Source organism: Capricornis sumatraensis, chromosome 1 (genome assembly GCF_032405125.1).
Source record: "Capricornis sumatraensis isolate serow.1 chromosome 1, serow.2, whole genome shotgun sequence".
Lineage (NCBI taxonomy): Eukaryota > Metazoa > Chordata > Mammalia > Artiodactyla > Bovidae > Capricornis > Capricornis sumatraensis.
In genome coordinates, this window is record NC_091069.1 from 104,070,932 (window position 1) to 104,213,592 (window position 142,661).

General features: G+C 52.8%; 1 protein-coding gene across 2 annotated transcripts; it reads right to left on the reverse strand.

The window, feature by feature from the left end:
* Positions 1–8,293: 8,293 nt before the first annotated feature.
* KCNIP3 (potassium voltage-gated channel interacting protein 3) lies at positions 8,294–93,437 on the reverse strand. 2 transcript variants are annotated; one of them, XM_068965388.1, is made up of 9 exons: positions 93,423–93,437; positions 91,741–91,906; positions 21,158–21,282; positions 20,627–20,696; positions 20,293–20,363; positions 10,431–10,538; positions 9,636–9,740; positions 8,909–8,971; positions 8,294–8,341 (listed from the first exon to the last, which is right to left on the reverse strand). In XM_068965388.1, exons 1-9 carry the CDS (start codon positions 93,435–93,437, stop codon positions 8,294–8,296), a joined length of 771 nt encoding a protein of 256 aa, XP_068821489.1. The 2 variants fall into 2 exon arrangements, with proteins under 2 accessions (XP_068821489.1, XP_068821495.1); XM_068965394.1 differs by lacking the exons at positions 91,741–91,906; positions 93,423–93,437 and adding an exon at positions 37,404–37,506.
* Between the last annotated feature and the right edge of the window lie 49,224 nt (positions 93,438–142,661).

The following is a 142,661-nucleotide window of genomic DNA, read 5'->3' on the forward strand; positions in this document are numbered from 1 at the left end:
GCCTAAGTGTCACTGTGGCCCCTTACAAGATCAAAAATTGATGTTTTCAAACTGTGGTGTTGGAGAAGACTCTTGAGAGTCCCTTGGACTGAAAGAAGATCCAACCAGTCCATCCTAAAGGAAATCAGTCCTGAATATTCATTGGAAAAACTGATGCTTTGGCCACCTGATGGGAAGAACAGACTCATTGGAAGGGCCCCTGATGTTGGGAAAGATTGAGGGCAGGAAAAGAAGGGGGCAGTGGAGGATGAGATGGTTGGATGGCATCACCGACTCAAGTGACATGAGTTTGAGCAAGATCTGGGAGATCGTGAAGAACGTGCAAGCCTGGTACGCTGCAGTCCATGGGGTCACAAAGAGTGGGGACGTGAGTTAGCAACTAAACAACGGCAAGATCAAGAAGGAATGTTATCTTTTGAGAAGTTGTCTTGGGGTTAGGAGAGTGTGGCTCAGGCCAGCTGAGATGCCCTAGGCTGCTGGCCAGCAGAAGTGTTCCAAAGAGACTTTGACCCTGGTGCTGGGAGAGCTGGCCCCTGACCCTGCAGGCTCGGGGCCTGAGACCTGCCGCCCCACCCACCCCGGGCTCTCTGCCTGGCCTCCTTCCCTGTGCCGCTGGGTGCAGCGGTTTTACTGACTGATCCCCACCCCCTGTGCCTCCCAGAGTACCAGTGCTGGGCGGGGCTCCAGGCCTAAATGCTTGCAAGGTGGCCCACAGCCTGGCAGGGGAGACAGGGCTGGGCATGTTGGCTCCAGGGCCCACTGGAGTTTGGAAAGCACCTTCACCACCTGCAGCTGAGCCTGACATGAGGGGCTGTAGCAGTGGAGAACTTTTCAGCTGAAAGTGCCTGTCAACCCATGTCTTTTTTACCTGGCTTTGTGGGGAGGGTGGAGCTCTTACGAGTGAAGGGTCTAGAGACTGAGGGGGGCACTTGCTTAAGGTGTAGTTTGCTTTTGAGCTCAAGGGCTGACCCGTCCCCCTAACCCTGCCACCTTCTCCTCTTCACCCCTCCCTTCTCCCTTCATTCCCACAGCTCCTAACAGTAGCAAATTGGCCGCCACAGCCCTAGGGCTCACCTCCCGGCTTTGGTTAGGGAACAGTGTCTTTCCCAAGCATTCCCAGCAGCAGAGGTCTCCCGGGGCCTCTTCAGCTTTCCCTGGGAAGGGGTGCCCCCGACTCCTGCCCCAGAGTTGTGGGGGTAGGTAATGCACCAGCTGGCTTGGGCTGGCCTTGGAGGTTGGGTGAACCCCAGGACTGCACAGACAGAGAGCGGAGGAGGGGTCCCCAGGCAAGACTGAGGGGCATGGCCAGGAGAAGAGGGAGGGTCTGCGGAGGCTGAAAACTGATGTCCAATCAGCTGGTCTTCACTGCCCCCAGACACCCGCATCAGCAGGAGAGACGTTCCCAAAGGCCTTTTCTTGCCAGGGGAACAGAGGGGTCGTGTTGGGGAGGGATGGACGGGCAGACAAAGATCATGCATCCACAGGGGTTCAAGAGAGGTGAGCCCTGTGCCCGGGACGAGGTGTAAGAGCAAAGGCAGGTAGGGCAGTGGCAGGTGAGTTAGAGGGAAGCTGGGCTTTCCTGCTGGAGGAACAGACAGAATAAAGAGCCATACAGTGAGCCTTCCCGGGTGGTCCAGTGGCCAAGACTTCATGCTTCCAGTGCTGGGGACATGGGTTCGATCTCTGGTCAGGGAATTAAGATCCCACATGCCACCGAGCTAGGCAAAAAAAAAGGCACATAGCAGCTGGCAGGGAGCCCAGTTCTAAGACTGGCAGCCCTCCCTAGTCAGGGCAGCTGCAAGGGGACGGTTTTAGGTTGGATGGAGCCCTGACTGGTGTCATCACCACCCAAGAGAGGGCTGTGCTTGAGAGGCTCTGAATATCTTCTAGGGCCACAATGGGCCTTCCTGCCCTTACACTGTCCCTCCTCTGGGACCTCTCAGCTCTGGTTTATCACTAAGTCATGTCCAGCTCTTGTGACCCAATGTGGACTGCAGCCCGCGAGGCTCCTCTGTCCATGGGATTTCCCAGGCAAGAATACTGGAGTGGGTAGCCATTCCCTTCTCCAGGGATCTTCCGGACCCAGGGATCATACCCTTGTCTCCTGCATTGCCACTAGGGAAGCACAGGCTAAGCTCTGGCCATGAGCTGAGCGGTTTCCCCCAGGCCCCCTCATCTTGGCCAGGATGGGTTCTGCTCTGGCCACAAGCACCACTCCCGATGCATTTGGCCCCACCTATACCTCACTCTCCTCTCCAGTTTCTGAACCCCAAAAAGCTCATCCCGCAGGCAGCTCGAGCCTGTACTTTCTCTGTGCACCCAGCGGCTTCAGACAAAGTCCATGTGCTCTGAGCTGACCACGTGACATCAGAGCTGGCTGGACCTGCCGCTTCCCTCACCCAAAGGGCCAGGGCCCCTGTGAGTCAGCCGGAGGGCTGGCAGCTGTGTCCACGGCCTTGGGGGCTTGCCTGAGGTGGAGAAATGTGATGGGGGCAGTGAAAAGAACAGGGACCATGTTAGGATGACGAAACCTGGCTCAGGGAGGGCTTGTATGAAGTCTCAGAGTCCTCCTGACTCGGTGGCATGGCTCTGGTCTGGACTGTGTTCATGAGGGAAGATGGACAAGGGAATAAAGGCTTCCGAGCACTGTGAGCAGACAGCCCATATACCACACTGATAAGTGCGTGCTCAGCTGCTCAGTCGTGTCCAAGTCTTTGCAACCCCACCAGGCTCCTCTGTCCATGGGATTCTCTAGGCAAGAATGCTGGAGTGGGTTGCCATTTCTTCCTCCAGGGGATCTTCCCGACCCGGGGATTGAACCTGTGTCTCCTGTGGCTCCTGCACTGCAGGTGTTTTTTTTTTATGCTGAGCCATCGGGGATGCCCCATTACTCTGTGGCGGGCTCCTCAACTTCTCGCCTGGAATCTGTTTCTCATTTTATCCGCAGCTCTGTGGGAGGCCCCAGCGCCCTGCAGTCCTCTGTGGCAAGCTTGGTCCCCAGCCTATAGCTTCCCTCATGGCCCGAATCACTGCCTTGGCGTTTCTGCCTTTGGTGACCCCACAGACTCGAGTTTCCTGAAAGCAGAGCCTGTGGTTTGTCCACTGTGGTCTCCTCACAACACGGCCCACACTCGGTGTGTGGATGGCGTTGACTAGAGGGAGAATGATGCCTCCTTTTGTGTGGACCTGGGAGCTTGGAACTTGGAAGGAGCAGGGAAGAAGGTCACAGGGACGTCCCTGCCTGGCGGGCAGGCATCCCACCCAAACAGACACAAAGCGCAGGCCTCCTTCCTTGGGGTCTCAGACAGCCCAGGTGTTTCTCCTGCAGTGCGGTCTCCTGTTCAGCCTTCTGGACCTCCCCTGGGAAGGGGGTGAGTGCGCTCTTCAGGCTTCTTTTCAGGATTTTTGAAAGCCTTGGCTGGCCCAATGGTTAAGACTCTGCATTTCCATTGCAGGGGCATAGGTTTGATCCCTGTTGGAGAACTAAGATCCTGCATGCCGGGCAGCCAGAAAAGGAGAGAGAGAGGAGAGAAAAGGGGAGGCGGGGAGCCTAATAGGTTAAGTCTAGCCTGACTAATCCAAACGTGCACTGTGTGTGCTTTGGGTTGGAATGAAGTCAGCTCTGTGTGGTAACAGTTGTGCAGTCTCATGAGAGTTATGTGTCCTAGTTAATAAAATAGGGCCCAGTATGTCTTGCTCCCAGCACCCAGTGGAGAAAGGCTGGGATATGAAGCTGTCTTCAGGATCTTGAAAGAAATGACAAGTAGCTTCCCTTCCAAGAAGCTTCCCAGGGGGCCTGAGAGCAGGAAATCAGTGAAGAGGCAGGTGTGTGGTGCTATCGCCCCCTGGTGGTAGACTGGAAGCATAGCACTTGGAACCAGAGGTGATGGACAGAAGCAGGGGAAAGGCGGGACGGAAGCAGGGGAAAGGGGCGACAGAAGATGAGATGGTTGGATGGCATCACCAACTCAATGGACATGAGTTTGCGCAGGCTCCGGGAGATGGTAAGAGACAGGGAAGCCTGGCGTGCTGCAGTCCATGGGGTCGCAACGAGTCAGACTCGACAGCGACTGAACAAATGGACAGAGGCCTTGGCTCAGCGGTAAAGAATCTGCCTGCCAGTGCAGGAGACTTGGTTTCAATCCCTGGGTTGGGAAGATCACCAGGAGAAGGAAATGGCAACTCCCTCCAGTATTCTTGCCTGGAGAATCCCATGGACAACGGAGCCTGGGGGGCTGCAGTCCATGGGGTCGCAAAGAGTCGGACATGACTGAGCAAATAAACGCATTCACACACAAAACCACAGGTGGACGAGGAAGAGGAACCACGGACCTTCTAAATCACAGACTGGTCATTGCCCTGGAAAGTTGTGCTGCAGAGCTGGGTGGAGGAAGGGTATGGGTGCCTTACTCAATGCCTGTGGCCCTTTCCCCATCCCATTCTATAAAGGTTTGTGAGTCAAGCAGGGACATGGGATGCTAAGTGCTGGCTCAGGACCCTGGGCAGGTCAGCATGGCCACGCAGTGAGTGGTGGCAGGAGGGTGGGGCACACTGATGGCTCTGCCGGCCTGCCCTTCCTTAGCTGGCTGACTCCTAGATGGGCCTTGGGGTTACCAGGGAAACTGGAGACCATCATAGATTCATCTGCAGCCCCTGGAAACTTCTTCTGAAATGTCTGTACTTCCTCTGGTGGTTTGTTGATATGAGTCACTCTCTGATAGAAAGGGAAAAAAATGCATGAAAAGTTCGGTAGGACAAGAAGTATGCTCATGTTTATGACTGTGTGTGTGCTCAGTTATGTACAACTCTCTGCGACCCCAGGCTCCTCTGTCCATGGGATTCTCCAGGCATGAAGACTGGAGCAGGTTGCCATTTCCTTCTCCAGGGGATCTTCCTGACCCAGGGATTGAACCCGAGTCTCCTGTGGCTCCTGCACTGGAGGGCAAAGTCTTAACCGCTGGGCCACCAGGGAAGTTCCAGAGGATTGTTTATCTGCTCATTTTACAGATAAGGCAACTGAGGCTCAGCCAGGTAAAGTGACAGGTTTAAGAGAGAATAGAAAGCCCCAGAATCAAAGCATGGGCCCCGTGCTTTAGAGATGTGGGCCTTAGAGACATGGCACAGCTTGCTGAGCTCAGTGGGTGATCATGAAGTGGGCACCTTGGTGCTTACACCTGGCCTGGAGCCCCCTGCCTGGGTCCAAGCCCGGGCTCCACTCTTCAGTACCTGAGGGTTGTCTTAACAGCTTCCCCATCTGGGCCGAAAAGGCTGTGGCCAGGGCAGGTGCACTCAGTGCAGGGACCAGCCCATGGAACTGCAAGACAGCCCATCCTAGGCAGCAAGGGCAGGGCTCCCCTGCCTGGACGGTGTCCGGACCCTGGGAGGCCGGTAGCCTGCAGCCTTCAGTGTGTCTGGTGGTAGAACGGGGCTCCTGCTGTCAGTCCTTCCGGTTACTGATGAGATTCCCATCAACGGGTGACTCATGGGGGATGAGGTCTGTGTTTACAGGGGAGGTGACGTCACAAGGCTTGGGCGCTGGCCCTTGAAGCGCTGCCGGAGGCTCAGAACCTCCATCCCCGAGCTGGGGCTTCCCTGGTGGCTCAGACAGTAAAGAGTCTGCCTCCAATGCAGGAGACCTGGCTTTGATCCCTGGAGAAGGGCACAGCAACCCACTCCAGTATTCTTGCCTGGAGGATCCCATGGACAGAGGAGCCTGGTGGGCTATAGTTGGTGGGGTTGCAGAGAGTCGGACACAACTGAGCGACTCACACTTGCATTTTGGACTTCTTTCACTTCTCCCCGAAGCTTCTCATTGCCTTTCTCCTGGCATAATCCGCACTGAGTTTAGATTTTTGAAACTAAAACCAAGAAAGGAAGATGTCTTCAGGCAAATTCTGGTTCTGCCCTGTGACCTGCACCCTCTAGCCAAGGGGATATGCAGAAATGACTTCTTGGAACTGGAAGAAAAAAACCTGGGAACGAAACGCAATGCCACCTCAAGGAGTTTTGCTGCCTCACGGTTCTGCATACAGGCTGGAGGGCTGGAGCTTCTCACAGAGGCTTCCCAACAGTGGGCCCTTCTTCCTGACTCCACTTTCAGTGACTGTACACTGGGATCTTGGACAATTCAGGGAATGTTAAACATTTACCAGCTCATCTCTGGGCAGCAGCCTTGGCTAACAGCAGCAGGGATAGGAGAGGCTGGACGAGAGTCAGGATAAAGCCACCAAGAATCGCTCTCCTTTGTCAAGTTTATTTTATTAAAATATACAGGACTGAATACTGGTGGGCGCTGAGAACAGGCACCACCCTCCTCGGCCGCGCCCAAGGGAGACACTTCTGCCATGCAGACATGCGGCCAGCCTGCGTCCCAGCATGGGAGGCGGACCCCTCCGGGGGCGCGTGCAGCCCAAGGCCAAGGTGGGGAGGGCAGAGCGCGGTGGCGGTGACCCTCTGCTTTGGCCTCTGGCCCTCAGAAGCAAAGCCTCGCCAGCGGGGAGGGCTGGGCTGAGGGCCGGGGGTCGGGGCGGGGAGAAGATCCCTGAGTCAGGGAACGCTGATGCCCCCCTCCCCGGGGATGGGGAGGTGGAGGGGGGCCCAGTCAGGCTGGAGGTGGGGTGTCAGTGCAACTCCAAGGGAGGGCCGCCCATGTGTGGTGCCCAGGGGTCCCCGCGGCCGAGCCAGCCCATCTCCACGGTCTTGGCCGCCCGGTCCCCGCTCATCTTCAGGCCAGGCCCGGGCAGAGACCGGGGGCGGCAGCCGATGGAATGTATGACCGGGAATGTTCCTGGGACTGGCCATGCTGCCTGAGGCTGCGCCCCTCCGGGGCGGCCTGGGCCGGGGGGAGCAGCCCCGCTCCTGCTCCCGTCGGCTTCTGGTGACCTGCCCCTGGGCCCCGCGCCCACTAGCGGCGCTGGGCTCCGGCGGGCGTCCGCCTCCGTCCTCAGGGCAGTACCCGGCCAAGCAGAATCCCTGGGGTTTGTGCTTTTGAATGTTGGTGAGCTGGGCTGGGCTCGGGGAGTCCAGGGTGGGGGGTGGGGCCTCAAGCCACCCCCACCGCACACACACTGCTCATAGGCACAGAACCGACTCCCCACAGAACCCCAGGGGGCTCCTGATGCCGGCTGGTGGGGCCCAAGCCTCAGCCCACCAGGAGGGCCTTGCCTTGAAAAGCAGTCTCAGGCTCCCCTCGTGGGCTGCAGCCTGAGCTTCTGGGGGCACTTGTGCTTTGCACATGGGGTTGGGGTGAGCCTGTGTGTGGAGGGGCGGCCACATGGCTCCAGGACCCTAACCACGAAGAGGGGAGCTCATCCAAGCTGGGGTGGGCAAAGGAGATGGGGGCCAACAGGAGAGAGAAGCCCCTTCCCAGGCCTGCTTGGCCCCCCGGGCTCCCTGGCTGCCAGGCCCTGAGCCCTGGGACCTCTTCTCAGGAACCCTGAATGATGACCTGGGTGCCTGCGGGCTGTGGGCAGCTCCTCCTGCTGTGCCCTCACTGAGCCAGTTGGAGTGAGGGAGGCGGCGTTGGCAGAGAGGTCCCGTCAGATTCCCACCAAGAACCCCAGTCCCCAGACTGGCAGCCCCCTTACTAGGTGGAGAACAGTGCCCACTGGGGCATCCCCACTGGGGCTCACACCAGCTCAGTGGACGGCGGGTGTCCTGACACCCAGGGAAGCACTTCCAGGAAGCAGCAGGCTCTGTCTAAGTGCCGCCTCTTTCCTGGTCTGAAATCCCTTGACCCTACGCTGCCCTTCTGGGGTCCTGAGCTGAGGGCCATTCTGGAAGGGTCGTCGGTGGGCAGGGAGTGGCTGGTACAAGCAGGTCAGAGCAGCCCCCAGGGCCTGACATGTGAGTGTAGTGGGAAAGAAGGGTGGCAGAAGGGAGGGGCGGGCAAGTGGGCTCACAGGGCTGGAGCCTTAGCTTTGCAGGCTGGACCCTCATCTGTAGATGACCCAGCAGCCAGAGGCCTGAAGATGCCTCTCTTTCAGCTGTCGACCCAAGAGGCCTGGGAGGGGGGTGCTGGGAGCTGTGCGGCTCTTGTCCCCTGGACTCAGCTCCCAGCCAGACCTAGCCCCTCTCTCATCTCTGTCCCTCCACCTGCCAGCCCAGATGAAGGGTGTGTGTGGTGGGGGGGGAGGGTGTTTGTGTGTGTGTGTGGAGCAAACTATTCACTTTGTGCAAATATATTAGAAAAAAGTTTTTCATGGAGGTTGCTCCTGGCAGGACTGAGGTTTCTTCGGGGGAAGAGGTGGCGACAGCCACTCAGGGATTCCCCCACCTTCCCCACGCACAAGTCCTAGATGACGCTCTCGAACAGCTGCATGGAGCTCATGATGTTCTCGTCCTGCGTGGAGAGAGAGGACGAGAGGCCTGGTCAGCCCTGGGCGGGGCCCATCGCCAGCCTCACTGAGCTCGTGGTCTCATTAGGGACCTGTGGCCCTCCGGGGACTCTGCCCGTCTCTTTGGACGAAGGAGGAGCCGGTGACACAGAGCCTGTGTCCAGCTCCAGGGTCTGACGGCCAGTCCGTCTGGGAGCTGTTAACCCACTGATAGACAACCGCCACCCACCCAGATGTAGCCAGGGCAACCAAGGGGAGGGAGGCAGGTGGAGGCCCAGTGTCCTGTCCCCTGAAACTGCTCTGCAGAAGACGGTCAGCCGCAATGCCAGGGGGTACTCCAGGCTCCTTCCCACAGTGTGACCTGGTCCTCAGGGCCCCGGGTCCGTCCCCTCTGATGGGTCCAACTGAGGGCAGAGCTGCGGGAGGTGGCCTGGCCAGGCTGTGGGCTGGCAGGAGCGGGCGGGGCAGCAGTGAGCGCCGGTGAAACAGTGCAAGTGGATGTCGGAAGTCTGCGCTGAGGAGGGGACTGGCAGGGCCGGGACGCAGGGGTTCCAAGCCTTGATGCTGCCTACCTTCTGACAGGTCTCCAGGAACTCGTCGATGGTCACCACCCCATCCTGATTCCGGTCCATTTTCTGCAACTCAAGCCATGCCCTCAGTGAGGCTGTGTCCCACTGGGGCTGCCCCCGCCCCAGGCCTGAGGAACGATGGTGGGCGGGCGGCTGGGCGTGCGCCCTCCACCCCAGCCCGTCCCCTCGGCCCCCTCCCTGGGATCCAGGCCACATAAGCGCCCTTTCCAGCCACCTCCACCGCACTGTCAACCACTCTGCTGTCTCCCCAGTCCGCCCCCAACCTCAGCCACCTCCCAGCAGGGACCCCCGTGCTCATGGACCCCCTCACCTCCCTGACAGGCAGCTGGGGAGGTGGAGCGCCTGAGGGCCCTCAGCAAGCGGGAGATGCAGCCTCAGTCCCCCTGGGCCCCATGGACACAGAGCGGTGACCCCGACCCCCTCCCCTCGGAGACAAGTCCCTGGTGGAAGCTCTGGCCCGGGGTGTCGGCTGACTCAGAATCCAGGAGCCCGACTGCTCTGAGATGAGGGTCAGCAGGTGGGGGGCACAGGGATGGTTTTAATTCGTTCAGCCAGCCGGATGAGGGAGGGCAGTTGCACCTCCCGTGCGGCACAGGGATGGTTTTAATTCGTTCAGCCAGCCGGATGAGGGAGGGCAGTTGCACCTCCCGTGCGAGCAGGAAGGCGCACAGAGGGGGCCATTCCGGCGGCCCCTCCCCCGCGCGCTCACCTGGAAGAACCTCTCCACGTGCTCCAGGGGCGCGTCCTCTCGCAGAATAGGGTAGGTGTGGCGGCCCATCATGTCATAGATGGACTTCATGATGGCCAGCATCTCCTGCGGGGGGGTGAGGGGAGGGCGGAGGGGCTGGCATGAGCCTGGCTGCCAGGTGGGTGAGCGGGCGGGGCTGTACGGGCCAGAGAGATAGACTCAGCCCCATCCAGTCCACCCAGCACAAGGGCATCTGCAGATAGGTTTTCACGTGCAAACTCTAGAATCTGACACTATATGAAAAGCAACTATTCCAGCCAAACACTCTGTTTGGTATATGGAATACTTCTTTTTTTTTGTATATGAACTATTTCTTACACACACAAAAGAGTGTTTGGGCCAAACAAAACTGGACTGGGGGCCCGTTGACACCCTACCTTAAGGGACCACACTGCCCTCCCTTGATTGCTGGGAACCAAGGCCAGCTCCCCCACCCCTGCCTCCAGCTTCTCCACTCGGGGCTCCCACAAGACCTCGTCGTAAGAAACGGCGATCGGGGACCTTGTTGATGGGGATGGAGATGTGTGGTGAGGGGCACACAAGCTCCACGCTCCGCACACCCAGGTATCCAGGCTGAGAGCCTGGCAGAGGAGTTCCTGGCCACTGTCCCCTCCGAGGGCAGGCTGGGCGCCCTGTCTTTGGACAGGGAGGGGAAACGGGAAACGAGGGCAGGGAGAGAGAGGAGGAAAGAGGCTGGGGGTGTGCAGCAGCAGAGCGGGCAGACAGGCTACCCTCAGCTCCCCGGAAGCCGCGTACCTCTTTGGTGATGTAGCCATCCTTGTTAATGTCGTAGAGGTTAAAGGCCCACTTGAGCTTCTCATGGACTGTCCCTCGCAGCAGGATGGAGAGACCAACCACAAAGTCCTGTGGAGAAAGGGGGGTGACAGCCTAGGCCCCAGAATCTAGTTCCAGTTTGCCATGTGGCTTCCACTAAAGTGCACATCTGTATAGGTGAGGCACCTCCGTCACAGACCGGGCGGATGGTGCCCCTCAGGTGAATACAATGTGAGTGTGTGTGTGTGTGTGTGTGTGTGTGTGCGTGCACGCGCGCATGTGCATCTGTGTGGTGGAGATGGCATGGTGACTGGTGTTCTCAAAGAAAAGACATTCAAATGTATGACTTTTTTTGTTTTTTGTTTTTTTTTTGCAAAGCTTTGAGGTCTCAGTTCCCTGACCAGGTATCAAACTCAGGCCCGCAGCACTGAAGGCGTGGAGTTCTAACCACTGGGGCACCAGGGACTTCCTAAACGTTTGGTGCATAAGACCCATCTGATGCACTGCCGCTGACAGCGAAGGCCTGAGGGTGCTCCTTTCATGAAGAGTGTGCGCTGTCCACTTTATCAAGTGCCTGCATGCCAAAGTGCTTAAAAGTGAAAGTGAAAGTGAAGTCGTGTCCGACTCTTTGCGTCCCCATGGACACCAGGCTCCTCCGTCCATGGGATTTTCTAGGGTTGCCATTTCCTTCTCCAGGGATCTTCCCGACCCAGGGATCGAACGCAGGTCTCCCACATTGTAGACAGACGCTTTACCGTCTGAGCCACCAGGGAAGTCAAGTGCTTAAAAACCACACCTTAAAGACTAAACCAACAGCTCTGGGACCCTGCTGCACCTGTGTGCAGTCACATCTGAGACGGGACAGATTATTATTAACGTGACAAGATATGAACGTTCAAACAGCTTTTGTCTGAAAACTTCAACTGTTTTGTTAGAACATTTGGTGGAAAGCAATTCTTTCCTGTCACTTCCAGAAGGTTCGAAGATAAAGCCCTTCCTGCCCCACGGGGTCTCCCAGGCTGCTCTGAAAGAAGGGGAGCTGCGAGGGGCTGTCTGGAAGGTGGGACGTGGGGGACAGCAGGCTGTGAAGGGACAGGGCCCTCCTCCAAGGGGTTTGGTCCCCACCCAAAGTTTAGTGTTCATTTTTGGCTGCACCGCATGCCTTGTGGGATCTTAATTTCCCCAACCAGGGGTCACATCTGGGCCCTAGCAGTGGAAGTGTCAAGCCCTAACCACTGGACCAACAGGACCTCATTCAAACTTTTGATTTTCTGGATCAGAGGAAGCCTGTATCTTGAGAAAGAAAGACTAAGGAAAACTAAGATAAGCAGTTTTGAAGAAACAAAAAGTATTCCAGGACCAAAAAAAAAAAAAGAAAAATTCACAGGAACCATTAGATTCAGGGGTTAGAAACCTGGCATCCTTACAATAAGAATGGTTTCCCTGGTGGCTCAGGGGGAAGGAACCCACCTGCAACATGAGAGATGCGGGTTCGATCCCTGTGCTGGGAAGACCCCCTGTAGGAGGAAATGGCAACCCAGTCCAGCAGAGGAGCCTGCTGGGCTACAATCCATGGGCTCACAAGAGAGCTGGACATGACTTAGTGACTAAGTAACAAGAGCAGCAATAAGAATAGGGTGCCATCAAAAAGGAATACTTGATGTCAACTACAAACGGGCTCTTGCCAACCATCGCTACAGGGATTAAGTCATGTGCTGCGCAACTGCTGATTTTCAACACCCCCTGAAAGGAGTTCAGGGTGGAGAGCAGGAATGAGGCCCTCTGTGCTCTGGGAAAAACTGGCAGGACAGGTCTTCAGACAGTTAGGTGTATTTTCAGGAACCAGTTTTATGAGTCTGACTCTTGTATCCCCTTAAGTCTAGAAACGCACTAAAATCCTTCATGGTGACTGCTCCTTGTGACTAGCAGAAAATGAAAGTGTTAATCACTCAGTCGTGTCCGATTCTTTGCAGCCCCAAGGACTGTAGCCCGCCAGGCTCCTCTGTCCATGGGATTTCCCAGGCAAGAATACTGGAGTGGGTAGCCATTCCCTTCTCCAGGGATATTTCCAAGCCAGGGATAGAACCTGGGTCTCCTGCATTGCAGGCAGATTCTTTACCATCTGAGCCACAGGGAAGCCCCTGACTATCAGAAAACTTTTGCAAAACATATGTGCTTAATTGTGTGTACTCCCCCTTCACCAAAATCACATATATGCTGACCTACTTCAGAAACATCAACAACCTCAGATATGCGGATTGTACCACTCTAACGGCAGAAAGTGAAGAGAAACTAAGGAGCCTCTTGATGAGGGTAAAGCAGGAGAGTGAAAGAGCCAGCTTAAGACTGAATAATTTTTAAAAATTAAGATCATGGCATCTGGCCCCATTACTGCATGGCAAAAAGAGGGGGGAAGAGGTGGACGTAGTGACAGCTTTCCTCTTCTTGGACTCCAAAATCACCGTGGACGGCGACTGCAGCCACGAAATCAGAAGACGATTGTTTCTTGGCAGGAAAACGATGACAAACATAGACAGTGTGTTGAAAAGCAGAGACATTACTCTGCCGATAAAGGTCAGTATAGTCAAGGCTATACTGGAGAAGGCAATGGCACCCCACTCCAGTACTCTTGCCTGGAAAACCCCATGGACGGAAGAGCCTGGTGGGCTACAGTCCACGTGGTCACAAAGAGTCGGACACAACTGAGTGACTTCACTTTCACTTTCAGTCAATCCTATGGTCTTCCAGTGACGTACAGTTGTGAGAGCCAGACCGTAAAGAGAGCAGAATGCCAAAGAACCAATGCTTTTGAACTGTGGTGCTGGAGAAGACTCCTGAAAGTCCCCTGGACAGCAAGGACATCAAACCAGTCAATCTTAAGGGAGATCAACCCTGAATGTTCACTGGAAGGACTGATGCTGATGCTGAAACTCCAGTGTTTTAGTCATCTGATTCGAACAGACAACTCTTTGGAAAAGTCCCTGATGCTGGAAAAGTATGAGGGCAGAAGGAGAAGAGGGTGTCAGAGGATGAGATGGCTGGACAGAATCACTGAGGCAATGAACATGAACTTGGGCAAATTCTGGGAGATGGTGAGGAACAGGGAGGCTTGGCGTGCTGCAGTCCATGGGGTCACAAAGAGTCGGACACTGGACGACTGAACACCACCACCTCCTACCTCCTTGGAGCAGTTTTTCAGTTATCTGAAGTGCTGATTCCCTGGCTATCAGTTCAGTTCAGTTCAGTCGCTCAGTCGTGTCTGACTCTTTGCGACCCCATGAATCGCAGCACGCCAGGCCTCCCTGTCCATCACCAACTCCCGGAGTTCACTCAAACTCACGTCCATAGGGTCGGTGATGCCATCCAGCCATCTCATCCTCGGTCGTCCCCTTCTCCTCCTGCCCCCAATCCCTCCCAGCATCAGGGTCTTTTCCAATGAGTCAACTCTTCACATCAGGTGGCCAAAGTACTGGAGTTTCAGCTTTAGCATCAGTCTTTCCAATGAACACCAGGGCTGATCTCCTTTAGAATGGACTGGTTGGATCTCCTTGCAGTCTGAAGGACTCTCAAGAGTCTTCTCCAACACCACAGTTCAAAAGCGTCAATTCTTCAGTCCTCAGCCTTCTTCACAGTCCAACTCTCACATCCATACATAATCACAGGAAAAACCATAGCCTTGACTAGATGGACCTTTGTTGGCAAAGTAATGTCTCTGCTTTTGAATATGCTATCTAGGTTGGTCATAACTTTCCTTCCAAGGAGTAAGCATCTTTTAATTTCATGGCTGCAGTCACCATCTGCAGTGATTTTGGAGCCCCCCAAAAATAAAGTCAGCCACTGTTTCCACTGTTGTCCCACCTATTTCCCATGAAGTGATGGGACCAGATGCCATGATCTTCGTTTTCTGAATGTTGAGCTTTAAGCCAACTTTTTTACTCTCCTCTTTCACTTTCATCAAGAGGCTTTTTAGTTCCTCTTCACTTTCTGCTATAAGGGTGGTGTCATCTGCATATCTGAGGTGATTGATATGTCTCCCGGCAATCTTGATTCCAGCTTGTGCTTCTTCCAGCCCAGCAGTTCTCATGATGTACTGTGCATATCTGTTAAATAAGCAGGGTGACAATATATAGCCTTGACGTACTCCTTTTCGTATTTGGAACCAGTCTGTTGTTCCATGTCCAGTTCTAACTGTTGCTTCCTGACCTGCATACAGGTTTCTCAAGAGGCAGATCAGGTGGTCTGGTATACCCACCTCCTTCAGAATTTTTCACAGTTTATTGTGATCCACACAGTCAAAGGCTTTGGCATAGTCAATGAAGCAGAAATAGATGTTTTTCTGGAACTCTCTCTAGCTTTTTCGCTGATCCAGCAGATGTTGGCAATTTGATCTCTGGTTCCTCTGCCTTTTCTAAAACCAGCTTGAACATCTGGAAGTTCACGGTTCACGTATTGTTGAAGCCTGGCTTGGAGAATTTTGAGCATGACTTTACTAGTGTGTGAGATGAGTACAACTGTGCGGTAGTTTGAGCATTCTTTGGCATTGCCTTATCTTTGAGACTGGAATGAAAACTGACCTTTTCCAGTCCTGTGGCCACTGCTGAGTTTTCCAAATTTGCTGGCATATTGAGTGCAGCACTTTCATAGCATCATCTTTTAGGATTTGAAACAGCTCAACTGGAATTCCATCACCTCCACTAGCTTTGTTCTAGTGATGCTTTCTAAGGTCCACCTGACTTCATATTCCAGTGATAGGATAATGATAGAAAATGATAGGATATTGAAAGAGGAACTCCCCAGGTCGGTAGGTACCCAATATGCTACTGGAGATCAGTGGAGAAATAACTCCTTGGCTATAGTCCTCATTTTTGTCCCCAAATGAAACTTAACCCACAACTCTCAGGTTGTAGCTTTTTTTAATTTTATTTTATGAGAAGCCCATGACTCAGTGTCTGCCAATGCAGATGCGTGTTTGAGCCCTGGGTTGGGAAGATACCCAGGTGAAGGAAATGGCAACCCACTCCAGTATTCTTGCCTGGAGAATTCCATGGACAGGGGAGCCTGGCAGGCTATAGTCCATGGGGTTACCAAGAGTCAGATATGACTTGGCAATTTAACAACTCGGGCTGTGCGTTTATTTATTTATTTTTTTAAGTCAGCACTGGGAACAAGAAAGAGCTCTTGGGAATTAAAAGGGAGAAAGCAACATGACAGACTCAGAAGAAGGGTTAGAAAAGCACGTTGCGTCTTCCAGAAAGCCGCCTCCAAAGGCCAAACTGGAAAAGAGAAGAGAAAAGCAGATAACGAGCAGTCCGCTCCAGAGGGACTGAAACTCGAGCAGCAGGAGTTCCAGGCAGAGGCCGAGGAAACGGAGGGGCCGTGTCCTTGGGGATGAAGGGGAAGGCTGGGATTGTCCAGGTCCTGCCAAGGACCTAACAGTGAGGGCAAACAGTGCGAGGTGTGGCGGGACCATCACAAGCCATCACAGGAAATGGGTGCAGTGACAGGATCCTGTGAGCTTCCAGAGAGGAAAACAAAACCAAACCGAAACTACAACCATCACCAAATCAGGTCCTGTCCACAGGGTCAGGAATCAGTAGGAAACAGCCTCTGCCAGAGCTCTGGTTCCACACAACAGGTCAAGCAAGAGTGAGGACAGAATGACTCCCTGGTGCTCCAGAGGTTAAGTCTCTGCCCTGCAATGCTGGGGACACAGGTTCGATCCATGGTCGGGGAACTAGGATCCTGTATGCTGCAGAGAAACTAAGCCCGTGTGCCACAACTGAGACCCACAGGCCAAGGAATAAATAATAAATTTTAAAAACAAACAGAAAGAGGGAGGACAGAACAAAGGTACTCGCAGGTGTCCAAGGTTCAGAAATGACCTCCCACGCAGGCTTTTGCAGGAAATTCCCAGAAGATATGCTTTTGAAAGGAGCTTGCCTGGTGGCTCAGCAGTAAAGAATCTGCCTGCAATCCAGGGGACGCGGGTTTGATCAGGAAAATCCCCTGGAGGAGGGCATGGCAACTTACTCCAGTATTCTGGCCTGGGAAATCCCAGGGACAGAGGAGCCTGGTGGGCTACAGTCCAGGGGGTCACAGTCGTGCTTCAGACACGACTGAAGCAAACGAGCAGAGCACCTCCTATGCTTCTGCAGAAAAAGTAAAGCAAGGAAGAAGATGAAGGAGTCCAGAACCAGGAGACCCAATCCAGGAGAGAGGGGAGGAGGCCCACAGAGGACAATCAGCACCACGATGATGGAGCTGGTCAGAGGCTAGGGAGATGTTCATTGAGACGACAGGAGAAGAGTCAAGGGTGAATTACTGGTAAGGTCACAGTTCAGTTCAGTTCAGTTCAGTTGCTCAATCGTGTCCGAATCTTTGTGACCCCATGGACACCAGGCTTCCCTGTCCATCACCAATTCCCAGAGCTTGCTCAAACTCACATCCATCGAGTCAGTGATACCAGATACCAGCCAAATGACTGTTAACTGTAGGCAAAAGAAAAATCTGTGCAGGCAAGGGAAACATAATCACAGTTCACTGACAGGCTCAGCTGGGGGACAAATTCACGTCAGGAGAAAACCAAGAGTGCTTATCCAATCTGAATTCCATAGTTCTGGAAAGCCAGTGGATGGGCAAGGTGTGTGTGTGTGTGTGGGAGACCCAACTTCTCACTCGTGCAGAGCCAAGGGACGGCGTCTAAACTGGGCAGCTGAGAAAGCAATAAAAAGGATACTATCAGGCGACACAGGAGACGAATAGGGACAGTCAGCTAAGACAAAGGAGGTGTGTCTGCGGGTGGTGACTGCTGTTCTTCAAAGCACACCCAAAAGTCTACTGGAGCCTGAAAGTATTGTGTGTGTATAGTGGAGAAAATGAAGGAACAGGAAAGGAGAAATGGTGTTCTATTTCTTTCATTTTTTTGAGATTTAGATATATATATTTAAACAACATATACATACTTTGATATTATTTTGGTCCACTGAGTGTACATATTTTAACAAAAGATAAGAAATCTGGGCTTCCTTGGTAGCTCAGTGGTAAAGAATCCACCTGCCAGTGCGGCGGGAGACATAGGTTCAACCCCTGGTGCAGGAAGATCCCACAGGCCAAGGAGCAGCTAAGCCCGCGCCCTACAACTACTGAACCTGTGCTCTAGAGCCCAGGAACCGCAACTCCTGAGCCCATTTGCAACCACTCCTGAAGCCCAGGAGTCTGGAGCCCATGCTCTGAAACAAGTGGAGCCTCTGCGATAAGAAACCTACGGACTGCAGTTACAGAGTAGCCCCTGCTTGCCACAGCTAGAGAAAAGTCTGTGCGGCAGTGAAGACCCAGCACAGCCAAAAAAAAATCTATATAATCCCATGAAGCGCACATAAGATTGAGGTATACTTACTACATCAAAAGTTGGTGTTTATAAGTTACAGGTATTTAGTACTTTCCAGAGTGTTCCTTTAATTGAAAAAATATTTTAAAAGCATTTCAAACATCAGTTCATTTTCCCAGTGCAAAAGAAGGTTGTTCACGTCAACTTTGCTGTCGTTGTTCAGCCTCTAAGTCATGTTTGACTCTTTTCAACCCCACGAACTGCAGCACGCCAGGCTTTCCCATCCTTCACTACCTCCTGGAGTTTGCTCAAACTCATGTCGATTGAGTCGGTGATGCCATCCAACCATCTCATCCTCTGTCGCCCCCTTCTCCTCTTGCCCTCAATTTTTCTCAGCATCAAGGTCTTTTCCAATGAGTCAGCTCTTTGCATCAGGTGGCCAAAGGATTGGAGCTTCAGCTTCAGCATCAGTCCTTCCAATGAACATTCAGGGTTGATTTCCTTTAGGATTGACTGGTTTGATCTCCTTGCAGTCCAAGGGACTCTCAAGAGTCTTCTCCAGCACCACAGTTCAAAAGCATCAATTCTTCGGCGCTCAGTCTTTTTTATGGTCCAACTCTCACATCCGCACATGACTACCGGAAAAACCATCACTTTGACTATACAGACCTTTGTCCACAAAGTGATGTCTCTGCTTTTTAAGATGCTGTCTAGGTTTGTCATAGCTACCATATCAATAAACTCTAGTTAACATGTGTTTTATCTCAAGAATATACAAAAAGGATTTGAATTGTTGTAAATATTAATAGGCAGATCTGACTTTCTGGTTTGTTTTAAAATATTCATATATTTATTTTTATTTTTGGCTTCATTCGATCTTAGTTGCCCCACAGCAAGTGAGATCTTAGTTTCCTGATCAGGGATCGAACCCACGTCTCCTGCATTGGAAGCTGGATTCTTAACCACTGGACCACCAAGGAGGCCCCTGACTTTCGGTTTTAAGGGCATGTTGAGAGGTTTGGTGTGAGGCAGCAAGGTGGGCTGAGTGTCCCCCCACCCCACCCCCTCCAGATTCTTCCTGACCACAGAGGTCCCCACTGTGGTGCACCCAGGATTAGGCCCTGCCCAGTGGAAGGTCCCTGAGAAGTATACTCCAAAAAGGCTTCCTAGAGCAGAGCTCTGATATCAAGATCCTGCAGATGAACAAGGAAGACGGTCCTCAAGGTAAACAAACTTCCTTGGAAGGAACCTGAGGAATTAATTTCATGCCAGAGATGCACAACTTTCTGAGCCGGTGCCTAGCAGAAGGGGACCAGCACCTCCAACAGAGATCCACCATCGACCACTTCCACGGGACCACAGGAGCTTGACAGAGGCCTTCCTGATACCCGCTACTGTGCCAGGGCCTCGCTAAGCGGTCTGGTCATCCGACTCCTGAACGAGAGACACCCTCATCCAAGCCCTGCCTGGGCGGGTCACACAACTGCTTCTGGCACTTCACTCCCAGGGAGCCCCAGGTGCCTCTCACAGGATACACAAGAACTGGTCACGGTGGAGGCTGGGGTGGGACCAGGGAGAACAGTGAATGCTCCCTGTTGACCCCTTTGGACCGACTGTAATTTTACCATGTGCAGGCAGAACTGAAAACAGAAAAGCTGAAAGCACTGTAAGCTCACAGGCACACTACAAGTGTGGCCCAGGGAGGGTGGGGGCCCTGCGGGCACAGAGCTGGCGATGCCCTTGGGCCGCCCCGCCCGGCCCGATGTCAGTGAGCCGGGCTGCATGTGAGCATAAAGGGAAGCTGAGCGGAATCTCGGGTTATTACCCCGGCCGGTCCAGGGGCTTTCTCTCTCACTTTCCGGCCAGCTGCCCTTGGCCTTGGAAGCTGAGCTGGGTGGTTATTGATTAAGCCTGGCTCTCAGCAAGGTTTTCCTCTCCAAAGAGGTTTCAGCTTTTTGCCTGCAGCTATTTTTAGGGGCCTGGGCTCCGCGGCTGGGGCCTCTCTCAACTGATGCTGTGTGGCCGGGTGTCAGTGGGGCCCACGTGCTGCCTGCTCAGAGCCCAGGCAGGGCCCTCCTGGGGGCAGGCGGCTGCTTTCCCAGTGGTGGGGGAGCACGAGGCTGGCTCATACGGTGGCTGGGACAACCCCCAAGCCTGTTTAGGCAGGGATGCTCTGCCTGTTTGGGGGCAACAAGGTAAATTCTGGGCACAGACCTCTAGTTAAACCTTGCTCCCTTTTCAAATGCAAATTTCCACTGGGTCACTACCACCTCAGTGCACCTTGGCTTGGCAGGGCTGGAAGGAAAGGCTGGGAATAGGATGGCCAGACAGCAAACTTGAATTACCCTGACTTCAACAGGCCCAGGGCCAGCCACACGGAGACCATGTGTTCCCTGGGTGACACACTGGGCCGCTGACACCAGGGCCACATCTGAGTCTGTGGACGGCCCCAAGGGGGTGGTGCCACGTCTGGGAGATGCAGGAGCCAGGGATGGGGAGCGGTCGACAGGGACCTACCTCAAAGCGGATGGCCCCATTCCCATCGGCGTCGAAGGCGTTGAAGAGGAAGTGTGCGTAGGTGGTGGCATCTAGGGAGACCAAGGGCAAGGCTGGGAGTGTCCAGGCCGCCTGGCCGCCCATGTCCCAACCCCACGCTGCTCCACTGGGCATTCCCACCGCGTCCCGGGCTGGAGTCCGCCCTTCCTGCTGGACGGAGGCAGCACCGGGCAAGGAATGGTGGGGAGGATGTGGGGGCCTGAGGGTCCCCTCCCTATAAAAGGGAAGCCCACACTCTGCAGGGCAGCCACAGGGAAGTGGGGACTTCGGGAGGAACCGTGGGCCTTGGACTCACCTCCCTGAGGGAAGAACTGTGAGTAAATGAGTTTGAACGTGTCTTCGTCCACCAGGCCTGTGGGGCACTCCTGCAGAAGGAAGGGGCTCCTCTCAGGGACCCCAGCCACCCTGCCCTGCACCCCGACTCCAGGGGGCCCGGCCTCTCTCTTCCCTCTGGCCGATGCCTGCTGTGCAAGGCACTGCTGGGCTCCCCCAACCCCAGGCAGGGGAAAGCCCAGTGGAGTGGGCATCATGGGAGGGGTAGGCGGGAGGGGGTCGCAGGACCCCTCATGCTAGGCTGGTCTGTCCCCATGCTCCTCCACTGCACCAGTACGGAGACACTCATAAGGGAAGTGCCTTCAGGACAGTGATTCTGGGCCCTGGCCCTCCCCGCAGACAGCTGTCCCACAAAACATCAGCCCCATAAAGCCCCTGGGGTATGCACTGTGCCATGGGGAATTTCCAGAAGGTGTGCCAGCACCCTGGAGCCAGCAAAGGAGAGCCGGGGGATCAGGGCCAACCCCGGGAGTGGGGGATGTGGGGCACTCACGTTCTTGAAGCCCCTGTAGAGGCTCTGCAGCTCCTTCTTGGTGAACTTGGTCTGTGCCTGCAACTGGTCAAGCCCCTCTGGCTGGTGGCGCACTGCGGACAGCTCCAGCTCACTGTCGCTGCTATCTGGAGGGGGACACAGACCCAGGAGGGTGGAACATGTGGCCCTGCCCCCATCTCTCTCCAGTGTGGGTGCCAGGCTCTGGGTGGAAGTAAGGAGTGGGGAGACTCTCCTCGTGTGACTACCAGGTACAGCTGCCCAGGCTGTGCACTGCACAAATGGACCGGGTGCAGCTTAACAGCACACTCAGTTGTGCCTCCTGGTGTCTCTGCTGCCCTGCTCCTCACACACAATGGGCCGTCCCTGCTGGGCTCACCTGGGGCATGCCCACCCTCTCAGCCATATGCTGGGATGGGGGTGGGAGGTGGGAGTGAGTCTTGTACTGGAAATGCACTAAACAAGGGGAGGTAGAAAGGAAAAAGACAGAGACAAGTTACAGGGCACCTTGACCTTTAAGACCCAATTCCTGGACCACCTCCTCCATGCAGCCCTCCCTGATTTCCCCCAGGAATGGGAAGGGCACCCCTCTTGGCTCATCACACTGCTGCTTGGCTGCATTTCATGTACGGGCTTAATTCACATTTGAGTAGAAAGTAAAATTTCAAGTTCTCTGTCTGTAGGGTAGGGACCAGATCTTTTATTTAATCACAATACATCAAAATGGACAGCAGGGTCACATGGACACAGATTAGAAAGAAGAAACCCAAACTATCCCTATTTACAGATGACATAATTATCCATGTAGATAGTTTCAAAGAACATACAAAAAAACCCTCTAATAAATGAGCTTAGCAAGGTCACAGGATACCAGGTCAATACAAAAATAAATCACAGTTCTATAGAAAACCTGTATGCAGCAACAAAGACCCAGTGTAGCCAAAAATAAAATAAATATATAATTTCAAAAAATGGTCCATATTAAAAAAAATCAGTTACATTTTATTGATCAACAATGTACCATTGGAAAACCAAAATTCTAAAAACTTGTTATACTAATTACAATCACCCATCCCATAAGTGAAGTAGGGAAGATAGATTAAAATATGAAAAAATATATAAATAACGAAATATAAAATATAAAATGATAATAATAAACAATAAAAATAATATAAAATGTAAAAATAAATAGGTAAAACAATCTAACAAAACAGGCACATAATCTGTATATTGAAAATGACAAAATGCGGATAAAAGAAATCACAGAAGATATAAGTACGTAATGAGACACACTGTGTTCACGGATTGAAAGACTCAGCATTATAAAGATGTCAATTATCTTCAAAATGATTTACAGATTTAACATAATTCCAGTAAAAATCCCAGGACAATTTTTTTTTGTAGACAGAGACACACTGATTCTAAAACTTATGTGGAAAGGCAAAATAAATGGATTAGATAAAAGAAAAAAGTGGTAGAAATCAGTCTATCTGATTTCAAGACATTATACAGATATAATAATCAAGAATGAGTGGTGTTGGAGAAAAGACACAGGTCAGCGGAGCAAAACAGCGAACCCAGAAATACATCCACATAAATATGACTGAGACGATTTATCACAAACGTGTAAAAGCAATTCAAAGGAAAAAGTTTAATTTTTTTCAACAAATGGTGCTAGAAAAATTGGACGTCCATGTACACAAAAAATGAACTTTGACCTAAACCTTATTTCTTATACAAAACTTAACTCAAAATGGAGCATAGATTTAAAAGTCAGATGTAAAACTATAAAACTTTTAGAAAAAAACAGGAGAAAGTCTTTATGGCCTGGATTTAGGCAAAGAGTTCTTAGGCATGCACCAACAGAATGACTTATAAAAGAAAACACTGAAAAACTGTACTTCTTAATAAGAAAAGTTTTGCTCTGTAAGTGAAGTGAAGTCGCTCAGTCGTGTTCGACTCTTTGCGACCCCATGGACTGTAGCCTACCAGGCTCCTCTGTCCATGGGATTTTCCAGGCAATAGTACTGGAGTGGATTGCCATTCCTTCTCCAGGGGATCTTCCCGACCCAGGCATCAAACCCTGGTCTCCCACATTGCAGACAGATGCTTTAACATCTGAGCCACCAGGTTAGAAAAGTTTTGCTCTGTAAGAGACATTGTTAAATAGAAAGGGAAACTATCGATCTGCAAATCGAACTTCTAACAAAGGATGTTCAGAATATATAAAGAACTCTCAAAATTTATCAGTAAGAAAAAGTACAACTCAATATTAACAAATGGGTAAAAAAAAAAACCCGATCAAGCACTTCACCATAGAGGATATACAGATGGCAAACACACATGAGAAAGATGTTTAACACCGTATCCAATTAAAGAAATACAAATTAAAGCCACGGTGAAACACCACTGCACGCCAGTAAGAATCACGTGCTAAGTCGCGTCAGTCGTGTGCCTACAGCCCGCCAGGCGCCTCTGTCCACGGGATTCTCCAGTCGGGAATACTGGAGTGGTTGCTTTGCCCTCCTCCAGGGCATCTTCCCGACCGAGGGATTGAGCCCGTGTGCCTCCTGCACTGGCAGGCGGGTTCTCCACGGGCCCCACTTTCCTCTCAAGCTGCTGCTTTTTTCTCTCCTTTACCTCACCGTCTACACCTCCTCTCCTCTTAGCCTCCCTTGATCTCACTCCTAGCCCCGCCACTCCAAGCAAACTGCTTTGCTTAGCTCACCGGTGATCTCCATATCGATTATCCGGTGATCAGTGCAGCCGTCTTGACTCCTGAGTCACACAAGGACAACACGAGAGAGGAAAGTGTAGTGACTACACGGACGAACCTTGAGGATATTCTGCTAAGCAAAGAAGTCAAGAAAGACAAATACTGTATGATGTCAGTTACATGTGGAACCTAAAAAAGCCTCACTCAGAGAAACCGAGAGTAGGCTGGTGGTGGCCAGGAAACAGAGGGTAGGGGGTGGTGAGATGTTGGTCAAAGGGCACCAGCTTCCAAGTATAAGACGAATAATTTCTGGGGGATCTAAGCTATGGTATGGTGACTACAGTAGGCAATACTGTACTGTACCCTTGAAAGTTGCTAAGGGGTAGATCTTTTAAAATTGTTTTTTAAATTAAGATGGCTGGATGGCATCATGGACTTGATGGACGTGAGTCTGAGTGAACTCTGGGAGATGGTGATGGACAGGGAGGCCTGGCGTGCTGCGATTCATGGGGTCACAAAGAGTCGGACACAACTGAGCGACTGAACTGAACTGAACTGAATTAATTAACTATTGGCTGCATTGAGTCTTCGTTTCGGTGTGGGCTCCAGAGCTCGTGGGCTTCAGTAGTTGCAATGCATAGACTTAGTTGTTCCAAAAGGCACGTGGGATCTTAGTTCCCCGACCAGGGATCAAACCAATGTCCCCTGCATTGCGAGGTGGATTCTTAACCATGGGGAGCAGATCTCCAACGTTCTCACCACCACCACAATAACAAAAAAATGATATTTATCTGAGGTGATGGATGCATCAGTTAACTTTATTGTGGGTGATCTTTACATACCCTTACACAATGTTAGGTGTTAATTATAGCTTAATACAGCTGGAAAAACAAACAAATGAACAAAAAGAAAATTATGTGCCCATTTCACTTTGGAACATAGATGCAAAATCGTAAAGCATGTTAGGTAACTTAATCCAATTGAATTAAAAAAAAAATAGTACACCAGGATCAAAAAGGTTTTATCTGTAAGAGTGTAAGGAGAGAAAATCATATGAAAACCCTAATACAGAAAAAGCATTTGATAAACATCCACATCTATTTATAATTAAAATAAAAAAGCAAAAACTCTCAGCAAACTAGGAACTTTATAAGGGAACTTTATAAACTTGATGTTGCTTATATTTGTAAAACAAATATTTCTTTACAGAAAATATTAGGGTTAATGGCAAAGGCTCACACACATTTTCTTTAAGATCTGGGACAAGCCAAGGTTGGCCTCAGTTACCACTAAATGATGTCTGGCAAATACTCTAAGGAAATTTTGAAAAAGGAAACAAACAAACAAACCCCAAACAGTGTAAGAGTTGGGAAGCATAAGATAAAATTAACACTATTTATAGATGACATGGTCCCTACAGGGACCAAAAGAATCAATATACATGAGAGTTCAGTATATGTTGCCAGATGTGAGATTAATTTATGAAAATCAATAGCAATTTTCTATACCAGTAATAACCACCTAGAAAATACAAGAAAAATAACATCCATAATAGAAATTAAAACTAAAAAGTATCTAAGTATTAACCAAAACTCAAAGAACCTCTATAAAGAAAGATTATCTGAATAAGAAAGACATTCCATCTTAGACACGATTATAATAACATTATAAAGATGTTATTTCTCCTGTGATAGATTATAAATTCAACACCATCCCAATCAAAAATCCAGTTGGATTTTTGAGGACTTTGATAAATTTACTCTGAAATGTATAATGAAGAATTTAAAAATCCATAAGAATCTAGAAAGGAAGAGTAAAGAGAGAGTTTTCCCTATTATATACTAAAACATTTATAATCACTGTAATAAAAATTGGGTGCTTGATACAAGAATAGACAAACACACTAACAAGCAGGCCAGAGAGCTCAAACAGAGGCTGAGGTAGAGCGGGACCTTCCCAGAAGCTTTGGGGAAAGGCCAGTTGTTTAGTATAACAGACAGTGTTAGGAAAACTGACTCATCATATAAAGAAAATAAATCATCAAGAAAATAAATCATCATATAAAGAAAATAAATACCATGTGCAAAAGCAAGCTCCAGATAACTAAAGATAACACGTGAAAAGTGAGCTCTAGAGTTACAATAAACTCTGGTTTATTTCCTGGTGACCCACTGGTTAAGACTCTGCCTGCCAATGCAGGGGACATGTGTTTGATCCCTGGTCTGGGAAGATCCCACATACCACATGCCCCGAGCAACTAAGTCTGTGCGCCCCAACTCCTGAGCCAGAGCTCTAGAGCCCGCAAGTTGCAACTAGAGAGTGGCCCTTGCTTGCTGCAACTAGAGAAGCCGCTTCCAGCAAGAAAGACCCAGTGCAGCCAAGCATAAATAAAACTTTACAATAAATAAATAAAAATAAAATGTAAAACAGTATCTTGCCAACCTAAAGGTGGGGGAAGATTTCTTAAAACTTCAAACCAGAAAGGACAAAAATTGATGAACTCCATCACATCAAAGGACTTCCGTTCAACAAAAGGCACCATGACCACGAGGGACGCTCAACACAGAGGGAGGAGACAGCAGGCAATATTTACAGCTGATGGAAGAAGAAGGTCTAGAATTGATGAACATCGGAAAAGGAGACCAGAGATGTGAATGAGGACAGGAAGATGGCACAACCTCCTCAACAAACAGCAAATGCAATTACGATGAGAAGTCCACACCTTCTGACTGACAAGAAACAAGAATAATGAAGTAAGGGTCACAGGAGAGGACAGAGACCAATGGTCATTTTTAAACATGCTGGTGACTGTGTACATTGGTACAACCACTGTGGAAAGCCGCTTGCATCTTCACATCTGCATACCTTAGAAAAAGCAACCACTCCAGTATTCTTGCCTGGAGAATCCCCTGGACAGATGAGCCTGGTGGGCTACAGTTCATGGGGTCGCAAAGAGTCGGACATGGCTGAGCACGCACAACAACCCTTAGGGCACAGTAATCCTCCCTGGGGTATACATGCCAGAGAAAATCATTGCTCAGGGGTCCCCGGAGGACTCCACAGTAAAGACAGCCTGAATCAACCAAACGTCCATGGACAACAGAGCAGATGAATAGATTGTGCCCCCACCGGAGGAAAGGTTGTACTGCAGTGAAAAATGAATGACCTATAACACAGAGCAACGTGGGTAAGTCTTAGAAACAGTGTAGCTGAAAAAACAGTCCTAGGAGACCATGATTCTCGTTTGTTTGTTTGTTTTTTTTTTTTGGGTATAAAATTCAAAACCAAGGGGAATTCCCTCGTGGTCCAGCTGTTAGGACTCCATGTTTATATACATATACATGCATATATATATATATATATCTCCATCCTTACATATGCATTTAATGTGTTTTGTTAACGTTCTTGGTCTCTCAGTTGTGCTCGACTCTTTGTGACACCATGGACTGTAGCTCACCAGGTTCCTCTGTCCATGGGATTTTACAGGCAAGAATACTGGAGGGGGTTGTCGTGCCCTCCTCTGGGGCGTATTCCTGGCCGAGGGATTGGACCCGAGTCTCCTGGGTCTTCTGCATGGCAGATGGATTCTTCACCCGCCAAGTCATCGGGGAAGCCAGAATGCATTTAATACAGGTTAATAAAAATATTTAAAAGTAATTAGAGTCCCCAGATCAAGAGAGGGGGGAGAGAGAGAGAGAGAAAACACCTTTGGTCGGGAAGAACCATTGGTGACTTGGAAAATAAGCACAGCAATCCCAGGAGAAATGGTTAAAGGATATACACAGGAAATTGACAGATAAGGAAACAGGAAAAGCTAATAAACATGCACATTGGTGTTCAGAATCACGAGTATGAAAAACGCATCTGAGAACGATGAGAAAAAGTTACACCCGATGAACCTGCAAAATCAGCAAGTTCCTTACAGAGGCAAGCCTCAGTCAGGAAATGTGGGCTAACTACTTCCCGAGCTCTGGACTCACCTGCCTGCTTACCACCTGCAAGTGGAAATCCAGGAGGTCCTTAGATGGACCAAACCCAAACTGAGCTCCTAAGCTCCCCCTGCAAACCCACTCCACCCACAGCTTTCCCCGGCTCAGTTGATGGCAACTCCACCCTGTGGATGCTCTCACCAAAAGCCTGGGCATAGACCTTCCTCCCAGCCCTCAGCCCCCATGCAAACCCTGCCAGCGCTCCCCTCAACCTGCACCCGCCTGTGAGCCCCCCTCCCACCTTCACTGGCCCTCCCCCCAACCGTCTCTTCTGCCTTGCCTTCCTGCTTCTGCCCTGCATCCTGCTGGTCTATTTTACAAATAGGGCTGGAGGAAGCTGCTGAAAACATATCCTCAGGTCCCCCTCTGTGCAACAGCCTCCCCCGGCTCTGAGTATAAACACAGAAGTCTGTAAATGGGCAATAACTGTGCTCCCTGCCCCCAGCTCTGACCTCATCTCCTGGGTCCCTCCCTTCACCACTCCCTGGATTCAGCCACGCTGCCCCTCTAGCTGCTCAAGCCCACCAGGCGCACTCCATTGCTGTCCTCTGGCGTGAATGCTCTTCCGCAGAATCCACGCTGCCTGCTTCCCTCTGCTTGACTGTCACCTCCTCCAGGGTGTCATGCGCCCCGCCATTCCTATATTCCCTTGTCTCTGTTTCACTTCCTTCATCCGGCTGTGACTTTCTGGCATATACATATTTCTCTGTTTACTGGTGTGATGGACAGAGTTGTGTCTCTTTCCACAACTCACATGTTCTGGTTTTGTTTTAATTCCACTATTACTACACACATGCATGTCTGACCCTTTGCAACCCCATGGACTGCAGCCCTCCAGGCTCCCTTGTCCATTAGATTTTCCAGGCAAGAACACTGTGGGCTGCCATTTCTACTTCAGGGGATCTTCCCAATCCAGGGATCAAATCCCAGTCTCCCATGTTCCCTGCCTTGGCAGGCAGATTCTCTACTGCTAAGCCATTGCAGAAGCCCAATTTTTAAAAAAAAATAACGTATTAATTTTTGGCTGTGCTGGGTCTTCAGTGCTGTTGCCCTAAGCAGCAATGAAGTTGGAGCAAGGGGGGCTACTCTCCATTTGGGGTGTGCAGGCTTCAGCAGTCACAGCACACGGGTTCAGAAGTTGCAGTTCCTGGGCTTTAAAGCACAGGCTTAATGGCTGTGGTGCATGGACTTAGCTGCTCCTAGGCATGTGGGATCTTCCCCTGACCAGGGACTGAACTGGCATCTCCTGCACTGGTAGGTGGATTCTTTATCATGAGCCACCAGGGAAGCACTTCCCCACCCACAACTCATATGTTGAAGCCCTAATCCCCAGTGTGATAAGTCTTTAGGAGGTAATTAATGTTAAATGACCAAAAAAAAAAAAAAAAAAAAGGCAAAAAAAGCAAAATGGCTATCTGAGGAGGCCTTACAAATAGCTGTGAAAAGAAGAGAAGTGAAAAGCAAAGGAGAAAAGGAAAGATATACCCATTTGAATGCAGAGTTCCAAAGAATAGCAAGAAGAGATAAGAAAATCTTCCTCAGCAATCAATGCAAAGAAATAGAGGAAAACAATAGAATGGGAAAGACTAGAGATCTCTTGAAGAAAATTAGAGATACCAAGGGAACATTTCATGCAAAGATGGGCACAATAAAGGATAGAAATGGTATGTATGGACCTAACAGAAGCAGAAGGTGTTAAGAAGTGGCAAGAATACACAGAAGAACTGTACGAAAAAGATCTTCACGACCCAGATAATCACGATGCTGTGATCACTCACACTTAGAGCCAGACATCCTGGAAAGTGAAGTCAAGTGGGCCTTAGGAAGCATCACTACGAACAAAGCTAGTGGAGGTGATGGAATTCCAGTTAAGCTATTTCAAATCCTGAAAGATGATGCTGTGAAAGTGCTGCACTCAATATGTCAGCAAATTTGGAAAACTCAGCAGTGGCCACAGGACTGGAAAAGGTCAGTTTTCATTCCAATCCCAAAGAAAGGCAATGCCAAAGAATGCTCAAACTACCACACAGTTGCACTCATCTCACACGCTAGTAAAGTCACGCCCAAATTTCTCCAAGCCAGGCTTCAACAATATGTGAACTGTGAACTTCCAGATGTTCAAGCTGGTTTTAGAAAAGGCAGAGAAACCAGAGATCAAATTGCCAACATCCGCTGGATCAGTGAAAAAGCAAGAGAGTTCCAGAAAAACATCCATTTCTGCTTCATTGACTATGCCAAAGCCTTTGACTATGTGGATCACAATAAACTGTGAAAAATTCTGAAGGAGTTGGGTATACCAGACCACCTGACCTGCCTCTTGAGAAACCTGTACGCAGGTCAGGAAGCAACAGTCAGAACTGGACATGGAACAACAGACTGGTTCCAAATAGGAAGAGGAGTACGTCAAGGCTGTATATTGTTACCCTGCTTATTTAACTTATATGCAGAGTACATCATGAGAAACGTTGGGCTGGAAGAAGCACGAGCTGGAATCAAGATTGCCGGGAGAAATATCAATTACCTCAGATATGCAGATGACACCACCCTTATGGCAGAAAGAGCCTCTTGATGAACGTGAAAGAGGAGAGTGAAAAGTTGGCTTAAAGCTCAACATTCAGAAAATGAAGATCATGGCATCCGGTCCCATCCCTTCATGGGAAATAGATGGGGAAACAGTGGAAACAGTGGCTGACTTTATTTTTTGGGGTTCCAAGATCACTGCAGATGGTGACTGCAGCCATGAAATTAAAAGACGCTTACTCCTTGGAAGGAAAGTTATGACCAACCTAGATAGCATATTACAAAGCAGAGACATTAGTCAACAAAGGTTCGTCTAGTCAAGGCTATGGTTTTTCCAGTGGTCATGTATGGATGTGAGAGTTGGACTATGAAGAAAGCTGAGGGCCGAAGAATTGATGCTTTTGAACTGTGGTGTTGGAGAAGACTCTTGAGAGTCCCTTGGACTGTAAGGAGATCCAACCAGTCCATCCTAAAGGAGATCAGTCCTGGGTGTTCATTGGAAGGACTGGTGTTGAAGCTGAAACTCCAATACTTTGGCCACTTGATGCGAAGAGCTGACTCATCTGAAAAGACCCTGATGCTGGGAAAGATTGAAGGCAGGAGGAGAAGGGGACAACAGAGGATGAGATGGTTGGATGACATCACCGACTCAATGGACGTGGGTTTGGGTGGACTCCGGGAGTTGGTGATGGACAGGGAGGCCTGGCGTGCTGCGGTTCATGGGGTCGCAAAGACTCAGACACGACTGAGCGACTGAACTGAACTGAAGGTTAAATGAAATCCTAATAAAGGTGGGGTTGTAGTCCAGAAGGATTTGGTGACCTTATAAGAGGATGAAGAGTGATTTCCTTTCCAAAAGGAAGGGAAGGAAAAGCCATGTGAGGACACAGCAAGAAGGTGACTGTCTACGTGAGAAGAGAGGCCTCACCAGAAACCAGCTCTGCTGGTACCTTGACTGGGGACTTCCAGCCTCCAGAGTTGTGGGAAAATACAGGTCCCTGGTCTGGGATATTCTATTAGGGCTTCCCTGGGGGCTCAGATGGTGAAGAATCCACCTGCAATGCAAGAGGCCTGGAACTGATCCCTGGGTGGGCAGGATCCCCTGGAGGAGCCCCTGGCAGCCCACCCCAGTGCTCTTGCCTGGAGACTCCCATGCACAGAGCAGCCTGGCGGGTGACAGTCCACGTTACGGCAGCTCAAGGAGAACAAGCCAATCGGCCCTCCTGTCTGCTCACAGCTCACAGCTCACCCAGTCTGGAACAGGGCCGCCACGCAGTGTGGGAGGTGCCCTGTAACACCTGCTGGGTCAGATCCCTCACAGCTGTTTTCTTGGGTGGGTCCATGAACTACCGGCTGGGATGTCAACTTTTTTTAAAATTTGGCTGTGCTAGGTCATAGCTGCAGCATGTGGGATGCTCTACTTGTGACACACGGGGATGTAGCTTCCCAACCAGGGGTCAAACCTGGGCCCCCCGCATTGGGAAGCAAGAAGTCTTAGCCACTGGACCACCAGGGAAGTCCCTTGCATGTCAATTTTAATGTCTCCAGGCTGGGCCTATCTCTTAAAGCAACATTCCCTGTTGCTTACACCTGTTGGGCAGGGGATGGGTGAGGAATCAGAGAGAAGCAATATTCCAAGAATCAGGTGCAATGACAGCAGGGTCAAAGGGCACCCTGGGGAGGGGGTCCAGGGTATACCAAGAGCTATGTGGGCACAAGAACCACATAAGGGCCAAAGAGGGGGAAGGGCTTGTCTGATCTCCATTCCAGAATGGCCTCTCTGGTCTCGGGGGTCAAACAAAGAGACACAGAGAGGAGAGACTGGCAAGAGGTGCCGAGAAGGAAGAAGCCGCCGACCCTGGCTGCAACGTGGGCCAGGGCAAGGTGGTCCTGGGCCTAGACAGCCGCCTGCACCGCTCTCCTCACCCGCTGAGTAGCCTTGTTCGGCAAAGCCATGGAGCTAACTTGCCTCCACAGTCTCCCTCGTGCTCAGCCCTCCCCTTCTCTTGCCAAGGGCTGGTCTGGGACCATCCCCTCTCCATCAAGTATTCATGATAACCAGGGGACCAGCAATGCAGATTTCACCTCTTCAGCAAACAAGCATTTGTGAAAGGCATGAAAGCATAAGGCTTTAAAAGACAATTGTTTCATGGTTGAATATTCCATGGTTGTTTGTATTAGTGGTAAAGAACCTGGCTGACAATGCAGGAGATGTAAGAGACGTGGGTTCGACCCCTGGGTCAGGAAGATCTCCTGGAGGAGGGCATGGCAACCCACTCTAGTTTCTTGCCTGGGGAATCCCATGGACACAGGAGCCTGGCAGGCTATAATCCATAGGGTTGCAAAAAGTCAGACACAACTGAAGCAACACAGCACGCATGCAAAATTGTACCACGGTCTGACAGGTTACAGACCAGGCTTTCTTCCCATTGAGTAAAAGCCTTAGTCCCTCTCCTGTGTCCCCCACTCAACACAGCCCTCTCTGCACAAGACCCGCCTGCAGGGGCGAGGGAAGGGTGGCTCCGAGTCTTCAGTCCTTTGAGCTAAGGGCACAAGGTACTGGGCGAGGGGCAGCCCCGTGCATGACTCCCCCCACCTGGCTGCCCTGACACCCCCTTGAGGCCCTGCACTATGATGCTTCCCCTGCCAGCCAGTATCCGGCTTCACTCCCCTTTGCAGCAAAGCTCCGAGCTGCTCTGTCCACACTTGCTGGTTCCAATCCCTCTTGAACCCAGAGGTTGGTCAGCCTGCCCTTGGCGCTGCAGCGCATTCCTGCAGTGAATGAACATAACCGGCCCAACTCTTAGAACACGTCGGAACCCGCCACGGAGGCACTGGCTCTGCCAACAGGCAGACCAAACCCCGGAGGAGGCTGTCTCCACGTGGGCAGTCCCCATCCTTCCCCTCCCACTCTGTTCTCTTTGCCCGTCTGTACTCAGGCCCCCACAAGCCACCAGCTCTGCCCCAACCCCAACCAGAGGGAACTCCCCTCCGAGGGTGTTTCCCAGGGCCACCCTACAGGGAGGGCCAAGACCTTGCATTTCTGGTGTTCCAGGCCTGGTATGCAATGGGTGCCGCCTAAGTATGGCTGAAAATGGCATATGATTTATCCAGACTCCACACCTGCTGTTTGGCAGGCAGTGCTGGGCATACCCTGGGGCCACAAGTGTATGGACACAGCGCTTGCAGCCTTTGGAGAGGTCACCGTAAGTGGGGACAGGGATCTAGAAAATTCCAGGATAGGGTCATCTAATACAACCCCAGGGGCAGGGATCCAGAAGGGTCAGGGGGGGTTCTCGGGGGAGCTGGTGCTTCTAATCCCATTCCCCACTTACAGACAGACTAGGAAGTGGAGCTGGGACAGGAATAGTGATCTCCCCAAGTTAATGTCAGCACGTCAGGGACCACATCAGAGCTGAAAGGCAGCTCTCCTAGCCCCTAGCCGGTGCTCCTTCTAGAACAAGGTATCTCAACTTTACCACTGACATTTGGGTCTGAACATTCTTTAAAAACAAATTTTTCTGTTTTTTTACTTTGTGGCCACACTTCGTGCTATGTGGGGTCTCAGCTCCCTGAGCAGGGACTGAGCCCGCACCCCCTGCACTGAGGCATGGAGTCTTGGCCCCTGGACCGCCAGGGAAGTCCCTGGGCCTGAGCATTGTCTGTGGTGAGGAGCTGCCTGGGCCTGCGTGATGCTTAGCGGCATCCCTGGCCTCTACCCACCTGATGCCACTGGTACCCTCCCCATCGATTGTGGCAATCCAGAACGCCTCCAGACATCACCAAACACCCTCTGAGGAGCAAAACTGCTCTCTGTGGAGAGCTACTAGTTAGAGCTCGGAAAATGTGGACTGAGATAAGACAGGCAGCAGCCCAAGCCAAGCCCTGGGCCACAGATGTGGACGGCAAAGACTGGTGTCAGGGCCAGGCCAGCCTTACCAGTGAGCAACAAGCTTACCGGTCCAGGCTCACTTTTCACCAGCCATGACCACACTTACAAGATCACTTAGATTTGTGTCCGGTCGGGAACTCTTTCAAAGTGCTTCAGCTCACCACACCCCTGGGAAGTGTACAGGGGGAAATATTCTATTGGTATCCTCATTTTCTTGTTCTTGCTTAGTTGTTAAGCCATGTCAGACTCTTTGCGACCCCCTGGACTGTAGCCTGCCAGTCTCCTCTGTCCGTGGCCATTTCCTTCTACAGGGGATCTTCCCGACCCAAGGATCAAACCCGCATCTCCTGCACTGCAGGCAGGTTCTTTACCATTGAGCAACCTGGATATCCGGGAGACTGAGGCTTGAGGTTTGATGCACCAAGGTCAGCCAGTGAGCTTGTGGCCAAGCCAGGCTGGAACTCCCCACCAATGAAGTCGCCTAGAGACAGACACTGGTAGGACAGAGAGGAAGGTCTTTCAACTTCTGCATCTTCTTCTAGAAGCCTGTGTCCCCAGAACTCAAATCCATTAGTCCCTAACAATCCCCAGGGGCACCATAACTCTGGTCTCTTACAGATAAGAACTATGGAGGCTCAAAGAGGACGAGAGACAACAACCAATTAAATGCACGTCTTCTTGGAGGGGTGCCCTGTTCTCTCAGTGCCAGCTCACATCCAGGTTGGGGCCCAAGGGCCTGGGCTCCTCACAGCCCATGACAGTCCCTTAGACACTGCCTGGCCAATGGGCCCTTCCAGGCACTTAGCTGGCATCATTGCCATCAACACGGACCATCTGGTACTCAGAATTCCCTTCCTCTGATGCAGGAAGAGGTGGCTGGTCTGAGTGAGAGAATGTTTTCACGCCGACTCAATTCTGCTATTAAGAGTAATCATCCTCTAATTACCGGTGATAGCCATGGTTCACAAAGTTTGTGCATTTACTACACACCAAGAATGATCCTGAGGGCATTAAAGCCTTTACTCAACTAGTTCAAACTCTGCTGCAGCCCTACGGGGCAGGCCTTATTATTGGCCCCACTTTATAGATAGTCAGGCCAAGGCTCAAACAGGTTAAGCCAGTATGTGTGGGTGATAGGAGATCCGAGCTCAGGGATCTCTGGCTGACTCTGAGGCTCCGTGCGCCTCGAGACCCCAGAAGTCAGAGGGCATGAGTGGACAGATATACCAGAAAAGACAGACTTATTAGAGCCAGAAGTGGGCTTCTCAGCAAGTCGAATGAGCCACCTGTGCTCTTGCACGTCCGATCCACCTTGTAAACAAATCCTTTCTTAGAAATCGCGAAGGTAAACTTCAGGCTCTGAGAAACACAAGCGTGATGGGCTCCCTAAGAAGAGTGGGTAGTGTCAATAACAAGTACAGTGAGGCTGGCTGGTGGTCCCAGGAGGGCCCAGGAAATGGGGGAAGAGTAAGGCAGGGGCCTCAGACTCCCGAGTACCAAATCCCCCCTGCCTACGATGGACTCCAGGTGGGAAAGGGTGGGGGATGGGGCGCACTAGTGCACGCAGGAGGCCTGGGCTCTGAGGGCACCGCTGGGTGAGATGCCCCCTACCCCCGCTTGTATTTCCCATGGAGGTGCCTGTCACAGACTCTTCCTGCCAGGCCCAGCATCCATCCAGCCAAGTGCAGGCCCAGTTTGGGCAATTACCTTCCCAGTGAAAGTCACTCAGTTGCTTCAACTCTCTGGAACCCCATGGACTGTAGCCCACCAGGCTCCTCTGTCCATGGGATTCTCCAGGCAAGAATACTGGCGTGGGTTGCCATTCCCTTCTCCAGGGGATCTTCCTGGCCCAGAGACTGAACCTGGGTCCCCTGCATTGCAGGCAGATTCTTTACCATCTGAGCCACCAGGGAGCCTACTTTGCCCAGCTACAATGTAAAGTTCAAGAGGGTGCCCCTGAGAACCACCTTCAGCAAGCCCCTTCCCTCAGGGTCTCCTGAACTCACCTTGAAAGGGCGTGATGCGGCTCAGTGCCTTCTGAAGGGCACACAGCCACCGGCTTCAGGCAACAAGTCAGACCTGGGCCTGGCCTCCTGGTCCCGGGGCCCCTTTCTGCCCTCAGCAGCCCTTTGCAGGGGTTTGGGGGGCACATCCCTAGGCCAGAGGGTGTGCTGGACAGTTCAGAGGCAAGGGCAGTTTCTCGCTCCTCCCCTCCCTGAGCCTCTGGGTTTTAGTCTCAGGAGCTGGAGCCTGGCAAGGTCAGTGGAGTGCTGAGGCAGGCAGGATGCCCATCCTCCCCTGAGGACCGCAGGGGCGCACAGGTGACGGAAAGAAGACCGGCCAGCCCCTTCCCCACAGTCCAGAGGGACAGGACACAGACGATAAGTTACTGCCCTGGTGGGTCAAGGTCCCCCTTCACAATCGATGTGCCCTGGAGGGGCTTCCTCTCCTAACCTGCACAGAGGTGGGTGGGAGGTACTGCCTGGGAGCAACTCTTAAGGGTACCTACGTGTCAGGGGTCTCAGGGACACCGTCAGTGTCTGATTTAAGAGTTCGTCTGTCTCCTCGGTTAATATTTATTGGGACAAAAACAGTGGCGCCTGAGGGTTGGTTACCCATTCCCAAGTCTTGCCTGGGGAAAGGGGACTGGATGTGGGCTACGGGTGAAGCGCCGGCCTCATCACGAGACGGAGGTTTTGTGTTACTCGCTGCTGCAGTCAGACGCCTTGGGCTGAGGGTCGTCCCTGCTATCTTCACCCTCTGCCACCTCCCACAGCCGGGCGCCAAGCTCACCGGGGGCGGCTCGGACCAGCGGGCCTAGGACAGCCGGGGATGCCAGCTCAAGGCTTCTCCCGGGATCTCGCTTACACCCATCTCGAACACCGCGGCTGCACTCGCTCTGGGGCTTTTCAGTCTGAGCCCTCTATGCGCCCTTAGATCCAGACCAGCCCTCGGGAGCCAGGAGGGGGCGGTGGCCGAGACGGGCAGGGCCGCGGAGCACAGCGTCCCCGAGGGCCGCTCCTCGCCGGGTGGACCTGGGTACCCGCACCCCGGAGCGCAAGCGCTGCTCTCTCCCCTCTGACCGCCGGCCCCCGGCGCAGGGCCGCCAAAGGGCGGGTGGCCACGCGTTACCTTCCATGGACATGGGCTCCAGGATGCCGAACTGCTTGAGGACGGCGATGAACAGCAGTACCACCACGGCCATGGCGCACAGCTCCATGCCCTGGATGCCCATGGCGGCCCGTGCTGCCTGGGGCCGGGGCGTGCCCCTCGCCCTCACGCTGCCTCCGGAGGCACCGGGGCCGGTGCAGCCCGCCCGGCCTCTAGGGGAGACCGCGGCTCACATGCCCCCGGCAGGCGGGGCTGCAGGCGTCGGCTGGGCCGGAGCCCCGCGGAGGGCGGCGGCGGCGGCGGCGGCGAGCTGGGGCCGGCCGGGAGGTCGGATGCGGAGCTGCGACAGAGCCGGAGCGCAACTTTCCGAGTCAGCCGGCAAACTTCGAGGCTCGGCGGCGGCGCGGAGCGCAGCTCGCGTGGCCGGCTCTGGCCAGAGGCGCCTCCATGCCCGGAGCGGGCGCCGCGCCTCTTTCGGCCCCTCTCCAGCCCCAAGGGCTCCAGGGCACGGGGGCGCGGCGGCGGCGGCGGCGGCGGCGGCGGCGGGGGTCCCCAGCGCTCCCGGTCGCCCCAGCCTCCATCGCGGCTCCCCGCGCGCTCATTGGCCTAGGCGCGGCGACCACCAGGGGAGGAGTCCCCTGCGGGCTCCCCTCCCACCACCCCCCACACACTCCGCGCGCGCCAGACCGGGAAGGGGCGGAGGGAGGTGGCCCCGCCCCGCACGGGCCAGCCCGCAGACGGGGCCTGGCGCAGAGCCAGCGCTACTGGCCAGCCCCCGCGTGACCGAGCGGTCCGCGGTTTTACAGAATCGCTCGTGCAGGGTGGGGCCGTGTGGCTGGGGAGGGGGCCGGGGCCGGAAGGGAGCAGCAGCGCCACTCCCCGGGGGCAGTCGGGGCTCCACTCTCCCGATGGAGGGGCGCGGAGCCTGGCCACCGCCGCTCTTCGCCCGGCGGGCCAGGACACAGCTGGCCTTCGGAGGATCCGGGAAGCCCTCTCGCCCCAGGGTATTTCCCACAACCATCAGTCCACGGCCGGAGATTGAACTTGGCCCTGGTCTGGCTTCCGTGCAAAAATGGAAAAGTTGGTACTCAAAGTTCTCGAGTTCATGCGCTCGAGGCTTTAGGAGGGAGCTGGGCTTTGGCACTAGAGCCTACGAAGCTGAGTTCAACTCTTGACTTTGCTGCATGACCTTGGTCGAGTCAGGGACTTGCAGCCTCCTCCTTCTCGTCCGCAAAGAGGGGCTGGTGCCTGCCTTTCCGGCTGTGGGAAAGCCGAGCGGATGTCAAGTGCTACGCGCGGGCAGTTCGAGGGAGTGCTAAATCGTTTGTGGATCGCTTTCTTCCTGCCCGGGGACACAGGAGTAGGATAGGAAAGCCGCTCAAAGGGAGGAGAAAGAAAGGGGAGAGGTGGGGGCGTGGCAGGGCGGAACCCGGCATCCTAGCCCCCAAACTCCGGGACTTTGGGGGCCCGAAGCCGTGACTCTCTGCTGCCCTCCGGCGGGCGCTGCGCGCGCGGTGCACTCACCGGCCCAGGACTCCGAGCGTCGCCACGGTGGGCTGCTGTGAACACTAAGTTCTCCCGTTCTCTGGTTTCTCAGTGGCGGGGGAAATCCAGCCCCGGACCACGCCCGTGAAAGTGGGCCCTGTTTGGACCTAGCGCCTGAACAGTAGCGGCTCCCATTTATGGAGCCTCTGCTACCCGCTCTTTCATTCAACAAATACTGAGCATGTACTGCTCCCTAGGCGCAGAGGGGCGTGGCGGAAAACGGCAGCGTGCATAGCCAAGGGCCCTGCTGGAACTGCAGGCGAGCCGAGCCTTTAGGTTTACTTGTAATCCTTAAAGGCTCCCCCAGTGGGCATTCCTCTTCTCCCACTTTACAGGTGAGAAAACTGAGACCTACAGGGTGGATTATGGAAGGGGATACAGGTGCACCCCAGGCCTGCTGAATTCCAGAGCAGATGTTGTCCTAGAACAGGGCACTGCTTCTGGTGGAAACTGAAGCAGAGAAAGGCCTGGCGTCTCTCTCTGTCTGTGCAGTTCAATGTCACTGTTTAACACACGTGGGTAAAAGACTGAGTTATTGGAGATATTTTTAAAGAACTGTAAATCCGCAGCGTTCAATTCCACTTAAGTGGGCATGTGGTGAGTCTCCACTGACCAAAGGCAAGAGGTCTAAGTGGTTCTGTTGGAACCCACGAGTTGCTTGTGTGGTAGTCTAGAAAGGTTAAAAAGCCTCCTGCCATCTAATTTACACACGTCAATGCTGAGCAAAGTGTAGCCTTTTTCCTAGCTAGTTTGCCAGTCTTCACTCAATAGCCTGGTTAAGAGCCCAGTGGCATGAAACCTCCCTAAGCCTATTCCTCATTCATAAAAGGGGTTTCCGTGGTAGCTCAGAGAATAAAAACGCCTGCAATGTAGGAGATGTGGGTTCAGTCCCTGGGTGGAAAAGGTCTCCTGGAGAAGGAAATGGCCACCCACTCCAATATTCTTGCCTGGAGAATTCCATGGACAGAGGAGCCTGGCGGGCTACAGTCCATGGGATGGCAAAGAGTTGACTGAGTGACTAAGCACTCTCACACGCATTCATAAAAGGGGTGATAGCAGTGATGATCCAGACCCTACAGGGGCTTGTAAAGAATTGGATAATACAAGGCCTGGCATCTGTTGCAGGCTCTCCGAGCAGGGAGCCTAAGATAGACGGAGGGCGGGGGGCAGAGAAGAGAGCAAGCAAAGGAAGCCATCTCGGGGTGAGGGGGGTTCCTCCTGAGCTGCCCCGACTCTGCTTCCTGCCTCAGTTTCCCCTGGTGCTCCCAAACACCTCCCCCATGAAAGTTTCAGTGACTACCCATCAACAGCGAGCTAGAAACCAGACATCGATTCCTGGCTATGCAGCGTAAAATATTAACGATGCCTAAGTGGGTACCAGGGCTGAGAGGAGAAGGTCCGCTTGCTTGGCATTAGCAGCCCAGGCCAGGGGCCTAATGGATGGGAAGCTGACTGCCCTGCTCGCTCACTAGCCTGGGGCCTGCCAGCTTGGGGGCCGACCCAGGCCCACTGAGGCTGCGCCAGCAGCACTCTCAGAGCCCACGTGCCCAGGACCTGGATCCCCCAGGGAGCTTGGCAGACAACCCTCCAAGTCCCATACATCCTTACCACACCCATGAAGGGCCAGGCTAGGCCTGGCCGTTTCCAGCTGTCTCTGGCTCCCCTCCCAGGGGGCATTTGCCCTGGCACTCATTCACCCCGCCTCACTCCCTAAAGTCCTCAGGGGGCAGGAAGCAAGTTGGGTGTTGGCTGTGCTCCCTGAGGCCTGCTTTCTGCCTTAGGGGAGGGGCAGGCTCAGGGGAGGAGTGCAAACAGAGAGATCTCTGCAGGGCAGGGCCGCAGAGGTAGGGACTCCAGGAGCTGCTGGCTCTTCCTCAGGAGACAAGGGAAGGCGGGCGAGGGGTGGGCGTGGCTGAACCCTCACTGGAGCCCTCACAGGTGGTATGGGAGGCCCCAGAGGGACTGGTCTAATATGTTTCAGAGACCCAGCTGCTTTGGGGCTGGGTGGGGTACCCTCTAAACCTAGGCTTGCACCTCGCACCTGAGGTCATAGTCTTCCTTTGGCCTGGAATTTTTTTTTAACTTTCAATTTGGAGTATAGCCAATTAAAAATGTTGTGAAAGTTTCCGCTGGACAGCAAAGGGACTCAGCCACACATACACATGCATGCATTCTCCCTCAAACTCCCCTCCCATCCAGGCTGCCACATGACATTAAGCAGAGTTCCCTGTGCTGCCGGTAGGTGCCTGGAATATCTTTGATGCCAGTCCAGTTCTGCCACCAGGAAGCCACCCTGGAACCCTGCACTAACCCCCTGCATGAACCCTGTCTCCTCTGAACCCCCAAGGCCTCTGCTGCCTGGGCCACACCCTCCGTGCTGCGTGCTGGCCGTCAGCCCCGACACTTCCCACGTCATCCGTGGTCCTCTTTTCTCACCAGCTGCCCCGCCCACCCCTGTGAGCTCAGACCGTCAGCTTGGCCATCTGGGTCACTGGGTGCTGCCTGCTTCCTGTTGTTCCTGACCGCCTAGCTGCCCAAGGATTTCAAGAGGCCTTTCAACTCTTAAGGGAGAGATTGGGACGGACACATGCTGTTCAAGAGACCCATTTCCTGCAGACAGCCCAGCAAGTTGTTCCTGTCCCAACTCTCTGGAGAGCAGGCCTTCCTTGGTTCTAGTGCATTCTATTGGGCAGAAGGGGCATCATGCAATTTAGTCATCCTTCTCATATTTCATAACAGCCGGAGAATGCCCAGGAATGGAATTCCACAGCCAAAGAAATGCCTCTAAGATTCCTCCCTGTGATGTCCCAGGGCTCCTGAAATGCAGTGCAGCCAAAGCTGATCACACAGTCTCACCCCAAACCAGTCCCCCCTCAAGCTCCCTGTCACGGCTGCTCAGGCCCAAACCCTGGCTCTTAGACTGGGCTCTGCCTGTCCCCACTCCGGCCCAGTCTGTCACTCAGCCCTGGCGCCGTGCCTCTTTCTCCTCCATCTCTGCTCCTGGTTGCCACCAGCCTGGCCACACCATCGCCCCTTTCTCCTGGACTCCCGACTCCGCCCTCCAACCCCCCCCCCCCCACCCCTCCACCGCCGCCACTCTGCCCTCCTGTCTCCGTTCAGCAGCCAGAGGGATCATCTCAAGGTGAACATCAGGGCCTTCTCTTGCTTGAAACCTCCAGTGGCCCTCTGACTCAACCCTGGCTGTGTCTGCCTGCTCGGTATTCCTCCCTCTGATTTGGTAGCAGCACCCGGATCTGTGGCAGGCAGTTTCAGAGGTTTGGGAACATGACTGGTCCATCAGCAATGATTCTTCTTTTCCAACTCCAGAACACTGCTGCACCGTCATGCGACGGGCTCAGGGACGGGCGCCCCGTGGGGGCCAGGGTGATGACAGGCCAGTCCCACGGAGGGACACGCTCTGTCTTACGATGACAGACAGTTGGCCGTCCTGCCGCCATCTGAGGACAGCAAGTCTGAGAATGTAGTCACTTGAGTCCGGCGGACAGTGGGGTGTGCCCGGATCCAGCTGTCCCTGATGGCACATCCAGACCTATTTATTCCAGTTAGAGGAGCCAATAAATCCCCCTATTGTTGCCTAAGCCGATGTGAGCTGGGTTGCAACCAAAATGGTCCTGATGAATGAATTCTCCACGACTCACAGACCAAAGATCAAAATCCCAAACAAGCCCCATGAGAGCTGCTGGCATCTTCTGAGCACTTACTACTACCAGGCTCTTCAGTATAACTCGTCTCTCTCATTCCTCACAGATTCCGATCTCTTGACAAGAGGAAGACATTAAAGCAGAGAGTGGTTGATGTTTTGTGGAAGGGCACACAGCTGATAGACCACAGCATTAGGATTTGAACCCAAGCAGTCCAGCTCCACAGCCTGTGATTTTTAAAAAAGTATTTATTTATTTGGCTGCATAGGGTCCTAGCGACAGTGTATAGCCTTCTGGGGATCTTAGTTCCCCAGCCAGGGATCAAACCCGTGTTCCCTGCATGTGAAGGCAGATTCTTACCCATTGAACCAGCAAGGAAGTTCTCAGAGCCTGCAATTGTAATTCAGCACCACCTTATCCCTCTAGACCCATAAGGTCAGGCTCCTCCACCTCTCCTTTGCTCACACAACCCCACCCACGCCCACAGCTGCCAGAACTCTCTCATCCCCAGGTCTTTGTGCAGGCTCTTCCCTGAGCTGTAGTGCCCTCCCTTCTCCTCCTCTTCTTCACCCATCCTGGTTATTCTTTGAGTCTCTGCTTAATGTCTTGTCTACAGAGGGGACTTTCCTGGTCTCCTCCCTCTTGTTAGTCTCTACATTAAGCTGAGGCTGGTCATGTGAATGAGGGCCAAGGCCCTATTTGCAACCCTGACCTGTTGGCAGATGTAGCCAAGGCGTTACACCTTTCTGAGCCTTCCTTTCCTTCTTGCAAAATGAGGTCACTTGATGCCATTTACCTGCCTGTCACACTGTGAGCTGTGAGCATCTGACAAGCTGATGGATGTGAAAGCATCCTGAGACACACGCGAGGGACCCAAAGGAGCTTCTTTAGGACCACCTAGGGAGTGACAGAAAGGGGGTCCAGTGCTCTGGGCCTTATTTCATTGGCCAAGCCCTCCAATCGAACAGACCCATGGGACCACACAGAACCTATTCAGGTAATCTCTGTCCCAGCGCAACTTCAGATGGAATGGGAGAGATTTATGGCCACAGATAAGAGAAAACCTCCATTCATTAGCTTAAACCACAAGGAACTGTATCATGTCACACACAGAAGGTCCAGTAGGAAGCTGGTTCCAGGGACAGTCAGCTCAGATTCAACAGTACCTTTAAAGATCTGGTTTCTTGTATCTACCTACACTGCAAGCCACAGAGTGTCTGTCTTATCCACAGCAGACTGACCTCATGATCACAAGATGGATGCCTAGTGCCAGACATCACACCCTGGCATATCCTGGAAAATAAGAAGGGACCATCTCTTTCTGTGTCTCCTACTTATAGCAGGGAAGACTTTTCTGTTAAACTTCTCACGAACAATCCCTTGTGTTTGATTGGCTGGAACTGTTTCACATGCCATCCCTTAACCAGTTGCTAGCAAGAAGAGTGAGAACCCCAGTGTAGCAGAGACTGCTGCAGAAGCCTTAAGACAGTGAGTGGCCCTCGCTAAACAGGGAGAAGGTAAGGAGTATATTGAGACAAACGAGCAACACTGTCTGCACAAAAACCTTCTGTTTACAGAAGGCTTGGGCCTGTTACCTAGGCCCAAGGTCTAAGGTCTTACCCATCTGCCTGCTGAGTAAAGAGATATCAAATAAAGAGAATCAATTTCCTCCAATGCAGAGTTTTAAAAAGGCTTCAGATTGTGTCTCATCAGCCCCTGCTGATAGGCCTTTCCATGGGTGGGGTTAGATAAGCCAATGATGTAAGTATTTATTGAGCCCTCACCCTGTGGATGGTCCCGGTGAGTGTTTTGCAGAGGAGTCGGCTTCTTTTTAAAAAAAAAATATTTTATTTGTTTATTTACTTATTTATTTGACTGGGTCTTAGTTGCAACATCAAGTGGCCAAAATATTGGAGCTTCAGCTTCAGCATCAGTCCTTCCGATGAATGTTCAGGGTTGATTTCCTTTAGGATTGACTGGTTTGATCTTGCTGTCCAACGGACTCTTAAGAGTCATCTTCAGCACCACAGTTCAAAGTCAGGTTGCATCGGTTCGAATTGTGCCTTCTCCACTTATTAGCCGTGTGATCTTAGGCAAGTAACTTAGCCTCAATTTGATTCAGTTTCTGCAACCATAAGTGGGAATGGTGATGTCTATATCAGGTGAGTATGAGGGTAAAATAAGTACGTGTAAAACACTTAGAACAGTGTCCTTTGCCCATTTGAGGGCTGTAGCTTCTGTTGCTGTTACAGAAAAAGGATTTATTGCACATCCTTGGCTCAGAGGCCAAGGAGGAATATGGGTGAGCTTAAATACGTCTGTGTTTTTAACCATACAAATGCCACTATCTCTCTCAACTCCCTTGAGAGCAGAAAAGGAAGTACCAATCATAATGGAATAGCTGGCATCAGACCTCTCTTACCATGGAAAACAACTGGAAAAAAAAAAGCAAAACAACTCTATGTGGGCATTGGACAGCAATTAACACAGGATAATGGTCCTTGAGAGAGAGAGTCACATTAAATGATTCCCACATTCATTTCATCTTTATCCCTGAGCATATTTTCCAAAATGCTGGAAAAGTGCAGTAAAACTTTCCAGTACTGGTGGTCACACTGGGTAGAGGAAAAAGAAATCAGAGTTCAGAACTGCTTAAGTGGCCATGATTTAAGGAGGGCGGGGATCTGGAAAGGAAGATGCCTCAGTGAAGGATCAGCCCCCAAAATTTTTATGAAACTCTCCCCTGGTCCTTAGCTTGGGTTGTGCATGAACAGGGAACTTCAAGAGGACTTGCCGAAAATAGCTGCTGGGAGGACTGACTGCTGAACAGAGATTTCACAGGTCACACAGCTCCAAGGAAATGCTGAGGTTCATGCCCAGCCAAAATGGAGGACACTGGTGAACCCCTGTGCTCTCCTTTGAGATCACGAAAGCCAAACTTCGGAATTAAGAAAACGGCTACACTCTATAAATAACGGAAAAAGCTGAAACAGACCTGCCTTAACAAAGCCAAAAAGTAAGCTTTGACAGAATTAGTGTGATTTGCCAGGAATTTAACTGCTGCCAAAACAAAGCTGAACACTGTCTACACAGAGAGAAACTAATCCAGAGGACCCACAGCATCTCATTTACCGTGTTTGCCTCTCAATGAAGGAGTATTAAATGGAAGGGAAAAGGTGGCCGATCGCGGAGTTAGCAGAAACGGAAGCCAGAGGGGACCCAGATGCTGGGGTCAGCAGATGCGTGTGCGTGCTCAGTTTTGGTTCAGTCGTGTCTGACTGCTCGTGACCCCAGGGACTGTAGCCCACCCGGCTCTTCTGTTCATGAGGATTGTCCAGGCAAGAAGACTGGAGGGGGTTGCTATGCCCTCTCCAGGGGATCCCCCCAGTCCAGCGATCGAACCCACACCTCGTACAGCTCCTTCGCTGGCAGGTGAGCTTCTTACCACTCGTGCCACCTGGGAAGCCCGGGGTTAGCAGATAAGAACTTCAAAATAACTGTAATTAATATTTTATAAATGGGAAAAGAAATGGATGAGATGAATGGAAAGATGAAGTTTAAGTTTTAACAGAGAATTGGGATCTTGTGTCAGGGTTTGGTGAGGGAAGCAGAACCACCATCAGTGATATGGAATAAGGGCTGAATTCTGAGTCCTTACACAACTGTGGCAGCTGGGGAGAAGTCTATGGAAGGTGGTCCCTCTGCCTATCCTTGAAGTTACTGTAGGTCAGCAGCTCCAGAAGACAGGAAAACAAAAACAAAAACAAAAACAAAAACAACTGGGCATGAAGTGAAGGTGAGAACAAATTGGAATCCACATCTGCCTCTCACTGCCTCCAACCCCGACAACACAGGGGGCCCATAGAAGCTGACCCCATCTGCCAAACAGCCGCACATGGTGCAGCATTCAACAGAAAGGGAAAAGTCATACGAAGGAACAAGAAAATACAGCCCACATTCAGGGGGAAAACACCCAAAACAGTCAAAAGAAACAGTCTCTGGGCTTCCCTGGTGGCTCAGTGGTAAAGAATCCATCTACCAATCCAGGAGACATGGGTTTGATCCCTGATCTAGGAGGACCCCACACGCCGCGGAGCAGCTCAGCCCGTGCGCCACAGCTCTTGAGCCTGGGATCCGCAACTACTGAACCCGAGTGCCGCAACTACTGACGAGCAAGTGCCCTGGAGCCTGCGCTCTGTGACGGGAGAAGCCTGCACCGCAACCAGGGAGCCGCCCCCACTCGCCTCGATAGAGAAAGCCCCTGCAGTAACAAAGACCCAGCACAGTCAAAAAGAAATAAATAAAAAGCAGTATAAAAAAGAGGAAGAAGCTGTCTCAGTATCAGAGGGTGCCAGATTTAGCAGACGAAGACTTCAAAGTCGTTATTAAAATATATTCAAAGAACGTATGGAAACCCTATTTTAAAAATTGAAGGGAAATATGACTGATGACTTAGTGGATGGAGAATCTCAATAAAGTGAAAGAAAATATAAAAGAACCAGATGGAAATTCTGGAGTTTAAAAGTCAAGTAAGTGAAATTTAAAATTCATTGGAGGGGTTCCCTAGCAGAGTTGAAGTGGCAGAAGAATCAGTAACATTGAAGACAGGTTAACAGGAATTACTAAGACAAAAGAACAGAGAGAAAAATGAAGAGTCTCAGATACTTGTGGACAAATATTAAACACACCAACATATATGTGATGAGAGTCCAAAAAGAATTGGAAAAAGGAGCAGAAAAAATATTTGGAGAAATAATAGCCCGAAGTTCCCCAGTTTAACGGAAAACATAAATCTATGGATCCAAGAAGGTGAAATAATCCAAAATATACTCATGAACATATGCACACCTATACACATCATTGTTGAATGGAATACAAAGAAAAAAGTCTCAGAAGCAGCAAGAGAAAATGGACACATCATATACAGATGACAGTATGAATTTAAGCTGATTTCCCACCAAAATTATGGAGGCTGGGAGAAAGGGATAGTCAGGGAGTTTGGGATGAACATGTACGCACTGCTATATTTCAAATGAATAACCAATAATGACCTACCATATAGCACATGGGACTCTGTTCAATATTAGGTGCATTGTTTGGGGGAGAATGGATACACGTGTATGTATGGCTGAATCCCTTCATTGTTCACCTGAAACTATCACCACACTGTTAACTGGCTATTGTTGTTCAGTTGCTAAGTTGTGTCTATTACCCTGATACAAAATAAGATTTTTTAAAATGGGGGCTGGAAAAGCAGTGGAATCACATAATTAAGGTGCTGAAAGAAAACATAAATTATCATTCAAGAATTCTTTATTCAGCAAAAACCATCCTTCAAAAGGGCTTCCCTGGTGGGTCAGACGGTAAGGAATCTGCCTGCAATGCAGGAGATGGGAGATTTGATCCTTGGGTGAGGAAGATCCCCTAGAGAAGGGAATGGCTATGCATTCCAGTATTCTTGTCTGGAGAATTCCATGGACAGAGGAGCCTGGTGGGCTACAGTCCATGGGGTTGCAAAGAGTTGACTGAGCAACTTTCACTTTTCATCTTTCAAAAATGAAGATAAAGACATTTGCAGATAAACATAAAGGATTCATTACTATGAGACATGCCTAATGAGAAATACATAAGAAAGTCCTTCAGGTTGAAAGAAAATAATTCAAATCCACAGAAGGGAACAGAGGGTGCCAGAAACAGTAATTATGTGGATAAATTTAAAATATTATATAAATATATTTTAAAAAAATGTCTACTCTTAAGTTCTTTAAAAGATATAAGTTTGCCTAAACCAATAATTATAACACTGTATGTTTTGGCTTATAACAATATATGGATATAACATATGTGATGATAAAAAAAGGAGAGACAAAAAGAAAAGATATTGGAGGAAAGTTTTTATATTTTATTGAAACTAATTTTATATTACTCTAAGGTAAACTGTGATAAATTAAAATGTACACTGTAATCCCTAGAAGATCCACTAAGCAAGCAACTAAAAATAATAGTTTTGAAAATCAACAGGGGAATTTAAAGAGTACACTAGAAAACATTTGTTCCACGCATCAGGTGGCAGTAACAGAGGAAGAGAACAAAAAAGTGACACTTAGAAAACAAATAGGGGGATGACAGCTTAAACACAGCTGTAACAATAATTATAGCGAACGTGAATGAACTGAAAATGAATGGGAAAAAAAACTGGAAAGAATATAAGGAAGATGTGGGCAAAGGACAAAGTTGAAAAAGACTAACAAATGTGTAAACAGAGTCCCAAAATAAGAGGAGAGAGAAAAAGGGACAGAATTAAAATCCGAAGAAATAATGGCAGAAATTTTCCCAAAACTGATGACAGATATCACACCACAGTTTCAACAGGCTCAACAAAACCCAGGCAGAAGAAACACAAGGAAAACCACAGTTAGGCATGTCATGGTCAAACTGCTGAAAACCAGCAGTAAAGAGAAAACTCTAAAGGCACCGAGATGAAAACAGGCATCCAGTGTGTGGGGAGGAATGAGTACAAGTGACAGCAGATTTTGCAGCGAAACTCACAGGGGCCAGGATACAGTGGAATAACATTTTCCCAAAGTACTCTAGGAGGAATAAGGGGCCAATCTATAACCATATACTCCCCAAAAGAATGTCCTTCACAATGAAGGATTAAGACATTAAGACAGGCTAAGACATTCAGAGCTTAAACCCAAGAGAGTGTTTCATTTAGACAGGTTACACAGGAGTCCTGAAGAGATGAAGCCCCCATCGTGGAGCCAGCTTCTAGGAGCAAGTCTGTGCCCACCACAGGAGTTTCTGGGATCTCTCAGCATCTTGGCCAGAGTCAAGGCCAGTGGTCTCTGGAAGGAAAGAACTTCATGCGGCTGAGTTAAGTAGTTCTAGGTCCCATGGTTCTCATGGCCTGGAAAGGCTTGGAAAGCATGGGATAACTGAGAAAGCCAAGTGCACACATCTCCAGTGTCACCATGCTGGGTGACCCTCACTGCCTGTCTGAGGGGAAAACGGTCTTTTGATTGCCCAGTGACCTGCTTGATTCCCCTTAGTAGAAGGAGAGGCTCTCTCTTCATGCTTCCATCCCTGTGCAAGGCTTATCCAAATGCCCATCTATTGCCCCAGGGGTTTCAGAGTATGGCAACACTGAATGGACAGGACACTGAAAGAGGAACTCCCCAGGTCGGTAGGTGCCCAATATGCTACTGGAGATCAGCAGAGAAATAACTCCAGAAAGAATGAAGGGATGGAGCCAACACAAAAACAACACCCAGCTGTGGATGTGACTGGTGATAGAAGCAAGGTCCGATGCTGTAAAGAGCAATATTGCATAGGAACCTGGAATGTCAGGTCCATGAATCAAGTCAATTTGGAAGTGGTCAAACAGGAGATGGCAAGAGTGAACATCGACATTCTAGGAATCAGCGAACTAAAATGGACCAGAATGCGTGAATTTAACTCAGATGACCATTATATCTACTACTGTGGGCAGGAATCCCTTACAAGAAATGGAGTAGTCATCATGGTCAACAAAAGAGTCCAAAATGCAGTACGTGGATGCAATCTCAAAAATGACAGAATGATCTCTGTTTGTTTCCAAGGCAAACCATTCTATATCATGGTAATCCAAGTATGTGCCCCAGCCAGTAATGCTGAAGAAGCTGAAGTTGAACGGTTCTATGAAGACCTAAAAGACCTTTTAGAACTAACACTCAAAAAAGATGTCCTTTTCATTATAGGGGACTGGAATGCAAAAGTAGGAAGTCAAGAAACACCTGGAGTAACAGGCAAATTTGGCCTTGGAATGTGGAATGAAGCAGGGCAAAGACTAATAGAGTTTTGCCAAGAGAATGCACTGGTCATAGCAAACACCCTCTTCCAACAACACAAGAGGAGACTCTACACACGGACATCACCAGATGGTCAACACCGAAATCAGACTGATTATATTCTTTGCAGCCAAAGATGGAGAACCTCTATACCGGGAGCTGACTGTGGCTCAGGTCATGAACTCCTTATTGCCAAATTCAGACTGAAATTGAAGAACGTGGGGAAAATCATTACGGTATTCAGGTATGACCTAAATCAAATCCCTTATGATTATACAGTGGAAGTGAGAAATAGATTTAAGGGACTAGATCTGATAGTTAGAGTGCCTGATAAACTATGGATGGAGGTTCATGACGTTATACAGGAGACAGGGATCAAGACCATCCCCATGGAAAAGAAATGCAAAAAAGCAAAATGGCTGGCTGAGGAGGCCTTACAAATAGCTGTGAAAACAAGAGAAGTGAAAAGCAAAGGAGAAAAGGAAAGATATAAGCATCTGAATGCAGAGTTCCAACGAATAGCAAGAAGAGATAAGAAAGCCTTCCTCAATGATCAATGCAAAGAAATAGAGGAAAACAACAGAATGGGAAAGACTAGAGATCTCTTCAAGAAGATTAGAGATACCAAGGGAACATTTCATGTAAAGATGGGCTCGATAAAGGACAGAAATGGTATGGACCTAACAGAAGCAGAAGATATTAAGAAGAGGTGGCAAGAATACACGGAAGAACTGTACAAAAGAGATCTTCACGACCAAGATAATCATGATGGTGTGATCCCTCATCTAGAGCCAGATATCCAGGAATGTGAAGTCAAGCAAGCCTTAGGAAGCATCACTATGAACAAAGCTAGTGGATGTGATGGAATTCCAGTCGAGCTGTTTCAAATCCTGAAAGATGATGCTGTGAAAGTGCTACACTCAATATGCCAGCATATTTGGAAAACTGAGCAGTGGCCACAGGACTGGAAAAGGTCAGTTTTCATTCTAATCCCAAAGAAAGGCAATGCCAAAGAATGCTCGAACCAGCACACACTTGCACTCATCTCACACGTTAGTAAAGTAATGCTCAAAATTCTCCAAGCCAGGCTTCAGCAATATGTGAAATTCCAGATGTTCAAGCTAGTTTTAGAAAAGGCAGAGGAACCAGAGCTCAAATTGCCAACATCCGCTGGATCAGCGAAAAAGCTAGAGAGAGTTCCAGAAAAACATCTATTTCTGCTTTATTGATATGCCAAAGCCTTTGACTGTGTGGATCACAATAAACTGTGGAAAATTCTGAAAGAGATGAGAATACCAGACCACCTGACCTGCCTCTTGAGAAACCTATATGCAGGTCAGGAAGCAACAGTTAGAACTGGACATGGAACGACAGACTGGTTCCAAATATGAAAAGGAGTACGTCAAGGCTGTATATTGTCACCCTGTTTATTTGACTTATGTGCAGAGTACATCATGAGAAATGCTGGACTGGAAGAAACACAAGCTGGTGTCAAGATTGCCAGGAGAAATATCAATAACCTCAGATATGCAGATGACACCACCCTTATGGCAGAAAGTGAAGAGGAACTAAAGAGCCTCTTGATGAAAGTGAAAGAGGAGAGTGAAAATGTTGGCTTAAAGCTCAACATTCCGAAAACGAAGATCATGGCATCTGGTCCCATCCCTTCATGGGAAATAGATGGGGAAACAGTGGAAACAGTGTCAGACTTTATTTTTCTGGGCTCCAGAATCACTGCAGATGGTGATTGCAGCCATGAAATTAAAAGATGCTTACTCCTTGGAAGGAAAGTTATGACCAACCTAGATAGCATATTCGAAAGCAGAGACGTCACTTTGTCAACAAATTTCCGTCTAGTCAAGGCTATAGTTTTTTCCAGTAGTCAGGTATGGATGTGAGAGTTGGACTATAAAGAAAGGTGAGCACTGAAGAATTGATGCTTTTGAACTGTGGTGTTGGAGAAGACTCTTGAGAGTCCCTTGGACTGCAAGGAGATCCAAGCAGTCCATTCTGAAGGAGATCAGTCTTGGGTGTTCATTGGAAGGACTGATGCTGAACTGAAACTCCAATACTTTGGCCACCTGATGCGAAGAGTTGACTCATTGGAAAAGACCCTGATGCTGGGAGGAGAAGGGGATGACAGAGGATGAGATGGCTGGATGGCATCACTGACTCGATGGACATGAGTTTGGGTAAACTCCAGGAGTTGGGGATGGACAGGGAGCCCTGGCGTGCTGCAGTTCATGGGGTTGCAAAGAGTCAGACATGACTGGGTGACTGAACTGAACTGAACACTGAATGAGTGATGGAATGCTTAAGGGCATCATGCGCTTAGGGCCCCTCATCCTACTCACTGGTCCACTGTGATGGAGAATTCCTATTCTCTCCCTCAGCTGGAGACTTCTCACCTCTTCTTGTGTCTTTTCTTAACTTTACCCAGCTCCATCCCAGGGGAACCAACCAGCTCCAAAATGACAGGACCAGATAAGGAGAGCTGTAGTTCTCAGCAACTTCACTTCAGACCCTTAAAGATTTTGTTTTGTTTTGCTTTTTGCTTTTGCTTGTTTTGTTTTTTTTTTTTTTTTTTTGGCTTTTTAAAACTTAACATCTTAAAAAAAAGAAAAAGAATGAATTGACTTGGCTGCCTCTGGTCTTAGTTGCGGCACCTGGGATCTAGTTCCCTGACCAGGGATTGAACCCAGGCCGCCTGCACTGGAAGCGTGGAGGCGTAGCCACTGGATCCCCAGGGAAGTCTTGAAACCCTTGGAGTTTATCTAACGTACCCCGTGTTGGTTTGTGAGTTTCTTTGGGTCCATTTCTATTTCTCGGCTGACCTTGGCTTTCCCACCTCTCTGTGTTGGCAAGAGGGGAGCGTGATGGTGAGTCAGGAGTTCTAGGGTTGTGCAGCCTACGTCATGCTGCTTTCCGCCTCCTTGGGCCTCAGTCGTTCATCTCCAAAGTGGAGAAAATATTCTTTAATCCCAGGGACACCCCCCTCATATGCTGTCACGAGACTCAGGTGCATCAATGCATGTGAGAGCGCGCCGAGCAATGAGGGGCTCTATGGACATACTGGCCAGTGCCGCGGTATTTTAGTGCAGCGCTGAATCAAGGCTGAGTCTCTGCACACAAAAGGTGCCCAGGCAGAATCGCTGGCCAACTTGGAATCTGCTTGTTCCCCCTGGCATTCGCCCCAGTCACAGGGGGTCATCAATCCTCATGTTTTATGACAACGTGGCTAAGTGCTCTCAAATCACATCTTTGTTGCTGATCTGTAAAGATGTCTGGACATAAGTATTTCTTTGTTGAACTTGAGCCAAGGGCCCACGGGTGTCCTGGGGAATTTCCACCCGGCTCGCTGTTTACTCAGCTTCTGTGGTGACCTCTGGCAGCTCGGAGAGGTATGTTGTTACAAATGCCCTGGTCAGCTGGATATAGATGAATGACTTGGGAATCAAAACCTTGGGATGGAAAACAGCAGGGGAGAAGCCAGAGCTCCACACAAGGTGCCGGGGCTGGAAGTCCAGGATCTGAGTCCCATCTTTGTCTCCAGCCTATGGTCTCAAGCTGTCCATCCTCCTCCCTGAGTTCAGTGGAGGGAGGGAATTGGGTAATAATTGTAATAGCAGCATCTTCATCTATTGAGTGCATCTATTGAGCGCCAGTCTCCTAGGCACTGACATGTGTGCTGAGTCGCTCAGTCGTGTCTGACTGTCTGCGGACCCACGGATGGCAGCCCGCCAGACTGCTCTCTCCATGGGATTCTCCAGGCAAGAATACTGGAGTGGGTTACACCTCCTCCAGGGCGTCCTCCCAAGCAGGGATCGAGCCGACGTCTCTAGTGTCTCCTACATCAGGTTCTTTACCACTAGTGCTACCTGGGAAGCCCCAGGCACAGACGTTTGTATGGCACGTCATCCTCAACATCCGTATTAGCATCCCCAGTCACAACTGCAAACACGGGCTGCAGACTTCCCCTATCCACTGCTCTCCAAGAGCATCAAGAGTCTAACCTGAACAGGTACTCTGAGAAGGTCCCTGGAAACATCCAACTCTCCGTCTCAGAGTGCTGGACTGGCTGAGGGCGGGTACTTGTTTCTATTTTATTTATTAATTTTTTTTGGACCACACTGCACAGCATTCGAGATCTTAGTTCCCTGACCAGGGATCGAACATGTGCCCCCCTGCACTGGAAGCGCAGAGTCTTAACTACTGGACCACCAGGCAAGTCCCTGAGGATGAATACTTGTGAGGCCCTCACAGAGGAGAGGTCAGGGACCAGAGGAGGAAAAATGGTTTTGATTCTTCCTTCAGTCTGGAGAGTCATAAGAGTTCAGAATAGAAGAGGCCTAGGTTCATTCACGCATTACGCATTCAACATGTATTTTATTTTATACTTTGTGTCTGGAGGATATACGGCAGACACGGCCACCGGCCTCAAGGAGCTGACATTCTCGAGGGGAGACAGTGAAACAGTTATGACACAGAAGTAAGGAATGTGATGGGAGAAATATGGCAGAGGGGCTCCCGGCTTGGACGTGAGGTCCAGACCAGCTTTCCCAGAGGGAGCCTGGATGGGAAAGCTCTAGAGGCAGGAAGGGTGTGTGGAGGACTCGGGGCGATCGGCCAGGCTATGAAGCTTGGGGCAGAAGGGTGGGCGGTGTGTAGGACTGAAGTGAGCTGGTATCATGATCAGAGGGAGCATGGCCCAGGGAGGCGGGGCCGCAGGGGCCCAAGGCCAAGCCTGACTTGGGACAGCGCTTCACTTCGAGGGCAATGGAGCGTTTGGTGTGCTTTGGTTGATTTCCTTTATAGTAACCACTGCAGCGTGTGCTATCACTCATAGAATGAAAGTGTCAGTCACTCAATCGTGTCCGACTCTTTGCGACCCCATGGACCGCAGCTCCTCTGTCTGTGGGATTTTCCAGGAAAGAATACGGGAGTGGATTGCCATTTCCTCCTCAAGGGGTTGAACCCACATCTCTTACGTCTCCTGTGCTGGCAGGTGGGTTCTTCACCACCAGCACCACCTGGGAAGCCCAAATGAAGTACAATCTTTAAAAACTGTGAATCTCTGTATCAAACACCTGTAACTTATATAATAAGCTGCAGGGCGCAGAAGCGGCCGAGAAGAGCTCCCCCACGTCAAAGGTCAGGGGCGGCGGCTGAGAGCAGCTCCCCCACGTCCAAGGTCAGGACAGGGACCGTGAGGAGCTCACCCACATCCAAGGTCAGGAGCAGCGGCTGTGCCTTGCTGGAGCAGCCGTGAAGAGATACCCCACGTCCAAGGTGAGAGAAACCCAAGTAAGATGGTAGGCGCTGAGAGAGGGCATCAGAGGGCAGACAGACTGAAACCACAATCACAGACAACTAGCCAATCTGATCACACGGACCACAGCCTTGTCTAACTCAATGAAACTAAGCCATGCCCCTGGGGCCACCCAAGACGGACGGGTCATGGTGGAGAGGTCTGACAGAATGTGGTCCACTGGAGAAGGGAATGGTAAGCCACTTCAGTATTCTTGCCTTGAGAACCCCATGAACAGTATGAAAAGGCAAAAAGATGGGACACTGAAAGAGGAACTCCCCAGGTCGGTAGGTGCCCAATATGCTACTAGAGATCAGTGGAGAAATAACTCCAGAAAGAATGAAGGGATGGAGCCAAAGCAAAAACAACACCCAGCTGTGGATGTGACTGGTGATAGAAGCAAGGTCCAATGCTGTAAAGAGCAATATTGTGTCAGAACCTGGAATGTCAGGTCCATGAATCAAGTCAATTTGGAAGCGGTCAAACAGGAGATGGCAAGAGTGAACGTCGACATTCTAGGAATCAGCGAACTAAAATGGACTGGAATGGGTGAATTTAACTCAGATGACCATTATATCTACTACTGTGGGCAGGAATCCCTTAGAAGAAATGGAGTAGTCATCATGGTCAACAAAAAAGTCCAAAATGCAGTACGTGGATGCAATCTCAAAAACGACAGAATGATCTCTGTTCGTTTCCAAGGCAAACCATTCAACATCATGGTAATCCAAGTATGTGCCCCGACCAGTAATGCTGAAGAAGCTGAAGTTGAACAGTTCTAGGAAGACCTAAAAGACCTTTTAGAACTAACACTCAAAAAAGATGTCCTTTTCGTTATAGGGGACTGGAATGCAAAAGTAGGAAGTCAAGAAACACCTGGAGTAACAGGCAAATTTGGCCTTGGAATGTGGAATGAAGCAGGGCAAAGACTAATAGAGTTTTGCCAAGAGAATGCACTGGTCATAGCAAACACCCTCTTCCAACAACACAAAAGAAGACTCTACACATGGACATCACCAGATGGTCAACACCGAAATCAGATTGATTATATTCTTTGCAGCCAAAGACGGAAAAGTTCTATACAGTCAACAAAAACAAGACCAGGAGCTGACTGTGGCTCAGGTCATGAACTCCTTATTGCCAAATTCAGACTGAAATTGAAGAACGTGGGGAAAATCATTAGGGCATTCAGGTATGACCTAAATCAAATCCCTTATGATTATACAGTGGAAGTGAAAAATAGATTTAAGGGACTAGATCTGATAGATAGAGTGCCTGATGAACTATGGATGGAGGTTCGTGACATTGTACAGGAGACAGGGATCAAGACCATCCCCATGGAAAAGAAATGCAAAAAAGCAAAATGGCTGGCTGAGGAGGCCTTACAAATGACTGTGAAAACAAGAGAAGTGAAAAGCAAAGGAGAAAAGGAAAGATATAAGCATCTGAATGCAGAGTTCCAAAGAATAGCAGGAAGAGATAAGAAAGCCTTCTTCAGCGATCAATGCAAAGAAATAGAGGAAAACAATAGAATGGGAAAGACTAGAGATCTCTTCAAGAAAATGAGCAATACCAAGGGAACATTTCATGCAAAGATGGGCTCGATAAAGGACAGAAATGGTCTGGACCTAACAGAAGCAGAAGATATTAAGAAGAGGTGGCAAGAATACACAGAACTATACAAAAAAGATCTCCACTACCCAGATAATCATAATGGTGTGATCCCTCATCTAGAGCCGACATCCTGGAATGTGAAGTCAAGTGGACCTTAGAAAGCATCACTACAAACAAAGCTAGTGGAGGTGATAGAATTCTAGTGGAGCTGTTTCAAATCCTGAAAGATGATGCTGTGAAAATATTGCACTCAGTATGTCAGCAAATTTGGAAAACTCAGCAGTGGCCACAGGACTGGAAAAGGTCAGTTTTCATTCTAATCCCAAAGAAAGGCAATGCCAAAGAATGCTCAAACTACTGCACAATTGCACTCATCTCACACACTAGTAAAGTAATGCTCAAAATTCTCCAAGCCAGGCTTCAGCAAAATGTGAACTTCCAGATGTTCAAGCTGGTTTTAGAAAAGGCAAAGGAACCAGAGATCAAATTGCCAACATCTGCTGGATCAGCAAAAAAGCTAGAGAGAGTTCCAGAAAAACATCTATTTCTGCTTTATTGACAATGCCAAAGCCTTTGACTGTGTGGATCACAATAAACTGTGGAAAATTCTGAAAGAGATGGGAATACCAGACCACCTGACCTGCCTCTTAAGAAACCTATATGCAGATCAGGAAGCAACAGTTAGAACTGGACATGGAACAACAGACCGGTTCCAAATAGGAAAAGGAGTACAACAAGGCTGTATATTGTCACCCTGCTTATCTAACTTATATGCAGAGTACATCATGAGAAACGTTGGGGTGGAAGAAGCACAAGCTGGAATCAAGTTTGCCGGGAGAAATATCAATAACCTCAGATATGCAGAAGACACCACCCTTATGGCAGAAAGTGAAGAGGAACTAAAGAGCCTCTTGATGAAAGTGAAAGAGGAGAGTGAAAAAGTTGGCTTAAAGCTCAACATTCAGAAAATTAAAATCATGGCATCCAGTCCCATCACTTCATGGGAAATAGATGGGGAAACAGTGGAAGCAGTGGCTGACTTTGTTTTTCTGGTTCTAAAATCACTGCAGATGGTGACTGCAGCCAGGAAATTAAGAGACACTTACTTCTCAGAAGGAAAGTTATGACCAACCTAGATAGCATATTCAAAAGCAGAGACATCACTTTGCCAACAAATTTCCATCTAGTCAAGGCTATGGTTTTTCCAGTAGTCATGTATGGGTGTAGAGTTGGACTGTGAAGAAAGCTGAGCACCGAAGAACTGATGCTCTTGAACTGTGGTGTTGGAGAAGACTCCTGAGAGTCCCTTGGACTGCAAGGAAATCCAAGCAGTCCATCCTAAAGGAGATTAATCCTGGGTGCTCATTGGAAGGACTGATGCTGAAACTGAAACTCCAATACTTTGGCCACCTGATGCAAAGAACTGACTCATTTGAAAAGACCCTGATACTGGGAAAGATTGAGGGCAGGAGGAGGAGGAGAGGACAGAGGATGAGATGGCTGGATGGCATCACCGACTCAATGGACATGAGTTTGGGTAAAGAACAGGAGTTGGTGATGGACAGGGAGGCCTGGCGTGCTGCAGTTCCTAGGGTTGCAAAGAGTCGGACATGACTGAGTGATTGAATTGAACTGAACTTACATAGTATAGTAAATCAACTAACTTCAATTAAATAATGCTATTTGGCAGAAGCTTGATGGGGTGCGGGGAGCACACACAGCCCTCTGCCCCCCCCCCCGCCCAGCAGCAGGAGGGATGGTCTCTGGGTGTCTCCTGCTGTACCGCAATGTCCAGGGCTCAAGAGTGGGCCACGGGGCTGCCCAAGTTTTCACTGAAGCCAGCATCCTGGCCTCTTCTCATCTCTCACGTGTTTGCCAAAAGAACAGACACTGGAGTCCAAATTGCTAAACTGTGCAAGACATTGAGTCTGTACAGCTGCCCGTCATATCCCGAAGCAGCAAGTGGAGGGAGGATTTAGTGACAGAACTCGTGGGAGACAGGATGTGTCATATTTGTACAGCCTTACACATCAGGAGCAGTTCCACAGCTATCATCTCCTGTGGCCCCTAAAACCTGGAAGACAGCCAGGGATATCAAGGATGTAATCATGATTCCCATTTAACAGATGGGAAAAGCAAGGCCTGGTGGGTTGGGAGGGGAGGGTAGTGGCCCAAAATGTCTTCCTAACTGTCACCAAAAAAAAAAAAAAAAAGGCAGAGAGGTGTTGAGAACCCAAGCCTGACTGATTCCAAGGCTAGCCAGGGCTCCTAGACACCACATTGCCTTCAAACTAGAAAGAGTGCATCACTTTGTTAAACCGCCTCCACCTAGCTCTTCTCGAATGCGTTTGCAACAGAACCCTTTTTCATGGAACACATATTAATATCCCATGGTCCATACTTGGAGGAACTGTTCTCCCATATAAGCTTCTAGGGAGTAACCAGCGTGTCTGAGCGTGAGCCCAGGTCTAGAGTCAGGCAGACCCAGAGCAGATTCTAGTCCTAGCTATCGGGCCCTGGAAAAGTCCCTTTCCCATCTCCTCTGGGGCCCTCACTGCATTTTGAAAAGATTAAATGAAATGACACTCAGAATTTTTCTATTAATATTTCCTCCTCTCTGTTCTGCCAATACCTGCTTTCTGGAACTCCTTTTAGGTGAAAGTTGGAACTACTGGAAACTGAACTCTCAACTGGAGAGTTGAACTCTCATCCATGGTCTTATTTTGTTTCATAGTTTCATGATCTTATGTTTCATATTTTCACCTCTTTGCTTTTTAGTATATATCACTTGAAAAAAATTCTAGGCTATAGTGCCTTGCTTTTCAGGGTAATCGTTCTGCTATTCAACCCATCTATGAAATTTTCTAGGTTTCAGCAATTGTAGTTTCACTTCCAAGATTATTGATTCTTTTGTATGCAGATATGTCTCCTTGGGTCTCTGAGAATATTCATTATACTCATTCTGTTGTATACTTTTTTTTTGTCAGTAACTGCTGATTTGGGAGTCTTTATTTCACTGAGCTTGAGAACCTCCCAGATGGCTCAGGGGTAAGAACTCGCCTGCCAATGCAGGAGACATAAGAGATGCAGGTTCAGTCCCTGGGCCGGGAAGATCCCCCTGGAGGAGGGCACGGCAACCCAGTCCAGTGTTCTTGCCTGGAGAATCCCAAGGACAGAGGAGCCTGGCAGGCTACAGTCCATGGGGTCACAAAGAGTCGGACACGACTGAGTGACTGAGCATGCGTGCATTTCATTGGGCTTAATGCCTCCCTTCAATGTCGTTGGTTTTTCTCACATGCTGAGCCTGGGTCCAAATCTGCTTGTCAAGTGCCTGTGGACCCGGCCCTGCGGGGGGCGGGGGGTGGAGGGGATGGGGGTGGGCAGGGCATGGGGTTTACCATGACCTGTTTTCTGGGACCAGGATCTCTGTGCTTCTTGGGCTTTGCCCATCGCCCTGGGCACTGTTCCCAGGACCTCATGCCTACACTTAGCTCTGGTCTCCTGTGGCCACCTCTGCACAGATGGGAGGGGCGAGGGGGGTTGCTAGAAGCCACCAGGCCTATAAGTCACAGTTTCTCTGTTCCAGACCTGAGCCCACTCATTGTCAGAAGATCTGGGAAGGGCTCTCATTGCCCCAGTCTGGGCCTGGTGCTTGCCCTGCCCTGGGGAGTTTCCCCTCCATGACTGGCTGGCTGGATCACGGGTCCACCTCTAGACTCATAAGCCTGTAAGCAGCTGGGGGCCTCATCTTGATCAGTGGGCAGAACAAAATGAAGGTCTGGAACATAGATAAGTGCTTTTCAGGACAGGATAAACAGCTGACCCCTTCTGCAGATGCCAGGGGCCAGGCTCAGGAGGTGGGCACGGGAGCCAGAGACCCTTAAATCTTGGTGTTCATGCTTGGCTTGCCCTGGACAACTTCCGTCCAGACTTTTGATTTTAAAATCCCATCTTTATGGGGCTTCCCTGGTGACTCGGTGAAGACTCTGCCCACAATGAAGGAAATGTGGGTTTGATCCCTGGGTTGGGAAGATCCCCTGGAGATGGAAATGGCAGTGCAGTCCAGTATTCTTGCCTGGGGGTAATCCCATGGACACAGGAGCCTGGTGGGCTACAGTCCACGGGGTCACAGAGTGAGACCCATCCAAGCACATATACACAAACTCTAGCCGGGGGACTTCCTCGGTGGTCCAGTGGCAAAGACTCCACACCCCCAATGCAGGGGACATGGGTTCGATCCCTGGTCAGGGAACTAAGATCCCACATATTGCAGCTAAGAGCTCGCATGACACAGCTAGAGATCGCGAATGCCTCAACTAAGGCCCTGCACAGCAAAACTAATTAAAAACAAAAGGCAGAAAAGTCTCTAGAGGAATTTGACTTGTCCAGTTCCCTGTTGCGTATTGTGTCTCCAGAGCTCAGGACAGCACCTGGTGGACGAACTCAAGGACTTGCAGAGTGAAAATACAGCTGGGTGCTCGCAGCCTGGCCTGGGACTGGAGGGCAGGGTGTCCTGGAAGTTTACCCAGGACCAACCCAGAGGCCTCTCGGGGATGGGGGGCCCTGGCCTGGGGCTCCCTGGCAGCAGCGGGTGCTGATCTAGGACAGACCAGCATCCCTGGGTCCCTCCTTGCTCCCCGGCCGTGGTGTTCACCCCAGTCAGGCCTGGCTCGGTAAGACGCTCTGCTTGAGGGGGTGGGCAACTCTTCCCTAGCACTTCTGTGTCAACCTGGCTGGACCTCGAGGAAGATGGGAAGTGGGGCTCAGAGTGGTGGGGGAATTTTTTTGGCTGCATTGCACAGCATGTGGGATCTTAGTTTCCTGACCAGGGATCGAAGCTGTGCCCCCTGAATTTGAAGCGCAGAGTGTTAACCACTGGACCCCCAGGAAAGCCCAGAATGGGGCTTTTAGTGTCCCCTGATTACCCAGGTAGGCAGTGCAGGGACCCAGTCCACACAGGCAAGAGACCTTGGCAGCACGCCCGCCCGTCTCCCCTTATGGAGATGGCCCCCAGAGGGCGCCAGAGAGCACCGCCAGCCAAGAAGCGCAGGGATGCCTGGCGCCCAGGAGACGCCTTAGCAGTGATCAGGCTCCACCCCCGACCCCCAGTCCAAGCCAGAGGCCCATCCAGGGACCCAGGCAGGATGGCCTCCCCCGTCACCCCGAGATGGCCCGTGTCCTCCCCCCTCCCTCCCGTTCCTCGGAGACTGCGGGGCGTTGGCCACACCTTCCGTTTCCTGCCTCCTCTCAGCTGGGCATCTCGGCTGCTCCAGGTGCCCCTCCCCGCGTGCCCGCAGTCAGAGCGGGGCAGCACGGATCCCGGCGGGCCCGGGTCCCTCCCGAAGTGATCACAGGCCACGCAGGGGGCCGGGGCTGCAGCAGAAACGGAGTGAGGGCCCCCCCCCCCCCGGGCAGGGAGGACCATAGGAGGGGCAGGGAGGGGAGGAAGGCCCTGAGTTGGCATTTTCGGGTTTGCGTTTGGAGACAATTAGGAGCTGAATTATTAAAGATGTGCGAGAGGAGAGGCTGGTTTAAGAAAGCATGAGTAAGCGGGACTCTCACAGCCGAGCACACGGTCGAAGGCGATCAATTGTCATAATGGCCGTAAATATTTACTTGGCTTGATTGTGAATGTGTGTGCCAACCCTGTGCTTAACGCAGGGGTCCCTGCTCAACAGACCCCCATCAGGCTGCGCAGAGGAAAGCAGCTTCAGTCCCACCTCTCGGAGCCCGGCCAGCCCTGTGTGAGGGGCCCCCATGCCACAGGCTCCCCGGGGGCACGGGCTCTGAAGTGTCCTCCTAGCTTGCTCACATCTCATGGGCTGCTCAGCCTCGGGACCTCTGACTCATCTGTGAAATGGGTTGATGGGGTCCACCTCAGGGCACACAAGCCCTCCCAGTGCAGTGTCCGGGGTTGGTGGGTGGCGGGGTCTGGCTTTTAATAAGTGCAAGTCCCGTTGGCCTCGGGTCCCAGTGGTCTGGAGGTGGAGGCCTGTATGGGATGCTTAGGGCCCCGGCCCTGGATGCTTGCTTAGTTAAAATACAGGATCAGCTTAAGTCTCAGAAGTGGGATGCTCGCCACAGGAGTCCCATAAATGTGAGATGGGGCTGCTGTGGGGCTGCCCTGCCGCCCTGATCTGGGAGCCAGCCTGCTAACGGCGCACTCACTGTGTACTGGGCACTCTGGGCTGACTGCTGCTTCTTATTGAATCTTCACGGCAGCCCAGAAAGCAGAGTTTGTCTATCTTCACCCCCATTTTACAGGTGAGGAAACTGAGGCTCAGAGAGGGGGAAAGACTTGCCCAAGGTCACAAAGCTGGTAAGTGGCAGAGCCAGAACTAGCGTCTGGGTCCCTCTCACCCTTTCTAGGAACCCCTGGGCTGTGCTGAGACCTACCCATTCTCTGCACTCTCCTCTACCGTGGCGCCCCCTTGTCCTTCCACTGGACACTAAGAAGTGCCCGGCCCCAGACAGCTGCCCACATGCCTGAGGGGATTTCGAGAGGCCACAGTTGACAGGGAGCCCAGATTGTGTTTGCTCCTCTGCCAGCCACATTCTGCCCAGCAGCCCCTGCACTCTGAGATCCATGCTAGAAGGGGGACGCATGGGCCAGGCTGTCCCACAGGGCACTCATCTGATCTCTAGGGACCCTGTAGGGGCCTCTCTGGAGGCCCAGTGGCTAAGACTCCCTGCTTCCACTGCAGGGGGCCTGGGTTCCATTGCTGGTCGTGGAACTAAGATCCCTCATGCTACACAGTGCAGCAAAAAATTAAAATAAAATAAGGACCCTCTCATCACAGACTGAGGCTGTTGCTGCAAGACAGTGCCTGGTCTCTTCTCCGGAAACACAGGTGTGTTGTAGCCCGCAAGGACTGTGGAGGACATGTAGATGGTGAGCACGTACACACACAGAGGCTCATACACACACTTTTACACACATACACATGCACACACACAGGTCCAAACACACATACACATACTCTTACACACATACATGTTCACACACACAGGTTCATGCACACACACACACTCTTACACACAAACACTTGCACACACATGCAGCTGAGACAGCACGTGGTGGTTCCCAGCCTCCCTGCAGACTCATCTCCACCGCCTCCCTCTGAGTCCTGTGTTTGGAAAGAGCTCCGCTCACACCGCACCCAATGCCCTCCTTGGAGCCAGAACGCTAGCATCCCCGAGTCCTCGTATTTCCTGAGAGGGACACTGAGGCTGAGACAGCCTTGTGAGTAGAGGACGGAGCACTGTCCTGGGAGTTCCCAGACCTAGACCTTGGGCAGCTCACCTTCTCTTTCCAGACTGTTTCCATTTGGATTCCCTTCCCAGGCCAAGGGAAGATGGGGGGAGGACTCTGAAATCCTTGTGGAGGGCAAGGATAAACTGACCCCAGACCCTTGACTCTGACCCCAGAGCCACCCAGACGGTGCAGGGAACCCGAAGCTGCAGGCTTGTCCGGCACAGGGGATATGCTCACATCTCCACGACTCAGGCCTGGTCCTAAAGGCCCAACCACAGCAGGTTTCCAGGTGTGTTTGTGGGGAGAGGTCGGGGGGGCCCTCTGCAGTCGGGGGAAGGCAGAAGGAAACTCTTCTCCAGCTCCTCTCCCCTCCCATGGCTTCAAACCCTGCTCAATACTGTGCCGGGCGCAGTAGGTGCTTCGCGGATGTGATACAGACAGAGTAAGGAGACAAAGTGGGCGGTGAGTCAATCCCACCAGGGGATGGTGAGTAGAAAGAAACAGTGGACACCCTGTAAGCTAATGATTACTCAAGAAAGTAAGTAGAAAAATGGGACACCCCTGTAAGTTAATGATTGCCCAAGAAAGCAGGCTTGCTTAGCAGGAAACCATGCAACCAAAGCGTGAGACGTGCCCCCAAACAGTAAGCAATGGCGGCAGGAGACCCTCATCTGCCCAGTGAGCTCAGCAAGCCAGTGACCCCTGGGACGTGCTCTCTGCACACACACAAAACAATAATTTGTGGACCTAGCTTGACCACGCAGGGACAAGAAAACTCTCCTGCTCCAGTGGCTCAGGGGTGAAGAGCCTGCCTGCAAAGCAGGCTTGCTGGAGACGCAGTTTCAATGCCTGGGCCGGGAAGATCCTCTGGAGGAGGAGATGGCAACCCACTCCAGTGTTCCTGCCTGGAGAACCCCATGGACAGAGAAGCTTGGTGGGCTGCAGTCCATGGGGTCGCTAAGAGTCGGACACGACTTCACTTTCACTTTCACTTTTCACTTTCATGCATCGGAGAAGGAAATGGCAACCCACTCCAGTGTTCCTGCCTGGAGAATCCCAGGGACAGGGGAGCCTGGTGGGCTGCCGTCTATGGGGTCACAAAGAGTCGGACACGACTGAGGGACGAAACAATTCAAGAAAGACAAAGAAGTTCTTCTGCCTCTTGCTGACTTTTCCTTTGATTATGAAACTAGTCAGGTAGAGTCTCAGGGCACGGCAGTCCCTCGCCCGCCCACTTGTAAGCTTCACAAGCATCCTATTCTGATAAATCGCTTCTTATCTTTCACTTTACCTCTTGCTGAATTTTTTCTGGGCTGAAACATAAAGGACTATGGTACCAGAGCTCTTTGGAGCCCCTGAAATGACACCTAATGGTTTCCCATAGAGGTTTCCCCCACCCCACATCTGGGCTTCCCAGATGGCGCAGTGGTAAAGAACCTGCCTGCCGACGGAGGAGACACAAAAGACGCAGGTTTGATCATCGTCGTTCAGGAACGTGACCGCGACAGGGAAGATCCCCTGGAGGAGGAAACAGCAGCCCACTCCAGTACTCTTGTCTGGGAGAGTCCCATGGACAGAGGAGCCTGGAGGGCTACAGTCCGTGGGGTTGCACAGAGTCAGCTGAGCACTCACACCAGGCAAGGCACCCTCTGCCCAGCACAAAAGCACAGCTCCAGTCTGAGCCTCACCCCTTATCCACAGGGGAGGACAGCTAATGAAGGCCTACGCTCACACCCTACTGGGCCACCCTGCCCTCCTGGGGCCCCGGAGCTGATCTGAGAGGGCAGCACCTCGACCAGGCACACTGAACCCTAGGGACTGGGGCAGTGCTTCACAGGTGGCAGCGGGAGAGGGGAGGCCCATTGGTGAGAGGACCCCAGCCCTTCCTGGGCTTAGCTCAGAGCATCAGCAGACAGGAGGTGTCCTGGAAGAGAGGTGTCAGCCCAGGGAGCCCCAGATCCCGTGTCTCTAACCCCCAAAGGTGCGAGATGCGGGGTGGGCAGGGAGGGTTATGTCAGAAAATGCAGACTATGCTCAGACGCTCAGTCGTGTCCGACTCTTTGCGACCCCATGGACTGTAGCCCACTAGGCTCTTCTGTCCATGAGATTTCCCAGGCAAGAATACTAGAGTGGGTTGCCATTTCGTCCTCCAGGGGATCTTCTCGACCCAGGGATCGAACCTGGGTCTTCTGCACTGCAGGCGGATTCTTTACCATCTCAGCTACCAGAAAATGCAGAGCTGATGATTTCAGACTGAAACAGTCCTGCTTGAATCTAGAAAAATGGTACCAGTGAGTCTATTTACAGGGCAGCAGTGGAGACGCAGGCATGGGACAGCCTGCGGACACAGCGGAGGAAGCAAAGGGGGGCGGGTGGAGAGAGGAGCGTGGAACATACACGCTGCCACACGTAAAACAGAGCCAGTGGGGGCTTGCTGTGCGACTCAGGGAGCTCAAACTGGGGCTCTGTGACAACCTAGGGGGTGGGCTGGGGTGGGAGGAGGGAGGCAGGTTCAAGGGGGAGGGGACATACGTATGCCTATGGCTGGTTCATACTGAGGTATGGCAGAAACCAAGAGAACACTGTAAAGCAATTATCCTCCAATTAACAAAAAAAGGGCCAGCTTGGTGGACAGCTTGGTCACTGCTGCCCTCTGGTGGGAAGATGGGGGAGTGCCTGTCAAGAGAGCTGCAGGCAAGGAGCTGGGGAGGCAGGCCGCGGGTGCGTGGTCAGGCCCACAGGCTCTAGCGTGGCTCGCCTGTGGTCTGTCCGGGAGCCACAAGCGCCCAGTCACCAGGGTTCTGCCTTTCTCCTGAACCACCCCAAGTGCAGCACAAACATTTCCTCCCATCCTGGCGCGTCTGGAAGTTATTCTTGTTCCCTCCCCGCAACCCCACCCCAAATCACCCCCAATCCTCCTCCATCCTGGAGGGCAGGGAATTGGGTCCCACAGCAGCAGAGACGCCCTGCTACACACACACACACACCCCATGCTGGGGTAGGTGTCTGGCACAGGACCCCTGTGTCTGGGCAGGTGGCTCCCCAATGCCTTCCTGGGGGTCCTCCCAGAGCACCTTTCCAGTCAGTGCCCAGGGAGCCCTTTCTCTGTGTCCCGCCCAGCCTCTCCTTCCTATTCTGAAGTGGCCGTTTGGAGGCAGGCAGTGGGGGAGGCCAGGCGGGTAGAGGCTGGAGCAGAGGTGGGGTCCGGCAGCAGCCTATTATAACTCTCGGGAGAATCCCAACCTCTTGGCAAATGCTAAGGAAGAGTGAGGTGCTCAAGGTTGACTTTTAATGAACTTTAATGCATTAGCAAGGCCCTGGGGAGAGGCTTGGCAAATGCTCTGAATGGTGGAAGGGCCCAGAGCCTTTCAGGGCCCAGAAAGAGCATCTAAGGAGAAACCAGGAAGGAGTGGGCAGTGGCTTTAAAGGCAGGAGTCTTGGATACATCCCACACTCCCAGGCCTCTCTACCTGGGTAAAGGGGATGGGGAGAAATCACAGATTTTAGAGCTGGTACTTGGCCTCGAAAATTGCCTTCTCCAGCTGTAGTTAGTTTCACAGATAAGGAAACCGAGGCCCAGAAAGAGGGAAACTCCAGCTCAGAGTCATGCAGTACATCCCCAACGTCACCAGCCATGCCCCTAAAACCACAGGGGACAGCTTTACCGTCACTGACCCTTTACAGACTCTAGTAGAACCCTCAAAACCACCCTCTGTTGCACCCACTCAATGGGCAAGGAGATTGAGGCTCAGAGAGGCCACACAACTTCCCCAAAGCCACGCACCAACGTAAGGTAAGCCAGTTCAGGAGACCACTCTGGTGTCAGGTAGGGAAGGTAAACGGTCACACCACTGGTGCAGAGATTTCCGCATGCGTATGACAACAACCTTCTCCTCTTATCTTTTTACTTTTCACAGTCTAATTATGATATGTGTGGTATGAGCATCTATTAATTTGAGTTAGGAGCACTCCACCAACAGGGGCTGGGGGCCGGGTTTTATAAAGAAGAGGCAGAAGCAGGACAAGGAAGTTATTTGATTGGCTGAAGTGGTCATCTTATTTGGGAAAGCCTGATCAGCGGTTTGTGATTGGTTGTTCCCAAGTTCGATTTTCTCGAGTTCATGTACGTTGATTCTGGCTAAGGTTTTGGCTTGCTTCTGTAGGCTACCAAGGCATTAGAGGCACCTCAGTGCAGTGGCCTCCTTGTTTAAATATTTAGCACAGCGCTTGTTGGTGGACTGCTCCTATTTTTGGCTTGGCACTGCCTGCCCGTCTGTGCCTGTGTTTACCTTTTCACAGCTCCGGTGTCAGAAGTGGAATTCGAATGAGACACCCCAGCCCCCACCTACAGTCCTGGGAGCAACTAGCAACCAGGCATAGCCACCACGTGCTGACCCCTTTGCTCTTGCTGTTTCCTCACTGAGGTCATGGGTAAGTCCTTGGGTAACTGAGCTCCACAGTTTCTGCAGTATGAGCTCTCTGACTGTCTCTGAGCATTTCCTTTACCAGACTGGGTCCCAAGGTGCACTGGGGCCAACCGAAACATTGTGAATTCCTCTGACTTCAACTGGAATGGGTCAGACCTAAGCTGGACCTGAGGTGGGCTTCCCTGGTAAAGGATGGTAAAGGATCCGCCTGCAATGCGGGAGACCCAGGTTGGATCCCTGGAAGAGCCTCTGGAGAAGGGAATGGCTACCCACGAGGCCTGAGGTGAGTAAAATTTTGTTTAAAGAGAGGAAGGAGAAAATGGGTTCCTCCGAGTCTAAAGAGTCTGGGCCTCCTCCATCTGGACTAACCAACTGTTATAACTAGGTATAATGACAGGCCCAGAATCCACGTTTGTCTGGACAAGCGCATTAACCTAACCAAAGATAATCTTGAATTACAGTGGCCACAGTGGAGAACTTTTAACCTAGATGAACTTGTTCACTTACAAAACGCCCTAGGGAAAAATCAGTCCCAAACTTCCCCAAAACAATGAGATGCATTTAAAAAAAAATTGATGTGTATAAGTTTCTAAGACAAAATGAATCAAAATCGTCTCTTTGAGTTCAGTACTGCCAGGAATATTTCCTGTGTGTCCCAGCTAAAACCTGAAGATAAGATATTGGAAATGACTTTTTCTTTAAGAGGAGCTCTAGACTTCCCTGGTGGATCAGTTCAGTTCAGTTCAGTCGCTCAGTCATGTCCGACTCTTTGTGACCCCATGAATCACAGCACGCCAGGCCTCCCTGTCCATCACCATCTCCCGGAGTTCACTCAGACTCATGTCCATCGAATCCGTGATGCCATCCAGCCATCTCATCCTTGGTCGTCCCTTTCTCCTCCTGCCCCCTATCTCTCCTAGCATCAGAGTCTTTTCCAATGAGTCAACTCTTCTCATGAGGTGGCCAAAGTACTGGAGTTTCAGCTTTAGCATCATTCCTTCCAAAGAAATCCCAGGGCTGATATCCTTCAGAATGGACTGGCTGGATCTCCTTGCAGTCCAAGGGACTCTCAAGAGTCTTCTCCAACACCACAGTTCAAAAGCATCAATTCTTCGGCGCTCAGCCTTCTTCACAGTCCAACTCTCACATCCATACATGACCACAGGAAAAACCATTGCCTTAACTAGACGGACTTTAGTTGGCAAAGTAATGTCTCTGCTTTTGAATATGCTATCTAGGTTGATCATAACTTTTCTTCCAAGGAGTAAGCGTCTTTTAATTTCATGGCTGCAGTCACCATCTGCAGTGATTTTGGAGTCCCAAAAAATAAAGTCTGACACTGTTTCCACTGTTTCCCCGTCTATTTCCCATGAAGTGATGGGACCGGACGCCCTGATCTTCGTTTTCTGAATGTTGAGCTTAAGCCAACTTTTTCACTCTCCTCTTTCACTTTCATCAAGAGGCTTTTTAGCTCCTCTTCACATTCTGCCATAAGGGTGGTGTCATCTGCATATCTGAGGTTATTGATATTTCTCCCAGCAATCTTGATTCCAGCTTGTGTTTCTTCCAGTCCAGCGTTTCTCATGATGTACACTGCATATAAGTTAAATAAGCAGGGTGACAATATACAGCCTTGACGTACTCCTTTTCCTATTTGGAACCAGTCTGTTGTTCCATGTCCAGTTCTAACTGTTGCTTCCTGACCTGCATACAGATTTCTCAAGAGGCAGGTCAGGTGGTCTGGTATTCCCATCTCTTTCAGAATTTTCCACAGTTTATTGTGATCCACACAGTCAGATGCTTTGGCATAGTCAATAAAGCAGAAATAGATGTTTTTCTGGAACTCTCTTGCTCTTTCCATGATCCAGCGGATATTGGCAATTTGATCTCTGGTTCCTCTGCCTTTTCTAAAACCAGCTCGAACATCAGGAAGTTCACGGTTAACGTATTGCTGAAGCCTGGCTTGGAGAATTTTGAGCATTACTTTACTAGCATGTGAGATGAGTGCAATTGTGCAGTACTTTGAGCATTCCTTGGCATTGCCTTTCTTTGGGATTGGAATGAAAACTGACCTTTTCCAGTCCTGTGGCCACTGCTCAGTTTTCCAAATTCGTTGGCATATTGAGTGCAGCACTTTCACAGCATCATCTTTCAGGATTTGAAACAGCTCAACTGGAATTCCATCACCTCCACTAGCTTCCAAGATGTCTGGCTCTAGATGAGTGATCACATCATCATGATTATCTGGGTCGTGAAGATCTTTTTTGTACAGTTCTTCCGTGTATTCTTGCCACCTCTTCTTAATATCTTCTGCTTCTGTTAGGTCCATACCATTTCTGTCCTTTATCGAGCCCATCTTTACATGAAATGTTCCCTTGGTATCTCTAATCTTCTTGAAGAGATCTCTAGTCTTTCCCATTCTGTTGTTTTCCTCGATTTCTTTGCATTGATCGCTGAAGAAGGCTTTCTTATATCTTCTTGCTATTCTTTGGAACTCTGCATTCAGGTGCTTATATCTTTCCTTTTCTCCTTTGCTTTTTGCCTCTCTTCTTTTCCCAGCTATTTGTAAGGCCTCCCCAGACAGCCATTTTGCTTTTTTGCATTTCTTTTCCATGGGGATGGTCTTAATCCCTGTCTCCTGTACAATGTCATGAACCTCATTCCATAGTTCATCCCTGGTTCATTCCCTGGTGGATAAGGATCCTCTTGCCAATGCGCAGGGATACGGGCGTGGCCCCTGGTCTGGGAAGCCTGCACACGCTGCAGAGCAACTAAGCCCACGCGCACACTTCCTGAGCCTGCGTGCTGCAGCTGCTGAGTCTCGTTCCCTAGAGCCTGTGCTCCAGCAGCGAGAGAAGTCACCGCCATGGGAAGCCCATGCCCGTGATGAAGAGTAGCCCCTGCTCACAGCAGCCAGAGAAAGCCCGCTTGCAGCAATGAAGACCCAGGGCAGCCAAAATAGAAACTAATTAATTAATTTTAAAAATTTATTTAAAAAAGAGAAAACAAGAGCTGTATGGTTAGAAGTTGGCTGGATTAGAGACTGATATTCAGGGCTGATGGGAACTTTTTGAGGCCTTCCTACCCAAGCCAAAATACAGAGGGAAGGACAGCATTCTGAAGCCTTTGTGGAACAATGCATTGAAATGTTCCAAAGACACAAGCAGCTCTAAATCCAAAATGTAGAATTTTTTTCATTTCCATCTTAGTGGGAATCTTCTCCCTGATATAAAGAAGCAGATTGGATGGGTGGGTTCAGCCCTTGACATTATTATTCAGGCAGCAACACAATTCTTTGAGGAACTGAAAACAACGGCTCTGGCCTTTCAAGTTGAGTCTTTACAAGAACAGAAGAACAGCTTCAGAAGCAATTCAAAGCCCACCGAGTCTTTTTACCAATCCCAGGGAGAACACCGAGCACCAGGAAGCAGCTCCAGGGAGGGACTGGAAACACTTCTGCCTACTGCATCTTCTATTGGCGTCTCCAAGGGAAACAGCCCTGGATGGGATGCTTTACTTACACGGAGAAGAGATCACGCAAGATGCATTCTGATGATGGAAACTGGCCCCTCACGGCCTGCAGCCCTCTCCTGGCACCTGGCCCAAGGCAACAGACCTATGAGCACCCCTCTCATGCCACAGTGGAAGAACTCTGCCCCCTCCCCACAGAGGACAGATAAAACAGTGAGTGGTCAGCTGCCATCGAATGCATATGCCTTAAAAAAAACAGTCGCTCAGTCGTGTCTGACTCTACGACCCCATGGACTGTAGCCCACCAGGCTCCTCTGTTCATGGAATTCTCCAGGCAAGAATACTGGAGTGGGTTGCTATTTCTGTCTCCAGGGGATCTTCCCAACCCAGGGATCGAAACCAGGTCTCTTGTACTGCAGGCAGACGCTTTAAGCAGAGACGAAGGAACACTCAAAAAATTAGACAAGGAGGGATATTCCCATACAAGGTGAAAGGCCCAGCACAAACTGTGAGACCTTTTTCTTTTTTAAAAAATATAACTTATTTGACTGCACCGGGTCTCAGTTGCGGCCTGCGGGACCTAGTTCCCTGTGCAGGGATCAGACTTGGGCCCCCTGTGTTGGGAGCTTGGAGGTTTAGGCACCGGATCACCAGGGAAGTCCCTGTGTGGGCTTTATATCTCTTGGTAAAAAGTGTTCCAGGCCCAAGGCCCATTCTCACGTGGCTGAGTGAGAGCATCAAAAGATGGCATATGAGGCTGCCCTCCCACCAAATAAGGTAAAATCCTGAAACATTTATTACTGAACACGGATTTGCCTATTTTTGGCTTCTTATTACAGAAGGATGAAAGATATTTGGGTCTGTTAATAAACAAGTTTTGTGCCACACTGGAAACTTCACTGTGAGGTCAGTATGCTTCTAGAAATTATGAAATGTATTAACAACTTTGCCAATCTACAGAATGCTGGTATAGTAGTCCATAATTGCTAATTTCTTAGTTTCACTAGAAATTAAGGTTTTAAGGGTTAAGAAATCTAATCAATAAATGTAAACAAAACTATGAGAAACGATAAGAGAAATGACTGTATACAATAAAAGTAGGATGTGTTTTGGTTAAGAAAAGGTATAAAAGGAGGAAATGCATTTTTAAGGGAAAAAAGAGTTATTTTGTTTTAAAGAAAGATAAGTGGTTGTTTTAGAATGAGAAATTGTGTAAGATTTCTAGAGATCTGATATGACCTGGCATAATATAATCATAATTCTAGTTATGATCTCAAAACGTTGTATGTCACAGACATTATAAAAATTCCTTGTCAACTCCCTTATAATGAAATCTCATCAGCCGTTTAGCCATGGTCACTTTAAAGTCTTGACATTTACAGACAGTGATGGTTTTACTCTGATGCTTTTGCAAAAGTGCTTCCTCTCCAAAGAGATTTACAGGAAGAATTCTTACAAGTACAGGTTTCTGATAACTTGAAGATCATAATAGCACTGCACTAAGAATGTTCAGAAGGCTGATGGAGAAAACTGACGAATTCCCAAAACTACTGACCGAAGGTCAAGCATTAATCAGGAAGTATTGCATGATATTGGGGGAATGTAAATTGGTACAGACACTTTGGAAAACAATATGGAGATTCCTCAAGGGCGGCAGCTGGGAGGAGTCACCCACGCCCGAGGCCAGGGCCGGCAGCCCGGAGGAGCAACCCCAGGAGCGCTGGCTGTGCAGGCACAGGAGGGCCTAGAGGAGCTATCCCAGGTTGAAGGTCAGGAACGGCGGTGGTAAGGAGCTACCCCTCATCCAAGGTAAGGAGCAGCGGCTGTGCTTTGCTGGAGCAGCTGTGAAGAGATACCCCACGCCCAAGGTAAGAGAAACCCAAGTAAGATGGTAGGTGTTGCAAGAGGGCATCAGAGGGCAGACACACTGAAACCATACTCACAGAAAACTAGTCAACCTAATGACACTAGGACCACAGCCTTGTCTAACTCAATGAAACCAAGCCATGCCTGTGGGGCAACCCAAGATGGGCAGGTAATGGTGGAGAGGTCTGACAGAATGTGGTCCACTGGAGAAGGGAATGGCAAACCACTTCAGTATTCTTGCCTTGAGAACCCCATGAACAGTATGAAAAGGCAAAATGATAGGATACCAAAAGAGGGACTCCCCATTAGGTGCCCAGTATGCTACTAGAGATCAATGGAGAAATAACTCCAGAAAGAATGAAGGGATGGAGCCAAAGCAAAAATAATACCCAGCTGTGGATGTGACTGGTGATAGAAGCAAGATCCAATGCTGTAAAGAGCAATATTGCATAGGAACCTGGAATGCCAGGTTCATGAATCAAGGCAAATTAGAAGTGGTCAAACAAGAGATGGCAAGGGTGAACGTCGACATTCTAGGAATCAGCGAACTAAAATGGACTGGAATGGGTGAATTTAACTCAGATGACCGTTATATCTACTACTGCGGGCAGGAATCCCTCAGAAGAAATGGAGTAGCCATAATGGTCAACAAAAGAGTCCGAAATGCAGTACTTGGATGCAATCTCAAAAACGACAGAATGATCTCTGTTCATCTCCAAGGCAAACCATTCAATATCACAGTTATCCAAGTCTATGCCCCAACCAGTAATGCTGAAGAAGCTGAAGTTGAATGGTTTTATGAAGACCTACAAGACCTTTTAGAACTAACACCCAAAAAAGATGTCCTTTTCGTTATAGGGGACTGGAATGCAAAAGTAGGAAGTCAAGAAACACCTGGAGTAACAGGCAAATTTGGCCTTGGAATGCGGAATGAAACAGGGCAAAGACTAATAGTTTTGCCAAGAAAATGCACTGGTCATAGCAAACACCCTCTTCCAACAACACAAGAGAAGACTCTACACATGGACATCACCAGATGGTCAACACCGAAATCAGATTGATTATATTCTTTGCAGCAAAAGATGGAGAAGCTCTATACAGTCAACAAAAACAAGACCAGGAGCTGACTGTGGCTCAGATCATGAACTCCTTGTTGCCAAATTCAGACTTAAATTGAAGAAAGTAGGGGAAACCGCTAGACCATTCAGGTATGACCTAAATCAAATCCCTTATGATTATACAGTGGAAGTGAGAAATAGATTTAAGGGCCTAAATCTGATAGATAAGAGTGCCTGATGAACTATGGACGGAGGTTCGTGACATTGTACAGGAGACAGGGATCAAGACCATCCCCATGGAAAAGAAATGCAAAAAAGCAAAATGGCTGTCTGGGGAGGTCTTACAAATAGCTGTGAAAAGAAGAGAGGCGAAAAGCAAAGGAGAAAAGGAAAGATATAAGCACCTGAATGCAGAGTTCCAACGAATAGCAAGAAGAGATAAGAAAGCCTTCTTCAGCGATCAATACAAAAAATTGAGGAAAACAACAGAATGAGAAAGACTAGAGATCTCTCCAAGAAAATGAGAGATACCAAGGAAACATTTCATGCAAAGATGGGCTCGATAAAGGACAGAAATGGTATGGACCTAACAGAAGCAGAAGATATTAAGAAGAGGTGGCAAGAATACACGGAAGAACTGTACAAAAGAGATCTTCACGACCCAGATAATCATGATGATGTGATCACTAATCTAGAGCCAGACATCTTGGAATGTGAAGTCAAGTGGGCCTTAGAAAGCATCACTACGAACAAAGCTAGTGGAGGTGATGGAATTCCAGTTGAGCTGTTTCAAATCCTGAAAGATGATGCTGTGAAAGTGCTGTGCTCAATATGCCAGCAAACTTGGAAAACTCAGCAGTGGCCACAGGACTGGAAAAGGTCAGTTTTCATTCCAATCCCAAAGAAAGGCAATGCCAAAGAATGCTCAAAGTACTGCACAATTGCACTCATCTCACATGCTAGTAAAGTAATGCTCAAAATTCTCCAAGCCAGGCTTCAGCAATACGTTAACCGTGAACTTCCTGATGTTCGAGCTGGTTTTAGAAAAGGCAGAGGAACCAGAGATCAAATTGCCAACATCCGCCGGATCATGGAAAGAGCAAGAGAGTTCCAGAAAAACATCTATTTCTGCTTTATTGACTATGCCAAAGCCTCTGACTGTGTGGATCACAATAAACTGTGGAAAATTCTGAAAGAGATGGGAATACCAGACCACCTGACCTGCCTCTTGAGAAATCTGTATGCAGATCAGGAAGCAACAGTTAGAACTGGACATGGAACAACACACTGGCTCCAAATAGGAAAAGGAGTATATCAAGGCTGTATATTGTCACCCTGCTTATTTAATTTATATGCAGAGCACATCATGAGAAACGCTGTGCTGGAAGAAACACAAGCTGGAATCAAGATTGCTGGGAGAAATATCAATCACCTCATATATGCAGATGACACCACCCTTATGGCAGAAAGTGAAGAAGAACTAAAGAGCCTCTTGATGAAAGTGAAAGAGGAGAGTGAAAAAGTTGGCTTAAGCTCAACATTCAGAAAACGAAGATCATGGCATCTGGTCCCATCACTTCATGGGAAATAGACGGGGAAACAGTGGAAACAGTGTCAGAGTTTATTTTTCTGGGCTCCAAAATCACTGCAGATGGTGACTGCAGCCATGAAATTAAAAGACGCTTACTCCTTGGAAGAAGAGTTATGACCAACCTAGATAGTATATTCAAAAGCAGAGACATTACTTTGCCGACTAAGGTCCGTCTAGTTAAGGCTATGGTTTTTCCTGTGGTCATGTATGGATGTGAGAGTTGGACTGTGAAGAAGGCTGAGCGCCGAAGAATTGATGCTTTTGAACTGTGGAATTGGAGAAGACTGTTGAGAGTCCCTTGGACTGCAAGGAGATCCAGCCAGTCCATTCTGAAGGAGATCAACTCTGGGATTTCTTTGGAAGGAATGATGCTAAAGCTGAAACTCCAGTACTTTGGCCACCTCATGAGAAGAGTTGACTCATTGGAAAAGACTGTGATGCTGGGAGGGATTGGGGGGAGGAGGAGAAGGGGACGACCAAGGATGAGATGGCTGGATGGCATCACGGACTCGATGGACGTGAGTCTGAGTGAACTCCGGGAGGTGGTGATGGACAGGGAGGCCTGGCGTGCTGCGATTCATGAGCTCAGTCGTGTCCGACTCTCTGTGATCCCATGGTTGCAGTATGCCAGGCCTCCCTGTCCATCGCCGACTCCCAGAGTTCACTCGGACTCATGTCCATTGAGTCGGTGATGCCATCCAGCCATCTCATCCTCAGTCGTCCCCTTTTCTTTCTGCCGTCAGTCTTTCCCAGCAACATCAGTCTTTCCAAAGAACACCCAGGATTGATCTCCTTTAGAATGGACTGGTTGGACCTCCTTACAGTCCAAGGGACTCTCAAGACTCTTCTCCAACACCATAGTTCAAAACATCAATTCTTCAGCACTCAGCTTTCCTTATAATCCAACTTTCACATCCACACATGACCACTGGAAAAACCATAGCCTTGACTAGACGGACCTTTGTTGGGAAACTAATGTCTCTGCTTTTTAATATGCTATCTAGGTTGGTCATATCTTTTCTTCCAAAGAGTAAGCGTCTTTTAATTTCATGGCAACAGTCACTATTTGTAGTGATTTTGGAGCCCCCCCAAAATAAAGTCTGTCACTGTTTCCACTGTTTCTCCACCTATTTCCCATGAAGTCATGGGACCAGATGTCATGATCTTTGTTTTCTGAATGTTGAGCTTTAAGCCAACTTTTTCACTCTCCTCTTTCACTTTCATCAAGAGGCTTTTTAGTTCCTCTTCACTTTCTGCCATGAGGGTGGTATCCTCTGCATATCTGAGGTTATTGATATTTCTCCTGGCAATCTTGATTCCAGCTTGTGTTTCTTCCAGCCCAGCGTTTCTCATGATGTACTCTGCATATAAGTTAAATAAGCAGGGTGACAATATACAGCCTTGACATACTCTTTTTCCTATTTGGAACCCATCTGTTGTTCCATGTCCAGTTCTAACTTATGCTTTCTGACCTGCATACAGATTTCTCAAGAGGCAGGTCAGGTGGTCTGGTATTCCCATCTCTTTCAGAATTTTCCACAGTTTATTGTGATCCACACAGTCAAAGGCTTTGGCATAGTCAATAAAGCAGAAATAGATGTTTTTCTGGAACTCTCTTGCCTTTTCAATGATCCAGGCAATGTTGGCAATTTGATCTCTGCCATATGTTCCAGACTTGCCATATGGTCCAGCAATCCCACTCATAGGCATATATCCAAAGAAAACTCTGATTTGAAAAGATACATGCACCTCAGTGTTCACAGCAGCAGTATTTACAATAGCCAAGCATGGAAACAACTTACATGTCCATCAACAGGTGAACTGATAAAGAAGATTGAGATATATATATACACACAATGGAATAATACTCAGCTTTATAGTTGAAAGAATGAAATAATGCCATCTGCACCAACATAGATGGCCCTAGAGATTATCATATTAAGTGAAGTAAGTCAGAAAGAGAAAGACAAATACCATATGATATCACCAATATGTGGAAGCTAAAATATGACACAAATGAGCTTATCTATGAGAAAGAAAGACTCTGAGACATCGAGAACAGACTTATGGTTTCCAAAGGGGAGGAAGGGTAAGGATGGATGGATTGGGAGTTTGGAGTTAGCAGATGCAAATTATTATACATAGGGTGGATAAACAACAACATCCTCCTGTATAGCACACGGGACTGCATTCAATATGCCACAATAAACCATAATGGAAAAAGGAAGGAATTAATTATATGAGGATGAAAGTGCTGATGGGGGTAATTATAATTTTATGACTTTGATTGAGAAACTGCTGATTTTTTAATGATTTGTTTTCCAGATTAAAAGAACCCCCTTTGTCCTTTCTTTTAGGTAATCTATATCACAGCAATTTGGTAAAGTATACTTTTGTAAACAAAAATGGCATATATTTATCCTTTTCTCTCTACGGGATCTCTTCAGAATTTAGAAACTTATTGAATGTTCTTAATTTTTTATGAAAACGTAGGTATATATATGTACACAATGGAATAATCCTCAGCCATAAAAAACAATGAAACAATGCCATTTGTACCAACATAGATGGCCCTAGAGATGATCGTACTAAGTGAAGCAAATCAGAAAGAGAAAGACAAAATACCGTATGATATCACCTATATGTGGAATCTAAAATATGACACAAAGGAGTTTATCTATGAAAAAGAAGTGGACTCACACATAGAGAACAGATTTATGGTTGCCAAAGGGGCAACTGTTTAACTGAACTGACCTCTTCTCAGGTCTAAGAGACCAGTTCAATGAGATGCAGCCAACTACCAACTCAGGGTCTAGACTGTGAGACTTCTTGGATAAATTTAAAAGGTGAGAAATGAAAGGTAGGAAACTATGACACTTCCAAATATGCCTCTTTGACTTAGGGGTTATTTTGAGCCAATAAAGTGGTTTCAGATAATAGAGCTGCTTTAAATTACCTGCTGGCTGAACAAGGAGGAATCTGTACCATAGCAATGACCTCCTGGTGTACTTGGGTCAACAACTCTGGTATAAAAGAAACTCAAATGCAAGAATTGAAAAAACAAGCCACTTGGCTAGAAAAAAAGGCTGATGCCTCTTCAGGTGCATTATTTGATTTACTCGATACCAACAAGGTTTGGCCCTGAATAAGAAGTGTATTCAGACTTTTGGTATTATCCTCTTGACAAGACGCCACTGGAGTCTCCCTGGTGGGCTGTGTGCTCTCAGGGGTCTTAAATATGAGTCTGAGTTCCTCAGCAGTGCATCAGATGGCCTCACTGAGCTCGGAGCGACAGAAACGTGTCGGACAATGAGATAAAGAGCAAAACAACTCTTCCATGGCCAACAGCAAAACCTATGAGGTGCACAGTGAGACACATCACCCGAGGGAGACTGAGAACGACAGTCATTACAAACTTACACATTTTTTTATTTACCTTTTTTTTTTTTTGGCCACACATGGCTTGGGGGATGTTGGTTCCCCGACCAGGGATCAAATCTGGGCCTTCAGCAGTGAAAGCACCCAGTCCTAACCACTGGACCACCAAGGAATTCCCTGTAATACCAAGTTGTTGGTCAATCTCTTATGCAGGAGAGGATGACCAAAAGGGAGGAATCGTTACAGCGACAGAACGAGAGGCCAGGGACTTCCCTGGTGGTCCAATGGTTAAGGATCTGCCTTGCCACCGGTCTATATCCGATGCAGGATACAGCATGCTTGGGGCTGGTGCACGGGGATGACCCGGAGGGATGTTGTGGGGAGGGAGGTGGGAGGGGGTTTCATGTTTGTGATCGCATGTACACCCGTGGTGGATTCATGTCAATGTATGGCAAAACCAATACAGTATTATAAAGCAAAATAAAGTAAAAAATAAAAAGTTTAAAAAAAAAAAAAAGAATCTGCCTTGCAACGCAGGGGATGCTGGTTCGGTCTCTAGCTGGGGGTCTAAGATCCCACACGCTTCGGAGCAACTAAGCCCGTGTGTGCCACAACTAGAGAGTTCGTGCACCCTGGTGAAAGATTCCGTGCGTTGCAACAAAGACTCGGTGCAACCGAATACATAAATAAGTTAACTAAACAAACAGGAGGCCATTGGACTGAGGTGGCCCTGATGCCTTGGTAGCTCATGCAAGCAAACCAAAACCTAAAAAGCCAGAGTGAACGCACCTGAATCCAAGAAAAGGCAGCTTACGAGCAGCCAATCACAGACAGACAACGAAGACAATGGCTTAAGCGGCAGCCAATCAGTTTCTTTGCTTTGCTTCTGCCTCTTTATAAAAAACCTCCCCACCGGCTCCCTTCAGGGGTTATGCTCCCAACCACCCGGCTTCCTAGGGGGCTCAGTGGTGAAGAATCTGTCTGCAGTGAGACACGGTTTCGATCCCTCGGTCAGGAAGATCCCCTGGAGAAGGAAATGGCAGCCCACTCCAGTATTCTTGCTTGGAAAATTCCGAGGACAGAGGAATCTGGTGGGCTACCGTCCATGGGGTCAGAATGTCCTTCTACCTTGTACCTTGTAACAGCCACAAGTGGCAGAGCTCAGGTTCTTTGTTGTTTAAAAGTTGTTTCAAAATATAGAAATAAAACCCAAGAGCATCGCTGATCTTCTGGGTCCTGCTGGGGCACTGCCCAATGCCTGCGGGGCATCTGACTGGCCAGGGGAATAGAACTAAGCCCTGAAGGGGGCCCAGATGTTTCACAGGCCTGTAAAGCTGAGAAGATGCGATGGCGTCCTCTTCTCTCTGGGGGAGAAGATAACCGCACAGGTGGCGGCTTCTGCCCTGAATCTTAGTTTAGCAGTAACACGTCCACATTTCTTTAATTTCCAGCCCCTCTAAAAATCTCTGTTTCTTTTCTGCTTTGTCACCCTGCTGGTTGCCTCATTAAGGACTTCAGTAGAACCTGACACATGCTGTCTATTTGTAGAATGATATATTTAACACACTGAGAAGGATGCTTTGACAATTCAAGCCAGCAGTGCCCGCCTTTGTCTGTAACCTGGGGCCTCTGCTGCCTCATTCTGGAGCCCAAGCCCTCTCTCCTGGCCCCTCCTGGCCTCTGCCTCACCCCTGCCTTGTCCCTGGGAACGCTGGGCCTGGGCACCTGCTGCAAGGTGTGATAAAAGGCTCAAAAGTTAAGGCCCTCCCCGTCTTGGTGTGGATTCCACGTTTGACATTCAGATATTAAGTGTGACTTTTCCTGTTGGGTTTGGGCAGAGGTCATCATGGCTAAGACCAGTTCTGCAGGTCACACGAGGGGACTGAGAAACTGACTCTGTGACTCATCCTCTTCGCCCCGCCAGAGGGCAGAGAAGAGAAAGGCTGGTGAGGCGAAGGGAGGGAAGGTCCTAGAAAAGCTGGCTGCTGTGCTGGGGCGTCTTCCCTGCACCCCTCTCCCCATCCAGGGGGCCTTTGGTCTCTGTCCAACTGAAGGGCTTCTGGGAAACCTGAAGGCATCTGGGCATGTGTCCCTGGAGTCTGGGGGATGCAGGGCCAGGCGGGTGTGACTCACACCTGGAGGTCAGGGTGATGGTCCTGGCTACACTGGCCAGAGGCAGGCAGGGAGATGGCAGGGACCTGGACGCCTGTGCAGGGACAGTCACAGAGGCAGAGGGCACGTTTCTGCAGGGTCCCTCAGACCCTGTGGAAGAGAACTAGGGGTCTGTCCTCCAAGCAACACTGCCTGGAGAGGGGAAGTCTCAAAAGTTGAAAGTTGAGGGTAAGCAGCTGCTAGGTGATGGCCCTGACCTGGCCACTGCTCTGAGCGGGAGCATTGCAGAGAAAGAGCAAAGATGCTCAGAGGTGCCCATGCCCTGCCCTCCTGCTCCAACCTGAAACCTGAGACGAGTCAGAAGAAGGGATTCTGGGGTGAATGGCCATCTGGAGCTACAAGGCTTCCCTGAGCACCCACTAACACTTGAAAGGTGCCCACTGGATGAGCACAAACTTTTATGCAAAGGGCTGGAAAGAGCAACTGCGCAGAGCAACTGAAAGAGGCAGAGGCAACAGAGACTCAGCTTCCTTCAGACTCTTCTGCAAACAGACTCAGCTTCCTTCAGACTGTTCTGCAAGTGGATGTCCGGTCCTTGTGCTGTAGCAGCTGACCCTGGCTTAACTCCCCGCTCCCGGCCCCGGGCAGCCCCTCCGACCCCAGCTGTGCTGTGAGTCCCAGAACCTGCATCTTCCAGAGCTGGAAGGGGCTCAGGTGGAGACCAGCAAACCTAGCCTCTGAGTGTGGCCAGACGAGGGACCTGAGGCCCGGAGACAGACTGCAATCTTCTGTGACAGAGGCCCGCAGCACCCTCCTTCCCTTTCTAGAAAGACTGAGACAGAGGACGCGCAAGAAAGCAGCCCTGAGCCTGCCAGATTATTAGATTTGGAAAAATGCCTGAAGCCACCAGCAATGAAGATGCCCACAGGCTGAAGTTCCGCTGTGCAAGGGTGCTCCCTGGCCCTTGCAGCTGCCCTGTGGAGCAGGTGCTGTTCCGGCCACTCTGGTTAGTGAGGAGGGGGCGCAGGGTGGCCAGGAGAGACGCTCCAGGCCACCAACCAGCAGCGGTGAGTGGCAGCGGCTCGTGGTTTAGTCACTAAGTCGTGTCCGACCCTTGTGACCCCATGGACTGTAGCCCGCCAGGCTTCTCTGACCATGGGATTCACCAGGCAAGAATACTGGAGTGGGTTGCCATTTTCTTCTCCAGGGGATCTTCCAGACCCAGGAATCAAACCTGGGTCTCCACTGCCAAAGGCTTGGTGACTCCAGTCACCTCCCTCTGCCCCTGGGTCCACCCCCCATATGTCTCTCTTCAAGGACCAACATCTTCAAAGTTTTGTCCTCCCTGAAAATAACAACAGCTTAGAGAGGGGAAATCTAGCAACTGGGAGGCAGGGCTTAGCGGCATCGGGAACAGAGATGGGGTGGGAAGTGGTGGGGGGCAAAGTTCCCCTGCTTTTGAAAAGACGGGGAGTGACCCTGGGCTCCCATTCCTGACAACAGCACTGGCCCAAATGCTCCCTGGAAGCCCCTAACGTTGCAACCGGCCCCCTCGTTAGAGGCACACTCCCATCTGAGCTCCCTCTGCAAACCTTCACTGTTATCAAAAGCCTGCCTTTATGCATTTATTTGGCTGTTCCGGTCTTCCATCTTTGTTGCAGCTTGTGGGCTCCCCTGACCAGGGATCGAACCCGAGACCCTGCATTAAGAAGGGAGAGTCTAAGCCAACGGACCACCAGGGTAGTCCCAGAATCGTCTCTTCTATTCCAAGAGTTTCATTACTGCTTTTGAAGGTTTTAAACCATTATTATTTGACTGATTTTTGAGATGATGGATTATATATTCAATTTTCAATTTTTATCCTTCTTAAAACATCATTCGTGAGTTTGACAAGTACTCAGTGCACCAGGCTCTGCGCCCCTCGAGCACTTTCCATACGCAGGCTGGCTCGTTTTCTCTCATCTATGCTGCAGGTGTCGTATCAGTCTTTGATGCAGGAGCAGAGGGGTCTCCAGAAAGGGAGGGACGACAGGAGAAGACCCCAGCAATGAGATCGGTGTGTACAAGGCAGGTAGGCCGGCCGGAGAGCGCAGGCTCCCTCCCGCCTGGGATGTACCTGAGTCCATGAGCCCCGCAGAGGAAGCCCTCTCCCCACCCACTTTCCTCCCGAGGCCGACGGGTGGGGAAGCCTGGCTTGGTACTCACTGCCCACCTGTCACAGGACAGGACTCTAAGGCTGGGGTGCCTTCCTGTCCTGCTTTCAGGACTGCCTCCACCTGCCCCACTCCCGGAGGGCACGGTTTTAAGCCCCAAGCCTGCCTCTTCCTGTACTCTGGTCCCCAGTCCAGCCCAAGCAGTCCTCACCTCGAGCCAGGTTCCCCGAGATGAAGCGGAAGAAGACGCTGATGATGTCACCCAGGTGCGTTCTGCAGCCGTGCTGGCACTCCTGCAGCCTCAGGGCAGGGTGCCGAGCTGGGCCAGGGGTCTCCCCGCGCCCCGCCATCCCTGGCCCTGGCCCAGGGGCCCCTAGATCTGCCCAGCCCCCCAGCCTCTCTGTCCCCTCTCTGCCCACCTCTCCCCAGCCTGAAGGCACTCAGCCTTTATTCTCGCGCTCTCTCTCCCACCTCTGGTCTGTCTCCCCATCTCAGTGCCAGTCCTGCAGTCTCAGTCACCCCTCTGTGTCTCAGCCTCTCTGCCCTGCCCTGTCCTCCTCTGTGCTCTGTCTTCACCTCCCCGGCTCTCGGCCTTTCCCAGGACCACCTGCCCCCCAGCCCAGCCCTTCACCTTGCACCTGACCCTGGCTCCTCAGCACCTATGTGCCCCCTCTCCCTGGAGACAGAAGGGCTCCTGCAGCTTCCTGGGCTGGGAGGGTGTGAAGGCGGGGTGGGCTCTGTTCCTGAGTTCCGCCACCACTGGGGGAGGTGCCCTTGTGTGATTTTCAACTGAGGGTGTGATCACACTGCAAAGGGGCCCTATCCAGGTCACGGGGCTTCTAGACAGCCAGAAAGGGAACTTCCCTGCTCCAACCCGAGTCCCGTCCTGGGAGGCTCAGGGGCTAGGGACCCTGGGCAGAGCTGGGGGAAGGGTGGCCACCTGACCTTTCTCTAGCTCTTCCCCTCTGACCTGTGCTCACTGACCCCAGCCCCAAGCCCCACTGGCACCCCTGCAGAGTAGAGAAAGGGGAAGTGGGAGGGGATCCCGTTGTTGCTGACCCCGGTCCCGCATCCTGGAGCATGCAGTGTGCACAGGCAGCTTGCTAAGGCCCGTGTGGGCATCCAAACAACCCCATGTGGTAAGTGTGGCAGAGAACTTCACGTCAGCATTCTCTTCTGCTTTCTAACCTACAGAATTCAGGTTGCCCTGGGGGTGCAAATGTGCTCAGGTTTTTTTTTTTTTTTTTAAAGGCAATCCTCACCCCTTCCCTGCAGTCAGAGTGGCTCAGTTCTGCCCAGCAAAATATAAGCATAAATCTTCCAGAGAGCTCTGTGAAAGTGCCGCTTTCCTGATGTAGGCACTCCCACTTTCTCCTTTCCCCTGATTTCTCCTTTCTCTTGTCAGGAGCAAAGTCATGATGGCTGGTGCCAGAGCAGCAACTGTGAGGGAAAGCACGGGTGCACACACACACACACACACACACACACACAGACACACACACACACAGACACAGACACACACAGACACAGACACACACACAGACACACACACACAGACACACACACATAGACACACACAGACACACACAGACACACACACACACACACAACTGCAAGACCTTGACTCTGATATCCTCAAGCTGCTAAACCAGTGCCAGCCACTGCCTAGCCCAGGTTTCTCAGATAGGAGATATTAATACATACTTCTGTCTAAATGAAGCCACTGTTGTTTGGGGTTGCTGTTACATGCAAGGGCAGGAAAGTAAAAATATTCCAAGTGAAAGACAGATGTCACACCTTGCACTGTCAGCCAGTGAAAGAAAGCACAGCCTTTGACGGGGCTTCTTGAGTGCCACAGGTAAGGGTGCAGCTCCAGCACAGCAAAGGCTGCGCAGTAGGTCCAGGCTCCGGACAAGCAGGTCTCCTCTAGGGCTGATGACCCAGCACATTAGATGGCACACAGCGTGTCTAAGAAAACTTAGGATACTCTGCTGGGGCCAGGTTTTGAGCTATGGTTTTGAGCAAAACCAGGCTTTCTTGTTTTTTTTTTTTTTGCAAAAATCTCTTCCTCTTTTGACACTACTTTCGGCTCACTCCTGGCCCCTCAAGGGAGATGGAATCTCTGACTGACACCAGGAAGCCCTGAGACCTCAGGTGTCTGTCAGGAGCTGAGCATTTGGGACTTCCCTGGTGGTCTAGTGGTTTAATAATCCACCTGCCAGTGCAGGGGACACAGGTTCGATCCCTGGTCTGGGAAGATCCCACATGCTGCAACTCTTGGAGCCTGTGTGCTCCGCGACAAGAAAAGCCTCCACAACGAGAAGGCTGCAGACTGCAATGGAGAGTATCCCCTGCCCCGCAACTAGAGAAAGCCGGAGCACAGCAACGAAGGCTGAGCACAGCCAAAAATAAACAAACATGCAAATAAGTAAATGAAACCTTAAAAAAAATAGACAGAGCCGAATGCCCATCTCCCGCCCAGCTCTAAAGACACGTGCGTGTACAGCACTCCACCATCACACTGGTGCTGAGTATGAGCTCAGGGTCGGGGTCCAGAAGTCTCAGGTAGGTGCATGTTCCATACATGGGGCTCAGACAGGCAGATTCTTCACTACTGGACCACTAGGGAAGTCCTGGCATCTCACTCTGAAACATGACGTCGAGTATATCTTGGTCTTTCAAATGCATCAGAGTTCTGTTAGCCTGTATTTATACATGCTTACGTATTACAGACAAGCTAATTTACCTTTTTGTCCCTATACCTTTCCTTTTTTATAAGGTGTTATTATTATTTTCTTTTGTGGATCATTTTTAAAGTCTTTGTTGAATGTGTTACAATCTTGCTTCTATTTTTATGTTTTGGTTTTCTTGGCCAGGGAGGCATGTGAGATCTTAATCCTTCAAGCAGGGGTCGAACCTGCACCCCCTGCTTTGGGAGGTGAATTCTTAACCATTGCAGTCTGCTGCGCTGCCAGGGAAGTCCCCCCACACACACCTTTCTACTACCACTTTTTAAACCAGGGGTGCTGGTGGTGGCAGTGACTTTGTGATCTTACATGGGGTCGACAAAACCCCAGAAGAAATGAGTACCTCCCAGAGATGGAAACAGTGGCCGAGAGTCTGGGTCTCCATCTGGGGGAGGGTGCAGGACTATGTCCCTTTGAGCGGGGATGGTCACACTGTCATGCAGGAGCATGCGGCTGCAACTCCAGGGTCCCTGCCAGAACGGGTGGGGACAGGGGGCGTCCCCCAGAGCGGCAGGCAGGCCCCTGGCCTTGTCCCATCCAGGCCTCCTCCTCTGGTCCTCTAGAGTTTCTGCAAAGTTCCCAATAGCCTACAGCAAGTGCCTCTCTGCTTACACCAGTCCGGCTGGACCCCAGGTTACTCTGTGGATGGTGTTACTATTCCAGGCTTATAGTTAAAAACACCCAGTCTCACAGGCCTCATGGGAGCCAGACTTGAGAAACAGGTTGGTCCGATTGGTGACTCAGCTGCGTCCCTGGAGAGGCTGCCTCGAATCCTAATAGGAAGGACTTTAAGATGCTGGAGAGATAAGCAGAGCAGCTCAGAGTCCCAGCCTCTGGGTCACTGAGGATGGGCCCCCAGTGTTGGGGAGGGACACACTTCTGGGCCAAGGACTGGTGCTCCTCCTGAGTGGGTGGGGGCCATGCCCCTCTCTGTGCTGCCAGCACCTGGGTCCACCCATCTTAGAGACCGCCCCTGCTGACCTGCTGCCAACCCCATGCTGAGGCTCTTCTCAGCCAGGGCTGACCCTCCGGGCCGCAGCAGCTGCAGGCCTGGCCTCTGTCTTCATGTACCCCAGCCTCTGAGTCCCGCACACTCCTGCCATGTCGCAGAGGCTCAGGACACCTGTGTGTTCCACTGAGCCAGACCCCTGCTCCAGGGTGTCCCAGAAATCGGTGTCTCAGGCACCACTTCTGCTGATGGAAACCATGCCCACCACCCCCCACGAGGGCGCAGTGCCCCGGCCGCCTGCCCGCCTTCGGGAGGCCCTGGCCCAGGACACCCAGTCCAGCCAGGCTGAGCACGGGGACAGAGAGGCGCTGAACGGCACAGCTGGCCTCTGCACCCAGAGCCCGGAAGGCTCCCAAAGGAGCAGAGAGGCACCTTGCCTGGGCACAGCTGAGCGTTCCACGAGAGCCCACGGAGTGACCACACCAACAGTACGTCCCGGAGGGACACGCAAGGGAGCTGTTCAGACTGGGGTTCAAGGCCTGGGAGCAATGCCCAGTGGATGGGGGGCAGGCTGGGGGTCTCTGCTCCTCTGCTGCCAAGAGTGGCTGCTGCCTCCACAGACCCTGAGCCTCAACCCCCATTTCCCACAGCTCCTGAGAGAAAAGGCAGGGAGAGTGCATCCGGGTGGGCACCCTGCCTGCAGCGCATGGAAGATGCCCCGGGTCAGAGCCTTCCCTCAGCCCTGGCCTGTGTGACCCACGGACTCGTGTGACCTTCCTGAACCCTTGCTCCCTAGGTTTAGTAAAACACTGCGGCCCTCCACGCCTGCCTCACACTGCTAAGGGCACGTTTTCCGCGCCCCGCATGCCCCCTCAAGGCCTGGTAGGGTGTCTGGTGAACAGGTCGCCAGGGGAACGGCAGGGCTGGGCAAAGCCCTCGGCTGTGCACCCCTTCCCCACCCCCACTGCCTCCTGGCCGAGACCAGACATTCAGCAAACACTTCCACACAGCTCTAGAAGGAGCTGCAGGGAACTGCACCTAGCTGCCATCTAGGAACCCACCTGAGCTAAAGGTGGGACCTGTGCGTGTGGCCCCCTCTTGTGACCCTGGACACACCCAGCCTGTCCCCCGGCTTGCTCTTCCGCGTGTCCACCCACAAGTAGGTGTGCAAGAGGCCTCAGTGCAGGACACCCCAGCACTGTCCTGAAGACCACAGCATGCCAGGTGTTCCTTCTGGAAGGCGGAAGCCGAGGCTCAGCAGCGAGTCCTGGGGGCAGGGAGAAGGCTGCTGGGTGGAGAGGGCCCAGGAGGGAGCGAGCCAGACACAGGCCACCGAGGGGCTGCGAGGTCACAGGAGGAAAAGGAGCCTGTGCTGCTGCCAAGGAGACCTGGAGAATTCGAGCCTTGAATGAATGGATAAAGAAGGTGTGGAAAATATATGTGTTCACTGGAAGGACTGATGCTGAAGCTGAAACTCCAATATTTTGGCCACTTGATGCAAAGAGCTGACTTACTGTAAAAGACCCTGATGCTGGGATTGATTGAGGGCAGGAGGAGAAGGCAGCAACAGAGGATGGGAAGGTTGGATGGCATCACCGACTCAATAGACGTGAGTTTGAGCAAACTCCAGGAGACAGTGAAGGACAGGGAAGCCTGCCGTGCTGCAGTCCATGGGGTCAAAAAGAGTCAGACATGACTTAACAACAGCACAATGGAATATTACTCAGCCATTAAAAAGAATGACATCCTACCATTTGTGGCAACTTGGATGAACCTAGAGACTGTCCTACTAAACGAAGTAAGTCAGAAATAGAAAGACAAATACCATATGATATCACTTATATGTGGACTCTAAAATACAAAGCATATGAACTTATCTGCAAAATGGAAACAGACTCACAGACAGAGAGAACAGACTCGTGGTTGCCGTGGCGGAGGGACGGAGTGAGAGTCTGGGATTAACAGATGCAAACTGTTATTTACAGGATGGATAGACAACTCCTCCTGTACAACACTGGGAGTTCTTCAATATCCTGTGATAAACCACAATGGGGAAGAATATGGAAAGGAGTACATATGCACGTATGTATGTATTACTGAACCACTTTGCTGTGCAGTGGCAATTAACACATTATAAATCAACTACATTTCAATCGAATTAGAAGATCTGTGCCTCCTGTGAGGTCAAGTGGGGTCTGTCAAAGCAGACTCAAGCCCTCTAGGCGCAAAGGACTGGCCACACGAGGGCACCACTGCTCATGTCTGCTCCTTGTTCCTACCCTGATGGAGAACAATTGCTTTTAACTCTACTGCAGAAAAAAACAGTCCGTGAAGATGTGAGTTTCCCAGTTAAGCTGTCTGCATGAACTTTTAGTGAGTTCATGTTTCTGCTCCATCACGAGAAGTGGAGAACCCCCATGGACCTCACACGTGTATTTACAGGCTTCAGAGCCTCCACGGAGGCTGCTGTGGAGAAGGAAAGGGCCAGAGGAGGGTGGCAAAGCACCACAGATGGCAGGGGCTCCGGGAAGCAGATGAATCGTGCTGGGAGTGTGCCGTGGAGTAGGGGTGCAGGTCAAGGACAGGGGCCTGGCCTGCACACACGGCTGACCCCCGCCGCATCAAGCCTGGGATGCTGGGGTCGTGGATGTCCCCATTTTCCAGTCAGAGACTGAGTCTCTCTGGAAATCACCGAGAGTGTCTGAGACAATGACCAAGACACGGCACTCAGGGGTCCAAGTCCGCACCTCTTCCTTAAAGTCAGAGAGGCAGACTCTCAGGCACGCCTTGTGTGTGTGGTCACGAGAAGTATGTGTGATACGTGTGCCTGTGTGTGCCCACAAGTTCTTAGTGGGTGTGTATAGGTGTGAGTATGTGCACATGTGTGTGAGAGTACGGGGCTGCACGAAGTCCCTTCTGCATCACTTACTGCACCACAAACACCAAGTGTCACCAGCAAGAGCCAGGCCACCGTTTCTCTTGCCAACGCCGAGTGCAGCCTGCAGTACACGGCCAGCCCTCGGTCTGCGCTGGGCAGGACTGAGGAGGCCGGAGGCCGGGCCACCTCCTCACCACACCCCTGTAGTGGGGTATCAGCCCCTCTTTTCACCGAGGACTCAGGAAGAGTGCGATGCTAAAGGTCACCCAGCTGGCAAGGCTCTGAAAGCCCTTTCCATCCTCCTGGCTGGGAGGACCCCAGTGAGGGCCCAACACTCCCCGCCTCCCTGGGCCCCGCCTCGAGCTCTGTGCCCCGTGGGGCACGGACACTGATGCACAGGGACGGGCCTGAATGAATAGAAGCCCCTCCCCGCAGAGGTCAAGGCTGGGGTCCTCAGGTAGGTCTCTGAGCTCAGGGCAGACACCCACCCTCTCCCCAGGGGGCCCAGCCCCTACCTGAGCCCTGCGGGGCCGCGGTGGACAGGATCCGCTTGACCAGGCAGCACCGCATCAGGGCCTGCCGGGTGAGCCGCGGCCGCTGCCACTTCACGCCCTCCTTCTTGCTCAGCGGAGTGCGCCCGGGCGCCCCCAGGAGGCTGCCGTCGGACACCTTCATCACCTCCTGCAGCAGGAACAGGCAGGGAGACTGTGAGCCCTGGCTCACCAAGGGCACCTCCAGATTGTCCCCAGGATGCCTCGAGGCAGTCATTCACTCCTCACAGGCCCTTACCTTCTGGGGGCGCGTGAGAGGAGCCCCTACCCCGCTGGACGATTCCCAGGGCGCCACTGCCCCCGGCGTGGGTCACCTCCTGCCCCATCTCTCAACTCTCCCCCTCTCTCTCCAAGAACCCTCTGTCCCTGCATGGCGAGGCCATCTTGCAAGCGCAGACAGTGTCTGCTGGTGATCCAAGCTGGAGGAGCGGGCTGAGAAGGATGTTCAAGGCCACCGTGGGGCTGGGCACCCTCTGCTTGCAGGCACGCTCCCTGCCAGCCTCGCTAGGCTGTGAACACACACTCCTTCCACACACAAGCCCTGCTCATGCTTTAAGATCCAGATAACAGGGATTCCCCTGATGGTCCAGAGGTCAAGAATCTGCCTTACAACGCAGGGGACATGGGTTGAGTCCCTGGTGGGGAAACCAAGATCCCACGTGCTGCGGGGCAACTAAGCCCTCGGGCAGCAACTACTGAACCCGTCCACGCCCTGGAGCATGTCCTCTGCAACAAGAAGCCACCACAGTGAGAAGCGTACGCACCACGGTTAGCGAGTATTCCCCACGCGCCACAGCTAGAGAAAGCCCGCACGTAGCAATGAAGAGCTTGTGCAGCCCCAGATAATAATAAATAAATTAAATAAAAAGGTGCACGTGTTAGTCGCTCGTTCGTGTACTCTTTTCGACCCCATGGACTGCAGTCCACCAGGCTCCTCTGTCCATGAGATTCTCCAGGCAAGCATACTGGAGTGGGGAGCTGTTCCCTGCTCCAGGGGATCTTCCCCACCCAGGGATCGAACCTGGGTCTCCTGCACGGCAGGCAGATTCTTTACAGCCTGATCCACTGGAAAAGCCCAAGATAAAAATAAGGAAAACTTTTAAAAAAAGGTCCAACCAGAAAGCCATCTCCTGCATGAAGCAGCCTGGCCTCTGAAGCTGCGGGTGCTGGGACTACGCTTGTATCCACATCTCCACCCTGGCACGGACTGTGCGGTGGTGACTTGCTGGAGGAACTCCCGGCTGAGGGCAGGGTCCGTGGGCTTCTCCACTGGGCACCTGCTCTGGTACATGACGGGGCCCTTGGAAGGAGGGAGGTGAGGGTCCAGACTGGCTCATCAGCCTCCCCATGACCCCGACACAAGTCTGGATGTCAGTCAGAGATCCCAGTCCAAATCCCTCACTGACTAGGCCCAGAGACGGGGGTGGATCCACACAGGCCACACAGCAAAGTCGGGGGTCCTTGCCTCGCCCAGAGCCCTCAGTATTTTTTGCATTCATGGTTGGTTGCTCCATCGTGTCCGTCTCTTTACGACACGAAGGACTATAGCCACCAGTCTCCTCTGTCCATGGGACTCTCCAGGCAAGCATACTGAGGTGGGTTGCCGTTTCCTCCTCCAGGGGATCTTTCTGACCCAGGGATCGAACCTGGGTCTCCTGCATTGGCAGGCAGATTCTTTACCACTGCACTACCTGGGAAGCCCCTGATTATTATTATTATTTTTTTTTACCTTGAGGCAAATAGAGACTGCAGAAGGGCCTGACGACTTCCCCAGGAGGGGGCACGTGGATGGAACCCACAACTCTACACTGTGCAACCGTCTGCAGAAACAATGCAAACACCTGTGAGTGGAGTCTTGGAGCAGAGAGCTGTGGGTGAGTTGTTAAGATGCCGGGCTGTCAGCTCCACTGAGTGTGGGTCGGGAAAGGACAGCCAGCGGGCACAGTGGACCCCGGAGCTGCGAGACTTGTTTTCCTGTATTGATAATTGGAGCACTCTCACCTGGCTGCCCTCTTGTGGCCTGTCATTGGCCCACCATCCTCAGTGGCCAGGCAGGCAGCAGGGTGGCCCCTCTGGGCATCTGCTGAGTCTGACTTGTTGCCTGTGAGTCATCCACCCTGCTCAGGATGGCTGTGCCCCAGTTGTGCCTGTTGGGTCGCGGCCCCAGGTCGCCCCCAAGTTCACTGTACCCAGTATGCGTAGCCTGAGTTCCAGGCGTGGGAGGAAGCAGGGCCCCCACGCGGGCCCTGGTGCTGAGTGGGGGCTGACTGGCCAGGATGACGGTGGTGATGTCCTTCCAGGGTCATGGGGTTTCACTACATTTATGCTTGCTCAGACACTTCAGTCGTGTCCGTCTCTTTGGAACCCCAAGGACTGTAGCCCGCCGGGTTCCTCCGTCCATGGGACTCTCCAGGCAAGAATATCATAGTAGGTTGCCATTTCCTCCTCCAGGGGATCTTCCAGACCCAGCAATCCCACCCATGTCTCCTGTGACTCCGGCATCGCAGGCAGACATTTACATGGTCCTGAAAATTATACGAGTGTCCGAAATACATCACAAACAGATGTGCATTCGGGCAAGTTCTGCAGACGCAGAGACTCCAGCACAGCCCCTGCGATGGTTGGGTTCTTGGGTACAAGGACCAGAAAAATGCACCCAGGTGGACGGTAGCTGGAGAGGAACCAATGGTGGGGGACCCAGGCCCTGCACAGCCTCCCCAGGACAGACAGAGCCAGGCTTGGCAGAAAGACCAGAGCAAAGAGCAGGCTGACAGCCAGCCAGGCCTCAGTCACGGACACCCAGGGGCCAGGACGAAGGCCTCTGCTGCTGCTGGCGCTGCCGTCCAGGGACACGGGGCCTGGGGCCCCCACTGGCATCACCATTCTGTGGGGGTCTCGGTTGACCCACTGGCTCCAGGTTCAAGGTCCAGAGCAGAGGCGTCAGACTGTCCCAGCCCATGTCATATGTCTCCTCTCTGGCTGCAAGGAAAGCTGCGAAAGCAAGCTTCTGGCCTTTTGGGTTCTTGCCTGTCCTCTGTGGTGGCTTTCCTAAACTTGAGGAATAAGAAAAACCCTACAAACGTCCCCGAAACTGTGGAGTCTGAGCAAATGCTCAGGTGAGCAGAGGCAGGTGTGCTGCCTCCTGCGGGCTCTCGTTGGCTGGGGGAGCCCTCCAGGAGCTGAGCTGGCTCACGGCTCCACAAGGGCGGCCTGTATTTGGGGCTGGGCGGTGGGCCTCCTGGTCAGCTTTTGATGAAGCAGCTGTCTAGACCCGGCAACACCCAACCACTTATCCTGACTTTCACGATGTTTCCAGCCAGGTCCCACTGCCCGTCCCCACTGTGGTTGTCGCCCCCTCAGGCTGCCCCTACAACACACACGCTCAGCAGCCCCTCCACGCTCTTCCCTTCTTCCAGGCTTAGCCTGGCCTGCCATTGGGAGTGGTCAGTGGTGCTCAGAGATACAGCCGGACTGGGCTCACCATCCCAACAGGGCAGAAAGGGGGTGTTGGTGGGGGTGGCCTGGGGCCCCAGGTGCCAGGGATGCTGAGGGAGGTGCCCTACACACTTAAACACACACACACACACACACACACACACACACACACACACACACGCACAGGCCCTGCCCAGGCTGACAGACAGAGACCTTCTCCATTATTAATGATCTTATTCGGGAGAGAAAAGGCCTCAATGAATCAGGTCTTTATTTCAGCCCAGGAGGCAGGTGGGGGATGATGGGCAGCTGTCCCTTCATGATTTCATGAATCCTTTGCTGAACGCTCTGTACGTGGGCTGAGTGGAGAAGGTCAGAGGGGAAACCCAGGAGGGGCTGAGAGCCTGGGCAGGAGCTGTCTGTCGGTGCCCTGGCCTCAGGACAGCACTGGGCGGCCAGCAGGGGTGTGCCCTGGCCTCAGGACAGCACTGGGCAGCCAGCAGGGGTGGCCCTCACGGAGCCTGGGGCTAGTTCTGGGGACTCTGTCTTGCAGTCAGGCCTGGGCTGATGTGCAGAGACCCAGCAGGTGACCCGGGGTTCTGTCCTACCGAGAGGGGGGCAGTGCTGGGAGGGACCACAGGGCAGGGCCGAGAACCCCACTCCTGCACTTCTGGGCCTTAAAGGCACCTCATTGTTATGACAACTATAGGAGATTGGCAGCACCTGCCCATTTTAAAGATGAGCAAACTAAGTCTCCCAGGTGGCTTCCCAGGTGGCTCAGTGGTAAAGAATCCGCCTGCAATGCAGGAGACACAGGATGGATCTCCGGGTCTGAAGATTCCCTAGAGGAGGAAATGACAACCCACTCCAGTACTCTTGCCTGGAGAATCCCATGGACAGACAGCCTGGCGGGCTACAGACCATAGCGTTGGAAAGACAGGGCTGAGCGACTAAGCACAGAAGCGCAGACTAAGTCTCAGATGCCTGGGGGCACGCCAGGGCCACAGTGTACTCGTGGCCTCCTGGTTCCAGCTTTCAGGGGGTCTCAGCCACGGGCGGTGCTGCATGGCTTTCTGAGGCCTTGAAAGTGGGGGAGGGACGCCTAAGCCCCTCTCCCCCTGCACCCTCCCCCTCCCGCTGCACACTCCCCCTCCCCCTCCTGCACACTCCTCCTCCCCTGCAGACCCCTCTCTCTCCCCCTGCACACTCCCCCGCCTCTGCACACTCCCCCTCCCCCTGCACACTCTCCCCTCCCCCTACACACTCTCCCCCCTACACACTCTCCCCTCCCCCTGCACACTCTCCCCTCCCCCTACACACTCTCCCCTCCCCCCTACACTCTCCCCTCCCCCTACACACTCTCCCCTCCCCCACCTGCACACTCCCCCTCCCCTGCACACCCCTCTCCCTCCCCCTGCACACCCCTCTCCCTCCCCCAGCACACTCCTCCTCCCCCTCCTGCACACTCTCCCCTCCCCCTCCTGCACCCTCCCCCTCCCGCTGCACACTCCCCCTCCCCCTCCTGCACACTCCTCCTCCCCTGCAGACCCCTCTCTCTCCCCCTGCACACTCCCCCGCCTCTGCACACTCCCCCTCCCCCTGCACACTCTCCCCTCCCCCTACACACTCTCCCCCCTACACACTCTCCCCTCCCCCTCCTGCACACTCCCCCTCCCCCTACACACTCTCCCCTCCCCCTCCTGCACACTCCCCCTCCCCCTGCACACTCTCCCCTCCCCCTACACACTCTCCCCCCTACACACTCTCCCCTCCCCCTCCTGCATACTTCCCCCTCCCCCTACACACTCTCCCCTCCCCCTCCTGCACACTCCCCCTCCCCCTACACACTCTCCCCTCCCCCTCCTGCACACTCCCCCTCCCCTGCACACCCCTCTCCCTCCCCCAGCACACTCCTCCTCCCCCTCCTGCACACTCTCCCCTCCCCCTCCTGCATACTTCCCCCTCCCCCTACACACTCTCCCCTCCCCCCTACACTCTCCCCTCCCCCTTACACACTCTCCCCTCCCCCTCCTGCACACTCCCCCTCCCCTGCACATTCCCCCTCCCCCTGCACACTTCTCTGCACCTTTGCCTGCAATCCCTCCCCCTTCACCTGCACAATTCCTCCCCCTGGACATTCAAGATGGACGGCTTCTCCCCGTCAGGCCTCACTCAGGTCAGGTGCTGGGAGACCCCCACCTCCTCGCCCACACCAGTGCCTGCCGCGAGCCCCAGCCTAGCTGGCTGCTGAACTCGCCCTGCTTGCTTGTTTACCTGGGTGCATTTCTGTCTCTTTCTCCCGGATTGTTGGCTCCTAGAGCCGGCCCTGGCCTCCTGTGTGAACGGCTCTTCCCCATCACAGAGCCTGGCACCCAAAAGACCCTCACTTCCAAAACCCAGCAGCAACAGAACAAAGCCTCTAGCTAGCAGATGGGCAGAAGAGGAGCAGACATGTCACCAAGGAAGACGGACAGGTGGCACGAAGCCCGTGAAAGGAGGCTCCACATCGTGAGCCGCCAGGGAGAAGCACACAAAACCATGCGGAGATATCATACTATCCGCAGGGCCAATAGGATATAATTCTATTTACGTAACATTTCAAAGTGGCAACAGTTTAGAAACGGAACAGGTTAGTGGGACAGGGGTTAAGGGTGGGGGAAAGGTGGAAGAGGGGAGGTGGGTGTGGCTATGCAAGGTCAACAGAAGCCCTTGAGGTGATAGAACTGTTATGTGTGTTGACTGCAGTGATGGAAACACGAACGGACACACGTGATACTGTGTGTGTGTTTAAGTGCGCAGGACTAAACACACACGAGTGCGTGCGAACCTGGGTGAAGGGCGCTCGGGATCTCTTTCATTTCTTTTTTAAATATTTATTTATACATTTGGCTATGGCAGGTCTTGGTTTCAGGGCACAGGATCTTTTTTATTTGTAGCAGCATGGGGGCTCTGGTTCCCTGAGCGGAGATCAGTCCCAGGCCCCCTACATTCGGAGCTCGGAGTCTTAGCCACTGGACCACCAGGAAAGCCCCTCTGTTTTATTTCTTACAACTGCAAGTGAGTCTGCAACGGTCTCAGGGAAGTTACCATTAAAACACAAAACTTTCATACATACAAAAAAAGAATATTTAAAAAATACAAACACACACAAAACCCTCAATAAATATCCTAAATGCCTGAGTGAAAGCCCTCTGAAGCTCTCGCCATAATTCGCTGAGACTTTCTTCCCTCCTGCTCTTGTCTGATGCATTTTAACAAGGATGGAGCCATCCTTTCATCCTCCATGGCCCTCAGGGGAAGGAATGGCCAGAGCTGGGTGGCAGAGACCAGTGAAGCCAGAAGATCTGGGTCGTGAGGCCCAGCAGTGAGCATTCTGAGCCAGGTCCCAGAAGCGGCCCTAGGCTGGCCCGGGACCTGCAGCCTCCTCCGAAGCTGACAAGGTACCTTCAGGGCAAGCGCTGCAGCTATGCTGAGACATTCCGGCCACTCAGCCCACACTTGCAACTCCTGCCCTCCAGGGGAGTCCAGGGGCAGGTATCAGCTTCCCTTCTTCCAAGTCCCAGGTCTAGGAGGAGTTGGGAGGGCAGGGGGTGTACAGAAAGGGCAGTGTGCTGGGGAGGCATCTACTTTCCAGCAGGCACTGTGTTGGGTGCTTGGAGAGGTGCCGTGTTTAATGCCCATATCCCTCTTTCAGGGTTCCTTAGACCCTCCTGCAAACCACCCGGCTGGAGCACAAATCCTGGAATAGGTCTTTCTCATACCCTCTCACCAGGATCGCCATGTTCCCATCTGGTGTGTTCTCTGTTGCCCAAGGCCAACAAAGAGCCAGCCCTGCTCGTTCACTGCTGGGCTTTGGCTGGAGGTCATTGGCTCCAGCGCGTTTCCCAGGTGGTTCAGTGGCAAAGAATCTGCCTCCAATGCAGGAGACAGGGGTTCAGTCCCTGGGTTGGGAAGATCCCCTGGGGAAGGGCATGGTAACTCTAGAATTCTTGCCTGGAGAATCTCATGGACAGAGGAGACTGGCGGGCTACAGTCCATGGGGTCACAAAGAGTCGGACATGACTGAAGGGACTTAGCGCGCACACACATTGGCTCCAGGAAGGGAACGCCTGGGAGAACCTCCTGTCTGGGAGAGGGGATGACTTAGACCAGCGGTCCTCGGCCCTTCTGGCACCAGGGACGGGTCTCATGGGAGACAATTCTTCCGTGGAATGGAGGGAGAATGGTTTGGGGATGACTCCAGCGCATTGCATTTACTGTGCATTTTCTTTCTAATCCCTGGTGGCTCAGAGGTTAAAGTGTCTGGCTGCAGTGCGGGAGACGTGGGTTCGATTCCTGGGTCGGGAAGATCCCCTGGAGAAGGAAATGGCACCCCACTCCAGTATTCTTGCCTGGAGAACCCCATGGACGGAGCAGCCTGGTGGGCTACAGTCCATGGGGTCGCAAAGAGTCGGACACGACTGAGCGACTTCACTTTCACTTTCACTTTTCTTTCTAATGTTATGATGTCAGCTCCACCTCAGATCATCAGGTATTAGATCCCAGAAGTTGGGGACCCTGACTTAGACTCTGGGTGCCCGGGGACCCTGACTTAGACTCTGGGTGCCCGAAGCATCCCTCTAGCTTCAGCTCAGAGCCTCAGCAGGCAACAGAGTGGGAGGGAGGAGGGTTGGGGGGCTGCTAGAATTCAGTGTGCTTGTTTTGTTTTGGGGGCGTTGTTATGGTTACCTCTGCACCTGCTACCATCTCTCCTTTTACAAGAACGATCTACTGATTCCCTTTTAACTGATTTTATGGAAATTTAAAACATGGGTTAATTTAAAGAAAAATAAGAAACTATAGCACAGGTTGCAGCAGGCAAGACAAAATCTGTGAAGGCAGATAAGACAAAAATCGGTGAAGGAATACAAACAGCTAGAAAACTTGCAGTCTGGGGGCTCCCTCGCTCAGCTCAGCTCAGAGAACTGAGTCCTCTGGGACTGGGTGTCCCTGCATCAGCTACGCGCTGAACGTGGCTACTGAATGTTTGAAATGAGACTAGTCCAAATGGAGACATGCCGTTAGTGCAAATACACACTGGATTTCAAATTCTTCTTAGCTTATTAATTCTTCTTAGCTTATTAATAATAGCTTATTAACAATTTTTATATTGAGCACACACTGAAATATTTACACTGGATTAAATAAAATATATTAAAAATTTTTTTCTTTTAAAATTTACTTTCTTTAATGTGTCTGCCTGACCATTTAAAGTGACACTTGTGCCTTGCAATACACTTTAAAAAAAAACATTTATTTTGGCCATGTTGGGTCTCCGTTGTGTCATGTGAGATCTTCACTGCAGCATGTGGGCTTCTGTCTAGTTGAGGCGCACAGGCTCAGCTGCCCCATGGCTTATGGGATCTTAGTTCCCCGACTAGGGGTTGAACCCGAATCCCCCGCACTGGCAGGCGCATCCTTAACTACTGGACCACGGGGGAAGTACCCTGAAACTCATGTCTGCTGGCCGGCACCATTCTAGACCTTCCAGCTGTGGGGCTGTGGACAGCTTGCTGCTACCAGGGCACACCCTACCCCCAGCTCCTCTCTCCCACCCAAGTCCAGAGTTGCTTCAGAAAGGTGGTCTAGTGGAGCGTGGAGGGCAACTGGGGCACAGTGAGGCCAAGCTTGGGGTCTGCCCGGGTTGAGGCGAAAACGGTGGAGCACAGAGCCGGGTGCAGGCAGCGGGACAGGTGGGGGCATATTAGTGTGGTGGGTATTTAGGTTCTGCCATAGATGCGGGCAGCAACAGAAGGGTCCAGGGGACTCCTCAGTAACTTTGACATTGACACCATGGAGATGGTACAGGATGAATACCCCTCATGGCTTCCAGCTCCCCCCGAATGCAGTCCAGACTCTCCATGAGAACACTCCACTCTCAATCATCATCTGAGAGTTTTCATCATGCCACAGAAAGAGCCAGAGCATTTTAAACAAACCACTGGGATCGCAACTGGGACATTCTACCTTGTGGCTCCCCACACCCCCACCACAGGCCCCCAGAAAGGCCAGCAGCCCACTGGGCACTGCCCCATGCCCAGTGGGCACAGCTCCATCCTGTGGAGGCCCGTCTGGTCAGGCCGTTAGGGACACACCTTTGAGCAACTGGTTCAGTCTTTGGGGTTCTTGTCACCTGGGCTCCAGAAAACCCCCAAAGAGCATCTCAGAGAAGGCTTGGCAGAGGTGACCTGTGGGCACATAGGCGGCAGCCTTTGGGGTGAAAATATCCAGGCTCCTTTCCCCCGAGGTAAAGTGACTGAGTTCACGCATGTGCAAGAGGCACGGCTAGCTTCTGCCAAATGTTTACAGGCGTTTGTGCATGAGAAACTGCAGGAACAGCTTCCTAAGGGCTGCCAGGGCCCACTGGCCTCTACTTCAGAAGACACACCTAGCTGGGGAGGGAGGGAAGACTTTTGAGGGGCAGGGGAGGGAAGATTTCAAGCAGAATGGTATTTCGGTCAAGTAAGGTGGGAAGAGGCCTGCGCTCAACCAGGCAGGGACTTGAAACCTGGGCCCTTTTCTCCTGGCTGGGAGAGCTTGGATGAAGTTCCTGACTGCTCTGAGACTCATTCTGTGTGTGTGTCTGGGTTCAGTCGCTTCAGTTGTGTCTGACTCTTTGTGACTCTATGGACTGTAGCCCACCGGGCTCCTCTGTCCATGGGATTTTCCTATGCAGTGATACTTGCGTGGGTTGCCATTCCCTCCTCAAGAAGATCTTCCCAGTCCAGGGATCCAACCCATGTTGTCTGTGTCTCCTGCACTGTGGATTCTTTCCACTGAGCCACAGGGGAAGACCCAAGCCTCAGTTTGCTTATCTATAAAATGGGGATAATTCACAGGACTATGGGGGAGTTTAAACGAGGTGACACACCCGGCCCCCAGCAGGAGTGATCAGCACTATTCTTCACCCTCCTGGTGCTGCGTGAGGGTCTGGCTGCCCCATGCAAGGGGCAGGGCCCAGCCCATGGCCCAGTGATGTCAGCAGGGCCACCCAACTCGCTCTGCTCAGCTGGCTGCACATCAGAATCACTTGGGAAGTCTCCCCACCTCTGCCTTCCCCGGGGGCTGCATTATTGATTCCATGGGGCCTGCACCACTCTATTTTTATAAAGCTCGACAGTCAGTCTGAAAGTGCAGCCAAGGTTTAGAGTGCTTATCCCACCAGATAGGAAATTCTGGGCCTTATCTGTGGGAGGAAGGGGTCTCGCATTCACACTCTCCCTTTCTCCCCGAGGGGGTGGGGAGGGGGGCTGTCTCGAACCCAGGGCCTGGGCCGGCAGGGACGTGCAGGCTCCGGGGCTGCCTGGCGCCCTGACCCTGCCCATGGGGACTGCTGCAGGCAGGCTCGTGAGCGCCCACTCGTCTTCGCGCGCTCTATTTCCATCACTCGGGACAGATGGCAGGAAGTGGCAGTGGGCGTCGAGTCATGCAGGCCCTGAGGATTTGGGATGGGAAGGCTTCGCAGGAGGAGGGGGGAGCGCTTGGTTTTCCTCCCACCCCTGGGCATCAATAGATGCCAGCCAGGCAGCCTGCCTCCTGGATGGGAGGGGGGGTGAGACTGTCGTGAGCCCCTGCAGAACTCGCACGTGCACACAGGCACACATACACACTCACACACACACACGCCTGGGTGCTGCTCCACTCAGGACACTGGTGCCGAGGAGGGGGCTGCTGGGGTGCCACTGCCCCGCCTCTGATGCTGCCACCTCCGCCAGCCCACCATCTCCTCACCTGCCCTTTGCTGCCCAGGCGATGAGGCTTCTCACCAACCCGGCGGTGGACTTGAGCCGCTCACGGATCGCACTGTCCCGTTGGGGTGTGCTTCACAGGCTCGACTCAGCAACCCAAAAATGACAGCACTGATACTGGCACCGTTTACAGAGCTCTATCTACGCACGGGTGTGGGGGGGCGGGGTTGGCGGAGGATCTTATTTACCAAGGAGGAAAACGAGGAGACCGTGGAACAGAGAAGCTAACTAACTTGTCTGAGGACACACAGCTAAGGCGTGAGGGGCCTGGAACTGAGCCCAGAGGCACAGCCGTGTTACTTCCGCAGCTACGTTCGCGCTTGGCTGGCCCGTCAATCCCAAATGCTGGGGGTGGGCTCTGTGACAGGCCGGGGGCATACACGTGTGTAGAGGCAGGGTGATCTGCACTACGGCCCCCCAGCCCCCACGGCTCAGCACAGGGCCCAACCTCAGGTGAGGGCCCGGCAGAGGCGATGAGCGTATCTGCGGCCCAGGGAGGAGATGGACACTGCCCACGCTCACAGTGTCACTTGGGCAGAGCTGGGCCAAGTACTTGGTGCTCTGGAGTCACTGCCCAGAGGGCCCATCCTGAGACAAGATCTTTTTTTGATAGCTGCACACCATGGCATGCGGACTCTTAGTTCCCTTACCAAGGATAGAACCCATGTGCGCTAAGTGGCTTCAGTCGTGTCTGACTCTTTGCGATGCTGTAGCCCACCAGGCTCCTCTGTCCATGGGATTCTCCAGGCAAGAATACTGGAGTGGGTCATCATGCCCTCCTCCAGGGGATCTTTCAGACCCAGGGATTGAAGTCTCTTGCATCTCCTGACCAGGGATCAAACCTGAGCCCCCTGCAGTGGAAGTTCAGAGTCTTAACCACTAGACCACCAGCAAAGTGCCGAGAGAGGATCTTAACACAGGGCCAGGGTGGACTGGGCACAGGGCAGAGCAGCAGCAGCAGGTCTCGGATTTGTCCCTTGCCTGCCTCGAAAGGCATGTGCTAGGGGGCCAGGTGAGGCCGGGAAAGACCAGCAGATGCTCTGCCTGGCTGAGCATGGCACGGGTGTGGGCTGCCTGCTGGAGGGGAGCGCTGGGCAGAGACCTCAGGCAACAGATCAGAGTTGGGCCAGCTGGGGAGCGGGCACAGGCCCTTTCAGCCATCCTTCTCAGGTCAGCGCAGCTAACCCCACACCCACCCCTCGCTCCGGCGCCTGCGGGTCCCCTTGGCTTGTCCCCATCACGTGGATGCTCTGTGGCGCTCCGGGATGTGGGCTGATCACAGCTGACAGATGCACCTGCCTGTTCCAGAGAAACATCAGTCAGCTGGAGCTGGGGGAGGGGCCGCACAGTGGCTCGCTCCACACTGCACCCTCCCCTGCGCTCTGTCTCCTCCCGCCGGGGCTGCAGGACCAGCAAAGGGAGGTGCGCCAAGTTCTCTCCCTTCTTTTTTCTTTGCCTTGGAAACCAGGGTCTCCCCTCTTCCTCACAGAGGCCACATTCAGGGCTGTGCAGATGCTCCTGGGTGGGGGATGGGGTGGGAGAGCAGATGGCCCCCCAGCCCCAGCTGGCAAAGCAGCTCCCATGCTTGCAGCAGATTTGGATAAGAAAAGGGCTCCTAGTGTCAGAACATTGGGGTCCTATCCTTTGGAGCCCCCAGAAAAGGGAATATGGCTGGCTCAAGGTCACACGAATAATCCAGGAGGCATGGTTGGGGTGGGGTCTGACCCGAGTGTACTCACAAAAGTATTCGGAGGGTGCAATAGGCCACAGCTCCACGGGGCCAGCCCCCAACCGGGGTGGGGCATCACCTATAATCAGTTGCCTGGTTATAGGCACACTCCTCTCTCCCTATAGCCGTCTCCCATGACATCCCTGTCCATTCCCCTCACAAGCCATAGGGAATTGAGCTTTGGAGTAAGACAGAGCAGGGTTCAAATTCCCACTGTAACACTTTGTAGCTTGCAGTCTAGGGTGGGGCTTAGTCTCCTCACCTGTAAAGTGGGTACAATACCAAGCACTACCTGGGGGGTCTCGTGGGGGTCCAGAGAGAGAATCCAGGTGCAGAGCCTGTTGGAAAGACCCTGGAGGGAGGAGCGGCCACTTCAGGGCTCTGCCCTTCAGCCCTGGCTTGTCCCCCTTGTCCCAGAGAACAGTCAGAACCACTTCATTCGCCATTCAATTCGGGGATGTGATTACTATACTTGGAAATGAGGGAAAAAATTAGGGACCACCTCCCACAAACTCCCTGCAAGAAGGCAGGAACCTGGGCAGGTAGAGGGTCCCAGTGGACATGCCAGGCCATGAAGACGTCTCTCCCTGAAGAGCAAGGGTTCTGCTCGCTCCTTTTTCCTAAGATCTCAGGGAGTTCAAGTCCTGGCCCTGTGCTGGGTGAGCTGCACGCCCACCCCCGTCACCCTCGACCCCAAGCCTCGTGTCTACAGAAGGGGAAGTGGCAGGGCCCACCCTCCCAGGACTTTGTGAGGACCCACAAACGACAGTGACAGGCGATGAGGTTGGATGAGTCAGGCCACCTCCCAGCCTGCGCTCCGAACTGTAGCCCCATTGCCGCAAGTGCTGGTGGTGATTCAGTCGCTAAGTCGTGTCTGATTCTTGTGACCCCACAAACAGTATGTAACCCCTCGGGCTCCTCTGTCCATGGCATTCTCCAGGCAAGAATACTGGAGCGGGTTGTCATTTTCCTTCTCCAGGGAATCTTCCTGACCCAGGGATCACACACGTGTCTCCTGCATTACAAGCAGGTTCTTTACCACTGAGAGGAAGCTGATTTTTCATAATCTCCCTGCTGACCTTGGTGACAGTGGTGATCACTGTCCCTGCCTGGCCCACAGCTGAAGGTGTGGGGCCCACTCCAGTCTCCAGCCAGGCCAGCTTTAGGAAGGGCATTGGCAGGCACGGTGGACCCACTGGGGCCTGGCTGTGAGAGAGGGCAGGGGCCAGCGTGGGGTCACGATAACCAAGGGAAGGGCCAGATGCACATGGAGGACGGGAACCACTCCCGACACTCATCTGGCAGGGACAAGGCGTGACCTCCTGGCAGGCAGGGACCAGTGGGGGAAAGGCAAGAGAAGGGGGACTGTCGGGTGGCTGGTGGACACAGCAGGCTGAATGCACACCTGCACACAGCCTGACTCAGTTGAGAGCCCCACCTCTGCAGGTTTGGCAACCTGGCCAACCATGGGTACAGCCATGGGGTGCGGCTGCGCGTCGCAGGCTCAGACTGATGTCCAAGGATGCACGTGACCTGTGATGGCTGTGGCACGTGTGTACAGTGAGCACACAGCGTGTGAGCCCGTGACACGGCTCTGCGTTTCTCTACTCCTGCCCTGTCTGCCTGGAGGCGGCGGGGGAGACTTAAGGTGACGGGGAGAAAAGCACCTTTTCAACATGCCCTGCCGGCACACTCGAAGGGCCTCATGTCAGCCCCTCTGCCGACCCTCCTGACGCCACTGAGTGATGGAGCAGACAGTGCGGGGGTGGGGGTGGCCTGGGGTCAGGGGCAGGGTGGCCTGGAGCCAGCAGCCACAAGCCCACTCTGGACTGCTTGTCCTCATGAGTAACAGAGAGTAGGAATCCATCTCAGGGGGAAGGGCATGGAGTTGGCGGGGAGACTGGCAGAGACCAACCCAGTATCCACTCTTCCTAACTCGCAAAGCCCTGATTTCATTAGAGGGTTGTGGGTTTTTTTGGCCCTTCCTTCCTTCTACTTCCGGCAGCCTGTGTGTGTTGGCTGGAACTCCAGCAGCCATTTTGGACGTTAAGGTAACCTCTAGAATGGAAGCCAGTGAGACAGATGGAGCCTGAGTCCCTGCTGAGACAGATGGCACTTAGTCCCTGTGGATCATAGGGTCTCCGTGCCAGCCCTCTACCGCCTCCCTCTGGACTTCTGTGTGAGAAACGCAAGCAAATGTGTTCAAACCACTGTTATTTGGGTTGTTCTGTTACAAGCAGCCAAATCTAATCCTGGTGTTTCTTCTTCCCTCCAAAGCAAGACTGTCCCACACATGTGGGGAGGTGGCAAGGCATCAGCAGATTTTCTGAGTGTTCACTGTCTTCTGGGAGGGGTGAGCTTATTTTCCATTTCCTCGTTACTCTGCGTTAATTATTCTTCATCCTTCCCAACTCCTTGACACCATCTCTTGAACTCTACTGCAGGCATTTCCCTTGCTTTCTCTCTCTCTCCAGCCTCGCAACAGCCCCACAGTGGAAACTAACCACATGTGTCCTTGTCAGGGTCCTCTAGCCCTTCAGGAAGTGGATATTCATTAACTACTTGGATAATTAAATGATGCACTCATTGACCAGCCTTCAAAGGTAAGACACCCCCTCCCAGCATTCAGCCTTTTCCCAGCACTAATGAGTCGGAGGCTTGGGGTCAGCACTCTGACACTTGCCCCGGGGACTTAACTGAACCACATGGCTGACCCCGAGCTACTCCTCTGTCCAGCTTCTGTTCCACAAACACCTAAAGCCTTTGCCGTCTGACGGGGGCCCCGGGAGTCTAGCCTCCCAGGCAGGACACCCCAACACTTACTTTTTCCATAGCGACCCTACAGGGAACAGCAGGGAATGGAGCCAAACAAAGAGGCACAGCCAGGCTCCCTGGTCCAGGGTAAACCCCCGAAGCCCCCACCCCCAGCCCTGGGCGAGAGCCCGGCCCCGCCAGAGCCTACCTTGGCCCGCTGCATCCTGGACGACCGACTAAACTGTTGCCGGCTTCCCCTCCGCGCAGCCGGCCGTGCGGGCAGCTGCCTCATGATTGCCGGGACCCAGACGCAAGTGCTGCTGGCGGCTCCTCGCCCGCCCCCTGCCCACCCTCCCCGCCAGCGCGCTGCCACCCTAGGCTCCGCCCCTTCTGCTGTGTGTCAGTCCGTGCCCAGCCTCCCTCCGCGTGCACCTCTCCCCTTCGCTCGCTCTCATCCTTCCCGTCCCTCTCCCGGTCTCCCTGCCCCACTCTCTCTGTGTAGCCGTTCCTGGTCCGGCTCTCCCTCTGGGTCGCCCCTCTGCCCCTGTCACCCGGGGTCTCTGTCTAGGCCCACTTCCATCCCATCTGTCTCTTTCTCTAACACACTCTCTGCTCCCTAACCTTGGGAGAGGGAAGTTTAGGGGGTGTGGAGAGAAACCCGTGTTCCTGCCCAACGGAGGGAAGGACAGCAGGGCAGCACGGAGAGCCTCCCAAGCATTTTCCAGAGCAGGCCAGCCCCTTCCCTCCTGGCTGCGCCCTCCCTCATGCTACCAGCCCCTTATGGACAACAGGTGGAGTGACCCCAACCCCTGCCTATGACCTTGGGCCGTTACAGTTAAACTGGGCTTTGGAGAGGGGTCTCTCTGGTCTCCCTCCAGCAGCCCTGAAGGTGACTTCTAGGCACCCCTGGCATCCAGAGCATGCTCCTAGTGGGGACATAGCTCTGGGTGCTGGGCCCTCAATGGCCCCAGCGATGGGGACACACCACCCAGAGATGGTGACGGCTACCAAGGCCACATGATGCGGGTCACAGGCCAGGGGGCCTTCAACCTGTTTCACCTGTGCCCGCCTCACCTGTCTCCTTTGACCCCACATGGGGACTTGCCATGGGGGCAGCTCTCCCCAAACCTGAACTCCTTATACTCTCCAGGGAGCCCAGCGGGTCTCCCTGCTGTCTGTGTCTGGGGTTGGGACCACATCAGGGCAGCTGAGGGACCTCACCAGACTTTCCCGGGGCAGACGTGGAGGAAAGGGGTGAGGGTCCCTGGACATCCTGGGGAGGGAGTCTCCTTCCCGCCCCTCAGGAGGGCAGACTCCGGGGCACTTGCTCAGCCCGCAGGGAAAGCACCCAGGAGCCTGGTGCCCAAAACCTCAGCCAAGTTTCTCTTTTCTGCACCCTAGGAAGGAGCCAGCCTGTGCCACTGGTTCCCATGGAAACAGAGCCCTGTGCCACCCCCTCCTCTGCGTGCACTTGCACACCCTTCTCCATTTGTGTGTGTCTGTGCCAGCTAATCAGCTCCAACTTTCAGGTCCTGGGAGGAAGAACAGTCTGGAGCAGTTGACCCACTGAGGGAGGAGGAGTTTGGAGTGCCTGGGCTTCAAACCGGGCAGGGACTCAGTGGACCCTGGAGCTGACCACGGCGGCGCCCCGGGCAGAGGAGAGTGCAAGCCCTCTGCAGCTGTCGGGTCAGGGCAGAGGCTGAGCTCCTTGAGAGCCTGGAGACGTGGTGATCTTGGCTCTGAGCAATCGGGTCCCCCCAACCCCGAGCGGCTCTGAGCAATCGGGCCCCCCCACCCGACCCCAAGAAGGTTGAGTCCTCACAGTGGCCTCGGCAGGCAAGTGTCATAATCTCTATGGATGATGAAAGTGAGACCCAGAAAAAGGTAAAGGCTTTGCCCTAAGTCACTCAGTCGTGTCTGACTCTGCAACCCCATGGACTGTAGCCCACCAGGCTCCTCTGTCCATGGGATCCTCCAGGCAAGAATACTGGAGTGGGTTGCCATATCTTCCTCCAGGGGATCTTCCCGACCCAGGGATCAAACCCACGTCTCTTATGTCTCCTGCATTGGCAGGTGGGTTCTTTACCACTGGCGCCACTGGGACCTAGAAAGTGACAAAGCTGGTACACAAAGCCCATTACTTTCATCCCTAAGCGATATACATGGCTAAGACCCTGCCAAACCTCCCATGCTGCATACATCAGCTTGGGAATCCACCAGTTGCGCTGTCCAAGACAGACCTGGCCATTATTATGGCCTAGTCAGCATGAGGCAGGACCAGAGAAGGCCCCCATCCCTGCTCCTGGTTTGGGATGAGGGCTGAACTTCCATTGCCAGATATGCTTTCTTCTAAATTCACAAGTTACTGAGCTTCAAGGAGCTCATCTTAAGAAAAAAACCCAAGTGAGCTTTTTGAGCCAACCCAATACAACAAAACCGGGCGGCTGCCCACACGCCTCACCCTCCACCAGCCCTCGAGCACCTTGGGCCGGGAGGCCCTCCAACCACAGCTGCCACCACGAGTGTGCCCCTCATAGAACACACATGGGGCTGGCCTGCATGTGTGCCCCCCGTCTCTTTTCGCCCCAGCACCCACAGGGGGTCTTCCAGAGCACTCTCAGCTGGTCCTGCCCAGGCCTGTGGGAGAGGCAGGAAAGAGAAAGGTTAGGAGAGTGTGGAGGTCAAGGACACCCCGGAGCAGAGCTCCCCACATGGCCCTCAGCAAGCCTAGCAGTGGTATGGACTCATAGGTGGCGGCTAACTCTCCTTGTGAATGTCTGAGAGTTTCTGGAGATTCCTTGGCAGTGCTGCGGCTGCTGCTAACTCTCTTCAGTCATGTCCGACTCTGTGCGACCCCATAGACGGCAGCCCACTAGGGCTGATCCTTGGGTGGAGAAGATCCCCTGTAGAAGGAAATGGCAGTATTTTTGCCTAGAGAATTCCATGGACAGAGGAGCCTGGCGGGCTACAGTCCATGGGGCTGCAAAGAACTGGACATAACTGAGCAACAGTACTTTCTTTCCAGATCCGACTTCAAACCCTTCCTCCTTGGTACCCCAAACCTGGCTTCATGGGGTCCCCACTCTGTATCCTTTGTTCAGATTCCTTTGAGCCCTGGTTCTGCTTACGGCTGGCTGAGGGGCACGGGAGACAGACAGTAGTTTCCGGGTTTAGGTCCTTGCTCCACCAAGAACCCCTATCTGTGAGGAAAGCCTCTCTGGGTGGTGGTGGGTCTCCCCAGGCAGGTGGAGGCCCCTCCCCACAGGAGTTCAGCAAAAGTCTGTTGCCCTCAAACAGTGCTTGCCTGAAGGCCACGGCACCCAGGTGCCCCACGAGTTGGCACAGCTGCGGCATTGCCTCACTTGGCTTTATTTGTCTCTCACTGCCTGGACACCTCTTCCGCTGCCCGCCTTTCCGGGGCTGGATGGAAGCCCTGGAAGACCTGAGATGATGCCTGGGAGGGAGATACAGGGGTTCACTTCATCTCACCAGACTGTCCCAGCTCCTGTCCAGGCCTCAGCCAAGGCCAGCCATCCTGGCGCATAGCCCGGGACTCAGCCCAGCTCCGGGGGCAGGGCGCGGCTCCCCGGTGGATCCTTCCTGGGCGGTGCTCTGGGTTTGAAGTGAAGTGAAATCGCTCAGTCGTGTCCGACTCTTTGCGACCCCATGGACAGTAGCCTGCACCAGGCTCCTCTGTCTCTAGGATTTTCTAGGCAATAGTACTGGAGTGGGCTACCATTTCCTTTTCCAAATTTGGTGAAGGTCAAAGGACAGAAGCTATACGCCTCCTTCCTGGCCATTGCCGGGCACCCCCGCACCTTCCCCGTGATGTCATGTGAACCTCAGGGGGGCCAAGGAGACTCCACACCCCCAGGCAGATCCACCTGCCCTCCACTGGGGCCTGTGCACACTCCAGGCAGCCTCTGCGCTGACCCCCTCACATGGGGCCCTCGTCTGGCTCGTCGGCCTCTCCTTGGCTCTGTGAGCAAAGCTGCCAGCCTGTCTCTTGCCCTCTAGACCTCGAGGTGGGGCTGGGGCATTGGCTGGGTTCCTCAAACCGCAGGGGATCCTAGAAAGCCCTGAAGACGGTCTTTAAAAAAGAAGATTATCTCTGGCTGTGCTGAGTCTTCATTGCTGCACAGGCCTTCTCTGATCGTGGCGAGCAGGGCCCACTCTGGTTGCAGTGGCAGGCCTCTCTAGCGGTGGCCTCTCTTACTGCGGAGCATGGGCTCTGGGCACTCAGGCTTCAGTAGCTGTGGCTCGAAGGCTTGATAGTGGTGATGCACAGGCTCAGTCCCTCCTCGGCTTGTGAAATCTTCCAAGACCAGGGATCGAACCAGCCTCCTGCACTGGCAGAGGATTCTTATCCACTGAGCCCTGAAGGTTTTCTTGGGCTTGATGTGAAGGGAGGGTTCTCCTCATTGTGTTCAGCTCACCACCTCCTAAAACTCCCCCTCAACCTCAAAGCCTGACTCCTGGGTACTCCTAGCGTGGGGAGGGCTCAGGCTATTGAAATTCCGCGTCACTGCTGGGCAAAGGTTGGGGCCGGGTGGGGTTATCTCTGCCTACACCCCACCTTTCCCTCGCTGGGTACTGCGGTGCTGAGTTTGTAGGAGAGGTGACTGTTAACTGCTCCAGGAGAGGCACATCCTGGAAGTGCAGGAAGGATTAGGGGCCACAGAGAAGGGGCTCCATGCCAGTGGCATGGTATCATCTGAACTATAAAGAGCCACCATTATCAATGTTTCTTGGGAGTAAGTTGTGTCCTTCCTACCCAGCCCACATCCAGTCTGTGCCCTAGTTTTCTCAGCCATAAACAGGTGACAGTAAGTGTCTAGAGTGCTTGGTAAAGGGCTGCCCTGGTGGCTCAGCAGTGAAGAACCTGCCTGCCAATGCAGGAGACTTGGGGTGGATCCCTGGGTTGGAAAGATCCCCTGAAGAAAGAAATGGCAACCCACTCCAGTATTCTTGCCTGGGAAATCCCATGAACCCAAGAGCGTTAGCCTATTAACAATGTTGTGATAGTTTTAGGTGGAGAGCAAAAGAATTCAGCCATACCTACACATGTATCCATTCTCTCCCAGATTCCCCTCCCATCCAGGCTGCCACGTAAATTGAGCAGAGTTCCTTGAGCGGTATAGCAGGTCCTTGTTGGTTACCCATTTTAAATAGAGCAGTGTGTACGTGCCCATCCCAAACTGTCTTTACCCCATTCTTCGCCCCCAGTTCTCTAAGTCTGTGTTTCTGTTTTGTGAGTAAGCTCATCTGTATCCGAGACGAGATAGTTAGAGAGCATCACTGACTCAATGGACATGAATTTGAGCAAACTCCCGGGGATAGTGGAGGACACAGGAGCCTGGTGTGCTACGGTCCATGGGGCTCCAAAGAGTCGGACACAGCTTAGTGACTCAACAACAATCTCTCAGTAAGTCCATGAGAAATGCTTAGCACACTTCCTCCTTTATACTCAGAGCCCAATAAATGAAGCTGTTTGTCCCCTCAGGTAGCCTGAGTGGGCCCCTGGCCATCTGACTTCTTTGCACACCTGGAGCCAACTGGAACTAGCCTGGCCAGCGCCTGGGACCTGGCCCATGTGGTGTTTCTCTGGCAGAACCCGCCACCTGTGGCTCACGGCCTTTGCTCTGCAGTGGCCAGGCTGGCAGAACTCCCAGGGCCTCCCAACTGTCATCTGTCCTGTCACAGGAACAGCAAGGACAGATGGATCACATCCTCTTGGAGACGGGCCTCCCTCCCATGCACCCGCAGGGAACGTGGGCTGGCAGCGTGCCCGGGAGGAAGCCTCCGGGGCCACCAGGGTCAGGGCATCTGACTCCAAGTCCTGGCAGGACTTCAGCATATGGGACCTTGACTCAGCCACAGGATTTCTCAAGAGCTTCACCTGCTCAACCGTGAAACAAGGATGACACTCTGCCCGCTTTGGGGAATGTCTTGAGAACAGATGAGACCACAAACCTCGAAGGGGCTTTGTTTCACACACAAAGGATGAGCATTTTAGGATCCCAGCAATTTAAAAACTGGGAAAATACATAGTTTATTTCTCCCTGTGGCTATTTCTGTCAGCTGCTGAGCGCCACCCTCACCCAGGGTTATCAGAGCCTACAAGTGATGCTCCCTGAACTGAGCTCCTTTGAAGAGTCCAGTGCCCTAGGCCAAGGTTTCTAGATACTAAATTCAACGAATGGCAGCCTTTCCCAATTCACAGGGGAAAAACCAGCTCGTTTCTTAGGACTATTACTTCTGACCATGTTGGACTAGGTAACCTGGACTAAATTCCCAACTGAGGACAACTAAAAGCTGCTCAAAAAATATTTTTTGAAAGTTTGATTCAGGAGTGCCTGCTCAGTCGCTTCAGGTGTATTCAACCCTTTGTGACCCCATGGACTGTAGCCCACCAGGCTCCTCTGTCCATGGGAGTCTCCAGGCAAGAATACTGGGGTGGGTTGCCATTTCCTCCTCCAGGGGGTCTTCCTGACCCAGGGATCGAAACCGAGTCTCTTGTCTCCTGCATTGGCAGATGGGTTACCACTATCACCACCTGGGAAGCCCTTGATTCAGGGGTATCAGGGAGCAAACAAGGCAGTAAAAAGTCACAGGGCCAAGATCTGGAAAAAGAAAGAAACCCAGAGACATCTGGGGCTACTTTCTCCCTAAAGGATCTGGTGATACAGCAAAGATGCTGAGCAGAGCTGTTGACAGCCTCTGGATTTAAGGAGGTCAAAACTAGGGCCACCAAGAGCAGGGAGGTTGCCTGAAAAATCCTTCATGCTTTAGGTTGGGACCCCAGATGGTTTCATCCCCAAAGTATGAATGACCTGGAAACAGAAAAGTGCTCCAAGGCACTGCAAATCATCTCAGTCCCTGAAAGTCAATTACAACAACTTGGTTTGCAGGATCGCAAGCCATCTACCCAGAGTACACATAATCCTCATGAAGCAAGTTAACCTCATTCTGCCTCAAATTAGTTCTATAGACTTACAGATAAAATATGTGGCACTTAATTCTTTCCAAGTAGGCAAGGAGACAATACTAACAAAAACCGAGAGAAACAACCAACAACAGAAGCAGGCTCACAGAGGCTTCTTATTAGGGAGTTACCGAACTTAAACTATACCTAGTTTGGTCACATATATAAAAGACAGGCAATATTGATAGAGAACTAGAAGTTATTTTTTAATCATTTTCTGTTTTTATCCCATCAATTTAATTCTTAAAATGCAAGGGGCTACAGTTCCTTATGCAGGAAACAGATGAAAAGCAAGCCAAGACTGTTCTGGGAAAAGCCAAAAAGAGGCGACTGTGCCACGTTTTAGGATGCTGGTCTGTGTGTGTTGGCAGTAGTGAAAGTTGGGACACCATCCCAATTTCTAGTAGCAAATTTGTTGCTGGTTTGTAAGATGCAATTAAAAATAGACACCCCCTGAAAACTCAGCAGATTTTTATCTTAAAGGCCTTTGCTCCTTTGAACAGGAACCTGTCTCCCTCTTCGCTTGTATCTGCCCAGACCCAGCTCTGCCCCTGGCCCAGAGTAGTCATGGCAAAAAAAAAATGAGAGAGAAATAGCAGCATTTGAGTATTTGTTTTGTGACAGTCCCCTGCCAAGGGGTTTCCACACATTGTTACATTATTTACAACCCTATGAGATGGCTATAACTCTTTTCCCATTTTACAGGTGGAAAAACTGAGGTCTGGAGGACCTATGGATCATGTTCAAGGTACCCTGGTCACCATACACTAGAGCCCAGAGTGAAGCCTGGTCTGACTGCTCCCAGAGTGGGCCCCACCCCACCTGCTCGTTGTTGGGGTGACCCCTGGATGCCTGTGGTCAGAGGAGGCCTTGAAGTTCCCTCTCCACACTCATTGAACACCAACCACATCCAGGGCCCCAGCCTGGGAGAGCTGAAAGACCCAAAGCTAAGGCTTAGCCAGTGAAAACACTTGAATGGATCCGAGGTCCTGTCCACTTCCTGTTCTCTCTCTTCCTCTTCCCCACTTCTGGAACTCAGGATCTGACACAAAGATGGAGATGGGATGACACCCGGCCACATGCATGGGACTGAAGGAGTAAGGGCCATCGTGCAAAATCCCCTTGTGGCCACCAGATCTCTCCTGGAAAAGCTGGGTAGCTGTGGAAGAGGCTACTTTCTGGGGTGCCGCAGGTGAGCCCCACTGCAGCCCACAGCCTACGTCCCTTCTTAGGAAGCCAGTGCTCAGAGAAGGGCAGAGGGGCAGCGGTGTAATTCCCAGCCCAAGGTGCAGGCGGGGGCTCAGTCTTCATGTGGGCCTCCTGCACTCCCGGGGCCAGTAATCTGGGCCGGGGTCTGTGGAGGGGTGGTCCCAGTGCCTAGGAGTGGAGGGCTCGGGGCCACGAGGCTGAGCCTGCAGCTGGCTCAGGCTTGCTTGATGGCTTTACCTGATCAGTGTGGTTGGACAGGAGGGGTCTCGGGGTCAGCAGATAGTGGCATAAGGTAAAGAGGGGACACAGGGGGAAAGGGCTTCCCGGGGAAGGAAGTGAGGGCCGGGGAGGGAACAGAGCCAAGAGGGCAAGTGGGGGCCAGAGGAGAGGAGGGAGTGAGAAAGGGGCTTGGAGAGGCGCAGGGAGGGGGTTCCTCTAGGGGGACAACAGGCTCTTCCTGGTGCTGATATACTGCAAGGAGGAGAAGGGAGACACCTGGGGGATTCTGTTGGCTCTGAAGTTCAAAAGAAGCTAAGTGTGTTTTTGAGAATGAATGAATGAAGGGGTCATGAGCAGAAAGTGGGGTGCAAAGGGATTAGCAAGAGGGTGTCTGGTAACTGGAGACAGGGGACAGTCCAGGCCTGGATGCCAGCCTGGGCTCTGGCAGCAAAAGTGACGGAAGTCCTCTGGTCCCAGCCAAGTCAGTGGGGAGGCAGGCAGCCCCGTGTGTCACCCTGCGGCCATATCCGTGCTGCGGATTAAGAACCAAATGGGGGAGGGCGAGGAGGTGGGAGGGGAAGAGCCGAGCTCAGGCCTGTCCATCCTGGCCACATCCCAGAACCTTCCTCCTGGGCCCTGGGGAACCCAGATCCCAACCCTTCCCTTCCCGCCCCCATCCACGGCACCAAGGAATTACGGGCTTGGGAAAACTCACTCACTGGGGTCCTAGAGCTTCAGGGAGGTGACCCGGGGGATGTGGAAGAGCTGCGTCTCCTCGGAGCTGGTGGAGCTGCAGCATTGTTGCAGGGGATGAGTCTGCGAGCCCCAGGCCCAGACCCTCAGCCCCGACACAGGAACAAGCTCAGAGCCCAGAAGAGCAGGGTTCCCCAAAGCTATGAACGGTGAGTGTGTTGCAGCAAGAAGGCTTCGGGGCAGACACATGGAAGAACTTTCTGGCCCCGGAGCACCTCAGAGTGTGTGGCTCTTCGGGGTTAGGCATAGGCTTCCCTGGCCTGGAGGGGTGTGTGTCTCAAGAAGTGGGGGTGGGCAGCAGGGGCCGGGCCCAGCAGCTGGAAGGGCTCCTTCCTCAGCCCCTGCCCCCACCCCTAGTCCTAGCAGTGTCCTCACCTGAGGCGTTTCCGGATGGGACGGAAGTACTTGGAGGTCTTGATAGCAAAGACGATGCTGGGGATCAGGAAAAAGGTGCACCACCCCAGGCAGAACCAGAAGGCGTTCTGGGACAGAGGATGTGGGGTCAGCACGCTGCGCTGGGAGCAGTGCCCTCCCATGCGGCTCAACACCCTCAGCCCTCCACGGACTCAACAAGGGGCACGGGGACGTGACCTCAGGCCCGAGGGGAAGGACCGGGGTGTGGGCTCACGCTGCCCCCACCGGTGGCCTCCCCATCCACGAGCCCTGGTGAGCTGGGGCAGGGCACTCACCCAGGGGTCAGCCACCATGTCACACAGGATCACACGGCCACTGTCCAGGGCTGCGGAGAGGGGCTGGCAGGTGGCAATGCGCTGAGTCACCTGTGGTGCCAACATGAGGCAGCTACATGCCGGCACTCCCAGACCCACGGGCGTTCTGAGAGGCGACAGGGACGCGGGCCGGGCGTGGGAACGCAGAGCAGCGAGGACCCGCTGACCTCGGCCCGTCGCTCACCCCCGCGCTCCCCACCCCATCAGCAGCCTGTGCTAAGCCCCTACTGTGTGCCCAGAGATATCCTCCAAGGCACTCGCGCTGGGAGACGACACGTGTGCACACACACAGTGCACTGACACGCTCACACCCACACGCGCATGCAAACAGCTCAGGGCTAAGCAAGACCCCCTCAGCCCGGAGCGAGTGGCAGACCGCCTGCAGAAGCTGTGATCAGTAAGGGCCCACAGGAGGAGGGGGGCTCTGACACGATGGCCTCAGACAGGCTGGTACGGGACCAGCGCGAGCAGGGGCAGGGGCCGACGGACAGCGTGGCCTAGAGAGCGACGCTGGCCAGTCCCAGCCCGGCCATGCTCAGGCCTCGGAGAAGGGCTGTGGCAGAGGTTGGGGGTGGGCAGAACTCAGCATCCAGATGCCAGGTTTGGGAGTCTGGGCCCAGGGCACCTCCAGGGGCTCTAGCGGGCAGAGGAAGAGAAATAGCTGGGAGCTTGCCTGAGGCCAGGAGGGTCTGAGCCCCCACTCACCTCCTCTCTCACCCAGGCCGTGTACTGGGAGAAGTAGCCCATCTCCCGCTTCAGGAAACACTCACTTTCCTGCAAGGATGAGAGGAGTCCTGGGCTGGTAAGAGTCCCAGGGCCAGCAGCCTTGTCCCCCATGCCTGGCACCATCAGGACAGGCTGAGCTGTCTTTCCTGGGAGCCCCTGGTGAGGGAGCAGGGGTGGAGAATCCTAGGGTGTGAGGCCCCTGTGCCTTAACTGCTCAACTCACCTCCAACTCTGAGACTGCCCCCTGTCCCTGCCCCACGCCCCCCACTCACATTCCTCAGGATATGGGTGGCCCGGGTCGGCAGCTCTCCTTTCAGGTGAGTGACTCTGTCCAGGACACCTGAGATCTCTGACTGTGGGGGAGGAGAGAGGATCCATCAGGGAACGGCCACCCATTCACTTGTCCATCCATTAACTCAACATACGACACCCAACACACTCAACTTGGGATGGGGGATGTTAGACCCCAAGGACACAGAGGCCATATATGGCGGTCCCCGGGGGTCTGCCTACCCAGGCTCACTCTTTTCCACCACACCCTCCACCTCCACTGGGACAGATCAGAGCAGGCAAGGTTTCGAGTCAGCTGAAAGTCACGCCCTTCCTCCCTCTACTGCCCACCCTCTCCAGCCCTCCCTAGCGGCCACCTGGAGATGTGGGGCAGAGGATGCCAGTGCCTGGACACTGCGGTTGAGTTTAGCCTGTGAAAGAGAGATCAGGGCTGGTTAGGGGAAGGGCTGGGTAGGAGGGAGGGTTCACAGCATCCCCCCTCCTCTTCCACACCCTCTCCCTGCATCTCCTCTCCAGGTCCCCAGCTCCCTGAGCGTCCAGACGTACCACAAGGTTCTGCTGTGGGAGGATCTTCTCCTGATGGAGGTGTTGGAGCCCTCGGGCCTCTTCCTGCAGCTTCTGCCCCAGCGTAGCATTGCCCTGAGGGGGGACAGATCAGAATGGCACTCTGCCCAGGCCAAGACAGCCTCTGCCAACATACCCTTCACCAAACTGCTCAACAAGACACACTGCAGGGCGTGGAAAGTGCTGGAATCAGAGGTTGGGCTCAGAGGCAGGAAACTGAGGCCTCCTGAAGCTCGTGGACCACATCTGGGTTTGGGGGCCTACCTGAGCCCAAGTTCCAAGTTCAGCCCTCACTTGCTCTGCCCACCATGGGGCAACTGGGGAGGGCTGTCTGTGTGATGTCTCGAAAAGAACTTCTTAAACTCTCAATATTTATAAAGACAAAGTCTTCTTTTTTCCAGTAGATTTTAAGCTTCGAGAGGCAATTGTCATGACAGCTGATCCCACCGTCCTCACAGCATCTGATCCTGTGGATGCTAGAAGCCGTGTGTACCTAGTAATGCCTGCCCAGCTGTGTGACATCAGACCACATCTGACAGCATCTGATCTGAGGTGGGGGACAATCTACTTTAGAGACGAAGGCCCAGAGACGTAGAAAGATTTGCCCAAGGCCCCACAGCAGTCGGTGGTAGAGTTTGAGTCAGAACTGACCCTACAAAACTGACCCTTCATCCCAGCGAGGGGCCCAGGGTCTCAGACCTTGGTGGTGGGGGCCCTCAATCCTCTGCCTTTGCCCTCATCCCATCCCCAATTCATAAGACACGGGTTCAATCCCTGGGTTGGGAAGATCCCCTGGAGGATGACATGGCAACCCACTCCAGTATTCTTGCCTGGAAAATTCCATGGACAGAGGAGCCTGGCAGGCTACAGTCCATGGGGTCACAAAGAGTCGGACATGACTAAAGCAAGTTCACACGCACACACACCTCCCCAAGTCAGGCACTCTTGCCCATCCCCTCTCCCTGGCTTCTGTCTCCAGCCTGCCCAGCAGGGTCGCTGCTCCCTTCTCACTTGGGTCTGGGACAGTCCCTCCAGCTCCTGGACCAGCTTCTCCACGTCACTATTCACCACTGGCTTCTGGATCTAGAGATAGACAGGAGAGGCCAAGAGGGGATGAGCCCCGGATCCCCCAACCCTAGAATTCCCAGTATTTTCGAAAGTACCCATACCAGCTAAGTCTACTATAACAACACATTGCTCACAGTGGGTTTGACCTGAAATTGTGAAATATATGAGACATTTTCCATTAGGAAAGAAACAAAAAACACGAGGCACCCTCTGGTGTAACCCAATGGAGAGGCAACTTCCCCCCAGTTTTTGTAACAGCAGAGTGTTCAGGACCATGGACAGTGACACCTGTGGTTGGGTGGGGCGTATTCACTCCCCCTCAGCCTGGGATGGGGGGGGGGGGGCGGGGGTGGTGGTGCAGGTGGTGGCACTCTGGGGCACAGGGTCTGGGGACATCCCCAACAGAAGAGGCCCTAGAGACATGTAGGGAAGTCAAGAGAGAATGAAGACCCCAGATGAGGTGAGACAGTAACCCACCCCCACCTCCTCTGTAGGCCCCTCTGATCTACCAAGGTCTGGCCTGAGGTGCCCACTGCTGACCTCGGCAAGGAAGCCAGGGTAGTGAATGCCCTCGAGCCCACTGCTCTGCAGAGCCTCCAGATCCCGACGGGCGGCTGGGCTCAGCAGGTCCAGATTCTTCACGTCCACTTTGAGCTTCTGCAACTCCTGCTGCAGCTTGACGGTGTACTGGGAGGGAGGGGGCAGGCTGGGGCCATGCTCAGTGGCTGAGCCAGGACCCCAAAGCTGCTATCCTAGGTGAGGAACCCCTCCAGGCCCTCCTTCTGTATATCGAGGACATATATCAGCCCCAGACAGGCTCCAAGCAGGTCTCTGCTCCCCATGCTCCCCATCCCCAACTCTAACTCACCCTCACTAAGACTCAGCTCTCCCCCAGCATCTGTCTGCCTACTGTATAGCAACACAGACCTTCCAAGGTCGCCCAGTAGAAACAGCTTTCTTGGCCCACCTTTACTATATCACCTTGTATTAAGGTCTTCATAGCATGCTATTTACTTATTTAACACATAGTATACTATGTGCTTTGGGCTTCCCTGGTGACTCAGATGGTAAGGAATCTGCCTGCAATGCAGGAGACCCAGGTTTAATCCCTGAATAGGGAAGATCCTCTGGAGAAGGGAATGGCTGCCCACTTCAGTATTCTTGCCTGAAGAATTCCATGGAGAGCGGAGCCTGGCAGGCTATAGGGTTGCAAAGAGTTGGGCATGGCTGAGCAGCTAACACACGCATGCTGTGTGCTTAATTATATCACCAATATGCTATTTACTCATGTGGCTGCTTGTCTATTAACTTCAGCCCCATGAGACTGCTATCTTGTCTGCTCAACTCTGTACCAAACCAGCAGTGTCTAGAGCAGAGGTTCACATGTGATGGGTGCAGTGCAAGTTTGTCGAATGGGTAAAAATGAATGAATGAATGAATGGACACAACCAACATTTCTAAGATTTGTTGTTGCTCAGCTGCTCAGTGGTGCCTGACTCTTTGCGACTCAGTGCCCACGGACTGCAGCACACCAGGCTTCCCTGTCTTTCACTATCTCCTGGAAGTTGCTCAAACCCATGTCCACTGAGTCGGTGATGCCATCCAACCATCTCATCCTCTGTCTCCCCGTTCTCTTCTTGCCCTCAATCCTTCCCAGCATCAGGGGCTTTTGCAATGAGTTGGCTCTTCACATCGGGTGGCTAAATTATTTCTAAGAGCAGTTTAAAAAGGAATTCGACATTTTCCAACCATTGCTGGGAGAGATTTAAAGGGCATGAAATTCAGCCCCAAGTTTCACAGTGAGAAGCTGAAGCCAGGAGGGGCATCAGAGGATGCAGCTCAGCCTACCTCTCCCCATCCCCCCGCCCAGTGCCTTCCTCAGGGGGGCAAAGGCCCATCCTCTCAGAGGCCAGAACCTTAGAGAAGGTTTTAGGCATCAGTAACAGACAGGTACACGTGTCTCCAGATGGGCAGAGGCCTCCTGGGGCCTGGGAAGGCACACCTTGCTTAATTATCTCTGCATCATCAACTCACTATTACTTCCTTTGAGGACAAGTTCGCCTAAGGTCATATTTGGAATGTTGCCAGATGGCCCCCCAAGGGCTGCTCGATCCCTCTGGACCTGAAGCTCTTCTGTGACTTGGACCCCTTCCCTGGACCGGGGCTGAGAGCGCCCCCTCCTTCCAGTCAGCGGAGCACAGGACCTCGTCTCAGTGCCCAGGCCCCTCACAGAAGCCCTCCCTGGCCAGCTTTCACCTTGTGGCCTCCCACCAGGACAGAGTCTGCTCAGTGGATCTCCCATCTGATTAGAGATGCTGAAGGACGAGGTGGCTGCTGTGTTGGGGAAACTGCCCCAGGTGACACAGTTTAAGACGCGGAGTTGGGACGGAAAGTCTGGACCCCTTGGCTGTGCTATGCTGTGGGCTAGGAATGGATGGTGAATTCAAAAGGAGTTGGAAGTGGACTTCCCTGCCATCCAGTGGTTAAGACTCTGCACTCTCCATGTAAGGGGCACAGGTTTGATCCCTGGTTGAGGAACTAAGATCCCACATGTCCCATAGCATAGCCTAAAAATAAATGCATAAAAATAAAGCAACAACAACGAAAATGCCATGAAAAAAATAAAAGCGGCAGAAAATGCAAGTAGATACTTAAATAAATATTTTTCAGAAAGGAGTTGGAAGGATTCTGAAGAGGGTGCAGAATCAGGAGTTAGTGTCTTAGGAGGAGCAGAAGGAGGACAGGAGGGGTATTTCTACAGCCTCTGTGAACCCTTGGGAGAGCCACATTCACAAAGCACATCTCCTCTCAGGAACTAGACTTTCCTTCTCTTTGTTCTAGAACTGTCTCTTGCCAGTGTTAATAAGTTTCTCCAGTTCTACACACCAAGTTCTGGCAAAGTCCAATGGTTAGGGAACAGGTTGGTGGGGGGTCAAATCCTGACATCACCTACGGGCTGTGTGCGCTCAGGAGGGGGCTGCGGGGAGCCCTGCTCTACTGGTACCCAACTTCATCACCATCATTTTCACCGCCACTCCCCTCCCCAACCTCCCCACTCCCAACTGGAGCATCCCAACCAATGGCTGTCCTGGGTCAGGACACACACCCGAGTCCTCTGCCTCACTGTAGCCACCCTGCCTGGTCTCAACTTCAGGTGCGTTCCGTTTTCCTGGGAGCACAGCACTCTGAGCTGATCACAGCCTCCAGGCACTCATGCACCCACCCACACACTCTGGAACCTTCCCTGGGCTCTAGCCCTGGGCCATGCCCTGAGCTTGCACCTGGCTCTTCTGCCCCGGAGGCACCTCCATCGCTCTTGCATACTTCTCAGTTTGAAGGAGAAGTTTCCTCCATAAAGGCAAGACCAAAAGAGGGGGGGACTTGCAGGATGGGGGGGGGGTCCCCACTGTGTTCCAGAAGGTTCTCTCACCTGGCTGATATCCAGGTGCTTCTCCAGGTCGTAGGAGTCATTGAGCTGCAGGATGGTCCAGAGCACGGCCCCTTGCTTGCACTGCCTGGGGATGGACATGGGAGGTGAGAGCAGGGAGGGCAGGTGTGTCATCCCAACGGGACACCCACCTTAGTGCCTCCTCACACCCCATCCCCCAGGCCAGGCTGCCCACTCACTCATAGGCCAGGAGGATGCTGAGGTTCTTCTTCAGGCCAAGAAGTTGGGACAAGTTCACGGATGGTGGCAAGTTCCCTGGAGTGTCTACAAACTGGGGATGGGGCAGGAGGGAACGGGCCTGGAGCAGGGAGTAGGGGATAGGGCCGCCCCAGCTTCCCCGGGCCTGGTCCCCTGCTGCCCTGGGACAGCAGAGACCACACCACTGTGACTTCAGCCCACACCTGCCTCTACCTCCAGTCACTCTTGGGCCCTAAATCCTGGCAGGGACTCTCTCCAGGAATCTCTAGGTGGGTGGCCAGCCTGCTCTTCGGCAGAGGATCTGGGCCAGCATCTCAGCTCACTTGCTCAGTGCAATAGGGATCCAGGATCCCCAGTTCCCAGACTTAGTGTTAGGAAACAGAGGGGCTCATGTCTGGGTGCCATCCCTCGAGGTCCCTGCCTGGGGCCCGGGGACTCACTGGCTCTTTTCTCTGACTCCTTATTTACTGGTGAATTTCCATCTCTCTTCTTAGCCATCTCGATCATTCTTCCTCTCCCTTTTGCCCTCTGGCCCCCTCTGGCTCCAAACTTCCTTCTGAACCTCCAGTTCTACCCACATCTCTCTCTCCATGTCCCTCTGGGCCCAGGGCTAGGTAAGCCCACCTCGTACAGCTCTCCGCTCTCCCAGCTCTGGCACACCAGCGTCTGCACGTTGCCGCCCACCAGGAAGGTGGAGAAGACGAGGAGGATGAGGGGCACAGCAAAGAGGAAGCTGAAGCCCACACCCCTGAGGAAGGTGGGGGGACATGGTTGAGATGGGCTGAGCGGGGAGGATGCCCTGGACCATGCTCTCCATCCCCATTCTGCATCCTGGGGCCACCTTGGTCAGTGAGCCAGCCCCAGGGCAGAGCCCTCTGGGGAGAGGACCTCACAGGACGTGGCCTCCAGGGCAGGAGGAAGGACTCAGAACTGGCGACTGCCCCACCTCATCCCGCCCCATCCCCGCTCCATGCCCTGGCTGGCACCCTAGAGGAGAGGGCAGCCAGGGCTTCAGGATGAGGGGGACACATGTATACCTATGGCTGATTCATGTTGCTGTATGGCAAAAACCATCACAATACTGTAATTATCCTCCAATTAAAATAAATGAATTAATTTTTTAGAAAAAGAGCCAGGGCTGCCGGTCTCTGGGCCGAGGACACTTGCAGGTGGCCAGCTCCAGGGCTCAGCCTCAACACGACTCCCTGGCATGGCCAGTCATGATTCACCCACGACTCACCAGCAGGGGCAGCCACCTATAGCCTCTAGGTAGGACCCGTACGACCATCCAGAGCTTCTTCATGAAGCTTGGGGAGTGAAACATGGGCTGGATCACTCACCCCTGGGCCAGGCCCCTTTGTGCAGTGCCCAGCCTGCGCAGCTGAACGTGGCAGCCCTGGCCTTAGAGATGACCTAGTTCAGAGATGGCAAACAGACTCTGCCTCTGGTGCCACCTGCTAATGGCTGGACACAGGGTTAAGAAGGATTCTGAGCTCAGAGAGAAAAGTGCCCATTGATTATTATAGTTAGTGAAGTTGCCATTTCCTTCTCCAGGGGATCTTCCTGATCCAGGGGTCGAGCCCTCATCTCCTGCATTGGCAGGCAGACTCTTTACTGCTGAGCCACCGTTGTTCATCTGGGCTCAGAGAGAAAGGCATCCATCAATTACTATAGTTGCCACCAGTGGGGAAGGGGAAGTGCTTCTTCTTTGCCATTCCTGCTCTAGGCCAACCCTTTTATACAAAGGACACTGAGGCCCAGTTGGGTTATAATTCACCCAGGGCCATGCAGCAAGCTGGCCCAGAGCTCAGTCTCTTGATCCCCAGGACTGGCTCCTGTAGTCACACTAGGAGCATGAGAAGAATGTGCCAGCCCGGAGGGCAGAGACCCTTCCCCTTTTCCCCAGCCCTTCTTACACCATGAGGAAGCGGGCTCCGGCTTCACCCTTGGCTTCCGAGTGGCTGGGGTCCTCTCTGGCAGATAGCCCCCAGATGCCCAGGTTGAGGCCCACCAGGTTACAGACCACCACAAGCAGGACCACAGAGCTCAGCACACAACCTGCAATCCACCTGTCAAGGAGGAGGTGGGCGTCAGGGAAACCAGCAGGGGCTGCCTGAGGACCTACTGGCTGGGGGAGGCGCCTAGCCCCGAGGCTGGGGCTTTAGAAGTGTGACTTCCTACAGGGTCTTCAGGCTCAGATCCCCACACGCACAGCTAAGTCGGGGGCGTGGAGGCCCAGTGAGTAAGGGGTCTTGGCTTAAATGGAGGCAGGGACTTAGTACAAGGAGGGCTGACTAGGGCTGGAACGTGGGCCCAGGGTGGCTGAGAGGCTGAACTGCCCACCCCGCTCCGCAGGTTTCCAGACACCTGTATCTCTCATATCTCTGCACGTCCTCCAGGAAGGGGCGGCTGCGCTCTTCGACCTCCTCCAGCGTCTGGCTCCAGCGAGAAGCTGCCTCCCAGACTGGGAACGCTTCTCCCATTGTGTTTAGCTCTCTGGGCTGCTCGGCCACCACCTTCTTCAGCTCTGCCCAAAGCAGCAGGGGCTTAAGGGATGGGGAAGACCCCCCAGGGGCCCAGGGAGGAGGAGATAGACAGGAGGAACATCTGGGATGCATAGAGACGGTCTAGCGGGCCTGCCCACCCCAGAGGGCAGCCTTCAGCCTCCTCCCCACTCCTACCGCCTTGCCCCTTTCTCAACAAGCTTCTTTGGTAGGGGTGTGGTGGGGGGCATTCTGGACAGCTGGCCTGGCCCCTGGGCAGGCCCTCACCTCTGATCATGTCGGCCGTCTGCAAGGCAGCCAGGATCGGGAGGGCGTTGAAGGTGGTGTTCTCCTGCCGAAACCAAACAAGGCTGTGCCTCCTGCTTTCCACCTGGGGGGCCCAGCTTGAGGGACCCTTGTTTCACCAGGTCCGGAGGGAGAGCATCCCTCGTGGTGCTCCCAGCCCAGGAAATTAGGGAAATGCGCGTCCTTTTGCTCTCTTGGTCCTTCTCCCCTCCCTTGGCCCAGGCTGACTCAACTCCCCCAAACATGGCTCCTTTCTGTCTCCACCTTCCTGCCCAGACTATCGCGGTAGACTCCCAGCCAGTGTCTCATCTCTCCCAGCCATTCTGCACAGCACCCTCTGTTTCCCTAAAGTCCAGCTCTGGGCTATTCTTCCAGCCTCCGGTTCCACTTCCTTCCTCCTGGAATAGTTTGCTCTAGTCACCCAGCACAACTGATTCACCAGTTCCCCGACCCTGGCATTTTCCAGGCCCTGGGTCACAGGTGCTGACTCACCCTGCACCCTCCCCTCACCGCCTGTCTCCACCCAGGAGAGCCTGCCTGTTTTCTGGAGCTCAGGGTGTGAGCTTGCTCCCTATCCATTCCCAGCCCACACCTCATGGGGATCCTGGCCCTTCCTTCTGAACTCCAGGCCTACCTCCCCAACCAGACCGTGCATGCAAGGACCAGCATTGTGAGCCTCCAGTCCAGAGTGCCACATGGTAGGTGAGGCCCTGACCAGACCCAAGCCTGAGGTTCAACTGGGCTCCCACCCCTAAAGGGAAGAACTGAGGTCCCTCACTTTTGAGTTCCCAGGCAGGTGGGAGAAAAGTCAGGGAGACCAGGGCAGGCACTCACCTCCCAGACCATGCTGTAGAAGTTGGCCTCTGGGACGCCTTCCAGCCGATGTAGGACATGGTCCACGGAGGGCACCTGAAACGGTTTTTTGAGAGGGGGTTGTTATGACAAAGTCCACGAAGAAGCCTGGGAGGGGTCCCTGGGGAAGGATGGGGGCAGAGGCCTCTAAATACTCTGTTCTCGTGTATACGATGGGGACCACCCCAGCCCCAACAGCCCTGGGTGATCGTGAGAACTCAAGAAGCTAAACCGGGACTTCCCTGGTGGTCCAGTGGTTAGGAATCCATCTGCCAATGCAGGGGACGTGGGTTCGATCCCTGGTCTGGGAAGATCCCGCATGCTGTGGGGCAACTAAGCCCCTGCGTGCTCCACGACAAGAGAAGCCACTGTAGTGAGAAGCCTGTGCCCCACAGCTGGAGAGCAGCCCCCACTCGCCGCAACTAGAGAAAAGCCAGAGCAGCCACGGAGACCCAGCACGGCCACAAACAAAACAGCAAGCAAACAAAAAGAAGCAGTTGAGTCATGTGAGGCTCACTGGCACAGGCATGGGACAGGATGGCGGTCATTAACCCCAGGTGTGTGGAGAGAGGAGGGGCAGCTGGGGAAAGCGATTGGGTGTTCGCTTCAGAAGACACCTGGAACACAGGGTGCCCTGCAGCCGCAGGCAGAGCAGCCCCCTGCGCCCCCAGAGGACTCAGACTTGGGCCGGCACCTGGCTGAAGTCCGCTCCCAGCTCCAGGCTGTGGCTTTTGTCCAGGGCCCCTGCACAGCCCTGGCAGTGGGGCTCCTGCAGTAGTGCCAGGAGGCGCTGCCGGTGCCCATGGAGAGCCGGTGCCAGGGCCTCCTGCCCCTCCTGCAGCTCCACAGAGGTGGCGTTCAGGCCTCGGAGGTGGTCCACGGAGACCTGCAGGGCTGAGACCCACATCCAGACTGAGGGGCCTCTGCTGCTACCAGCGTCCTCAGAGGCCTTGGGGGAAGTCGAGCATTTTCCCCTCCCCCACCCCAAGGGGCCTGCTGGCCCTTGGTCTCTGTAGTCGTAAGGGAAGCGGCCCCAGGGCACATGAAGCCAGGAGTGGGGCAGAGAGCGCAGAAAGGCAGGGGTGGGGCCCCCTGAGGTGGCAGAAGGAACGGTAGGGCTGGGCGAGGGTGGGGCCGGGCCCCCCGGAGACACTCACCCTGTCCCAGGCTGAGCACTGAGGCCAGCGCCTCATACACGGTGCTCTTGAGCTGGGAGTGGATTGCCAACCCGATGCTGCTGCCGATGTCTGGGGAGCACAGGGCAGTCTGCAGGGCGGCCCCGGGCCTCCCCACCCTCCCTCCGCCTCCCGGGCTGGGGCCGATCCCCACCTCCTCAAGGACGTGGATGAGGGAATGAGAGGGCCCCCAAGGCAGAACCCAGCCCAAACCCTCACCGTTAAGTTCCTCCAAGACTTGCTCCTGAGGAAGGGAAAACTGCTCTGCCACGGCCTGCAGCTCCTAGGCAAACACAGGGCCGGAGGTTGCTCTTCCCCGTCACGGAACAGCCGGGCTCCCATGCCCTCCCCGGCCCTTTCTCCCACCATCCCTGCACCTGGGCGTCCATCCTGAGAATAGCAAGTGTGGTTATGAACGCGACTCCCCAGCAGGGGGCAGTCAGGTGCACGCCAGAAGAGGCACCCTTTCTAACGTGCGGGCTAAGCACGAATTTGCAGGCCCCACCCTGCTCTGCCCCGCCCACCTGGGGGCGTGTGGGGGTGAGGGGATGCTCGATGCTCACCAGGGGGACCTCGGAAACCAGGCCCCGGAGGCTGAGCAGGGTCTCCGGCACAGCCTCGGCACTGGGGCCCATCTGCTCGTGCATGTGCTGGTTGGTGACAAAGGCAGTGACCACGCCGATCCTGCGGGGGCGGGGGAGAAGGAGGCGGCTGCTGGCTGGATGCCCATGGCCCCTCGGGCCTCAGCCCACGCCTCCCGCCTGACCTGGGCGCCCCTCACAGCAGCACGAGGGTGGTCAGCAGCAGGAACGTCACGAGGACAGCACGCTCGCAGGCCATCGTCCTGTGCTCCATCTTCACTCGACCCCCGCAGCGCCGGCGCCAGCGCAGACAGCAGAAGCAGAGCCCCGCGGCGGGCATGGCCAGCAGGTAGAGGCCGGCGATCACAGCGCACACCACGTAGCCGGCCTGGTACCGCACCACCTGGGCCAGCGGCGAGGCATGAGGGGCTGTGAGGACCTCTCTCCCCAGCCCTCTGCCGCCTGACATCAGAAGCGGGTGGGGGGCAGGGGGCACCTTGCCCACATCTCCTATCTCCTTGTGAGGGGCACAGTGTCCTTTTTGTTATTTGCGGCTAAGTCATGTCTGACTCTTCTGCGACCCCTGGACGGTAGCCTGGACGGTAGCCGCCAGGCTTCTCTGTCCATGGGATTTACCAGGGAAGAATACTGGTGTGGATTTGCAATTTCCTTCTCCAGGGGATCTTCCCGATCAAGAATCGAGCCTGCCTCTCCTGCATTGGCCGGCAGGTTCTTTTCCGCGGAGCCAGCAGGGAAGCCCCATATTGTTATTTTGCATCTTACAAACAAGGGAACGGAAGTCCAGGGAGTTGGGGCTCCCTGTCGCAGGTGGCGCCAGTGGTAAAGAACCCACCTTCCAATGCAGGACTCATAAGAGACACAGGTTCAATCCCTGGGTCCGGAAGATCCCCTGGAGGAGGGCGTGGCAACCCACTGGAGAATGCCGTGGACGGAAGAGCCTGGTAGACTACAGTCCATAGGGTCGCAGAGTTGGACACAACTGAAGCAACTTAGCACGCACACACGCCAACCCCGCAACCACTTAAGGGCAGAACTGTGGTTTGAAATCAGGTCTGTGGACTGCTCACAGAAGAGAGGAAGCGATGCCTGAACCCCACCCTGGGGGTCACCCAGCCAGGTGGGCTCAGCTGAGGAGGCCTGTCTTCTCCTGCCCCAGATGCTCACACCTGAACACCCTCCCCCAAACCACCTCCACGCTCACCTCATCCACCTTCACAGAGGCCGGCTCATTCAGCAGGGTCTTTATCAGCTCTAGGGAAAGAGTCAAGCTGAGTCTGGGGGCAGCGGCCCTGCCTCTGTGTCCACCTCCACTGCCAGGCTAATCCCTCTCCCGAGGAGGTCCTCCCACCACACAGCACCCTCAGAGAAGGCAGTGTCACCACAGACCAGTGCCCACCTACCCTGGCCTCCGCAGGGATACAGGAGGGTATTTCTGAGGGCAGGCCTGGCCCAACCCTCCCTCTGGCCTCCCCCCCTCCCCCGGAGGAAAGCAGCAGGAAAGCTGGTTAAAAGCAGAGAAGAGGCCTGGTCTAGCAACCCTCCCCGCTGAGTTAAGGGACAGGCTGGGGGCGGGGATGGGGAGGTGGGGGGCAAGTGTGGTGTGGCCGTCCCTCCTGGTCCTTGCAAGCCCCTTCGCAACACCAGTCCCTGGGAAGACCTCAGCCGGCTCTTTGAGAACTTTGAATGTATCTTCTCTACTCTAGGGCCGAGAAACCGAGGCTCAGAGAGGAACAGGGGCTTGCCCAAGGTCACTCAGGAAGGTGATGTTCTGGGAGCTTCTGGGGAGGAAGATGGGGGTGGGGAGAGCTGGGAACCCTGCCCTCCAAGTGGCTGCCGAGGGTGGGCTCGCCCCGCGGTGGACAGGCGATTAAGGTGAGGCTGGGGACCCAAACTCGTCCAGGCTCGACTGGGGGAGGGGCGCACTCACCCGCGGGGAAGGGGTTGAGCTGCACCACGGAGAGGAAGCCGCGCACGGTGCCGTACAGTGAGTCCAGGGGTCCTGGGGCGCGGACGCGAGGGGGCAGCCAGCGGGCCTTGGCCGCCGGGGCGAAAACCAGGCGGTCCGCCGGGCCGAGGGCCCTGCAGCCCGCCGCGCCCGCCCCCGGGAGGGTCAGGACTGCCCCCAGGCCCAGGCCCAGGAGGGCCGCCAGGAGGTCAGGCGAGCGCACCATGGGGTCGGCCGGTAGGCTGCGGGTGGGAGGACGGGGTTCAGGGAGCCGAGAGTGCGAGCAGCGCACGGGGCAGGCCGCGCATCCTTCACCCTTCTCCGTCCCGCCGCTCTCCAAACCTGCCCGACAGGTTTGGGCTACCTGGGCATCCGCCCGAGCGCGCGGCCGGGCCAGGGGTGGAGGCCTGGGCTGGGGGTGGGGTGGGGGTGGGGGCAGGGCCTGCTCCCGACCCGCCCCGCAGCGGCCTCGGGTGGGAGCCTGGCTGCCCTCTGCCCTCCCCAGACGCTCTTGGGAGGGCTTAGCCTCCGAGCTGAGTGGAGGCGCGCACGTCAGTACCTCAGGATTATGGAGGATTGCCCAATTTCAGTGCCCAGACTCAGAAGCCAAATTTGGAGCCTGGGAAAACAGCCACCAGGTGAAGGACTGCAAGGGGTGGCAAGACCAGCCACCTGGGCCCAGGAACCAGGTTCCTCTCTCAGCTTCCCCGTGGGCCTGTTCTTTTGGCTCTAGCCATGCCTGCGCCCAGGCCAGGTCAGGCTGGAGCAGAGAGGCCACTAGGCTTTGTCCAGAGAGGCTCTCTGATGAGTCACTCAGATGGGTCCAATCCTTTGGGAGGGTGAATCCTGGCAAAGGTGTGCCCTTTAGCCCAGCAATGCCCCATCCAGTCATCGGCTAAAAGAACTGTCAAGAATATGCCCAGAGATGTGTCTGCACAGGCTTCTGTTTTGTCAGTGGCTGTGAGCCCAGTACACAGAGGGTGCCCATAGCTGAGCATGTTGGAGGAAATATTTGCTAAATGGATGGATGTTCCTGGCAGCATTATTCACAATCCCGGAAACAGCCCTGATGGAACCATTATTGGGTGGTGGAGAGACTGGCAAAATGAGCATCTCACACACTGGGCTGTCAATACAGAAAATGATGTGGCAATGGCTATTTTGAAAGGTGCTCAGTATCTTAACAAGTGTGAGTAGCTGATGACAAATAGCGGGGTACCTGGAGTGAAGGCATAAAACCATGATCGTCTCCAAGTGGAACCTTGGGCAATTTCTCTTTCTCTTCTCATCTGCACTTACCTAATGTGTGTGCAACAAACATGCGTTACTCATGTTCAAAGAAGTATGAGAAGTTTGTGAGTGGCCACAGCGGCCACCATGGAGCCCTGAAGGAGAGGATGCACCTGTCCGTGGGACCCCCCGGCTCAGGCTTGGTTTGCGGTGTGTGTGAGGGGAATAGGGCTTTGGACTGCTCATGGGGGTCTGCGGTAGAGAGGTGACTCAATTATTTTTTTTTTTAATATTTATTTACTCGGCCACACCAGGTCTTAGTTGCAGCATGCAGGGTCTCCCATCTTTGCTGCAGCATGTGGGACCCAGTTCCCTGATCAGGCTGAGTCTTAGCCACTGGACCACCAGGCAAGTCCCCTGAAGTGCCTTAAGCTTAAGCCATGGCTGGGCCTGCAGCAGAGCCCCGACCAGTCCCACTGCTATCCCCGCGGAGCTGGGGGTTAGGAGGATGCAGTTGTGGAAAGAATAGTCTAGTTAATAACAGGGCGCTGACAGGAAATGGAACCTCATCAAAGGGTGACTCAGAGACGAGGATCAGGGCTACTCGGGGAATGGACTGGGGTGCCCTAGAAGGAGGGGTGTCCAGGGCCAGCACTGACCCCTGGAGCCCAGTTGCAGCTGTGGAGGGAGGCCCCTGACCGCGCGCCCTGTAACTGTGTCTAAAATGCAGGCTGTGCCCACCCTCACCCTTCCCATCTGACTCCCCTGAGCTCTGCACCTGAGCTGGGGACACCAAGGCTGCCATCAGGAAGGGCTGGTCTCCCCAAAGCCTGCCTGCACCCCCTCACTCTCCTTCTCCAGTGTGAGCTGCTGGAAGGAATGGCTGCCCAGGCCGTCACTCTCTAACCTGAGTCCTGCCGTCAGCAGATGGAAATAGCCCCTTCCCGGCTTGTTATAATCCACCTGTGCAATCTCAGTAACTGCCATTTAGGGTGTTCTGTGTGCTTTGACTTGGGTGCACCAGCAGCAGGGAAGCTGAGGTCCTAACTACCTGGCGAGGATTAGAAACCCCTGGGGCTTTGGGAAAAAAGCAGCCCAGACCCCCAAGTCCTGTCTCCCCGCCCACCCCTCTCTTAACAATTATTACTGAAGAAGGAACTCATAGGGCCTGGACTCCATCTTAGGCCTGTTCATGCTGATCATGCTCGGCCACCTTTCCAGTGGACTCTGAACTCTGTGTTCAGTGCCTATGAACACAACAGCAGAAGGATAAGACCCCCTCCAGACAGGGGAACCTTGAAGATCGGATCTAGGTTACTCATCGCCTAAGAGAAAGCATACACTAATCACCCCTTCCTCCAGACAGGCCATAAATTTTGCTGTATCTATCAGAGTGTAACCTCGGGTGTATTGATTATTGGCTAACTGTTTGACTGTTTGAGCACATGAGCACATAGTACGTGAATGATGGGCTTACTGGGATTGTATTTTCCTTGGTTTATGTAAGTCTCAAGGAATTTGGAGTGGTGGGTTCAGACACGTGCACATGGGGTATAAAAGATTTTCACAAATGCTGGTCGGGGTCCTTGGCTAAGAGGAGACTCTGCCTTGGGCGCGCCCGTGTAATAAACTGCACTCCACTATCTGCACTGTCCTTCTGAGTGAGTTTGTTTCCCGGAACACGTGGCTACAACATTTGGTGCATTGGCTGGGAAACTCCTCACTTTGAGGAGACAGGTCTCATCTGAGGCCACCCCAAGGCTTTGTGGCTTGAATCTCCTAGAGGGGGGAAGGCGCCTCACCCCTCTGGAAGAATTTAGCCTTTCAGTGCCTGGTTTCTTTGCTTTGGTAGCTAGTGAACGGCAGCAAGGGAACTGAGCGCTCAGGTGAGGAGGAACCCACCCGGCAGGGTGGAAGAGGGGCCTGATCACACCCCTGGGAGGGACTAGAAGGAGCACGGACCCACAGGGGCCTGGAATAGGGAGGCAGCAGTGATTGCTTGGTACACAGGTCAACGAGCATGCTACGGTTTAGGAAGGAAATTTGTGAAGGTCATTTAGGAGGTGTGTGCATGCTGTCTCAGGGAAAATTATTACCAGCAATCGCCAGGGGATTTTTAGGATAGGAAACTGGTCCTTGTATGCTCGTATTCTGCCCTCCCCCAGGAGATGTCCCGTCTGCTGTGAAATTCTTGACCCCCTCGGAATTGTTGGGCTAGAAGGAAGGGGATACATAAGTGAGTATGAATTGGCTTTCCCGGAGATGGCCTGGGACGTGGTATATTTAACCCATCTATGTTTTCATCCGCCCCTGGTCAAGCCCACCAAGGCAGAACGGACTTTAAGGGAGAAACAGTCTTGGACCACGTGGTTTCTGGTTCGGCTGTGCTGACTGGCAGCTGAAGGCACGCCGATCCCCCTTCTCCCTCTGGGATCTGGCAGGTAAGGCTCTTCTCACCCCAATTAGGAAGGAGGCAGAATGGCAATTTAAATGTCATTGAGTGGAAATATCAGAAGTACATAGGGTGCTGAGAACTTCCTAGACAGAACGAAAAGGAAAAGTAGAAGGTCCGAGAAGGTAAGCAAGATGGGGGAAGTGAATCTAAGGCAGCTGTATTGGAGTGCAGGATTAAAATTTAAAGAAGGGATTTGGAGGAGACTATGGGGTGAAGATGACGCCTCACCGCCTCCACGTACTCTGTGAGGTCAAATGGCCCCCTGTGGGAGTAGGAGGGCCACCAGAGAACACCATGAACTTACAAATAGTGGAAGCCGTCTATATAGTAGTCACAGGAGAGCCGGGACACCTGGATCAATACCCATGTATTGACTCATGGCCAGGGTTAGCTCAAGACCCTCCTACTTGGACAAGGTTCTGTGTCCAGAAGGGAAAGGGAAAAAAAATATTAATGGCACAAAAATTGACTGATGATAAAAAAGGAAATTCTACAGGGTTTGGACGGGTTGACCTTCCCCCTCCCCCATACTGGATAATGACGCGCCTGCCTCCCAGTGCTCCACCAGGACCGGAGGCGCCTTAATGGCCGATCCAGGGCCAGGTGAGGTCCTGCAGCAGCCGCTGCTCCTCCGCCAGCTCTCCCCGAGGTCGCAGAGCCGCCACCTCGGCAGGCTCGGATCCCGGTGACAGAAGCCTCTGGCCACCACTTCCAGGATCTGGCTCCAGCCAAACCGCCCAAGCGATACCCGTCTCTCCCCTAGAGTACTGACAGGAAGGGGAGGGAGATGTTGAAATTAAGCAGAGACTGCACTCTGCCAGAGAGCTGGAGGGAACAGAACGAAAGAGAACAGACAAGAGATTTGCAATGCTAAGTGCTGCTCTGGGAAAGTCTATCTAGGCCCCTCTGGAAAACCTCCTCTGCCCCAGGGACAGGACAGTCCTTCAACCGGTCCCAGCGGAGGCCCCAGGCCCTGTCGCAGCCAAACCAGTGTGCCGGGTGCTGAGCTTTTGGCCACTGGAAGAATGAATGCCCTAAGGCAAGGAAGGAAGAGGAAGCTCCCGCAGTTGTGGGGCTTGCTGACTTGGAAACTAAATAGAGCTGCCACGACTCAGAGATATCAGGTCCCCGAGAGCCCATGGTAACCTTAAAAGTGGGGGACCAGAACACTGACTTCATGGTGGATACAGGAGCAGAACTGTCGGTAGTAACAAAACCTGTGGCACCACTGTCCAGAAAGTCTACTGCTATAACTGGGGTATCAGGAGAAGAGATGATTAAATCGTTTTGCCAGCCCAGAAAATGTCAGATGGAGGGCGCCAAGTGATTCATGAATGCCTCTACATTCCTGAGTGCCCAGTACCCCTGCTGGGAAGAGACTTGCTCTCCAAACTAGGAGCACAAGTGACTTTCTCCCCTGAGCAGAGGCCCACCTTCCGGATGGGTACTATGACTTATTTGCTCTCTCTCTCAATACCACCCCAAGGTGAGTGGAGGTTGCATGAGCCTCCGAAGGAAGAACCATGGGCTGGAAGAGCATGAGAAAGAGCTAGCTCAATTATTCCCTGAGGTCTGGGCAGAAGACAAACCCCCTTCCCCCCAGGCTGGCTAGACATCAAGCCCCAATGACAATAGAACTCAAACCAGGCACCATCCCAGTTAGAAAGCGCCAGTACTCGCTACCGATAGAGGCCTGGGCCGGCGTACTGCCCCACATCAATAGACTGAAACAAGCGGGCATTCTAGGAGAGTGCCAGTTGGCTTGGAATACACCAATCCTGCCAGTCAAAAAGGAAGGAGGACAGGACTATAGGCCTGTACAGGATCTCAGGCTAGTCAACCAGGCTACTGTGACTTTACACCCCACTCTCCTAAACCCCTATACCTTACTTAGCCTCCTCCCGCCGAGGACTAAAGTTTATACCTGCCTAGCTCTCAAGGATGCCTTCTGCATACGCCTTGCCCCAGCGTCACAGCCCATCTTTGCCTTTGAATGGGAAGATCCAGCCGGGGGCACCAAGCAGCAGCTCACCTGGACTCCCCCACAGGGTTTAAGAACCCCCCAGCCATCTTTGGGGAAGCCTTGGCTTCTGACCTGAACTCATTCCATCCGGAAGAGTATGGATGATGGCTCCTACAATACGGGAATGATCTGCTGCTGGCCGCTGAGAACAAGGATAAGTGCTGGGAAGGGAAAAAAGCGCTGCTCCAGCTGCTGATGGAAGCAGGTCACTGGGTGTTGAAGAAGAAGGCACAGACCTGCAAGGAGGAGGTAAGGTAGCTGGGGTTTGTTTTAAAGCAGGACACAAGGTTCCAGACCCTAGTTGGGTCCTGTATACTGATGGCACCAGCCTGATAAAACAAGGAAAACGGCTGTCAGGTTAGCCAAAGTGGAAGAGGCCATCAAGACTGAAAAGGGATGGGGGGAATTGCCAAGTGGCAAATTATTGGTACCGGAGGAGCTGGCACACAACCTGGTAAGCCAAGCACAACAAGCGACCCACCTAGGCCATGCTGCCTGTTCACAGGTTAATGCTGCCTCTCAGGTATTCAGACAAAAACCTCTGGGTATTTAGCGGAAAGGCACGCTGCCCTTTGAACCCCTGGGAGTGGACTTCACTGAAATGAAACCTCACCGACACTGCTGTTACCTGCTGGTCATGGTATGTACGTTCTCGGGATGGGTAGAAGTTTTTCCTACTGGACTGAAAGAGCATCAGAAGCAGCCCGGTGCCTGCTCAGGGAAATAGTTCCCAGATTTGGACTTCCTACCAGCATTGGTTCAGACAATGGCCTGGCTTTTGTAGCTGATTTAGTACAACAAGTAAGCAAAACTTTAAACATCAAATGGAAACTGCACACTGCATATAGGCCCAGAGTTCTCAGATGGTGGAGTGAACCAACCGGACATTAAAGAGACTCTCCAAGTGGATCATAGAGACTGACTGCTCCTGGGTGGACTTGCTTCCGATGGCGCTGCTCAGACTCAGGATGATGCCACAGTCCCAAGGCTACTCTCCATATGAAATTGTGTATGGGAGGCCCCCTCCTAATAATAAAACAGGTGTCAACAAATTTGCCTCAGGTAAGGGGGAACATGATTTCACAGCAGATGGAACTCGGTAAGGTAATAAATCGGGTAACTAAGTTTGTACAAGAAAGGGTGCCATTCCCCCTTGGGGAACAGATTCACGTGTTTACGCTTGGTGACCAAGTATGGGTCAAAGATTGGAAACGTGATTTGCTAGCCCCTTGGTGAAAGGGCCCTCATGTTATTCTAACTACCCCAACTGCAGTTAAAGTTGCAGGTATTGTCCCTTGGATCCATCATACGAGGGTGAAGAGAACATACCATGCAGACCCAAAAAACGCTGAGTGGACTGCACAGAGGGACCCCGCTGACCCTCGAGAGACTAGGACCACCCTTAAGAAGAAGGAAAAGAAGATCCCAGACAAGCCCATTCAGGACGAAGCCGCACAATCAACTCCTGCTGCTTGGCCTCATCAACGTGATTTTGAATTTAACTTCCGTTTCAACTCAGGACAATGTTTTCATCTCATGGGCACCTTCCTACGCAGACTTCCACAACACTCCCAACTGCTGGGTATGTAGGACTATGCCTTTGTCAGTGAGGGATGGAATTCCTTGGAGGGTGTCACCACTCTGCCAAGGAGATTTTAAACCACTCTGTTCTTTTCTGGGATGACAAAAAGAGACTTTCCTCTCTCTTGTCAATCATAACCTCTCCTTACTCTCTTGGTGTAAGACCTGCAGTCAATAGAGTCGGGTCATGGGGTTACATTTGATAAAAATGCCAGGGTAACAAAAGCCTAACCTACTTGTTGTAAATCTACCCCGGTAGCCCCGGTAAATCTACCTTGTTTACATGCTATGTGGACAAGATCCGTGTTTCAATGGTACGAGTATATTGCTGCCTTATTCGTACCCTCTACAGGGACAACAGATATCGTGATTAAAGCAGAGGCCTTGACTAATTTCACACAACAGGCCCTCCTGGATAGAACAAAAGCCACCCAAGCCTTAAATGAAGAGCAACTCCAAATGAGAAAAGCGGTAATTCATAACAGAATGGCTGTGGACATACTCACAGCTTGTGCTATAATTAAGGTTGAATGTTGTGCATACATTCCTGACTTATCTGGCAATGTATCGACTGCTTTAGATGACATGAAAACCAGGTAAAAGCAATGTCAGATGGAAACATCCCTTTCTGGACTTCTGTCCTATCTTGGGTGAAGGGTGGAAAACTATATTTACCACTGTTGTAGTTGTCTTGATAGTTCTGCTTTGTGGACCCTGAATTTTACAATGTATTATGAACTCTGTAACCCGAAGGTTGATGTCATTCTCCCAAATTGGCGGTCGGAGAGCCAGGGTGCAATATATCCTTATGAATGATGCTCATAATATGAGTTAAGAGCATCAAGAGAGGGGAATGAAGAAGGAACTCGTAGGGCCTGGACTCCATCTTAGGCCTGTTCATGCTGATCATGCTCAGCCACCTTTCCAGTGGACTCTGAACTCTGTGTTCAGTGCCTATGAACACAACAACCGAAGGATAAGACCCCCTCCAGACAGGGGAACCTTGAAGATCGTATCTAGGTTACTCATTGCCTAAGAGAAAGCATACACTAATCACCCCTTCCTCCAGACAGGCCATAAATTTTTCTGTATTAATTGGAGTGTAACCCCTGGTTTATTGATTATTGGCGAGCACATGAGCACATAGCACGTGAATGATGGGCTTACTGGGATTGTATTTTCTTTGGTTTATGTAAGTCTCAAGGAATTTGGAGTGGTGGGTTCAGACACGTATGCATGGGTATAAAAGATTTTCACGAATGCTGGTTGGGGTCCTTGGCCAAAAGGAGACTCTGCCTTGGGCCCACCGGTGTAATAAACTGCACTCCACTATCTGCATTGTCCTTCTGAGTGAGTTCGTTTCCTGGAACGCATGGCTACAACATTATTAAGCTAATTTTCATGTGTCTCTGACCAAAACACTGCACTTTCAAGATAAGAGTCTCCCCAGTGGAACTTCCTTCTTGGTCTAGTGGCTTAAGACTCCGTGTGCCCAGTGCAGGGGGCCAAGGTTTGATCCCTGATTGGGGAACTAGATCCCGTAGCCCTCACCTAAGACCTCACTGCAGCCAAATAAATAAATAAAAATTAAAAAAAAAAAAAAGAATTTCCCCAAGAAAAAACAAAACACACCAAGCCTCCTTTAGGGCGAGGAGGGTTGATAAAGATACTGAATCTGCCTATTTGATAGGTGGGCCAAGTGAGGCTCGGAAGTAGGGACTGTGCCAAGGCAGTGGTCAAGCCGAGTCTCCCTCCTGAGCCAGATCCTGATGAAGCAATCTAAACAATCTATCGTCAGACCGGCTGGTGGCCCCAGTCTCCTCCCTCCCCCAGCCCCACCTGGGAGAGCAGGTGAGGCTCAGGGGGGCAGCCCTGGGTGCTGGGCAGAGGAAGAGAGGAAATTGCTGCTATAATTGAATTCCTAGGAAGAGCAGACCAAGGAGGCTCTGTGGGGGCTGGGCCTCTGGGCCGCAGGGTTACCCCTGCAGCAGCCTCCAAGGGTGTGGAGCTGGCAGGCGGGGGCTGGAGGGCTTCTAGAATCAGGAAGGGGGTCCTAAGGAGGTTCTGTCCTGCCCCCGGCCCCTTGTAGTCACACCTTTCTGGGCACACCTGCATGTCCCTTCCTCCTGCTATCCCTGGCACCCGCTACCATCCATGGACATTCCTTGGTTGGTCTGGGACCGACTGACTCTCATTACCTTGAGAATATTTCCGGGGCCACTTTCCTACACTTGACCTCACACATCGTCGGAAGTTGGTAGTTCCCCAGTCTCACAGGCCTTGAGGTTGGGAGGGAGGGGAGTGTGGAGGTGGAGACCTGCGGGGGCGGGAGCTGGGCCCAAGGACACCAGGGGGCCCTCTGGCTGCCTCGTTGCCTGCCCTGGAAACGGGAGGAAGCAGCAGACAGAGCGGGCTCCTCCCGCTTCGTTCTTTACCTCTGAGTCGATGGCTTGTAAATCATGCCAGGGGACAGATCAGCTTTGCCTTAGTCAACCCTCTTTTGATGGCAAGAACCAGAGACCCACTTAGAGATTTTAAAAGTGAGCATTTATTGCAGGGATACAGGGCATTTGAGGAGCCCACGCACGGGGAAGTGGAGCTGGGCCTCAGGAGGGCTGGGGGCCGAAACAGGAAGCCACTGAGTGCTCCCTGCTCTGCCCGGGACCGGCTCTGGTCAGAGCCCTCCCCTGCTGCACACTGGCCAGGGATCAGACCATGGGTCTGAGGGCAGAGAAGGCTGTCCTGCCAGCCCAAGGGTGCCTGTTCTCCTGGATCTGTTGGTGCCAGAGACCAAAGAACCACAAGCCACATCCTGAGCTCAAGCAGCGAGACACTGATGGTGCCAACCTGAAACAGCCTCCCCCAGGCCACCGTGGTCCAGCCCGAAGAGAGTGCCCCTAGAGGTGCCGTGCCTCCGTTTCTTCCCATTGAGTGCTCACAACAGCAGCATGGAGCAGACCCCCAGGAGCTCCGTCCAGGTGCCCAGCAGTTCCAGGCTAAATTCTTAAAGAACTGGATCTTATATTGTATCCAGGAAGAAGTGGCTCCACCCTCTGTCCCCACGATACAACTCTGCGAGGACACAGGCTTAGGAGTGGAGGGCTGGAAGAAGGGGGTGGCTCTAAAGATAAGCCCACCCACTCACGACCAGGAGATGAGTGACGTCACGGAGAATGGGGAACAAACAATACCTAAAGTTTACAGGGAGTCTTTCCCGGTGGGCCCAGTGGTTAAGGCTCCACACTCCCAGTGCAGGGGCCCAGGTTCGATCCCTGGTCAGGGAACTAAAGCCCACATGCTACAACTAGGAGTTCACAACTAAAGATCCGGCACGCTGCAACCAGCACCCAGTGCAGCCAAATGAACGTTTTTTTAAAAAGACTTTTTAAAAAACACAATAAAGTCCACAGGGAAGTTTCACGTGCCATAGTGCCTGCTTTGAATCAGAACCTGTCTCCTGCCTGATGCCAACTGCATGAAACTGGGGAGGAAAGTGGTGTGGTCTTGATGACAGAAGGAAGCTTCAAAAGAATCTGCATCCACTGGGCCGGGGGCAGGAGGCGGTTCAACTGTTCAGCATGAAATGGAGCAGGAGAACTGAAATAGCCATTTTACAGATTCCTAGATCCATAACTGTTTGTGGAAACATAAAAGACCATGAAGGACCAGCTGACCGCAAGGGTGAGACAGCTAAGATGCCTTTGGAAGGGGAGCCGGCCTGAGGGGTCAAAGGTCTCCCCTGTGGAGGCCTAGGGCCATTGTCCCGCGCTGCTCAACCGGACTCTGGAACTTTAAGTCCCTCTGGTGATGGCCATGACTAGGTGAGGCAGGACCAGAGCACCATGCCAGGAGCAGCCACCTGTGCCCAGGACAGGACCCTCCCCCGCCTCCACCAGGCCTCAAAAGGACAGGAGTGTCAAGGAAGACCTCCTTGACTTCTGGTCTTCCACGCTGCAAGCAGCCAAGAGACCTGCTCTCCCTGTCCCCAGCCCCTCGTGCACCTTTCTGCCCTACTGCAGACCGGGCCACAGAGGCTGCTCACGGCCGCCGAGGACGAGGATGGGCACTGCAGCCCTCTCAGGGCTCCACACCAGCCCCATTCCCCCATTTCCATGCAGCTCCTATTTCCCCAGGCTGACGATGGGGCTGAATGAGTTGGGGCCCCCCAAGCCCTGGGTGAGGACATAGGAACCCCCTGACCCCTGAGAGGTCACAGGCACTCCTGCACTCCCACAGCCAGCCCTGCGGCGGTGAGTCTGCAGCAACCACTCTCAGGAGGTAGGATGCTTTCCTCTCTGGGTGATTGACAGGTAGAACTGCCCTCGCCCTCATTTCATTG

Bases quoted from the DNA above. Each gene is read 5' to 3' on its own strand.
- KCNIP3 (XM_068965388.1), bottom strand. The intron at 20,697-21,157 runs GTGAGTGCCCCA...TTCCTTCTGCAG, and splicing joins TCTACAGGGGCTTCAAGAAC to GAGTGCCCCACAGGCCTGGT. The intron at 20,364-20,626 runs GTGAGTCCAAGG...TGGTCTCCCTAG, and splicing joins ACAGTTCTTCCCTCAGGGAG to ATGCCACCACCTACGCACAC.